The following is a 123,948-nucleotide window of genomic DNA, read 5'->3' as shown; positions in this document are numbered from 1 at the left end:
ACTTTGGTCCAGACTGAAATATCTCAAGAACATAGAATATAGATAGATAGATAGATAGATAGATAGATAGATAGATAGATAGATAGATAGATAGATAGATAGATAGATAGATAGATAGATAGAAGAAGGACACAGGAAGTGCTGGTTAGAGGTTAGTGGTTAGAGGTGTTGTAAGAGGAAGTGTTCTCGGAAGAGATGAGTTTTCAAGAGCTTCTTGAAGTTAGAGAGGGATGCCCCTGCTCTGGTGGCATGTGGTAGCTCGTTCCACCATCGTGATGTCACAGATGAGAGCCAGGCGGCGTTCGTATGGAGTTTAGGTAGATGGGTGCAGACCCAGTAGTCACTCTGTATGCAAGCATTAGTGACTTGAATTTGATTCAGTAGGCCAAATGTAGCCAGTGAAGCCATGTGAGTGAATGATCGGCCCCAGTGAGGTGGTATAAATTGAGAATAGAAGGGTCCTAGCTCTGGGTACCCCTGTAGAGAGGCAGTGGGAGGAAGATGATTGTCCTTGACACAAAACATTGTAGGAATGCCCCCAGAGGTAGGATTTGAACCACAGGAGTGCTTTGCCCAAGATGCCAATTGCTGAGAGTGCAGATAGCAGGATCCTGTGATTCACTGTGTCAAAGGCAGCTGATAGGTCAAGCGGGATAAGAACCGAGGACTGGGCTTTAGCTTTAGCTGACCTTAGGGCTTCTGTCACAGACAAGAGCCGTTTCAGTAGAGTGGGCACTCTTAAAACCAGACTGATATGGCTCTAGGAGGTCATTCCGTGAAAGGAATTCTGAGATGTGTTTGAAGACTTCCCATAGCTTTGGATAGAAATGGTAGAAGTGAAACTGGAATATAGTTCTCGACTTGAGTTGGGTCGAGAGACGGCTTTTTGAGAAAGGGTGTAAGCCCAGCCCTTTTGAAAGTGGTTGGGAAGGTTGCCGAAGCCAGAGAAGTATTTATCAAATGATTACCGAGACCATGGTAGGAGAGATGACTATGTTTTATAAAGGTTACTGATGGTTTAATCTATAACAAGGCATGCAATTTTATAAGCTTATCACATGTTTTATGTGTTGAATCTTACCTACAGAGTGCATGCAGCTAGACATGCAAGTAGGCCAGACAATATTTAATTTGGACCAAATGAAATGATTGGATGTGCTTATAAGGTTACAGATTTTTTTCATTTGTGTGTCAGAGCATTTGATTTATTGATTGCTGTCTGGATGTAAAGAGAATTTTAATGAACATAGGCTAACTAGAAATGCTTCTGAAATAAATTGCCTATAACTTTAAGTAGGGCCTGCATTAGGGGAGATTATTACACAGGTCAGTTGTAACACGTCCAATTTCTCCAATCAGGAACAAGTTACAAATCACATTATTGATTAATAGTAAGTAGCCTAAGTAAGCTACATACCAAATATGTAAATGATGTAAAAAAAAATGTAAATGTAAATAAATAAATAAATGTGTTGAATAAAAGCTTTTCAATATCATGAGTTTCTCATATTCCTTATTACATAATGTTACATTTCATCCCGGCTCTGCGATGGACTGGCGACCTGTCCAGGGTGTACCCGCCTTTCGCCCGATGGCAGCTGGGATTGGCTTCAGCCCCCAGCGACCCTGTACGCAGGATAAGCGGCTGACGATGGATGGATGGATGGATGGACATTTCACCCCAGGGTATCTTACAACTAACCCAGTCTATGGGGTGAATTGTAAAGTTTTAATCCTTGTGTTGACACTAAACCATGCATTTTCTGACTGTGTTGCAGAGAAAGCTACACCATTTAATAGCAGACACATGTAACTGTAAATGTATCACATTTTGAACACACTAGCTTAAAAGAGCTCAGAGATGCTGACAGAAATGTCAAAAATGTTACAACCATCCCGGGTCTCCCCTACTTGAGGATATGTATTTAGTTACATTCCACTAATGCATGCTAACACGCTAAACAAAGATGGTGAACAAGGTAAACATTTATTTCTGCTTAGCATCAGCATGTTTCGCATTTTCATGATGACCATGTTAGCTCTTTAGCTCAATGCACTGTTGTAACCTACCAGCCCATGCTAGTATAGTCTCCTTCTTGTTTTCTTCTGGCTGAATTCCCACTTCACACTGTAACACAAAAGAGACTCCCACTGCTCCTTTCACTCTCACAACCCTCCAACATCTGCTTGGAGATGCTGTGCCCAGCGAGGTTGCTATGGAGACGGTGTGACGTTGACTGTGGTTGTCGCATCAGTGTGTGGTGTGACCCTGGTGGGGACAGCGATGCATTACGACAGGCAGAGATCTCCCAGGCTGCTGCTGGGGTGTAGGACAAGGCTATACCCCCTCCCACCCAGCAGGCCTGCACACATGACAGCTCAGAGCAAGAGACAAAAAAATGTCTGTGTGGGTGGGTTGGTGGGGGTGCCACCTCTGTCAGCCTAAGAGCATCTTTTAGCCGTGTGACTCATGGACTTCCACCACTGATCTCTCAGAAAATGAAGTAATCCACTGTAACCATATTCAGCCTCTTCAATAAGACACACATGAGTGAGGGGGGAAAGGAGGGGGGAGTGAAATGGAAGAGTGGAGTGAGACAAATGAAGGAGGGAGAAGGTGAAAGAGAGCTAAAAGTTGAGGAAATGAAGGAGAAATGTATAGGTATTAGCATCATTTCACACTTCAGTGGAAATGAGGCCAATGCGGTACTATGTGGGAGTTATAAATAGCGCTCCTGTGGTTATTATAAGCAGTGTAAGAAAAGGTTTCCTTACAGCCTTAAAGAAGAGATGGCTGAGTGTATGTACCTACATCTCCATCTCTGTCAGCATCACCGAAGGTTTCATTCATGGCACACACAAACAAAGATCTAGTGTGAAAATAAGATGTTATCCTACACATCAGACCTTTGTGTCCCTTTTTACCATGGAGCAAACAGTGCACATTCAGCCAATACTCAAGGAGCAGATACAGCACTTTTTGCTCAATGTGGAGAAGTGGACTACAGCTTGGTGGAAACGGAGGATGGGTGTTTTGCGTCGGCCTGCCACGAATAGAAGGAGCGGCCCACACCTCCCCGGAGAAGAGGGAACTAGAGATGGGTCACTGGCGCCACCACGTGGCAGCATAGCGCAGTGGTCTCATGTGGAGAGTTTTTTGGGGTTTTTTACTGTGTGGTACACAGATCTAAGGTCATGGCTGAGTTGTGAAATATGGCTTTTTTTTAGGCCAAGCTTGCAGCAGAAAAAGGGCAGGCCAGTGTAGTTTATTTGAACACCAGCGGTAGTGCAAAAGTACAATGATTGTAGAATGTATTATATTCACATATATAACTTTTTTTTGCTGTCCCTTCTTACATCTTGCACAAAGAAGAGGATTATAAAGAGAAACTCAGATTTTTCAGCTTTAACACAGAATAATTCTAAGCATAGTGCATTTGGGGTAGGCCTACTTATGATCACATATGATCAAAAGAATAGAAGACGTTTGAAATAGACAACTTAACCAAAATCTGAAAATATATACAAAACATATCTATTCGGGCCACTCAAAATGGATTGTACAGTATTTTGAATAAGGATCTCTAAAAGTAAAAGGCATTTTTAGTTTATTTCATATGTGCTGGAAATATTCAGGGAAATTCTGTAGCAACCTATTTGATTATTTGCCTGGAAAAGCTATTACAATATGATCAGAGACTAAATCAGCTGGATAAAGCCATTCAACCACTAAGCCAGTATCCTACTTATCAAGGTAACAAAAAATATTCTTCTGGATCCCTTCAATCCAGCAGAATATTTTCTTTGTAACCTTTTGTGACCAATTTTTTTAATTTTTACATTGTTAAATAAAGGTGAACACACTGAGAGCAGGTAATTCATTTTGAATGGGGCTTTCATTCATGTGTTTTCAATCTAGCGCTCCTGATAAGGCTCCCCAAACAAATAGATTACTTATAGACTAGTATTATTTTTATCTTTAATCAAACATGATTGGAAAATATATCCATCCATCCAGACCATTCTTGTTAAGAGGAGGCGTTCGGGCGATCTGCATGAACATCTGTAAATGCCTGTTTTGGAGCCCCTGGGTTAAAGGTGCTGTCAACGGATCGGATGGAAGGAGGGAGAAGGAGAGAGGAAGGAAGGGAAGGGATGGGAGGGGGGTAGAGGAGTGTACAGACATTGGTAACGGAGGGGGAGGCGTTTGGCTCGGTGAAAACGGGGAGTGAACGAGAAGAGAGGGTGAGAATCCAGCGGATCTGGCCCTTTAAATCACCAATACAGCGCATTCGGAGGTGAGTTTGGAGATATTCGGGTATTTTTCTCCCTGTGTATAATAATTGTAACGCGTCTGTGGGCCTCTGCAACCCCGGCTTCTCGTCACCGAGGGCGGCCTCAGCGGAGAGGGGCTTCATCAGTGTCACGAATCCGGTTTTCCCCAGCCCTTTGCCGGCAGTGAGGGTGGGGAGGACCGGGGACAGGGTCAGTGGAAGATTTCCTACCGCTCGACTGGACTCTGAGGACGCTCAAGCCACTTTATCCAAAAACCTCTGGATTTTATAAGCTGAAGTAGGCCGTATGCCGACCAATTTGCATATTAGCGGAACATAAAGGCATGCGCTCCAGTCTTGTGCCCATTGTCGCTGGATGGGTTCATATTGGCTGCTGGAGCCTGCCTCCCTCAAAACATGTCACCACCCTAACAATCACGGCTAACAATCAGGGGCCTATTTGCAGACCTGAAGCGGTCTAATCTGGTCTTCACTTGGGGAAATATCTCTGGCTTTGATATGTGCACAAGGTCCGCCTGTGCTTGCGCGCCTGTGCGTATGCGTGTGTATGTATGCGTGTGTGGAGTGTGGATAGCCACGGGAGAGAGAGGACATGCTGTTCTATCCATCAAAATGCCCGCATTGTGTTTTCACACGGTAGAGCAGCAGGGCCTATAGCGGAGGACATGGCTGCGAAGTGCAGGCCCGATCAGCGCTCAGGAGCTGCTAGGATCAATAAGGATTGAAGCATTTTTGTGCGTCTTGAGAACAGCTGTGGGTTCGCTGGATATCTGGCTGGCTAACCGGGGCTTGTCCAGCTCTGGTGATGTTTTTGGTCCAGGCCAACACAAATGGCCAGCTTAGGGTTTGTTTCTGTTCATCTGCTTTACAAGAAACTGTTTTCAGTTTGGGGGCGTAAAAGAGGGGAGATTTAACTGTGGAGGGGCAGACATTCATATTTGTGCTGTTTTTTAAGGCTCCAGCTTCCTTTCTCTCAGCACGGAATGCGCAATAGCAGAAAGTTTGAGAAATCAACAGGCTCCATGTTTATACCACTGAAGTGTGAAAAAGTGATTTACCAAATCTTAATTAATTCTTAATTGTACTGTCCCTGACAGTTGGCATACGTGTTGCTTATTCAAATGAGGCAATATGAAAATATACATTTCTGAGCAAAATTATAATTTGCATTTGAATATTCACTTTCAAAGACAAGGTGGTAAACAAAGAGGATAAAAGTGCTGTCACCTCCTTTAAATTTTTGCCAAGTTATTCTTTTAGAAGAAGCCAATCCATTGGGCCCATTGTAGCATATTGCACACTGAAACTACTCCTTAAATAATATAGTAGTTTATTTTTGTGTGTGTGACTGGTGTTGATTCAACTATGGGACTTTAGTGTGTGGTGTTGGTTTATTGTAAGGAGTTTGCTGTTCATATGCATCTATAGTCTTCTGGTGGCTGTCAGTGATGCTGCATGTGGAATGAATTAGGGACCGTGCTCAATACCCTGAGAGACAATGAGAACATACATTTGAAAGGTTAGATTTTTAGGTTTTCTACTTGCTAATGGTATAACATGCCTGGTAAAACACAAGACCGTTTACAATGGTGAAAAAAAAAGTTTATTGTGTGAATTCTCTGAAGTAACAAGTGTTTATGTCAAATCTAACATGGCACAAATGTATTATTTTTGGTATCAACTTTATTGATGCTAGTATTGATACTAATATAACGCTTGAGTATCAGCAGCATTGATACTATAATCTCTGCGGAAATCATTTAAATCAATGCAGTGCCATCATAAACAAAGTTTGCTTGAGCATGAGAGAGAACAAATAAACTGAAAAAAGACAAAAAGCCTCTATTTTGGCCTCTAAGAGTCTAGCTGGGATTAGGATTTGAGCACAGGGTTAAGATTGGAATTAGGATTAGTATTAGGGTTAGGTTGGGGGACAATCAATACATGTCCACACAAGTCTAATAATACCAATCTGTGTGCAGAGGCAGAAAGAGTGAGAATTTCATCAGGTGTTATAAGTCTATTCAATCTCTCTCTCTTTCCCCCCCCCCCCCCCCCACACACAAAAGCCCTAATTACAGACATGAATCTCTGAGCTACTCCACAGTAAGAGTAATTAAAGCAGGACTCTCCTCCCCGGGAGAGAGGGCAGCAGACACTGAGCCAGAGTGAGAGACACAGTCGTAGCACACTCCTAGTGATATATGGGTGGAGCGAGGTATGTTTTGATCATATGCACCGGTGGGGAAACATCTACACTGTGCTAACAGAAGTGTAAAAGAAAGTGACTAGAGGTTTATGAGGTTTTTAAATGAGTTGGACACCACAGGTATGAAAAGACTTGAATATTCCTTTTTTTTTTGGATCAGCAATGCAGGAATGTCCTCACAGTGTGTGTTGTGAAGAAAAATTAAGTAGTGATGATGGATATTGAATGAATCATAAGGCTGATGACACTGAAGCACGTTCCACCCTCGTGATCTGAAAATTTTTGTAGTTTTGTTATTGAAATATGAAAAAAATCTTCAACTACAATTTATTTTGGCCCTCCACAAAGCAAATAGTTTGAGCTTCTTCTAATTGAAGTCAGCAGCTGTTAACAAAAAAGCTTCCCATATGGATCCATGGAACAAAATCTGAAATCCAGTGAGTGTTTGGGATCTGTAACATCAAATATTTTTAAAACTGCAAACGGAAACTAACAATTTGAAATGTATAAAATGTGTGCCTGTCGGTAACCTAGCTTTGTAAGCCGCCACCTCACCTGCTCTCCTTCTTTTCACAGAGACAAGCCAATGTGAGCTCAGCTGCCATCCAGCTCTGTCGTTTGGACTTGGCAACTGTCCCTGCGCCACTCAGATCATCCTTCCATCCAGTCACGCTTGTGTACAGAAAGAGTCCTGTCTGCCTACCAACACTCAGGTAACACATTATCTCTAGTGACTACATGCTAAGAGCTTGAAGAATATTAAGCATGAATGACAAACATAGATACAAGTTGCTTTAAAAATATTCAAGCTCCATCTTTAGTTATACTGTGCCTATCACCCATCTAATCTCTATTTTGATCAAGACTGCCATATTTCACCCATTAATAGTGTTGCACCACCATGTAGTCACCTGGCAGTGGTGCTATAATTCTGCAACCGAGGCCATACAGTTGAAGGGTGATTCAGCTCATAAATCTGTGCAGTATTGTAAAAACAACATTATAGGTCATGCAGAGTATTCCTGTATAGCGCAAACAGAGGAAAACGTTTCACAAAGGTTGATTTTGTAATGTTTAAAATATATGTAGTTGGCTTTGAAGAGAGAAGTCAGTGACAGACGTATATAAGGGGTCAGAATAAACATCTCCTTTGTTTAATTTTCTCTGTTTTGAAAGATGTCTCTCATGCGGATCTGTGATCCTCTTCCCTTCAGCACACAAGTGCTGTTACCAGTTTAGTTTTTGCCTGCAAGCTTTTTGTTTGATATGCAATAAACAGTGGTGAAAGACGCGTTGCAAATAATGGAAAAACTTATATAGATATGTAATATTATTGGTTCATTGCTACTGATGCATTAATGTGTTTGCAGCATTTTAATGTTGTACAGTAAAGCTAATCAAACTACCTTATGGCCTGTTGTGTAGTTTCTATAACAATCCATGATATTTTATAATCTGATCATATGAGAAATTATAATCTGCAAAGTAACTAGTAGCTGTAGCTGCCAGATAAATAAAGCAGAGTAAAAAGTGCAATTGTTCCTTGATTATTTCATTTCAAAAACAAATCAGAAAAACTTGTTTTTTCCGATTCAGTTTTGAAATGAAATAATCAAAGAACAAACCACACACAGATTTGTACAGAACTATGGTAAATGTGTGTAGTTATACCCCCACTAGTTACAGCCAACAATAAGCAACTTTATCAATCACAACAAATGTATCTTTATGTTATCTTTAATAAGATATAATATATTGTATGTAGGGCGGTCCGGTGAGAAGCGCTGTGGCAAGAAGGTTGCAGGTTCAAACCCAGGTTGCCCCGGCCTTTCTGTGTGGAGTTTGCATGTTCTCCCCGTGTCTGCGTGGGTTCTCTCTGAATTGGCAACCTGTTCAGGGTGTACCCTTTTGCCTGATGTCAGCTGGCAGTGGCTCCAGCCCCCCATGACCCTGTACGCAGGATGAGAGGTTGACAATGGATGGATATTGTATGTACACACAGTATATTTGCTTTACGTCACCAGGATGATCCACTCAGTCTTGTCTTAGTTACACACAAATCAAAACATAATGAAAGCAGTCAGCATGTACTCTGTAGATGCAAAACTATGTCCTAAGTCAGTAATTAGTAGCCAGGAGTCACCTCACCTTCTCTACCTGCGTATCCAACTAAGGTGTGCCAGCATATTTAATTATCTGCATAGAAATCCCTTTCTTTATCTTTCTCTTTGTCTCTCATTCAGTTTTCTACTGTGTTGGTTTAGTCTGATGGATCAGTATGTCTACCACTAATAATATCGCCCAGGCCAGGAAACTGGTGGAACAGCTGAGGATTGAGGCAGGGATTGAACGTATTAAGGTAGGACAATAGTTTACAGCCATGTTTGTGTATGTGTGGGTGTGGTTATTCATCCACATCTGAATGTTATATCCTTATATTCCTCTCTCATCTAACTCCCTCATAACCCCCTTTTTCTCCTGTCCTCCATCTTCTACCATCCTCTTTTTCTTGTCGCTTACCTGTCAAATTTCGGTCCTCCATTTAAACTCCCCCACCTTCTTTTCTCTCTCTCCCCTCTTGGCCTTCCCACACCCTTCCCTCTTTCCTTGCAGGTGTCTAAAGCAGCAGCGGACCTGATGAGTTACTGTGAGCAGCACGCTCGTAGCGACCCTCTGCTGGTTGGGGTTCCCACCTCCGAAAACCCTTTCAAGGACAAGAAACCCTGCATCATCCTATAGCTGCGCCAAGCCCCTCCAGCCCTCACCACTCACACAAACACACATACATCCATGCACACACACACACTCACACATACACATTCAGTACTTAAATTAATACCCAGACACACACATGCAAACACACAGTTCAAGCAGCCCATCCAGAATACACACACACACACACTCATAGAACACACGCATTCCCAAAATAGCCACTCTGGAAAAGCGCCATACCCTGGAGCCACAGCTTGGGGGCAGGTATCTTGTGCTCACAGTGGCTGAGATCAGTATATCACTGAGTATGGTCCAAGGTGCTTTGGTAATATTCATATATGCTGGTAAATTAACTACAAATGTCAGCTTAACTTGAAAAGGGATTTGGACATTAATAATGAGTAGTTGGAAACCAGGATTTATTTTTCCTTCTTTTGTCATGAAAAAAGAGGTTGGGTAAAAGATGAACAGCAGTGCTATAGGCAAGGAGTGGGAGGATGCATGTGGGCAACAGACATGGACGGTAGGCGCTCCTGCCAACCATGCCAAACACGACCTGGTGTCCTGTTAAAAGCTCAATAAATGGGTTTTTATGAGGTACTTAAAAAAGGTCTAAGAGCTTTGCCCTTGAACCTGCCTGTGTTACATCATGGCAGGTCATTTTGAAGCGAGTGGTTGAAGCCTTTGCCTTTATCGGGTTAGCATGTTCCCACCCAAACCTCTTTCAACAGACCTTCTCTGCCTGAGGCCAAACTATGGCCATCTGCAGCCTTTGGCCAAACCTCTAGCTGTGCCAACCTGTACAGAAAGTCATCTCTAGATGCTGATCTGCTGTCACCGATTCCACTGCAGTTCATTACAGCTGCTGTTGGTTGAAATCGATGTCTAAGCTGACCTCAGATCTGCACCTATGAGGGGAATACGGTGAACTGCTTTACGCAGAACTCAAGCTATTAACCCTGGACGTTTACTGCATTTTTCTTAAGAAATAATTGTTTGTGAACTCAATGTACGTTTTGATATTTTGTTGAAACATTACTTAACAGATAAGATAATACTGTACTTTTTTTTATTGTTTTGCTTTGACATAGGTGTTGCCCCTGGCTGATCCGGTTTCTCTTCCTGTCTGATGTTAAATCTAATCAAACGACAGAAGAGCTGTAGCCAGGGGTAAAACCTAACCAGATACCTACTAGGATCTTAAACAAAAGTTTCTACTGTACATCAAGCCTCCCTGTGCTTTAACCTGAGAGAGGGCAAGGTCACAGACTGACCACACCTGATAATCAGTCTGCAAGAACTCCCAGGCTGGAGGAGAAAACCCAAACTTCAAAGTAAAAGTGAAGCTGTCCTAAAAAGTAAAAATTAAGATCTCCCTTTCCTATCTTCTCGGCTTATGTTTGATTCTTTCAATTTTTATAAGAGAGATATATTGCATTAGATACTGAAAAGATGCTTGTGTTTGTTGTTTGCCTCTACATTAGAGAAGGGGAACACATCCTTGCAGAATAATTCTGGCTTTAAATCAAATTAGAATAAATATTACCTGGCCTCCCCAGTAGAAGACCTCACTTCAGTGTGAACTCAAACTGGTCACGGACTGGATCGGGTAAGAGCCAGCAGCACCCTCTTTCCTCCTCTCCTCCACATTGCCCCTCCTCTCTGACAAACCAAACTTGATTGTAAAAACTGAGGATGAAGTGAAAAAAAAACAAGTCAAGAGAAACAAACTAAGTGTATAAACTTTCTTTCAGACATGTGCAGAAGTGATAAGTTGAAGAGTAGCTGTTTTGGGTTTATTTTTGAGTTTCTTCTTTCTATGGAGTCCATGGAACCTGGTCAGTTAAGTATTACCCTGTACAGTGTTTGTAAGATACAAAATCTAAACACAGAATTCCCCTCTGTGGATGTTGGATTTTTTAGTACTACTTATTCTCTTATGTCAGTCAGGATCATATCTGTCTTTCAAAATTTTTATTGGTTTTGTCATTCAGGTTTTAGAAGCTTGCGATAGCAGAGGATGGTTTTAACCACAGATACAAACACAAACACCTGATGAGGCAATATAAAAAAATTATATAGTAAGATAGAAAGATAAAAAAGCCCTGTTAGGTTTAGGATCATATCATGCTAGAGGATGAATCAACATCGGACCTCAATCCAGTGGTGAGAACCAACCTCCTGATCTATCTTTTAACACCAGAACAGCCCACAAGTTTTTCTCAAGTGCTGGTTTTGGTGGGTGACAGGCAACTAGGACAACACACGTAATACACACTCTCTCTTGCAGTTGTTTGTTAGGGAAATTGCTGAAAGAAGGGAGCTTCGTGCCATCATGTATACGTTTCAGCGTTTAGCTGGGGCTTTTGTCAGGAGGAGCATATAGTGACAGAGCAGGGTGGAATCATTTGGACAGGACTTATGGCTGCTGATGGACTGTCGGGGGAGTTCAACCCACTGCTTTTCTGTTCTCTAATCACTAGGTCAATATGAGCCACCTGCTACACTGACTTTTGAGAGTCAGGGTTTTTTTGGGGGGGGTGGTGAGAGGCGAGCAATTGTTTGTGTCTTAATGGGTCCACAAATTCTCTTGTGCATGAGAGTGTATACACAGTTTGAAAGGCAGACAGTCTGTGTGGGGCAGCTTGCAAAAATACCCCACATTGAAAGGTGATTCAGTGTTGTATTTAGTTCGAAAAATGTCCCCTTGAGCAGTTTGTGAACTTGTCTTTTAGAGGAAAAGTTTGACATTTTGTGTAGAACTTGCTGAGAGTTATGTATCCACTTCTCGTGTCTATATGTTCAATATGAAGCTAAAGCCAGCAGTTGGTTAACTTAGCTTAGGATAATGACTAGAAACAAGGGGGAAACAGCTAGCCTGGCTCTGTTCAAAGGTATGAAAATCAACCTACCAGCACCTAATTAACATGGTACATCTCATTTGTTTAATCAGTGAGGGAAGTCAAGCTTTAGAGGTGTGGGTAGGCTGATTTTGTCACATTTTACAGAGCCAGGTTTTATGTTTCTCCATTTCCAGTCTTTATGCTAAGCTATGCTAACCAGCTGCTGGCTATACAGTCATGAGAGTGATATGAATGTTCTCATCTAACTCTTGGCAAGATAGTGAATAAGCATATGTCCTATGATGTGAAAACAATTTATTTTTAAAAAGCTTTACAATTCAAATCAAGGTATGATCATTAATTAACAGCCCTGCATTATCTCTCATTTGCATTTGTTCCAAACAGAGGGAGCAGGCCGTTCCCAAAGCACAGAGAGAGCAGGAGCTGGAGAAAGGCTCTAGAGAGGGCTGAGGGTGTGGGTGTGTGTGGGGTGTCTGGTGCTAGTGTTTGGTAGCTAAAAGAATGATTTGGCAGAGCAGTAGGCAGAAAAGATAAAGTAGAGGTATGTGTGTGTGTGTGTGTGTGTGTGTGTGTGTGTGTGTGTGTGTGTGTGTGTGTGTATGTGTGAGGGTGTATTTGTGAGAGACACAGTGTGTACAAACACACAGTGCCTCCAGTGCCAAGTGTTCACATAGTAGTGTTATAGTACTGCAGCACTGCAATTCTAGGTCAGGGTGAGTCTGACCGGAGGAGAGGTCATGTGACACGGTGTGAGGCAGAACAGCATGTATGATCTCCATTCACTCTTTTTGTCAGTCGGAGGTTAGTGTGCATATTCTGGTCAAGAGTAAAAGAGGATCTTCCACAAGCTAAAAATATTCAGTTGAAGTGTGGGAGGCTATTTTTCATGTAATGAACGAGATGCAAGATTTTTCTGTTTAGCTTTATCTGTGCCTGACTTAGCTACAGTACATTAGCTGTTTATTTTCACCACTTTTGCTATAGAGACTTACAGGAATTCGGAAGTTTTAGTTTCACTTAGGCTCTCTATAAAGAGCTAGGCTAGCTGTTTCAGCGTGTTTCTAGTCTTTATGCTAAGCTAAGGTGCTGGCTTGTATTTAGCAAACAGATGTGAGAGTAGTATCTATCTTCTCATCAAACTCTCAGCAAGACTATTTCCCAAAATGTCAAACTATTCCTTTAAATTAAATACATTCCTTGTTTAATCTGAAGAAATAATTGAAGAAATTGTTAGACTTCATGGAGGCTGATATGACTGGTGACCTTTCATGAAAATAAAAATAAGGAGCCAGCTGAAGAAATATAATAATACAAACCTAAATACAAACTGCAGTGACAGTTAGGAAGTGACTGAACTGGGATAAGTTTGCTTTTCCCAGAATCTGAACTATTGTAAGACTGAGTTAAAAACAAATTCTTTGTTAGTGTTTGGGTAAGGATTGGCAGTTCTTTTTAATTTCTTGCAAAGTGCAGCTGAAGTCAAACAACTGCAAAAGATTCACACTTAATAAACATGCATACATATCAGCGCACACACGTACACACACTGCTGTTGTCCTGGAGATGTCTGACAGATGCTACATTTTACCATTATTGTTTTTTCAATCATTCCATAGCTGGTTGGGCTTACAATCAGAGACAGCTGGCTTGAACCCGCTTTTGGCTGGCAGTTTGTCTGACTGATTGGTTGGTTGTTAGTTTGCCTTATTGTGGCGTATATTGTTTTAATGCTGATCTAGGGGGTTATCAGATCAACAGAATGAACAGTGCTGAAGTAGTAACACATGGCTCGGGATGGAAATCCACTGGTGTTGTGACACAATGCGAGCCCGGTGAAATTCATGAAATTAATTTCTGGTCAGGTGGGGAGAGTTGGCGCTCCTCACTTGTGGACTTTGAAATCACAATCGGCTCTGAGCCCTTCCCGAGAGTCATCTTTTGTGTTCTGATCTCCTGTGTATGCATACAGTATATGTATCTTTTTGCCTTGATTAATTATAAAGAAAATATATCTATTTTTTGTAACTGTTCTCTGATGTGCCATAACTCATGTTTTCTTGCACACTGTTAATATTTTGTGGATATTGCTGTTAAAAAGATGATATTGAGAAGTAGATAACATTATTAAAAAGATGATATAATAACACATGCTCTTTTGTAATTTTTATTTCATGGTTGGCAATGCCAGTGAATGAAAAACAGATGAACAAATTCATGATTCCCAGAGGATGAATACTAACAACCTTGAGGATCCCCTGACTTTTCCTTTAGTGCCACCAATAGGTCAAGAGTTTTGCTTTTAATTGAAATATCTCATCGACTATTGGATGAATTGCCATGAATTGTTTTTATGACTTCATGGTTCCCAGAAGACGAATCCTAATTACTTGGGTCACCATGAGGACATTTGAGGTCTAGACCACACAAATGCACAAATGAAAGTTAACTGTCATTTGATAGACATATTCATGTCACCCTTTATGAGCACCATCATATGGTCAAAATTTTAATTTGTCCAAGGGTTTATGACTAAATACCTGGAAAACTAATGCTATTCCCATCAGCCTCCGCTGAGTTTTGTGTTTACTTCTAACTATGGTTAGCATGCTAACATGCTCAACTAAGATGAAGATAAAGAAGATGGTAAATATTGCTGTTAAACATATAACAGTATTGACCATGTAAGGATTAAAATGCTGCACACTGACAAAGTAACACCATATCCATTAAATATGGTTTGAATGACAGCCATTGGCGAATGTGAGGTCATCGTTTGGTTTTCTGGCACTCATTAGTTTGCGCAAAGCCGGATATATTAGTGTTTCCCAGTCTTAATTATTTGAAAGTTAACTTGAATGTTATTTACATGTCAGAAAATCATAATTACAATAACTCTGATATGACATGAACACGGCATAAGTAGAGTCTCACAAAGCCGCTTGCCAGCGTGGCCGTAGACTCTTACCTCTTATTATTAGATCCAGTTTATTGATTTCATTTTCTGTTTTATTTTTGTGCTGTCTGTGTAGGAGGGTCTGGATTTTTCTCACACACATGCCTATTTGACATAGTGTGCAATACAAAGATGAAAACCAGAGTAAACTAAGGGCACAGCTAAGTAGGCTAAATCCTCCCATTTGGGTCATTTGACAGGAAAGACACTGTTACAAGGCCTTGGTCTATGTGCCCTTTGAAGCACTGCTTCGACAGTCACAAGTCCTCTCCAAGTTCAAACCAGTGCCCCGCCTCACCCCTTTGCAAGTCAAAGCCAATCATATTTAGGGTAACCCGAATGTTCCCCCTCTTCTGCTCTGCAGCCCAAGCTGTGTACCGACATGTGAGAGCAGAGGGTGGAGCAGTGAGCAAAACAGAGGTAAAGGAGGGCAGAGGGGATGTTCCTGCAACACTTGCACTGTGTTGCAGGAATATCTTGCTACCTGATTATGTGGCGATACCGTAGCATGGGTGGGGTTACCCAAGACTAATTTTCACATGCTTTGGTTCTTGAACATGCATTTGCAGGATTAACTGCAGAATGGCATAAAGCATGTACAAAAGTAGAATGCAAAGGGTTTAGAAATTAAGTCAAACAATTTAGCAGGTGACTTTTTCACTGCTTGTTGACTTGTAGTGACATTAAGACTGCATCAACTTGTTTTGCCTGCTTTTTTCCCCCCAGCCACAAAGAGTTTCTCTTTCCACCCCAGTTTCTCCCTCTGACTGATGTTTACTACAAGAAAGCTTTCCAGACAATTTGTAAGGCCCTATGTCTACACAGACTTTGCCCTTAGTGCACCCCCTGCCCCGAATGTAAACTGTAGTTGCGTCACTCAGCTATAGTTCCAGTTCCGTGACGCATACATGGCTTTTGTTTTGAAATTTGAGCAGAAACTTGATAAAGCAGTCAATTATGAATACAATAATTTATTGACTCATTTAACAGAGCACAAAATTAGACCATAAATAGCTACACAAACAACTGATACAATCAATAAATTACTGCAGTAGCACTGTATTAGTTTAACAGCATTTTGTCAACAAAGCAGCGCTCTTAAAAAAAAAGCACAAAGATATTGACTGAGGTTTCTTTTGCAGCACAATAAGAATTTACAGCCACACACAGTTCATTATATTGTCTATCCTGTATCTCCCTTTGACCAAAAACATCAAGTTCTGCAACCCTTTTGCAATTGTCTTTGGCCAATAAATCCTGCGTGACTTTACTTGGACATCATTTCAATTTCAGTTTCCATGGTGACAATTCTTCCACAGGTTCAGCTGCTCATTTCAAGAATGCACACGCTGCACGCCCAGTCTTTTCTAAAGAAAGATCCGTGTATTGTAAAAGCATACCACGCATTTACACACACGTTCTCTCCAAGGACTCTCCCATGTCAGAATACACAGGAATGTTGGGCACAGTTTCATTACAGCATTCCTGTCCAGTTCACAGAATCAGACTGGTCTCTCAGGTAAAAGTCAGGGTGTGGACATGTTTCTGTCAATACTACTAGTACTCTTGTGATTGTCACACCCCATAAACATTGTTGAGTACCCAAACAGAAGCACAAAATAGAAGCTTAATCTAGTTTTACTGACAATGTAAAAATAATGTGGCCTGGTTGGGAATCTGCTTTTCGGTCTGTATCTTTTGCACAAAACAGATTTTGTTAACCAGTCTCAACTCTTGACTGTTTCACTAGTCACTGAAGGGAAGTCTTTGGTTTCTGCTCGTCATCAGTCAGGACAGCCCGCCTGCCCGAGATCACTCTGGGCCATCCCTGAGTGAGCAACAACAGATTCTTCAGTTCATCAGTATGTGAATCCAGGAAGCTCCTGTGTTTGTTGGTGTATGTGGGTGCCAGACCCTTCACCGTTCCTGCAGGACTAGTTCAGGCACCCACTGGTTAAGGCGTCGGCTCTCCTGGCAGTAGGTCCCCACTTCTTGTAGCCTACAGTGATTGGCCTGGAGGTTCTGCACGGGAAACAAACACAACATCAAATTCATGTTCAGGCTTTAAAGGTATATTTGATCTGTAGAAAGCAGTTCACTCAGATACTGCCAAGAGTATGAAGCAACATTTTAGCTACTGCATGAAATACTCTGTAATAATACATTTCCCACATTGGCCCTTCATTTATATAAGATTGTGCTGAATCAACACACCGTAACCAGCATGCAGTGGAGGTCTCCGTGCTCTTCCTGGTTTCTGTTGGCATCCACAGCACCCAGCAGCTGCTGGAGCCGCTGAACTCCTGAGACTCGCAGGATGGTTAGGCCACTGTCACAACAGAAGGACTGTAGCAGGGTGAAGTGTATCTGCAGCGCCACGTCGTTTGCATCGTCAGCTGCCAGAACACACAGGACCACACTGTCTGGGTCTCTGAGGAGGAAAGAGAAAAGGATGACTTTTAGACACCTGCAGTCCCACATCTGGGATGGTTAAGCTGAGCAAAGTTATTTTCTGAAATGTAGAGATGCACATACTTGTGTGCTGTAAACATTATAGGCACTGTGAACCCAAACTTAAACTTAATTGCCAACCTCAATTGGCTCAACTCACACATTAAGAAGTTTAGCGGATTCATAGATACCAATGGTCAAGCAGTCTTGTTTCTGAGCTGTCACCAGCAACTCCTCCAGAGCCAGACCTACAGACTGCATCCTGAGAGGGAAAGTAGGAACAATTAACCTTTTGTATTCTGAAATAAAAATAAACACTGGTCATGTCATACATCTGCTGCTAAATGGGTCCATTATTGCATCAATCAATTTCATAAATGTTGTTAGAATACCTAAGTAATAAGAAAATCCAGAAAAGTCCGAATTAAAGCTATCAGACGTCATTAATACATACTCCAGTCAAATCAACAGCCATGTTCACCAGCTATGCTGCATGTAGCTCCGATAAAATAAAGAGTCTTTAAGTCTAATTTAAATATTTTATATAGCCCACAGAGCCTTCCTGCAGCTTGTGCAATACGCATGCATATGAAATCAAAAATAATTTATGCAAGAACTTTTAAAGTTGTATTAGTTGCGTATATGTTGTCAAACTGTTTACAAAGATGGTAACTGTTCTGGCATTGGCATATAGAGTATTTCGTGCTTTAATATTCTGCTCTGCAGCCGGATGAAAGCGTAAATCCAAGCTCGACGTATGATTTTACTTCACCGGCCTCAACAGTCCGGGCAATGCAAGGGTCAAAGGACTAAATGCATTCCTGCCCAGCATGATTTCCATCCACATCGCTCAGACAGCCTTACAACTAGGCTACCGCTAGAGTGCAGAAAACCAAGCAAGAAATCTCTCACCTGTTCTCGATGGACCCAAAGCTTTCCTCTGGAATCATGTTTGCAAATCAAAAATGAAACCCAGTGAGAAACGCGTGACAGTAGTCCGGTGGTTTGAATATTCCCTAAGCGTCTCCAGTCTCTGCAGGAGAGTTTGTTGCTGGCAACGTTACGACACACTCTTTATACCGGAGCTGAGAGGAGGGCGGCACCGAAACTACCCGAGTTTTGCAATTGGCTCCGAAGAAATCCAACGTCCCTCTTTGTCATGTGGACTGCTGGATTGTTTGTGTGGTTACACTGTGTTATGATTTTACACAACATGAAAGTAACACTTAGTAACTCAGTAACATTAAACACTTTTGCTTTGTCATTCTGACTGGTGATCTGTGGCATTTAGTGCTTACAAATATATGATCAATTAAATCATCTACTTAAAAACCAACCTCTTGAATATGTTGGACAAGATGCAGTTGTGCAACATGAGCTTCTCATCTTTTCTCAACACCTCCGGTTTCCATAACTGAACACCAGTGATTATGAAATTATGGCTGACATCTTGTGGCTGATTGAGGGAGAGAAAAGTTTAAATAACCTTCCCACTATTGTAAAAGTGAAAGTGACAGGAATTTGAAGCATATAGGTGTCATTTAAACTGGGGATGCTGGGGACATGTCCCCACCACTTTTTAAAATCGCTGATTTTGTCCCCATCACATTTTTAAAGCATGATTTGTTAAAACATTTCTGAAAAATAGCTTGCACCAAGAAATGTTAACTAAGAAACGAAAATGGTTTGAGAAAGGTTTATTTGCACAATAAGAAAACATGCAATGCAATTTAATGATAGAAGAAACAAATGTGTACTGTCCAAAAAAAGTTACTTAAGCTAAAGAAGAGTTGGATGACCCACAAATGTGCATGTACTTCCGGTAGCTTTAACAACAAGAGCAGTCTCTCTTAAAATAATATCACCTAAGGGTCCATTCACTAGCGCTTCTTCTTTACTCAGCTCGAATAACACATTTTATTTATAGGTGGGATATGCTTTTCTAATTCAATACTTGTCTTTCTGTCAAACTCCTATCTCCTCAAGGTCCACTAGCTTTCCATTCTGTGTGTGCACTGAATAAATCCGGTGTCGTACACAGCCCTTTCTCTGTAAACGGGAAACAAACTAAGCGGCTCAGACAACACTATTCCTGCCCATCCAGCCATGATTTGTGTGTCAGGTAATGGTAAATTAATTGCCACCGAATTTCAGCTTGCTTTCTCGTTTCCAAGACATGCTGTTGTTGTTATGTTAGCTATCGGAGCACGAGAGTTGTGAGTATTGAGTGAGTGAGTGAGTATTCTAATATATTTGATCAACTGACTGGTTAGTTTGAATTAATAAGGTTTGGGCAGAGAGGATCATTGGATCTGTAGAGCTCCAGCTGATCACTCGGCTCTTGGTCCTCAAAGAAGCTGTCTGCGTAGTTCAGCATCTGCTCCACAGCAGTCAACAGCAGTATGTCAGTGTCCTGGTTCAGTTCCAGCTCCTCATTGTAGTTCTTCAATGGCAGCACAAAGGACAAAGGGATGCCCAGAGACTCACTCAAGTCCCGGGCCTGAAAGAGAGTGATATAAATGTACAGGGATTAAGTTATCAATACCAAAACAAGTTTCCACCTCAGTGATTACAGCATCATTGTTACCAATGATTTCTTAACATGATGATCTTGAGGAGGACATTAGTATAGGTCTGTAAGTTACCTTCTTCTGGATATAAACACTGCGATAAACATTCTTTAGGTCTTCTGCCACCAGCGGACAGGCCTCATCTACTTTAGTCATCAGCAGAATCTGAGGAATTCCTATAAGGGATCAGAAGTAGAGAGAGATTGAAACAGAGGAAATAATTGGTGTACATAAAGAAAAGTTATGTTTACTGGTCTCAGTTGGTGTCACAAATTAGAAATGTCTGCAATATTACAATAAATATAACATATAAAGTAACAAATATTATAAGATATACACAGTGAAATGGTGGAACTCTTCTGAAAATAACATTATAATACTGCTAACCCAGCTGGTTGGTCTTTTTCCGGATGGCTGCAAACTTATCCAGCATTTTTTGGGAGAGGAGAGAGACCTTGCAGGTGTCGACCACATAAACCACACAGTGAATCCTGTCGTTCAGAGTCACTTTCTTCTTATAGCCGGGAGCATCCGCCAGGAGAGGATTGGATGGACTGAACTGAGGAACAAATAAAGCAGAGGCAGATTAATTTGTTATGGGCATATATATCTTACATTCTTATCCACTAAATCAGTTACATTAAGACGTAGGTGATTAGTTAGGTAGGCGACCTGGTAGCGATCTTTTATGTGACCCTTGTAGATGTTGACTAAGTCCTCAATGTCCAAACCAGCATCATCCTTTTCCTCCAACCCCATTGTGTCACACAGGATCAGAGGAATGGCTCCACCGCCTTTCCCTGCCTTGATGGTGTAGGTGCGGAACTACGAGAGACATGAAATGTAATTTAATGGGACAAACTGCATAATCAGACAGTTTTTTATTTATATTACAAGCAGCTCTTTTTAGTGAGCCAGACCATTTGGATGTTCTCAGTAATAAAAGCCGGCTCTTTCAGCTCCCAAATGGCTCTTCATTTAGGACTACCTGCTGGTCGCTGACTAAGTTACTTTCTTATTGGTTGCAAGAAACAAATATGCAAGATTCAGACAATATTCATAATGTATACTAATACAGTCATACTGATGGTTAAAAAGTGAGATATGTCAAGAATAACTATTCCACTTTCTTTAAAATAACACACCACTAATGAAAAACTACAGTCATTTAAAAATTGTTCAGTTAAAATAGACTGACACATCACTAACACTAAGGGGTAGCTCCTGTGGTGGAAAGAGTATTGCCAAATCTCTACCAGTTGACACATTTCTACTGTCAGATCGCCCAACCCTACAGCGGAGTATCACAAAGACTAAAAGTTGTGCCAGTACCTGACTGGTCACACTCCTTCCTGCTGTACCCGCAATGGCCTGGGATGTCATGTTGCCTCGAAACAATGAGTTGATGGAGTTGAAGAAACTGGACTTGCCGGCCCCGACAGGTCCCACCAACAACACCCGGGCTTGATGAACTGTTTTAATGTCTGGCTTATAGCTCTGAATGGCCTGCATCAACTGCTGCTTTCTCCTAGAGGGAAAAGAAACAATACAGACGACAATCACAGGTTTGCTGCACAGGATTAGTTTAACGGGTGTGTTTAATGTAGAAAGTTTGAACATTTCAAGTCAGTTGCACCCCTAACCACAGCTAACTGATGTCACAGTGCACCTTCACACTCTTCTACATCACTGCAACAAGGTGAGTTAAACCACTAGAAGTTGAGAAAAACAAGACAAACTACTTTTTAAAGTAAAGTTAGGTGACATGATTGATAAAAGGTGTCATCATTGAGAAGTAAGGGGCACCAATTGATGAATTTCAGGCAATTACAGATTAGGGCATTACATTTTGGGTTTGGACACTTTGTTCTTTGATCTAGTATTACTTGAGTTACAACTTTTAAATGAGTTTCGTTGTGGCAAAAGTTGCCAAAGACTTCTACATACTCCGCAGTCCACTGGACATTCCTCCAGGGTTTGGCCAGGAGATCTCCGAAGCCTGCATGAGGAAAATATGAATAAATATAAATATTTATTGTAACATGATGGCATGATCAAATGTATTCATTCAACACCACTTTGACAAAACAATGCCATTTTACCTAAATATTCTAATAAAGTTATAATTCAGAATAAAAAGACCAATTATGTGCTTAAAAGGTTGTCTCAGAGTGTGTAGTCAAAATATACAATTTATATTTGATACGAGAAAGTGCTTATCGTTACACACCTTCAACTCGATACACTTCAAACTCAGTCAGTGTCAAGTCTTCTCCATGCAACTCTGCATTCTGAAAGTTGAATCTTGTCCCTGGGGCAGACTTGATCTCAGGTTTGTTTTCACACAAGAACACCAAAGCACCATAATCCGGACCGTTTTTTCCATCGGTGAAAGCGCACTCTCGGCCGATACCTGCCACCCTCAGTGTTTTTGTCCCCTCTGCATTGATGCTGTAGAGGAAGGCCTCTTCGTCACTAACATTCTGCTCGCTCTGGGTGTAGTCTTTAGAGGTGTAAGCCCCAAAGACAAATCCAGCAGCGTTGTAAGCGACGATGACAGTGGGCCCTTGTTTGTCACAGCGGTTGTGGAAAGCCACAGCAGTGAAGCCGTGGATGCTGGCTTTGTAGAGCAGGTGGAGTCTGACATGACCGAGGAGAGAGAGCAGCATCTTGTGCTGATGTTTAGACAGTCTGGATGTGACTGCAGACATGACTGAAGGCAGACTGTCCAAACAGACCTGAGGAGGTAAAACTATGAATAGATATTATGTTAGAGTCTTAAATACAGTCTTTTAAAAAAGTAATCTCAATATTTGGTGATTTCAATATATTGAAATTTCGATATTCAACCCTTTTTATAAAATAAAAATGTAAAATCGTTGTGGTTCCCCCTTGCCTGGGATGTTATGTTGCCTCGAAACAATGAGTTCATATTTGTTGTACCTCATCAATCTCTAGTTGTGATTGTGTGAGTTGCCGTTTGCGGATGTTAGAACACTGAACTAGGAGTTGTCTGGTCTCTTGACTGAACTTGCCTCCAATGAGGCTTAAGCCAAGGGAGAGAATAAGTTGAGCCACATGGGTGTCTGGGACATCAAGGCATTTTGTCATGCCAACTCAAATGCCAGTTCACAATATTTAATTTCATAGATTTTATTTTACTTAAATGTGCTCATCACTTTTTCCATGGGCTTCTCTGCATCACAGGGTGAGTAAAAAGGAGTACTCTTAAAAATGTGTGGTCACATGACCATTTTTGTCTAAGGTTTCTAGAAACAATTTGTGGCTCAACTTCCCCATATGCTCAAATTACCCCGCTCTCCCAGGAGAGGCGGCGTGTTTTCATTTTCAGTTTTTCTTTCTTTAACCTAACAAAGCAGAACGTGTTGTCAAATATATATTTAACAAACTGTTTTAACCCCTTAAACCTACAAATGTAGCTCAATAAATGATCGATCATAAAAACCGGACCTACGACACAGACGTGTTTCATCTTGATATACAGTCGATAGGCTTGTTAAATGTTATCAAACTCACCTGAAGTAGAAGAGGAGCTGTGGTAAAAAGCAGCAGGTCGCTGTGGTTGAGTTAGTGTCTTCGTCGAGGGTAAGAACAAAAATGAAACCACCTTTGGTATTAACCTACATGGCAAGCTCTTTGGGTGTGTCCATCCTTTAGAAGCCTATGCCTGCCCTAAGGTAAGGTAAGGGAGGGCAGTAGGATTCTGGAATGAAGCAAGTTCCTATATAGGCTAATAAGAAAGCTAACTGAAGGTGAGAACCTGATAAACCTTTCATTATGTTTATGAGCAGTGCTTGGAGTTGAGTGGGCAGGTGCATGAAAGGGCCAGTTCTGCTGCCCAGAGTAGGGAGAAAATCGGGTGGTCGCTTTTCGTGATCCGACCAATCACAGCCTGGCTGGGGCGGGACATTAAGAAAAGGCGACGCGCTAGAGCAAACTTTGGACTAGTTGCTAAGGATGATGAATGTTTATGATTCTTTTGTATCCACTTCAAGCACTGTTTGACTTACTTAGTTAACCTGTTTTTCATCCAGTTAACCACTTAAAAAGTAGCAACCTAGGAAAAATACTCCATTAGGCCTACAAGCAGAAATTACCAAAGATCATTTATATCTTAATAAACATAAAAGGATGGATGTCGCCTAGCTATAGCCTATTAATGTTTGTTTGTTTGTTTGTTTAGGCCCAGTGTAGGGTAGTCTATAGGCTAGGCCTATGTCTTAAGCAAATGCAAACTTATGCTATCGGGCTGCGATTCGTCATTATAGCATAGGCTACCTAAACGACAAAATACGTTGATTGTATGTCTAATATCTTTGTTTATATTTGGAAAACGGACTATAGGCTATAATTAACATGACTTACTGCCGACTTAGATATAAAATGAAGACACTTTTGCAATTATCTTTATGACTCCTTTATGATTTTTCTTGCTGTGTAGGGCTACCAACCAATCCAATCTCTTTTTTACCTGTTAAAATACCTTTAAATGGCCAATACAATTCATAAAATGCTGTTTTCGGCGGACGATCACTTTTCGGCACGACAGGAGAAACTGCCAGAAGTCTAGTTATATTTTATGAACGTTTAGAGTCATCAATATTAAATTTAGAAGTTGGCTAGCATTCCTTGATACGACTGCAGTGACATATGCGAGGGTTTCTTGATTAATCTCTCAGTATTTCTGAGAGCGTAGTAGGCTATTTGGTGTTCTCAATCTATGTGTTTTTGCCTATTTCGGCTTTTTGCGCACCAGTTTACTATTAGCAACAAAACGTTTGATTGTCCGGTGGTCATGCCTCGAAAGTTTGGCTATTTCAGTATTGCATCTGAAAGGCATTTTACAATTTTAGATTTTTCAGTGTCAGTTAAATCCCTTTTTTGGCCCATTTTGACTGAGGAAAAGAAGCTTCCTAATAATTATGCACACCTTCAATTAGGGTGTTGATCTCCTCAGGCCACATCCTCCCTCATCACCTGATATGCCTTCTTAAATCCAATAAGCAGTGGATATTTCCATGTCTCTCAATAGACACCTTTGAATGATGATGCACATTCTTTATTCATACATTGATCACGGCTCAACAACCCACACATTTTGTCACTGTACGTACTTACAGACAACAACTAAGCGAAAGGTTCATCAGTGTTCATCCCACCATCCCACACTGCCTCCAATCTCCCACAGCCTTTGCTCTCTGTCTTCATGAATATCATGAATGAAACAACATACAGTAGGCCTACATACAGCATTTTATACATGCGGGACACATACACATAGTTACAACTCACTTTGCTACTGTGGGGTTCAAGTAGTTGCTATATCCATGATTACAGAACTAGGTCAACCCTCCAATCCAAATGAATCATGAGATCTGACAGCCTTTTACAAAAAAAAAGACAAATGTGTGTAAAACATTGGAGGGGTGTGTGTGTGTGCGTGGGGGTGGGGGACTAAAAGTTATTAAATTAATTAAGATGATTGCACAAAATAAAACAAGGATAGTACAAGTCTGTGATAACTGTTTAACAGTTTATATTTAACATTGCATATATATAATTACAAAATAGCTTTTAGTATTTAGCAATGCTGAATCAAAATGACATTTTTTTCTGTATATAGGCATTCAGACAGAGGGGAAACTGGTCAGATGTGATTGCATGCTTTGTCATTTAGGAAACTCTATATGCCACATTCTCATTTCTGCAAACTAATCCATTTAAAGGCAAAACAGCAACACGGATAATCAGTCATGATTTACAGTAGTTATATCTTGCCAGAATAGGACATCCATTCCTTGACATCCAGACTGGGACAAAAGGAAACAAAAAGGAAAAACAATGGACAGATAGGTCTGGAGAGATCATGATGTAATCCATTAAATTACATATTGTCAATTGCTTTGCTATGGTACAAAGTGCTTTAAATTACTGTGATCTGTAATTTCCTGGGAAGTCTTGGAAAAGTGCATTGAACTTTAATACCAGGGAAAATAGAGTGGGGTTAGTTTAGTTGTGTTGTGAGAAGTGGAAGCAGTTGTATATTTGCAGAAGGAACTGCTCCATTTAAACCAGAGTAAATGTTCATTTATTAGAAATTTATTATTGGGAAATGTACTCCCTATACTTCCAAATGATTCCAGGAAACTTTCTAGGAAATTATGCTGACATTTTGGTCGCATAAATTAAAATGTTACTGTGTACAATTTAGTTACAGTTATTGAGTAGCGTGATTTACAAACCATAACTTGGAAAGATGTCATTACCACCCACTGTTACTAAACATGATTTTATGTGCAAAATATATTTCTCCAATTAACTATATAATCATATGCATCATATCCACAATCAAAATGCATGTCATCACTTTGATTTAATGTGGGTTTTTTTTAATAATAAGATGTTAACATCTATTTCTACCAATGCATTTGCTGTCTGATATCTGATTAGCATGTAATTACTAAAATGATTGCTGTAATGCTATTACATTTAATCTGGCACTCTAATCCCTGCTGACAGATTTGTCTTTACACACTCAGATACAGTAATCTCACAATCAGCAGGCAATTATCACTCACTAACATCAGATACGTCACAGGTCAGTTTGCTCTGCAGAGATTTCAAGGTCAGTGAAGCCACAGTGGCATGATACTTTTACAACACATACACACACACAGCTCACCTCATGTCTGCTTACACCGTTCACACCAAACACCTGACCACTCACTGTGAATGTGAGTTCATTGAAAGACTCTCTTTTTATGATATTGACATTTTCTGTGCTAATCACGCAAATATAATTTTAGGAAACAGAATGCAAAGCGACCAATGCTTTCATAAACACACAATCTTGCATTTTGGGAGTATCTGGAGTAGTATTTGCGGAATAATCTCTGGATTCCTTTTTCATTTCTACTGTTAAATGTTGCAATTAGAAGCAGCAAAATGGGCCCTTAATCATAGCACAGACTATCATGCCTCAGTGCTGTGTTAAGAAAACAAGCCTGCACATAGTGCCTTTAATCCCACATATACTAACTATACTGACTAATCTACAACATCAGCTTTCATGTGCATCCACATGTTTGCTGCCCGACATGCTTTTCTTGCAACCAGTGTGATCTCCTCTCCTGTATTGCACAGGGTCATGGGTCTAAAAATGCATGCAATACTCTCACCGGAATGTGTGTTCTCTTTTGGAGCAAAAGTAGCCAACAAAGAAGTGATTAAGCAGGAGGGGATGGGTGAACGTCCCATGTCATTACCCACTCAGTTGTTTTCATGCGGAAAGGGGCCATATAGTCCCTTTGTTTCCCCATAATCTTTCTTTCTAACTTTATATTTCTGTCACACTTTAAGCCCTGGCTCTTTTTTTTATCACATACACATTGCCATCTTTCAGCCTATCTTCACCCTCCGTCCTCCATTGCTGCATCCCGAAGTCTGCCTCAAAACTCTATCTTGCAGGCAGGAAAGGTTTCATCCTGCATGGCGACGGTACTGTTGGATCCCAGCACGGTGATGCCCATCTCCCTTTGTCTGTCCAGGGTCTGCTGGTACCACTCCTGCATCGGTACCGACTCAAAGGTAGGGATCACTGTCACCTGGAGATCCAGAGAAAAGGCTAGGAAATTAAAACTGAGAAAAAGTATCTGCAGAAAAAGCATGGGGACCTCTGATATATCAGGGCATGTCTCCAGCTGTCATTTCATTACTTATTTAGCAACAGTACGGCTCTTATGTGTTTCTGAAAAGCCAATTAATAACATTTTGGATTTTAAATGGACAATAAAATTGAGTACTTTGTCATTTTTACTAAGATAAATAAAGATGACTTTGTTAGCATTCAGCAACTACAGTTCCCTTTACTCTTAGCCATAGCTATGCTATCATAAGATAATGGGAGCTGTTGAATGAAGTTGTTGCTAGCAAAATTGTTTAAACCATGATAAACAAAGACAACAATCATTGTTCTTTTTCAATAACTATAACAATTATTTTCTTTCTTTAAGTAGGCTAATTGCTAAATCTAATTGTGTGTGTGTGTGTGTGTGTGTGTGTGTGTGTGTGTGTGTGTTTCTACCTGCATAGTGTCAGGCCAGGATATCTTGCCATCCAGTAGTGCATCCAGTGTATGCCTCATTAGCTCTTCTCTCTCTGGGCTGTCGCCGCTGATGATGTAACAGGAGGAGCGAATGCATCTGAAGAAGTCCACGTTGACTGTTGCAGAGGAGGCTGCAGAGGGAATATAGGCCAGGTCCACGTACACGCTGACTTCACCAACAGAGGGAGACTTAGAGCCTGTGAAAGACGAGAGAGAGAGGAGAAACTGTGGTGTGAAAGACACCAATTCAACAGAAATCAGTGGACACACTTGAGTCTACAAAGTACACAAAGAAAGAAGTATCTGAAAAATTGACAGTATTTTGTATCATTTACATTTTACACCTCATACCTGGATTGGGTGAAGATTTTGCTGGTGCTGAGCGGGTGCTAGAGGAAGGTGTACAAGTAGAAGAGACATTCCCCATTCCCACTCCACTTTGGCTCCCTGTCCTGCTTTTCCCTGAGCCTGATCTTGGGAAAGCCTCAATAACCTGATAACAAAAAAGCAAAATGATATACAAGAGTTATTATTATATTTTACACCAGCCATAAATAAACAGTACTGTTATCCTCATAACCATAATAACTTGGCAAATATATAACTTAATGTTTAGTATGAATTATATTAAAAAGTAATCAAGATATTCAAAATGTCTTTGAGGACTTTACAATTTACAGGATTACAGGATTTTTACGAATGCTCAGATTGTTGGAGAGGGATGCATACATACCTATTGTTGTTGCCAGTTTAATAACAGAATTGTTTGCTTGCTTTGCTTTATATCTTAGATTTGTGCCTTGAAATATTTTCTTGCATGTCCTTTCTCTTCTTTATATGTTTTTTTGTACTGGAAGCTAATTATATTTTCTAGATTTTAATTAACATTTTTTAGCAAAAAACGGCCTGCTGAGGGCCTGACCTATAGTTAAAACTGTAATATGTCAAAATGTCAAATATATTTTAATGTTATTTCTGTAGCTTATGGTTTTCTAAAACAGATTCAACTTTTCAACAGTGACCAGGACTAAATACTTCAAGAGGACACAATGCAATAGCTTTATGATTCCTAGCACTTCTGGCAGAGGGATGCTATGGCTTGATTGCAGCCAAAATAAAATGTATATTAAAGAAACATCTAGCCTGAATACACACATGACCACATGCACCACAGTACACAGACATCCTTTACTTCAATGCTAATAAGACAAACTTACCGCTGGTGTTTTTTTCCCTCGCATGCCAGTGGCCTTTGCTCTCTTCCCATGAGCATCGGAGTCAGACTGAGGAACGGGCATGGAAGCGTCGGGATGTGGGGGCAGGGGTGGACTGTCCCTGAGAGGGGCTGGTAGAGGATCCTGGGGCAGAGCTTGACTGGTCCGGAGGTCGTGTGGGGAGTTAGATGGCTCACTACCCGACTCATCCTCGTCTGAGTCCAGAGCTCCATCTGCTGTGGTGGACGGGCAGTCCTCCGTGCAGACGGGGGCGTTTGACTCACTGGGCGACATGTCTTTGAGGTTGTTGTTGCCGTGATGATGTGAAGCAAAGGTTCCTCTGGAGGGCTCGCTTCCACCTGAGCTGGAGTCAGGTGGTTTAAAATGCTTGAATTCACAGGGTGAAACCAGACATAAATCCACATCATGAGCTGACACCTCAAAATTAAGTATGTTTGGGGCTGGAGGCCGCCCCATCTCTGAAGCCTGCCCTAGAGATCTTGGGGGCTTCTTCATTGGCAAAGACATCCCCACAAAATGGCCTCCATTGGAGTGGGAGTTATGAACACTGTCATCCCCCTCTCTCTGGCTCACAGTGGTTGGTCCCTGCTCTAAGGACATGGATAGTGATTCATCTACTTCTGTGGACTGTGGTGAGCCCACTTCTGCTGGCATGGAGTGTGTAGTGGTGGTAGCAACAGAGGGAGAAGGGTCTGAAGATCCATCTTTAAATGTACCCAAAGAGAGGAAACTGAGTTGCTTCTCTCTTGTGTGGCTCTCTGGAGTGCTTTTGGGCGGGCATAGCTGCCCCTCACTTTGTTTGGATGATCCATTTGGCTGGTTGGCATCAGCTGACTCTAAGTTACCCATCTGGGCTTGTAATCTGCTGAGAGTGGCCCTGTTGCACCACACATCATCTGGGGACAGACAGTAAGGAGTGTGGCCTGCACTGTTGGGCCGTGAATCAGGGGAGGCAGGCTCTATGGTCTCCTCATCAAGGCTGACAGGGGCCTGGTTCTCTGGAGAAGATCGCGAGGGAGGGCTGTTTCTCAAAGCCCCATCCAGGAGAGTGTATTCAGTCGGGGTTACATCTAGCTGGACTGTGGGCTCGTTCTTTGGCGCCTTGTTCAAGGGAGTTGGAAATCCTACAACCTTTACTGGTTTGGCAGCATTTGCAGGCTGGCCCACAGGTGCTTTCTGCAGGTCTACACCAGCTTTCTCTTCAGTCCACCAAGCCTTGTCTTGGACTCCATTATCCCCACCTTCTCCTCCCATTATCACTGCGCTACCTGCTGCTTCTTCCCCTGAAGCTGTCTCAGCAGCTTCATTACTTGTCTCTTTGTTCAAACCTTCAAGGCTCTTTTCATTGCCCGACTCACTGCTTTTCTGCTCTCCTTTATCTGCTGTTTCCACCTGCACCACTTCTCTTTCAGTTTCCTCCCGCAGCCTGAGAAAATCAGCCGTCATATCCTCAGGGGTAGACATTTTGGAGCCACAGGGAGACTCTTTCTCAGGATTTTGATTCTGCTGCTCTATTTCAAGGCCTTCTGACTCATGCCCAGCGTTGGGTTTGTTTGAATTGTTATTTGGCAGTTCAGTGTTTACATGTGCCTTCTTGCCATTATTTCCCTCCTTTCCTGATGGTTTTCTTGTTTTCTTCACCCCAGTTTTAGAGTCATTTTTTGTGTCTTTTTTTAGCTTAGTTTTATTTTCATTCTTTGGTTTGGAAGAGAAAACATCCTTTTTCCCCTGGTCATTCCTCATAGCACTATTCTCCTCTTTAGTGCCAGGCTTCTCATCCTTTTTCCTATCCTTCCCCCCTCCTTTCTTTGAAGTATTCTTTTCTGACGATGCTCCTTTTTGCTTTGCACCTGTCTCTTTGATTCTGGTTTTATCGGCATCTCTTGTACTGACTCCATTGAATACTTTTCCCTTTTCCCTTACCAGTATTTCCTTTCCCTCTCCCCTCTCTTTTCCATGTTTGCCTGTTGATTCCTTCCCCTGTGACCTGCCACTGTCCTGGCTCTCTGTCCTCTTGGCCTTTCTATCCTCCTGCAGCCTCTCCAGGTCCCCGGTGGTCACCGTGGGTTTCTGGAGGAAGGCCAGCCCCTTCAGCTTCTCCATCCCCTGCAGCAGCTTTGCCTGTGGGGTAAGACCAGGGAACAGCACCCTGACCACCTTCTCCTGGGGACACGCTGGGTGCCACACAAGCAGGGCGGACACTGAGGCCAGGGCGGTGAGAGGGAGAGTTTGGGATTTAGGTGCTGATGACGCTTCATCGGGCCAGTTTTCCATGAATGTCTGGTACTCCTGACTGTTTTTGCTGGGGTTGAGGATGTATAAATCCAACTGTCCCACTCCCATCTTCTGGAACAGGGTTAACGGCTCAATGGGAACCCCTAGCGGGCGAAACAAAGGCTGTGGTCTGATGTCCAACTTCTTTAACAATTGTAGGGTCAGGGCCGCCTGGTGTGTGCTCTTCAATACATTGTCCACACCTACCATGAGAAGAATGATAACTTTACTTGATAACAGTCACTCACATTAGAAATCTAGCTGGGGTCCCTACATAACTGGTTATTACCCCATGACTAGGGGAATCTCTTGGGTTTTAGACCACTAGTTGAGCTATTATTGTATAGTATTTCGATGAGTGGGGCCCCATTTTCTTTGTGTCTCGTGCTCTAATAGCACATACACACAAAGACAATTATGAACACACATATGCACACAGGTGAAGCCATACACATTCCTACCAACTGCAGAGGGCAGTAATGCATATAAACAGTTGTTGGTGGTAATGTAGTCTGTTTAACTCTGATTTGTTCAGAGATTCAAATAGGTCTGGTGTTCTGCCCATTGACTTATGCATTGCAAATGTACATAAGTGTGTGTGTGTGTGTGCACATTAATATACATGTATTTGATTAACAGGAGACATTCTATCCTATATTGCCTGCTCAGTCATATCTTATTCAGTACTGTACTACAGTACGTTTAAATGCATCACTCACAAGGCTGTTCTTCCACCTGCAACCTGCCGGGGGCGTTAAAGAACACTACTCCAAGCTCTGGGGAGATGAGCCTCTTAGACGAGTCATCTGTTGAGACAAAAGAATATAGAGACACAGAGAAGCACATGCACTACAAAGAAAACTCAATCTCATTATGTTTCATAATACATATTTGCGAATTAGTCTGGCAATGCCAGGCCATGAATTCTTGCCTTTGTTATCAGACCTCAGCTCCAACTCAGCCACCTTCCTCTCCAGGAAGGTGTTGACCCCATGCAGGTTCTCTGTCCCAATGTGCGTCAACAAAACTGCATCAACTCGGTCGAGGTGGCGGACCAGCTTCCAGAAACACGCCTGAGAGTCTGAGCCGCCGTCTACAAGCACCGTGAACCCGTTCACAGCAAAAAAGGCACAGTCACCGCGGCCGGCAGGGAACACATAGCAGCACGGGCGGGACAGCTTGAGAAAACCAATAGTGGTGGGAGGAGGCAAGAGGTCAAAGGGAGATGGAGGGGAAAGGGTACCAGAGATGAGGGAGGTGAATTCCCCCAGGGCCTCCATGGCAGGCAGCACCTCTGGGGGATTGATGTGCAGACTGAAAGGACCCTGCAGAGGCTGGTTTCCCAAGAGTGTCTTCCTCCACTGGCCAATGTTGGGACAGCTGACAGTTAGACTGACTTTGGAGGCAGAGCTGTCTTGATCTATGAACTAAAGACAGAACATTTTGTTAGCATACATCATAAAGCTGTTTTTTAGCCTACTGTTTGTTTTGCAACAATTTAACTTTTGAGGCCAAACAATAAAATTAGCTGTGCCAATATTATAGACATTTTGTAACAACATATAAGTTGGCTGATAAGGATCCAGAAATTAGGTAAAAAAATGTCAACGATATGGTTAAGGTACTATAAAAAGAGTGTCTACATTGCATAGTTAGTCCAGTGGACAGCACTGACAAGTTTTTTTTTCAACTGTAAAATGATCCACTAAGTATAAACTCTCAAATATCAATATCAGTATATGACTCAAAAATTATACATTTATTTTTACATTTAAAGCAAAAGCTGATGATGACGTATGAGTTTAGCAGTATAATCAGCCAGAGCTGAAACAATTCAAAGATTAGTCAATCAATAGATAATAAATTGGAAAAAATGTTGATAATCAATTCATCATTTAAGTGATTTCTCAAGCAAAATTGTAAAAACTTTGGTGGTCCTAGATGCTTAATTGTGAACCTTTGCTGATTTTATCTTTTTTATATTATTGTAAATTGAATATCTTCGGGTTTTGGACTGCTGGTCAGATAAAACATGCAATTTGAAGATGTTACATCGGGCTCTGGGAAGATGGAATGGACATTTTCCCACACCTTTCTGCCATTTAATAGACCAAAGGATCAAGAAAATAATCAGCAATCAGCAGATTAATCTATAGTGAAAATAATTCTTAGTTTCACCTCTAAAATGTGCCTGAATTTACAGATGTTCAATTATATGAATCTATTAAACAGCTGAACATTTACTGGCACAGAAAATAGAGAGAGACATTGTCGTACCTGTTCCGTCAGTATTTGTTTCAGTTGCTGTGGTGAGAACAGTCCTCTGTGAAACAGCAGGTCTCCACTGTCCTCCACGCTCTGGCCAGCCAAGACCAACAGCTTATGGGCTGATTCCCTGGACAGCAGAGCCAACACCTGGCCAGGCCAGAGAAGCAAAGATAGTTCATTTCTCAATGTCATTTAATCAAATAACCCATAACTAAAAGTAAAATAATAACATTAGAGAATAAAGTAAAAAATAATAGGAGAGAGAAAAATCTAATAACACAGAGTATACTTTTGAGCTCAATCAGCATAGAAGTAATTTTACAACTATTTTGATTATTTATTACTCACGTTTGGGTCACTTTACAAGCCAAAATACCTACCATTTGGTTTTAACAGCTTCTTAAATTTGGTGTCAACTGCTTCTTAAATGGGACTATTTACTGATTTATCTGCTTTATATCATTATATCAGCAAAACATTAAAATAATATTCCCAGCTTTGTTTCAAGACCTCATTTTTAAAAAAAATCATTTTAATTGATTTTATCATTCAAAACTATGATAAAAAATAAAAACCTTCATCCCTGCATCGTTACAGCACCTGGCTTGGACAACTATCTTCCAAGAACTTTGTGTATCTCTGAAGGAAACAGGATTTATGCCCTCACCTCTGAACAAACCTGTTCCTGAGATGGACTGATCAGCACCTGAGTGTCCAACACTCTGGTGCTGTGGCGCAGACACTTGTGCCCTGAGGAGGCAGAAAGAAAAAAAAAAAGATAGAAAGAGAAGGACAGGCAGCCAAGGGGAAGCAAACAAGGGATAGGGAAAGTCTGAGTGCTGAGGGAGTTAGGAAACACACCGATGGATCTGAGCAGTGAGTGAGAGGCCAGAAGCAGGAGGGGAACTCAAAGAGGTCAATGAAAAAGTCAGTTGGGATAACCGAGTGGGTGATAGACTCCCTGAGCAGAAAAGAGGAAGGAAGAAGAGTGGAACAGCTGAGTCAGAGAGACTGTCTGAGGATGAGATGCCAAATTAACTCAATCTCAGTCAATATCCAGTCTGAGGGGAACTGGATCATTGTTTGAGGATACAGAGCTAACTAGAAAAATAGAAAATGATAGCCATTCCTCACTGCTATTGGCTACTGACATACAGATCTTCACATTTTTATGCATTTCAAAAGGTGATACAGCGGCATGTGCAAGTCCAAATCTTAAACATCAGAAGATCAATACCTCTCTCATGTCGTTACGCTAAACATGAAGCTAGAGCTAGAAGCCGAATAGCTTAGCTTAGCATAAAGACTGGAAACAGGGGGGAACAGCTAGCCTGGTTCGGTCCAAAGGCAACAAAATCTGCCTTTCAGTCTTTAAAGTTCACCAATTAACATGTTATATCTAATTTTTTAATTCATACAAAAAACTAAATGTAAAAATGATGAGCATTGTACAGCACCTTGTTACTCTGATTTTAAAAAAGCGCATTATAAATAAAGTTTACTTACTAACTTTATGTGTGGAGTTTGTGTAACACTTCAGTTTTTGAACACATTAAACAAATAATATATAGCCTAATGTGTTAATCAGTCAACTTTAGAGGTACTGGTCAACTGATTTTCTTACTTTTGGACTGAGCCAGGCAAGCTGTTTCTCCCTGTTCCCAGTCTTTATGCTACGCTATAAGCTAACTAGTTGTTTGCTCCAGCTACATATTTAACGTAAAGGTATCAATGTTATCATCTAACTCTAAGCGTACTGCCAAAAACTATTTCTTCAAGTCTCTTATAAAATGTAAAATCCCTCCATTTTTCAAAATCCAGACATCCAAAATAATAAGCTCTATACTGTATTAATTTGTCATTTTAGCTGACACTTTTATCCAAAGCGACTTACAATTGCTACATAGGCCTATGTCAGAGGTCCCACGCCTCTGGAGCAGTTAGGGGTTAAATGTCTTGCTCAGGGACACACACTATCCACTGCGCCATCGCAACCCCTATTCAGAATTCACTACACTGTAGTATTTATCACATACAGGCAACCTTTCTGGCTGCCATTTTGTTCCTGTCTGTGTTCATCACCTCACTTCACAGTTCAGCTGTAACATGACTGTCTCTGACTATGATGTTTTTCTGCCTTTTTACCATTTTCCCTGGTTGTCCTTGGCTCTGCATACTGAAAGGCTGTAACACATGCAGAACGAGAGGTGGCACGGCTTGGTTGCAGGCCTCTATTGTTTTCTGTCCAAAGGGTCCACCCATGTTTAACAATTCCCCGGCTGCTCCTCCACTTTCCTTCCTTCCTTCCTCATTTACCCCAGGCCAGCCAAACTGATGAGTTGCCATGGGGACAGGGCTTTCTGTGTGATAAAGGGTCAAAGAGTTTGGGCAAGGGGTCAAATAAACACACTGTTACCTACCTGAACCCTTGAAAGACGCAGTGTGATGGGAAAGAAATTCTTGGAGATAGAGGTTTAAATTACAGGAATTTAAGTCAACGTCCCATGACCGAATACCTGGAGACATAAAAGATGGTCACACATGGTCACATGGGGCAACTAATGGTTTTACTCTCTCATAACCAACATGCACACAATTGTCCAAATACTTACAAAACAAATAAGTGTGAAATTGTAATGTGCAAAAAATAATTGCTGCAGGTACTCATTTCACAAAGCATTAAAAGACATGTTGCAATAATGGCTGTTGTGCATCCATACAAACGTGTACAAAATAAGAATTATTTTAGTGAAAATGTACTACTAAATAAACCTAAAGTTGAATATTCACTTGCTGACAGTGTCAACAAAAACAAAGAAAATCCTTCATAAAAGAAGAATTCATGGCAGAGCTGTTAAACCGGATTGCTTTAGATGGTACAGATGTAATAGAGTGGTCACAGAAAGTATAATACAACATGTAATAAACAAAACTGAGTGAAAGTCTCCAAATTTGGTGATTTTTACTTCTCATTTTAAGCTACATGCACCTTTAAAAAACAAATTGCAATGCTTGAATACTTCATAGCTTGTGAAAAGCTGACATTTTGGAAGTAGGCCTACATGGTTTTTACCAGTGATGAAATGTTGATAGGCCTGATGAAAATTTAAAATATGTCTCTGTCTTTATTTCTCTCTGTATCTGTCATCCAGTTCTAGGCCTAACTACAGCCGCTATGCTGTTTGTTGTTTACATAAATTGGATGCACTCATATATACCATATACATCTATAGTTGCACTCCCACAGCCTGTAATTATAGCTTGCCATGCGCTGTCTACTGCCTACAGTCTCCACGGTTTCTGCTGTACATAAACACACAAAGGTTAATGGCACATCGTTCACAAGTGGCAATGTGTTGACTGAATAACCGCCCTGCAACATTTCCCCAAAAGCTTCACCTAACATAACGAGGCGAAAGATAAGCCACCCGCTCCAGACTGCTTTTAATTATAATGTGCCCAGAGGGGTGAGGTGATGCTGATGGTGGAGTAGCGCCCGATGACGCATCCTCGGTCAGCAGGGATAAAATTACATAAACACTGCAAAAGGGTCAGAGTGGCATCCTCTCTGATTATTTAGGCGGCGAGAACTTGCAGGCATCTGATTTTTATGCGAATGTAGAGAATAGCAATAGCGGGTAGCAAAAACAAACAAACAAAAAAACGTACCGCGTTCAATCTCCCCGGTGATGTGTCCTGCCTGCCTGAGGTGAGCGGTCCGTCCGATAATGATGAGCAGGGAGTATTTGTGGGGGCAGAAGTCGGAGTTTGCAGTCGCAGCGCGCCTCGGCTCGTCCTGGACCTCCCTCTCCAGCACCCGGCTGGACGCCATGTTGGAAACTTGCAGTTGGATGTGATGTCATTGAAAAAGCCTGACAGCGCCTTTTATTACAGAGAGATGACAGCTGGTGTGCTGGAGAGCGGCAGTGCATTAGTTATAGTGTGGGAAGGGGCTGAATTATTGATGACACGTGGCAAAAGGAATCAATATATTTTTCCTTTTTGTGTTCGCTTAAGTGTTTTAGTCATTTAAAATTAAAAAAATAAATCATATTATCAAATTACCAACAGGTGATGTTTAGGGGGAAAACCCAGCTGCGAATAAGCTACAAATGAGGTGATGTTTTTTTCTTTTTTAATGGTAGCCTATAACAGACACACAGACAATTGTATATAACTTAGTTGATTTATTGACTTCCTTATCTTACAAATGTGTTTAGAAACTGATGCCATGATAGCTTCATTATTTCCCCCATAACAGGAACAACAACAAACAAAGCGAAAAAAAAAAATTTGATAAACACTGACAAAAAGAGACAGCTGCACACAGACCATCAGCTCTATTGAAAACCTATAATCTAACATTTAACAGTCCGAGTTTATAAAAGAAAAGCGTCCTTTAATAATATTATTAATCACACATTACATTGCGTTTTTAATTTTGTTACAAGGAGAATGACAACTGATGTTGTCAGTCCAGCCCTCCTATACTCTCCCCGGTGTTTTCTTGTATTTCTGTTATCTTCTTTCTTCACAAACATTTGAGAACATAAAAGTTACAGGAAGTTCCCCGGGGACAGCTGCACAGAGTGCCGATTCGCGCGCCTTTACGCACGGCGCACGGCTCCCCTGCGTCACACTGGAATGAGAAGAACACCAACGCATGAAAATGCGGATACTGTTTGTATTCTTCATTTTCTTGATTAGACCTAACGAGAAGAACAGACTTCCCAAAGTCATAGTCAGAAAAAATCAGAAATGCTTGTTATTTAAACGAGGTAAAACCATCGTCTTATGTGATCCGAGAAACCACAAATCACATCTCCAAAATGATTCTATCATAACAAGTTTATAGTTAGTATAATTGTGCTGATAAAGTCACACATTTTAATTTGGTGTACATACCGAAGGCAGCCAGCCAAGCTTTTTCTCTAAGGGCATCTCTTTGCTCCTCAGTTTCTCCAAAACTTCCTGCAACGCGTCAATCTGCAGCGAAAGAAAATGTCAAGACAGTATATTGTCATTAAAGAAATTAGGCCATAAAAATCATTTGGTGGGGATTTATTGAAGTTAAAAGCTCAACAACTCATGCAGTAACTTTCAGTCTTTCTTTGGCGTTTATATATTAATCGTTTTGTAAGAGTCACTTTCCCGAACAATTTAAATACCATATCGACGGTCATACAAAGCACCAACAACCTTCATTCATCCAGCTGACACATTTCACACCCTTTAAAAAAGACTCTCACCAGGTCTTTCTCTTGTTGGGTTTTCAGGGGGAAATCCAATGAGCGCGTCTCCAGTGAGGAGTCTTCAGCATGAGCGAGCCACAGGTAGGTGCAGCAGCAGGTGGCCGCGAGGAGGAGAGTCCGAGCGCTGACCATGGTGCTGAAACACAGGCGGGAGGAGTCCTTCTCTTCGGCGGGTGGAGAAGAGTGGGAAATCTGCGGAGGCTGCCTGGACGTGAGGAGGGTTTGGAGGTCTCCTGTACAGAGGACATCCTCTTTATAGGCGCTTTACAGCTGCTGTTGACATCAGCCAGCTTCTGAAATATTCATGAACATTTTTGACACCGGTGACACTACTCAGCACCTCTGTATCTTTGGGTGATCACAGGAAGAGACCTGACCAGATAAAATCAAATGTGGTTAAAGTTGGATTTACATTTCATAAATACACATCTTTGATAAAGTAATCTAGTGGCAGAATGGGGATCAAACTCATTTTCCTTTCAAACTGGTCTGTTTTTTAAATCTTATCTTAATCTGTGGCCTATTGTATGCAAGTGTAGCCTTATTAGTTAAAGATCTATTTGACTCATATATCTGAGTCATTTTGAAGTGTCATAATCAGGCTGAGAAGTCACTAGAGCAACCATCACTGGACAAAACTGTGAATCTGAATCTGTCAAATTCAAATGAGAAATGACGCAGTTAGGTTGTATCTAAAACATCATTCTCTTTTTCACTCCATGTTTTGCTGCTAATCTATTCTGCCTATCTTCTACTGTCACCTCTGTTCAATAAAGCAGAAATCAGTCCTGCAGGTTAACCCACATTGACACCAATCTGTAATCAGGATCCAATTTCCTTTTGTAGGACTAACCTTAACCGCCCCCTAAGCAATGTACATGTGTGTGTGGCTAGCAGACATTCGTTTACACACCAACCCTGTCAGAGACCCCATGTCACTGACAATTCATGTTACCCTGAGAGGCCATTCCTCCACCGTGTTGATCACAATCTTCTCCTGTGTCTCCTGAAAGAGACGAAATCTAAGGCAGACAGCAAAATGAGGGCAGCAGTCAATATATAAAGCCCCAACCTTTGGGTTGGGTAAAACAATGGGGAAATATATTTTGCGGTCTGGTTTTGGGGTGTCTACACAAAATAAAAAAATATACACAAAAACAAGATCTGTCACCATGTTCATACACTTACATTGCACTTAAATTATATCACGCATGTCATGACAGATGCCTTGGGATCTCATTACAGGACCATAGCCTAAAGATCGATCACTCACTGGCTCACTCAGTGACTTGAGATGTGACAAATGACACCACAAAAGAATAAGATGAAGACATTTTTTATACCATGTGTATAAAAGTGAATAGAAAAAAAACATAAGTGTCCATTCAATGTACTGTACGGTGCAATTGATTTTTATAATGGTGACATTAGGTTTCATAGTGGTTATGGTTTAAAATTATAAGTAACTGACACAAATACAGCAATGCGCATGGAGATTTTGCATGAATAAATATTACTTATATATACTTTTAACTTAAACCATGATTGAACCAAATGCATTAAAGACAGCTAGTGTACTTATTTCTAGAACTGCTGTGTATTATTGTTTCACACTGATTCAGTATAGTGCCTGTCGTGCCCTAAAACATTTGGCTGGTTGTAACATTTTCTGACATTCCCTCTGTGGTTTGGGTTCACCGCACTTTGATCTTTTGTCAACAACATACAATTTGTATTGCTGATCATAAACTAGTACTGTGCCTTGTTTTATTTAATTTAAACCTATTTTAATGTGTGTGTGTGTGTGTGTGTGTGCGTGTGTGTGTCTGTCTGTCTGTTTGTCTATCTATCTATCTATCTGTATTATTCCATAAATGATGTTTACTTTAACTTAGCTGTAATTGTCTCTAGATATTTTATCACATCCTTGTCCTCCTGTATTTTGCAGTGTTTTATGCCATTAGGAAAATAAAATCGGCTATTATTGTAGGCACTCTCGCCTGCCGCGGGGGGGCTGCAGCGCGCTTTGAAGCACGGGAAACTAAGATTGAGACAACCGGAAGTTTAGAGTGCATCCTCCAAGCAGCTAGCAGTGTCGTGGAAATATCCCTTAATCTAATTATTCCAACGTTTCATTCTCCACGTTGAGTTTTCAGTAAAAGCAACAATGTCCGAAAGAAAAGTGTTGAATGTAAGTATGTGAACGCTAACGGCGTGTCTCTGTTAGCAGCGTTTAAAACAGTTATCCGTGTTGTGTTACCAAGCACGCTAACTTTAGCTTTGAAGCTAATTGTGGTTTTATTACTAGCGATGATAACATTAAACATTTCATAGTCAAATTGTTGCAGTTACAGTCACAGTATGTACGTTAATGTTATTAGCAAAGAATAATATATGTAGAAATCAAACTCCATTGTTACTAACTTACTAGTTTCATTACAATTTCAGGCTTTTCAGTAACCACATCTGTGTTTTGTCCTCCACAGAAATACTACCCCCCGGATTTTGATCCATCCAAAATCCCAAAACTTAAACTCCCAAAAGACCGTCAGTATGTGGTCAGATTGATGGCTCCATTCAATATGAGGTATGTCTGTTTCATCTATTATGTCATGTCCACTTTATTTTATTGTCACACAGCTGGATGGACATGATGGAGTTTCCATTACAGGGTTAAACATAAACAACTTAGTGCAGTTGTCACATATCTACATTTACATATAGGGTCTCTGTAGATATTTGAATTGAATGAATAGTAGTTTATATGAGAGGAGGGACAGATTTAAATAGTATCTGCTTTTCTTGCTCTCTTGGGGAAATAATTATCTGGTAATAATGGAGGAGGCAGTTCTTTGATTTTTTTCAGTTGCTTTCAGATGTCAATTGCCTGTGTATTAGTTGCTCATTTTCACTGTTTTCACCAAACCTTTGAACATATCAATTCATGTTCCCAGGTTTTGTAAGTATTTCCACATCAATGGTATCTAATTTTGAGGCCAATGCCAATATTTGATAGGTTTATTGGCTGATGTCGTTTTTTAAAATATAAACACATGACATAAACAAGCATGTACGATAAGGATTTCTTAAATTTGGTTACTGCCAGAAGAATTGCGAGCAAGAATAAACTTGTCCACTCAACAGTGTACTAACAATGTAATGGGGACACCACCAATTCTTGTTACTCATGGGCCATCATGTACAGAAACTCTGATATATTTGTTACAAGCTCAAATTAGTCAAAAATATCAGCCATACCAATATTGTTGGTCTGGCTCTAATTCTGGATAGGTTTAAGCACCTAGTGGAGAGGAATAAGATTGCAGCTGGTATTTTGTTAAGCTTCTGTTGTCAGAGACCGTAAGGATCTGGTTAAGATTTCTTGGAAAATGGTTCATGGTTTATTTCAGGTTATCACTTGCTGGTTTGTTTCTTTTGAGGGCAAACATAAGTCGTCGATTTTTGGGGCTCAGAACCTCTTAGCGACAAGGCCTCTCTGGCCTTTGTAAATGAGTCCTGTGACTGTGGTGTCATCTGCATTGCCTCCCTGGTTGTTTGCAGGTGTAAAACATGTGGCGAGTACATCTACAAGGGGAAGAAGTTCAATGCACGCAAAGAGACTGTTCAGAATGAGCTTTACATGGGACTGCCCATCTTCCGTTTCTACATCAAATGTACGCGGTGTCTCGCTGAGATTACGTTTAAGGTGAGAGTATTTGATGCTCCATTTGCCACTGTGATATTTATTGAAATGAGACTAAACAAGTACTCTAAAGGTGAATATACAACTGTATCTGTGCTACCTTCTGAAACAGACATCTCCAGCATTATGCATAAAATAATTTATCACACTTTCATAACTGATGTTGTGACTATAGACTGACCCGGAGAACACAGACTACGCAATGGAGCATGGAGCAACACGAAACTTCCAGGCAGAGAAACTGATTGAGGAGGAGCAGAAGAGAATGCAACAGGAGAGGGAAGAAGAGGAACTGAACAACCCCATGAAGGTCTGTGTTTTAAATGTCATGTACTGTTATTGTTTTGGAAATAGGAATGAAGAGCTGATGGTTTCCCAATCTTCTGCCAGGTATTGGAGAACCGCACAAAGGATTCCAAGATGGAGATGGAGGTTCTGGAGAACCTCCAGGAGCTGAAGGAGCTGAACCAGAGACAGGCTCAGGTGGACTTCGAGGGAATGATCGACCGGTACAGAGAGATGGAGAAGAGAGAGAGGGAAAGAGAGAAAGAAGAGGATGAGCGAGAGACAAAGTAAGTCAGGAAGGTTTAAATAGACAATGTGTATTTCACATTTCTGTAAAAAAAAAAACCATTCAAAAAATCCAACTCTACACAAGACTAAATAACTAATGCTACAGATAAATAGGAACTTTAATCTCTACTTATGTGTCAGAATATGTTATTTGTCACGTGTATTCTTCTTATAATCAGTGTGAACTCTGAGCAAGAGTTATTAAAAACCTAATAAAATTTGAATACGTCAATTGTTTCTCAGAGAGATGTTGGATCGTGCCCTTGTGAAAAGACTCAGAGACTCTGACTCAGAGGAAGAGAAGGAGGAGGAGGAGGGGAGCAGCTTGCAGTCAAAGAAAGCCAGCACAGACAAACCAACAGACATTCTCACCACGGACAAACCCACAGAAGCACCGGTACGTAAGAAACACTCATGTTGAACAAAGTGCCTTGGAATTGATTGGGTTGAAATATTTGTCATGGTTTGTTATATCCGATTTAAAGTTATAATCCTCAAGATTTTAGTCCTGTTTACTGCAACTCTTCACCTAACAGCTCATCTCTCTTGCCACTCATTCTTGTTCCTGCAATGTTTCAAACTGATGCACTGTCAAACAGTGGCCGAATACGACCACGTCTTGGTTTGGAGAATGAACTATTGCTGTCGGCTCTAATCTCTATGACAAATACATTGGTTTACTGCTTCATAATAAAAGTCCCCCCATGTTTCACCATTTGACCAATTTTATATGAAAGAGCAGCTGTAGGAAATTGGGTTTGGATTAGCAGCTTTAGCAGAAACAGCTTTAGGAGTCAACGTGTTGGTGGGCAGTCATTAGCAGGAATTATATTGTCTGCTGTCGAAACCCAGTGAAAAAATTATTAATCTTCCTTAGCTGATACGCTGGTTCATGGGCGTATTGTTACTGAGAATTTCACCTTGAAGATACTGATAAAGCTTTAGAAGAATGAGCAGTAAACAGCGAGCCTTATGTTAATGAGATTAAACACTGGGTTGCATGCGTGCGTCGTTTCCTGTAAATCCCAGGCAATTTAAATCTCATGTGGGGATGAAAGACCTCTAGCCTGGGAACCAGATCTGAGGTGCTCATGACCTGCTGAGCTCATGTTTAATTTGCCCAGACAGATACGCCTGGCCTTCCTCCCAATCAGACAGATTTCCACCTGTCCTGGATCTGGTCAGGCCAATCACAGCAGTGGGTTTGATACGATGACTGACAGAGGCGCATGACCGGTCCAGTTGTGAAAAACCACACGTCCAGTTTCACTGCTCTGACTGGTTGTAGGTCTGGACTTGCGTCCAGTCTGCAGGTCCGTACAGCACATCTCACCAGGCTCATGAAACTCCTGATCAAGCTGTTAAACTAGGCAGCGCTGATCACATATAAATCAAGATTCTGCTCCGTTTACTTTACTTCAAATGTTTTTAGAAACATATTTTAGCAAACTGTGTAGCTGTACTTTGAGAAAGTTTGTGACCAGGCTGCTAATTTTTCCTGCTTGAAAACGGCCCAAGCACCGCCCCAACTCTGATTGGTAGTAGGCCTATCCAATTGCGTCCAGATGCTTTTGGTCTGCACCAATAATGCCGTTGATAATGCCCCTTGGAAACTGAAAAGTAGCTCAGATGTTCCAGACAAATGGAAATATTACTGAGAAGATGCTGAAGAAATTTCATGAAAACCTTTATCTAGTGGGATGGGGGTGCTGTTTGTCCTCCCCCCGCTGCTGAAAAAGATCCTAGAGGAAACACTGATAGCCTTTTTTAAGACCAGTTTTTACAAATTGTTCTTAAATGCAGTTCAAAGAGTAAAAGGCCTTAAAAATTTAGACAAAGATGCAAATAATCATTCCCCTGAGCAGGAAATAGTGGATTTTCTCATGCTGTGCGTTACCACAGGGAACCTCAGCTGGAGGAGTGAAGAGAGCGAAGGTGGAGAGTTGGGAGAGGAGTGTGGGGACGCTGGGTGGAGGAGGAGCACTTTGGGTCCCTGGTCGTGCGAAAGAAACCAGCAGCAGCTGTAAACAAACACAGTCCAGTGGCGGCTGTTGCTGTTCTCACATCACAAACAGGTAACAGATTTGTTTCTCTTTAAGTTTATATGAAAGCCCTCTATAGCAACACACTCCTGAAACCTTACATTGTTCAGTATTTGTCCCTATGATTTTTGTATGTTTTTAAGATTTCTATTTTCTTGGACACACAACTATCTTTTGCTGTTTGCTCATATCTTTAATCAAAAGTTTGCTTATGATTTGGAAAGCACAATCATTGTGTGTCTTCTTTTTACAGATTCAAAGGCATCTGCAGCAGACTCCAAAAATGCCTCTAAGCCCGTTGCCACACAAAACGGGTCGTCATCTCTCAGCCTGCTGGGGGCGTATTCAGACAGTGACAGCTATGACAGCGAATGAAAAGAAGATGCTTGGGATGGATTTTGATTTGAGTGACTGACACACAATTGTATGAAGAATGCAGAAAGGAATTTAATGATATGGACCTTTTTGTAATGAATGATAGAAATCATATATAAACCAGTTTGTGGATCTCTCCTATAAAAACCTTTCTATAAAGACTGATAATAAGTCAGCGTGTTGGTGGGCAGTTTTCAGCAGAATTGGTACTGTCTGCTGTCAAAGCCCAGTGAAAATAAAATCCTCTTCCTTAGCTGATCCACTGGTTCACGGATGTTGTTACCAAGTATTTAACCTAGAAGAAATGGTAATGTTAGATTTTTTTTTGTGTGAGGAGAACTATACTATCAGGTGTATATTTTAGTGTTTATTAAAATCTGTTTAACTTTTAAGTGTTTGTCCTTTGACATATTTTGACATCTTGCAAAGTGTCTATTTTATTATCTTAAATGTTAATTTGGGATCAGTTCGGTGCTGTCTGTCTGCCCTTTATTTAGATCAGAAAAGCAAGTATTATCTAAAAACTTTATAATAAGTTTATAATGTTGATTTTATGTAATTCAACATTTTGGACAGTAAATATTAATGTGATTTCATGTGATGTTTTATTTCTGTTAGAGCTGATAGATATACTGTTTTTTATGTAATGTATCGATATTAAGATATGTGGGGTTTCTGTTTTTATAGGTTTATTGTTGATTTTTACCTTGGAAACAGAAGGGGGGCAAAACAGTCTCAATTCAAGGTTCACTTACTGCTTGTTCTGTAGCTTTGATCATAATGCACAGTCTTCACCAGCAGATGGAGTTTGCTTTATTTGGAATGGAACTGTGGATGGTCTAAAGTGGTAATATGAATTTTAATATCAACTTAGTATTATTAATAGTTTTCATTAACCCAATCTTGTATTGTCTAACTAGTTCTAGTGCGTTAGCTGTGCCCTCCAAGACTCATCTTGTAGTCACTGACATTAAAATCAGTGCCTACCTGTTTGCCATCATATCCCACCACTGTTAGTTTGCCTCAGCATTCCTTAGAACACAAGGCAGGGTTTAATTTAAATACAGTATGTATAAAATCCATGACATTTGATATTGGAAATATATCACAGCTTTGATCAAATTAAAAGGTTGACGAGGTCTTAAAGGTAAATGAGAGCTGGTGAAAAGATAATCTTGTTTTGTTCACATTACTGGAACTGCAACAGTGAGAAAAAATGATTGTATCTAGAGCTGCAACGATTAGTTTATAAATAAATCGGTTGCCATTTTACCAAGTACCCTTATGAAAATAATAATTTTGACAGTCAATTAATCTATGAGTCATTTTTAAAGAACATCCAAATTCTCTGATTTCAGCTTCTCAAATGTGAATACTTTCTGGTTTCTTTACTCCTCTATAACAGTAAACTGAATATAATTGAACACATTTGAGGATGTCACCTTGGGCTTTGGGAAGTAGTCATCTACATTTTTCCCAATTTTCTGGACCTAAGAACTACTCGACAAAATAATAGACAGATTTATCGAAAATGAAAAAGAATCGTTAGTTGCAGCCCCAATCCTATCTGTGGATTTGGCAGCAATCATGTGTGAAGCTTTAGTGTCGACCAACCGTATATGTCTCGATACTCCCCTTTAATTCCAGTCCGCCGTGCCAGTGAGTGTTGGTGTTGTGGCGGAGGAGACCGTGTGCTCCACGGTCTGATCTGGTCCAGCTAACATTAGCTGACTGACCTGCTTGGCTCCAGAAGCTGAAGTGGATTTCACGGATGACAGTGTTTTATGTTTAAGCCTGATAACGCCAAGACGAAAAGCTGGATGGTAACCAGGAAGACGTAACTGGAACGGGAAGCCGTCAATGCCAAGAAAGAGGGTGAGCTTAACGTAGTAATGTTGGCGGTGAACGTTAACGTTAGTTAACGGCTTAGCTTCGACGTTAGCTGCTAACTTAGCTTTGGCATATTTAAATAGCGGTGCCATAAGTAGTACGACTCACATTCCTCTAACCTTTTACTTTTTATAATAAATAATACAACAGCATTAGCCAAGTATTTATCTAGGTGCTGATAGTTTTGAAGGAAATGCTGTCCTTAATATATTGTTATGATTAAGTAATTAATTGAAACCCCCTAATTTACCCTCAAATGCTAACCAGCTATTGTCGATGGCTCCATTGATTTGCTGACTTAGCACGCCTGCTAGCGTTGACCTGTTCAATCAAACGCAACTCTCTGTTTGACTTTGTCAATGTTAATCCTGCTCTTAATCTTAAGCTTATTTTCGCCGGACCTGTTGATTGATGTCAGCACCTTTCTCCTTCGGGGCACAGGTAATTGTTCTGGGGTTTTAACAGCTCTAGCCAAGTTGAATGTGGCTAACGTAAACAAAAACCTCATGGTGAGCATGAGCCTGTTTTAACGTTACTTAAAAGATTTTATAGGCCCAACTCAAGGTTACAGTTTTCAGTGATGCATATATATCTAAAGGAAGCAACTTTATTGTTTAGTTAGGTCGAGTACGTCTTTTATAGCCTTGAAGCAATATTTTATGACGGTTTGTGGTCATTAAAGTTGCAAAATGCAAAAAAAAACAAACAAATGCCATTAAAAAAACCTCACGTGTCCAAACTTTATTTTTGACTAATTGTTTCACTTTGTCTTCCTAAATTGTCCTAAACTGTATATTTGCCATTTAATTCCCAGATCCATGGCAAAGTGGCTGAAGGACTACCTAAATTTTGGCACTAGGCGTGAGCCTCCGCAGCCTCCGAGGCCAGATTACAGTGAGAGTGAGATTTTGAGGGCGTACAGAGCTCAGAAGGAGCTAGATTTTGAGGACCCCTACCAACACACTGAAAAGGAGCATCAGAATGGCTGTTTCAGCCCCTGTAGTGCCACAGTGAGCCTTCCCTCTTTCCCCGCATTTGGTTCAGTGCTGCCGAATGGTGTGGAGGTATGACATACATGTTTTTACAGTCAAGTATGTGAATAATAATTTTATATTGTACATTGTGTCTTTTCTCCTTGATTTCCTATTGGCATTAAGTAGTGGTGATTTTTGAGTCAACATTGAATGCAATGTGTTCCAGGTTAAAGTGGTGTCTCCCAAGCACAGACTAATTAAAGTGGACTCTCAGGAGTTTGGCCGCTGTAAAGTCCCCCTGAGTCCTGTGACTGTTGAAGAGGAACCTGTAAGAAGTGTTTCTATTAGTGTTCTACGTCACTCATCTTTTGCTTTCTCTTGATCTCATTCACTTACTCATTTTCTCTCGTACACACATAGATATACACACACAGTTATATTTCCAGCTCTCTTACTTGTGAGATGCTCTTTTATTGTCGCTCCCTACCAAGGTGGTTCCATCTGCCCCAGCAGCGAACGACGCTGACACGGATTACTCTGATCCATTTGATGTGCGGCCAGACCCAAGAGGCAGACCAAACTGGGAGCCCAAATCCGCACCAACAGACTGCTGCAGCTACATGGAGCCATTTGAGGCTCAACGGATCATCTCAGGTTTGTCAGCTAAGGATAATTTTTCTTACTAGTCAGTTCAGCTCTTAATAAAAGGTATTTTTATGTAGTGTCAAACAATAGCCTATTCTAAACTTAACAGCCACCATCAATTGCTGGTCCTTTGCCCTTTTGATGTCATACAGTACATGTTGTCTTCTAAATGTAGCTGGCAGTATACCAACTTTTTATCTTGACTAGAAACTGAAAGGATGTGAGTCAGCATCATCTGGCCAAGCACTTTCCCTTGATGGGATTTTATTTTGTGGACTTGATTTGTTGCAGACAAAAAGAACAACTTTGAGGTAATTGTTGTGGAACTGCATTGGCATTTGACAAAAGACATAACAGACGGGGATCTAAAAGATTTGCACAACAGATTTTATTTGACTTCTAGGTAGGTTTGTACAACATTGCCTACCCCAGCTTTAAATTCTGCTGACAGTCATTTACTGTGTTTGCTGTGCAGAACTGCAGCACAGCGTGATGGCTAACAGGTCTGGGAGCGGAGATGGCGGCCAGTTATATGATAACCCGTACGAGGAGAGGACACGTCACTACCACCGAGCTGCTCCACCAGTACAACTACAAACTCAGAGGGTTGTGGGCGGACTTACCCAGATAGACAGCAGGGAGAGCAGGCTGCCACAGGATGATGAGAGGCCGGCGGATGAATACGACCAGCCCTGGGAATGGAAGAAGGACAACATCTCTAAAGCTCTAGCAGGTAAACTGGCATTCTCAGTATGTACATCTCAAATGTTGTGTTTTTTTTGTTTTTTTTACTAACATACTATATCTTTGTGTGTGGCCATAGTTCAGTTTGAAGGTGCAGAAAGGGAGCGCTCCAGAGCTCAGACAGAGCAGACCAAACTCACCAAGATGGGAACTACATCTACAACAACTGAATCAACTACACTCCATCTGGTTGGTGACACCCCTCCTCTCCTGGGAGAGAGAGTGGACCCATCTCTGCCACTGGAGAGACAAGTGTAAGTAGATAGCTGCAATGTTAAAAGATGCCAGTGCTTCAAGTGGTTGTACTCATTTCAGTCACTTTCAATTTCATATTACAGTGAGGAAAATAAGTATTTGAACACCCTGCTATTTTGCAAGTTCTCCCACTTAGAAATCATGGAGGGGTCTGAAATTGTCATCGTAGGTGCATGTCCACTGTGAGAGACATAATCTAAAAAAAAATCCAGAACTCACAATGTATGATTTTTTTTAACTATTTATTTGTATGATACAGCTGCAAATAAGTATTTGAACACCTGTCTATCAGCTAGAATTCTGACTCTCAAAGACCTGTTAGTCTGCCTTCAAAATGTCCACCTCCACTCCATTTATTATCCTAAATTAGATGCACCTGTTTGAGGTCGTTGGCTGCATAAAGACACCTGTCCACCCCATACAATCAGTAAGAATCCAACTACTAACATGGCCAAGACCAAAGAGCTGTCCAAAGACACTAGAGACAAAATTGTACACCTCCACAAGGCTGGAAAGGGCTACGGGGAAATTGCCAAGCAGCTTGGTGAAAAAAGGTCCACTGTTGGAGCAATCATTAGAAAATGGAAGAAGCTAAACATGACTGTCAATCTCCTTCGGACTGGGGCTCCATGCAAGATCTCACCTCGTGGGGTCTCAATGATCCTAAGAAAGGTGAGAAATCAGCCCACAACTACACGGGAGGAGCTGGTCAATGACCTGAAAAGAGCTGGGACCACCGTTTCCAAGGTTACTGTTGGTAATACACTAAGATGTCATGGTTTGAAATCATGCATGGCACGGAAGGTTCCCATGCTTAAACCAGCACATGTCAAGGCCCGTCTTAAGTTTGCCAATGACCATTTGGATGATCCAGAGGAGTCATGGGAGAAAGTCATGTGGTCAGATGAGACCAAAATAGAACTTTTTGGTCATAATTCCACTAACTGTGTTTGGAGGAAGAAGAATGATGAGTACCATCCCAAGAACACCATCCCTACTGTGAAGCATGGGGGTGGTAGCATCATGCTTTGAGGGTGTTTTTCTGCACATGGGACAGGGCGACTGCACTGTATTAAGGAGAGGATGACCGGGGCCATGTATTGCGAGATTTTGGGGAACAACCTCCTTCCCTCAGAGCATTGAAGATGGGTCGAGGCTGGGTCTTCCAACATGACAATGACCCGAAGCACACAGCCAGGATAACCAAGGAGTGGCTCTGTAAGAAGCATATCAAGGTTCTGGCGTGCCTAGCCAGTCTCCAGACCTAAACCCAATAGAGAATCAAACTCCGTGTTTCTCAGCGACAGCCCAGAAACCTGACTGATCTAGAGAAGATCTGTGTGAGGAGTGGCCAAAATCCCTCCTGCAGTGTGTGCAAACCTGGTGCAAAACTACAGGAAACGTTTGACCTCTGTAATTGCAAACAAAGGCTACTGTACCAAATATTAACATTGATTTTCTCAGGTGTTCAAATACTTATTTGCAGCTGTATCATACAAATAAATAGTTAGAAAATCAACATTGTGATTTCTGGATTTTTCTTTTAGATTATGTCTCTCACAGTGGACATGCACCTACGATGACAATTTCAGACCCCTCCATGATATCTAAGTGGGAGAACTTGCAAAATAGCAGGGTGTTCAAATACTTATTTTCCTCACTGTATTTCATAATCTCCTAAATCAGATTTGATTGCTTGAAAGTAGAATATAAAGATTTCTTTATAAAAAAAAAAAAAAATCACCTGGGTAAAAACTGTATAAAAGAAGTGGATGTAGTAATCATGGCCTCACCCACAGGTTTGTGGACTGCCATTTTGAAGCCTCGAATTTGTCATATACGTCTGCACCATCTTGGTTTTTTGGAATTAGACGTAACCATATTTGGACAAGAGGATGGCGCTAGCTAGCTTGGTTAGCAAGGTGCATTTCACTTAAACTCTTCACCGGGATGCTAATTTTTGCTAGTACAAAACAAAATGTACTTATGGGAAAAATGAACAGCTGACTCCAAATAAGATTATTCAGCGGCACTGGTCAAATTTACAGTGCAGCGGATATACACTCACCTAAAGGATTATTAGGAACATCTGTTCAATTTCTCATTAATGCAATTATCTAATCAACCAATCACATGGCAGTTGCTTCAATGTATTTAGGGGTGTGGTCCTGGTCAAGACAATCTCCTGAACTCCAAACTGAATGTCAGAATGGGAAAGAAAGGTGATTTAAGCAATTTTGAGCGTGGCATGGTTGTTGGTGCCAGACGGGCCGGTCTGAGTATTTCACAATCTGCTCAGTTACTGGGATTTTCACGCACAACCATTTCTAGGGTTTACAAAGAATGGTGTGAAAAGGGAAAAACGTCCTGTAGGTGAAAATGCCTTGTTGATGCTAGAGGACAGAGGAGAATGGGCCGACTGATTCAAGATGATAGAAGAGCAACTATCACTGAAATAACCACTTGTTACAACCGAGGTATGCAGCAAAGCATTTGTGAAGCCACAACACGCACAACCTTGAGGCGGATGGGCTACAACAGCAGAAGACCCCACTGGGTACCACTCATCTCCACTACAAGTAGGAAAAAGAGGCTACAATTTGCAAGAGCTCACCATGTTGCCTGGTCTGATGAGTCTCGATTTCTGTTGAGACATTCAGATGGTAGAGTCAGAATTTGGCGTAAACAGAATGAGAACATGGATCCATCATGCCTTGTTACCACTGTGCAGGCTGGTGGTGGTGGTGTAATGGTGTGGGGGATGTTTTCTTGGCACACTTTAGGCCCCTTAGTGCCAATTGAGCATCGTTTAAATGCCACGGCCTACCTGAACATTGTTTCTGACCATGTCCATCCCTGTATGGCCACCATGTACCCATCCTCTGATGGCTACTTCCAGCAGGATAATGCACCATGTCACAAAGCTCGAGTCATTTCAAATTGGTTTCTTGAACATGACAATGAGTTCACTGTACTAAAATGGCCCCCACAGTCACCAGATCTCAACCCAATAGAGCATCTTTGGGATGTGGTGGAACGGGAGCTTCGTGCCCTGGATGTGCATCCCACAAATCTCCATCAACTGCAAGATGCTATCCTATCAATATGGGCCAACATTTCTAAAGAATGCTTTCAGCACCTTGTTGAATCAATGCCACGTAGAATTAAGGCAGTTCTGTCAAACACAGTATTAGGATGGTGTTCCTAATAATCCTTTAGGTGAGTGTAATCCTATCCTAATTGACAAGTCGCTATGGTAGCGACATTCAGACAACTTTTTGCAACTAGTGGAGTTACCCCCTGCTGGCCACTAGAAAAAATGCAGTTTTAACGAGTTTTAAGGCATTTCCACATCGGCTTCACTTTTCAGATCTGGAGGTTCCCGCTTGATTAAAAACTCATAAATTAGTCCATATGTTATCAGCATCCACGGCTAAAAATGGAAGAAATGCATTAGAATAATATTTGAAAACAGAATCAAAAGGAAATGGAACTCTAAAATAAAGATGAAGGAAAATGAGAATTTTATTAAAATCAAAGGCATAGAACAGTAGAGTGAGAACGGATATTGGTAGCCATTTTTTAATTGGGTAGATGTTTAATTTAAACAACTCTACAGTGTATATAACTTGAATGAATATACATGATCCTTCCGTGTATTCTTACTGTGTGTGTGCGCGACACTAAGATATTTTTCACAACATTGGAACAAACTGGATTTTAATGGAGGTAATTGCTTATATTGATCAGAACAAAATGCCAGGTTTCATTTCTTTTGGGAGTGTATTTATGAAGACAGTGCTTCATTTTGTTGCTTTTTGTCTTGTTGTGTCTAACAGCTGTCTAACACGGTGTGTCCCCTGGCTCTGGTCTGTTTTTTATTGCAACACATCTTCATGGTTTTGCTTAAAAATCTGAAATGAATAAAATGAGTACACGCAGTTAACATTTAGGCTGCTGTCATCTTCATGTACTGTTTACATCCTGTGTTAGTTATATAGCTTTACATTTATTTTACTGTTTGCAAGGACGGCAGACTCAGAGAAAACTATTTCAAAGTAAGTGATTTCAATGTATGCATGTATACATGGAGCAGTGTTTTTCAGTTTCAAGTTAAATTTAGGTGGTTATGGTAAATGAAGCGATAAATTGTAAGGGAATGTGGTAACTTAAACCATGGCTCAAAACAGGGTGAAGACAGACTTGGAGAAGAATCGACTTCATGTATTGATGTAAAACTGTTTGTCATGTTTCCTCCGGGTCACCTGCAGGTGGTACCATGGAACCCTGAGCCGCTCGGAGGCAGAGACTCTGCTGACTCTGTGCAAGGAGAGCTCCTACCTGGTGAGGAACAGCCAGACCTGCCGGAACGACTACTCGCTCTCACTCAGGTAGACACTCCTGCTGCAGTTCAGATTAATATCATTATTATTCCACTTTTGTCCATTAAAAGTTATGTACAGAACGTTCTGGGCTTGTCTCGTCTCTGTGCCAGTTGTAGCAGCTTTATCTTCATGCTTTATTGTAAGCTGTTCTAGATCCAAAAAAAACAAACAAACCCTAATCCTCCTCATACTGTCTCTTAATTTGAAACATCATTGCACTCTCTTAAAGGGGAATTCTAACCCAGTGTACCGCACTGTAATGTGGTTTCCAAAAATATCTGATCCAGTTTTTGTGTCATTTGGGTATTATGGTCTGTGGGTGGTGAGAGAATCTTCTCAGATCTGAGCCCTGAGGCAACTTTCCCTTTCTTTATCTTCCTTCCAACCAAATCACTTCATTTGTGTTGCCCCTTCCCCCCTCTCCTTTTCCTCTCTGCAAGTGTGTTTTCAGCCTGAATGAATAATCATCAGCTGTTTTGCAAGTGATCATCTTCATGCTGGGAATTGTTCCTAATCTTACATCTGTGCTACTTTTTTGAAGCGATATCTGGTGGAACACAGCACTTCGATTGGATTGTACCCAACCAAACGATGTAGGCTTGGTAGATCATTGGCAGACTTTCTGGGGAAGACCTGGTCTGATTTGGAGAGAAGGCATCCATCCCACTTGTGAAGGAGCAGCTCTCATTTCTAGAAATTCTAGAAATAACTTCTATTTCAGCAGTTACCCACCCAAAACCCTATGCAGAGTCGCAGGCTAACACACTTCTGTGGTCCTCCATTCCAGGAGTTACTTAGTGAAAACCTTATAGTGACGGTGTCTGTCCCCCGACCATCGAAATTATTTAAATCAAAGGTAAATAGAAGAGGAGCTGTGCATAAAAAATTAAAAACCACAAGAGCAATAGTGCAAATGAATAGGAAAATTAAATGTGGACTCTTAAACATCAGATCTCTCTCTTCTAAAGGTGTACTAGTAAATTAACTAATATCAGATTATGATATTGATTTATTTTGTCAGCTTCAGTACTGCGTTTATCTCTCTGTTAGATTCCATTGGCTTCTCTAAGAGTGTTCATGAACCGACTCACTGTTTTAACCACACCCTCAACCTTGTTCTGATATGTTATTGAAACTGAACATTTAATAGTGTTCCCACAAAATCCCTCTTTATCTGACCACTGTTTGATAACTTTTGAGTTTGTATTGGTGAACTACATCCAATTGGGCAAAAATTTCTATACAAGATGTCTGTCTAATTGTGCTGTAGCTAAATTTAAGGATGCGATTCCATCATCTAAATTCATTATCAAGTCACAAAGTAACGGAGGACTCCTATGCTAATTTCAGTCCCTCCCAAGTCGATCATCTTGTTAGTGCTGCAGGCTCGCTGTGAATGATACTCGACTCTGTAGACCCTCTAAAAACGGAAAATAATAAAACAAAGACTGCTAGCTCCATGGTATAATACTGAAACTCGCAAATTAAAGCAAATGTCGCGGAAACTTGAGAGGAATTGGCGTTCCACCAAACTGGAAAATTCTCGTTTAATTTGGCAAGATAGTCTTAAAACTTATAGGAAGGCCCTCCGTAATGCCAGGGCAGCGTACTACTCGTCATTAATAGAGGAAAATAAGAACAAACCCAGGTTTCTTTTCAGCACTGTAGCCAGGCTGACAGAGAGTCACAGCTCTATTGAGCCAAGTATTCCCATAGCTCTCAGTAGTTACGACTTGATAAAATTCTAACTATTAGAAAGAAAATTCACCAAGACCTGCCCTCAACTGGCACCGATTTATCTCCAAACTCAGGAACCTTAGAAACGGCTATAAAACCAGATATGTTTAGACTGCTTTGCTTCTCTCAATCTTTACCAACTAACTTAAATAATTCTTCATCTAAACCATCAACCTGCCTCTTAGACCCCATCCGACTAGGATGCCTAAAGAAGTTTTACCCTTAGTCAGCACTTCTATACTAGATATGATCAATCTATCTTTATCAACAGGCTATGTACCACAGTACTTTAAAGTAGCTGTAATTAAATCTCTTCTGAAAAAGCCCAACCTTGATCCAGATGTTTTAGCCAACTATAGACTTGTATCAAACCCTCCATTCCTCTCTAAGATCCTGGAGAAAGCAGTTGCTAAACAGCTGTGTGACTTTCTACATGGCAATAGTTTATTTGAGGATTTTCAGTCAGGATTTAGAGTTCATCATAGCACAGAGACAGCACTGGTGAAAATTACCAAGGACCTCCTTATTGCACCAGACAAAGGACTTGTCTCTGTACTGGTTTTATTAGATCTTAGTGCTATCGATCAAGCCAGATGAAACTCATCAGTTAGCTAAACTTCAAATGTGCCTTCAGGATGTTAAAACCTGGATGACCTGTAATTTTCTAATGTTAAACTCAGCATTATCTAAAGATATAGTTTACCTTGATTGCATCGCCCTGGCCTCCAGCACCACTGTGAGGAATCTTGGAGTTCTTTGATCAGGACATGTCGTTTAAGTCTCACATTAAGCAAATTTCAAGGACCGCCTTTTTTCACCTACGTAATACTGCAAAAATCAGGAACATCCTGTCTAAAAATGATGCAGGAAAAACTAGTCCATGCATTTGTTACTTCTAGGCTGGATTACTGCAATTCCTTATTATCAGGCTGCTTGAAAAAGTCCATTAAGACTCCTCTGCTGATCCAGAATGCTGCAACATGGATCTGACAGGAACCAGGAAAAGAGATCACATTTCTCCTGTCTTAGCTTCTTTGCATTGGCTTCCAGTAAAATCCAGAATAGAATTTAAAATCATTCTTCTCACCTGCAAAGCTCTTAATGGTCAGGCACCATCTTATCTTAAAGAGCTCATAGTACCTTACTACCCCACCAGAGCACTGCGCTCCCAGAATGCAGGGTTACTTGTGGTTCCTAGAGTCTCCTAAAGTAGAATGGGGGCCAGAGCGTTCAGCTATCAAGCTCCTCTCCTGTGGAACCAGGTTCCAGTTTGGGTTCAGGAGGCAGACACCATCTCCACATTTAAGAGTAGGCTTAAGACTTTCCTCTTTGATAAAGCTTATAGTTAGGGCTGGCTCAGGTGAGTCCTGAACCATCCCTTAGTTATGCTGCCATAGGCCTAGACTGCCGGGGGATTTCCCATGATGCACGGAGCTCCTCTCACCTCTTCTTTCTCTCCCTCTGTATGCAACCTCATCCCATTAATGCATGTTACTAACTCGACTTCTTCCCTTTCCCGTAGTCTTGTGCTTTCTCGTCCCTCTCCTCCTCGCTCCTCCTATCACTTGATGCAGGTGTTTCTGGCTCTGGAGCTGTGGAGTCTGGATCTGTGGTTGCGAGTCGCCTGCTGCCCCTGTGTTTCTGCTCGACACCCTCTGTTACAATTATTGTTACTAGACCTATTGTTATTATAATCCTTAACATTACGATTATTATCATTAACACTACTGTAAATATCTATGTAAATTGTCTCTCTCTCTCTCACACACACTCTCTCACACACACACACACACACACACACACACACACACACACACACACGTATGCATCTGTCTGTTTAATGTCACATGGAATAAACCACGTAGCTATTCAAATCTCCATCTTCAGCAAATGACAGTTGCTCATGTGTGAACACGTCACCCAACTATAGGACTATAATAAGGTGATCCTATGACCACCTGTTATGTGATCAAAGTCCAGTACTTTGAAGTTCTGTTTGCTGAAGGCGGCCATTTGATATGGTCAAAAGCTGTACAAATATATCTAAGTAACTCAACCTTGCACATAATAATTACCCCAAAATTCAAAACGCATCTCAGAAGGTGCGTGGTCACCTCTTTCTCCATACCACAGCCATTTCTTTTTAATTCTGGCATTTTATGCGTTTATTAGAAAAGCGAAAGTGGAGAGATGACATGAAACAAGAGAGCATAAGATGCAACAAAGGTCCCCGGCTGTGTTTGAACTGCGGGGTGTTGAAGCTTATTTTTGCTGTCTTAACCCCTAAGACACTGGGAAGATTATGTTTAAGTTGAGAGAAAGCCTTTATTGAGTAGTTACAGTTCAAATGACAATTCTCTCCAGTTTCCTACTTCCTTTTACAGTACTTTCTTTTTGCTGTGTCTTGGTCTTTTATTATAAAGTTTGACATGTTGTAATTTACCAGATTATGAACATAGTAAAATGCATTGAGGTTGTGGAGCCCAGCATGAGTGCATACAAATTGTGGGAACTTGAGACCGTGGGATGTACCAGCTTTCATAATTTTCTCACATTTACTCCTAAAACAGTGCATGTCACAGCACAGCATTTTTGTTTTGTGAATGTTTGGTCTGAAACAGATTAACGATTCCCAGATGCATGTTCAGCTTTTTTCTGTATATGTTGCAACAGTCTAGATTTAAAACGAAACAAAGATGAACATTTCCCTCTCTCTCTGTCAGGAGTTGTAAGGGCTTCATGCATATGAAGTTCACTCAGTCTGCAGAGGGGCGATACGTGCTCGGAGAAAACAGCCCTCCCTTCTCCACCATCCCCGAGGTCATCCACTACTACACTACACACAAGCTGCCAATCAGAGGAGCTGAGCATATGTCCCTACTGTATCCTGTCATAGTGCAGACCCTCTGACACTGACACACTCGCATACTCTTTCTCTTGGTGCTACTGAATATGATATATACTCGATATATACCTACGTCTGCCCCTTTCCTACATGCCTTCTCACTACCATTCTACCTGCACTGTTCTCAAGAGATTGGACTGTTTGGTGCCATCTTGTATATCATAACCCCAGTAACGACACTGGCAGCTTACGAAGAGAGCTCAGTGGCTCAAGAACCTCCACCTGTGAACTGGTATTGTCACTGAAATCCCTGTATTTTAAATACCACGGACTCCTGAAAATCAGTGATCATTCATATTAAGATTGGTAGCTGAGTACTTTTAGGTAAAAGATGAAAAGACAAACTCTCGTCTTGAGATGTTAGAATCTACAGTTTATTGCATGGAGATTTGTCTCTTTTTACTGTATTACAGAGAGAGACTGTCCTGCCAGGTCACTTAAAGGATAATAGTGGTGTTTTTCTTTTGGTTTATGCCAAGGTTGGCTTTTCAGCCAAGGCAGCAGTTATTTTCATGCGGTTTTTATCTTTTAAAAGAAGGACAAAAATCTAACAAATATTGTGGATCTGTGGATATTGGCTGTGTGGATTTAAACTAGTTGACTATCCCTTAAGTGTTAGTTAAACTATCAACCAAACACTACATATTTGACGCTGGCTGTCTGTTGGCACTGGGTTTCTCTATGTTTCAGAGGCGTGTGATTGTCATATGATGCTGTAGCTGCGTGCCCTGCAGTGTTCACCTCAGTTCATGTTATGTGTGAACAACACAAAGTGACAATATAAGGTCAGACGGACATGATTTGTCAAGTTCACAAAGTAACAGACTCCTGCAAAACTAGTTTAGACAATAATTGTATTGAAAGCGTGTGGCGTTTGTGATCATGACTATTAAAGAAGCTTTGTTAGATTATTTACTGTGCTGTTTTTATAAGATTTTAAATGTCTTGAAAATAAAGGTGTCATCTGTTTTCTATGTGCTTTTTAATTTCTCATCGTGTGTCTGTGAATTTTGAATGAATGTTTGCCAAGCAGGCGTCTCACTGCATATAAAGGCCATCATCATAGGTCATATTGTTGCCAAATTGAAGATTTTAGGTCCTTTTATTCATGCTCCATTTTCTGTTTTTTACTACAGTTTGAGGTTCCTTAGGCTGAGCTTTATCTCGTCAGACAAAATAAGAATTGAGAGCTTGAATGTCTGCGTCATTCAGCTCTCTTGTATGGCCTAGATGGGGAAATAAATTATGTACTACTTGTTAACTAGCTGCACATGTAATATTTACTGCCACAGAAAATATATTTTTTATTTTAGATCAAACATTGTGGTTCTGTTTATCTTCTCCTGTTTGAGAACTTCCTTCTGTAAATTGTCATTGATGGAAACTACCCGTTGATTTATTTTCTTTCACCACATTTAGGAATAAGATTTAAGATGGAATTAATTTAATGATTGACTTAATGATATATATTTTTTTGATATCTTTTATTGTCATGTATACATAGGTCATCCATGCATTGGACCACCCTGTAGAAAAAAAATGTTGAATTAATCATTTCAGCCATCACTTTCCTAGGACAACAATCTGTAGATGATGGTCATTGTCAGATGAGAGCAGTAAAAGATGGAGTCTACTCTGCTCCTCTTTCTAGGAAGCACGTTGTATATGCGTTTACACACGGTTCCTGGACCACAATAACCGTAAACAAGACATGTCCACAAAGTAAGAAAGCATGAATCATCCATGACCTCAGAGCTATTATGTATTTCACTGTTAAGTGGTTACTTGGGAAACACCTGCCCTGAGGACTCGGGAAGGCAGAGTTGGCCCTGTACATAGACGATCTTCGGTATACTGTACCCCACCAATGTTACCTGATCCCCCTAGCAACCGACAGCTCTGTGTCATCACAAGAGAAGGAGCAACTGCAGGTGTACTACAGGTAAACCCATAGCTTTAAGCTATAAATTGAAGATTGCCAAAAAGCTGTTGTATTTGTGTGTTCAGAGAATGTGTTATTTGTTAAAATCCAAAGATTAAATTCATTGTGTGGTTGGTTTCTGCTGCTCACATGAGGGTGTAAACCTAAATATGGAACGATTGAGAGAATGGAATCCAAAGTTTGTGATGGTATTATGTGATTATAGTCATTTTAAAATCATCCGCTGATTGTTGTTTAAAAATTGTGTACTGCTGTTCAGTCTGTTTCCTGTTTAGTTTTGTGTTTGTCTTAATTCCTGTCTCATTCTGTTATCTGATATTGGTTTCTGTCTGCTAAGTGTTAATTGTTATCTCTGCCTGATGTGTTAGCCTGTTCTGTTTAGTTATCTTAGTCTGTTCTGTCTTGTGCAGTTGCCTGTGTTTCTCAATTACTTGGTCTGTCTTGTCTGTTCTGTGTTTTTGAGTTCGAGTTAGATTCTTGTCTTGTGGTTTGCACCCTGTTAGTGTCTGTCTGTCTGTGTCTCGTTTGTCTCATCTCTGTCACCTGTGTTGCTCCCGCCGTGCTCCTTAGCTCTGTGTGAATATACAGTATATTGCCTGTGTTTCCTTCAGTCTTTGTCTGGTCATTGTTGTGGTTGTAGTCCGTCAGGCCCGGCCTGTTTCCTGCCTGTACCTTGTTGTTCTGTGGATTTTGGATTATCCGTTTTTGGATGTTGGATTGCCTTGTTTTCTTGGACTGTGTTTATTTTGGATTACCTGGGCCAATGAGTTTTTATGGTTAAATAAAGGTATAATAAATAATAACAATAATATTATTAATAAAATCCACAATCTACACACACAACACAAAAAAGTAAACTAGCTGCATTAAACTTTTGTCATGCAAAGACTGAATGTAAATTTCTCCCTGATCTGTGAAATGGAAAGCTATAATTGTAGTTGTGTTTGTGAAGGTCGTTGGCATTGTCATATTGGTTGCATAATGGGATAATTTCAGCAGCAATATGCTCTGTTCTCCCATCAGCTACAGCTGTTTCCATGGCAACTTGGACGGAGAAGCTTTCTCAACCAAAACCCAACCGCCTCAGATATCCAGACCGGTATGGCTGACTGAACCCTTCCACCTCCCTCTGTCTCTTTCTTTCTCTGATGAGGCCTCTTTTTGATTTTCCAGTCGTTCTGTTTACTGGCTGGACAAGCTGCCACCAGAGAAGACTGGATCCACCAACAAAACTGGTGCGTCTCTCGCTCTCTCTCCACTTTTTTATTCTATTTACAAACCTGCCATGTACTGCTCTTTTTGTGATGATATGCATAACTGTTTTTCTTTGTAGAGTTGACCCCTCGCTGGTCGGAGCTATGTAGAAGCAAAAAGTTCTACACTCAAGTCGCGTAAATATATTTATATATATATATATTATACTCTTACTAATGCAAGATACTACTAATTACTAACTAACCAACCACTAATGGATGTGTGGTTTATTTTATGGATGTCTTTGATATATACATCATATGATATTGATTCAGTATCTCTTTAGGTACTAGCTTATAATGCCATGACTCTCAAATAGTGGTCGGGGCTTTATTTACCTGAGTAGCAGAGAGATTCAGGCTTATATTTGAGACAGGCCTTTATTTTTATTCCCTCCTTTCCCCAGTTTATGAAAACTTTCCTTTGTTTTAAAAAGTCAGTATTATGGTATGTCTACTTCCACAGCACTATCAGTACTGCAAGAGTCATGTCAGGCGTTCCGTCTTTTGCACCCCTAATGATGTTAAAATAACATGAATGAAACTCAACACTTCCTCCAGAATTTTCACATTAAAAGTCTTACCCATCATAGATAGGTTTTTAATGTGAAAAACATGAGGAAGTGGCTTCCATCAGGAGTTAACCAAAGAAAATATGAGCATCACTCATGTTGTCTGATTGAAATAATGCTGTGGAAATGTAAGATGGGAGCCGGCTTCCATCGTTCATCCATTCCATCGTAAGAAACAGCAATATGCCAGCAAAAGCAGGGGACAAGAACTGCACGCTAGCAAAAATGATAACTAGCAAAAATGTTTTAATCAAATTAGCTTTGCAAATGTTTTATGAGGGAGGGGAAACATAAAGAGTGTTTGATACGCTTTTGTTGACAAGAAACCTCCACAGTGAACTTTTAAGATATTCAGATTTTATCTACCATGCTGCCCACTTCCTTCCCCTTTCTTCATACTTTAGTTACCTTTTCATCTTCAATTCACATATCACATTTCTCTTCATTTCTTTCTTTGTCTTCTCTCGTTCATGCTCTCAATTGACCTCTTTCTCTCCTATTCTCTACCTCCTGTCTCCACTACCCGTCTATTGTTCCTTCCCCAGGCTTTCTCCCATATGGGAAGTAAGTGAATGGGCTCTCAGGGCTGTTGCATCCAATCGGCTGTGTAGTCTGGCTCAACCTCAGGCCCCCACAGTTGTCTGGCAGCCAAACCGCCCGCCGCTGGTCCCTGTGAGTAACACGCACTCCATTTCCTGAGAAACCACTGTGTATGTACAAATTTGCCACAAGGTCTTTTAAACTCCACAGCCAACTGTGTTAGTACAGCCAGGGTGACAGGTTTTTAGTCTGACACCTTAATTTGACTTAAAGTTTGTCTTAACTGCTTTTTACATTTACATTTTACATTTATTCATTTGGCAGACGCTTTTATCCAAAGCGACTTGCATTTGAGGAACAACATACAATCAACAGAGCATCAAATACAGCATGAGATCTTCAACTGACAATACATATTAATAAAAGCAGCAATAAACACTAGTAAACGCTAATGGCACATATTGCATCAATGGGGTAAATACCTAAGGAAAGAAGTTAGAGTTAACAAAAAGTGCAATCAATACAAGATAATTGTAGGGGATAGAAGAAGAAGAGCACAGGACGTGCATGTTAGATGTTAGGAGTTAGAGGTGTTATAAGAGGAAGTGTTCTCAGAAGAGATGAGTTTTCAAGAGCTTCTTGAAGTTAGAGACTGATGCCCCTGCTCTGATGGCATGTGGTAGCTCGTTCCACCATCGTGGTGTCACAGATGCGAACAGCCGGGACTGGGATTGCTTTGTGTGAAGGGATGGCAGAACCAGGTGGCGTTCGTTGGAGGAGCGTTTTCGCCACACTGGTTGGAGTGATGTTTGAGGAGCCAATTTGTAGTTTGATGTTATGGTGGATAGATTGCTTGGCTGGAATGACCAAGATATCAGTCTTAGAGAGGTTTAATTGAACGTGGCGAGCCTTCAACTAAACCTCTTGCAGATATGTCCGAGAGACAGTCTGTGATCTGTGCGGAGAAGGTGGGGTCGTCTGGTGGGAAGGATAGGTAGAGTAGCGTATCGTCTGCGTAGCGATGCAGAAGGTTTTTTGTCACTTTGCCCTTTGTGGTTTAGCTGTTTTTAACAGCTGTTTTCATAGTTTCTAAGCTTGTTTTCAGGGCAAAGGACTTTTTGACACTGTCTTGAGTATAAATAGCCAATTTATAATGCTGCTTGCGCTGAGTATTCGCTCTGACGAAGGAGGAGTAAATTTTGGTTTACTGTCGTTATGTTGCTGAACAGTATTAGCCAACACAGAAAGAGAAATTACACATCATTTTTTATTTATTTATTTCTGTGTCAGATTTTCCCACAGTTCACCCAGATGAAGAGTCTTAAGCTGATCTAGTGGCTCTGTTGTGCTATCGTCTTTCATGCTAACATGTTAACAATGACAATGCTGACAGATATTTAGCAGGTATAAGGTTACCACGTTCCCCATCAAGTATGTCAGCATGCTGAGGTTGATGTGAAAGTTATTTGTTTTGCAGGTTTTAGCTTTGCATTTTGTCTTAAGTATTGGACAAATGAAAACTTTGACCTAGTGATGGCTCTAGATAAAAAGATGCAGGATCGCCGTCGAATCCATCCAATGGTTGCTGAAACATTTATCTTTCATCCACAAATGTGCACTTAGTGGTGCAGCAGAAAGCAGCAGAGTCAGTAAGATTCGTAATCTGGGGATCATGAATGTCTGCAAAAATGTTCAATCAAAGCCATTCAGTACTTGTTGAGATATTTCATTCTCAACCAAACTGGTGGTTACACCGACTGACAGACCTACATTGCCATCCCTAAAAAAAAAAATTAATCCGGGTTTCATTTGGTTGATTGATTATAAGGAGCTCATATTTAATATTGTGCTTTTGTGAGTTTAATATAACCTTATCCATTACCTGAAATGTGATTGCAGTTGAACAGAGCCACGCAGACGGCAGTCGCCACTACACGAATTTGCCAGCTTGCCCAACCAAAACAAAGGCTGGTTCATCAGGGCTCTGGCCACAAATCTAAACCTGTACCCATGATTCACCTACCCTGCAAAGCATCGGCACACATAGAGCTCCTCGCTAGTAAGTCTGTCTTTCCATCAGACAATGTTCTTTATCAAATTTTTCTCTATTGTGGCATTAAGTTCTAGTTTTACTTGCTATTTGACATTATTACTTTTATCTTTGCAGCCCCTAAGCATGACCACCCCAAGTTTGAAGGAGAGCGCTCAGTTTGCTGGCTTGTCTCCAAGGCAGCGAGAAACTACTCAGCCAGCAAGAGAATTCATGAGCTGTCCAGTCCCAAAGACAGGAAGGTGCCGTTTGAGGGATACGACCCGTACATAGTTAGCCAGGCAGCCCGCTCTGCCAGCCCCTCGCCTCGGATACTACAGCTCTGTCTGCCTATGCCTCGCAAATGTAGCTCAAACTAGGAATGATGAGGTCTGATCCCCGGGGAAGTGTTGTTTGTTCCTCACTGTGATGAAGTTGTTTCCATGGAAAATCATGACTAAAGCCTATTTCTTGCTCTGTTACATGAATGTACACATTCATTTAATTGTAGTGCAGCATCCTACTGTATATGACCTTGTTTACTGGTATCTGGAAACTACAATTTGTTCTTCTTCTGCCCCACTGCAGTAAAGAGCAACCCTTCAGTTCTTCAGTGTATATTTCAAACAACAACTTGTCAGGATGAAGCTGAAGCTGGTTAGAGCAGCATTGGTTTTGGGGCATCAAACAAAGTCTGTTGAATGTTAAAGGCATTACACACACTTATATTACACTACATATGTGTGTAATGCAATTTTAAAAGCTCAAATGCTCATGTGTGTCATTAGTCAATTATAAACAAGACAATTTGCTTAATTGCAGAAATGTCATAGTTAGACCATGAAATAAAACAAACAATCAGGGAGATATTGTAAATTGCGCTGAAATTGCTTAGGGACATCCTGCAGCTGCACATCCTTCACTTCTTAATTGTTTTTCTTAGTTTATTGTTAAAACAAAGAGAGCCAATGAGTCAGCTCTGCAGTGATATGTTAGAAGATGAATAATCCATTTCAAAGGCTACATGAACCACAATGTTTGTTGCTTAGAGAAAAAACACAGTTATGTCCTTGAATATGTTTTTTTGTACCATGTTCCCAAATCCAGATGAATCTATGGACCATTGTTTCAGTTTTTGTCAGAGTGAACAAAAGAGTGAACAAAATGAAAGCTACTTCCTTTTTTATGTAGGCTTTTTACTTTCATTGTTTAGTAGTTTAAATGACACGTGGATGCAACAATCCATCAGTCAAATCTTTATTTCGCGGAAAGCTTGACCCCCCCCCACGGGACATCGAACCCCAGATTTGGCACCGCAGGGGCCCAGGGCAGTGACGAACAGCTGGGCGGAACAGATGCGTTTACTACAAGCTGAGAGAGTCTGCTGCTCCTGCAAACAGTGAACCGCCGTGGATGGACTCGGCGAGACGAGCACGTTGTCTGAGTTGACGCCGGTAAGTGGACGGGATTTGGGCTCAAACCTTTTTCATTTAGCGCTCGTGTCTCTGAACTGTACCGCGGGACTTCAACTGAAACTCGTGCGTACTTGTTGAAACCGAATGCTGTGTATTTCGGCAGTTTATCGTGAACGTGTATAGACCAAGGTAGATAGGTCCTACTTGAAATATGTGTTTTCTTAATAACTTTATCATTCCTTATAGAATAGTGTTTTCCCCTATTCTTCACATAGGCTATGTGAGCTAAACATTAATGCATGTGTTAGGGTTTTATTTAATCCAGAGACTGTTGGGAATTAATGGCTGTTGTCTTCTTTCGAGTTTTCTTTAACTGTAACTAAAGTTGAACCATCAGTTGATGAATCAACGTGCAACAATTTATATTATATTTAAAGTAAATACCAAAAGTTCCCTGCCTGAAGCTTCTAAAATGTAGAGATTTGTGGCTCATCTCCAGTTTGAAGGAATCATGGAGTTTGTGAAAGCCATTTTCACCATGTTCTGACATTTCAATGACTAAAAGATGTATTGATTAATTGACAAAATAATCTACAGATGAATTGATAATGAAAATAATCAACGTTTGCAGCGTAATTGTTAGTCTACTATTATAACTGAAAAGAGACGTTTTTCCGGAAAAGAAAACAACATTCCTGAAACTATAGAGTGATTTACCACAGCTGCTCTGTCACTGGATAAATACTAAGTTACTAGTTTATTAGTTTCAATCAAATGCAATTTAATATATCAGCCCTGCAAGAAATCAGTGGTTGAAAGTAACATGAGTAGCCTACTTGAGTATTTCCATGTAGCTGCTTTATACTCTGTTCTGCTACATTTCAGAGAGTAGGCCAATATTGTAGCCTACGTTTTACTCTTTTGAATGTATTTGATGGAAGTTATTTCAGTTACAAAGAATACACACTGCCTATAATGTATGAAGTATTGTCTCCCCAACAGCAGCCATAAAAATATTTTTAAAAATCACTCCACCAGCTGCAACATTAAAATGCTGCTAGCATGTTGATGCATAATAATAATCCAACTAAATGATACAAGGCTCATACTAGATAGGCCTACTAGCCTAATTTTTGATCCTGATACTTCTATAAAAGAGGCCTAAGGAAAGAGATGGGAAAACAATGGTTATAGGCCTACATAAAAAGATGCTGTATTCTTTTGCTGCATTGATGTATTTTTTGCTGTATTGACATATTAACAATACAACAATTATTTCAAAATAATGATAATAAAAAATAAACGCTTATGCCTAGATAGTGTGTTTTATTATAGGTCTATATTCCCCAAAATGAGTCGATTCACCGCTCACTCAGGATCGGTCTAAAGGTTATAAGCTGTACAAAGATTGGTTTTAATGTAGGGCTTTTACTTTAGATTTCAGGTGTCGAAGATTACACCTGTCCCTGAGTGTCACACTCTGGTTTTAAATAAATGGAAAATCTGGAGCTGCTCCCTCATGTTTATAGCACCAACATGATGAGTCTAAGCTCTTACACCGAGATGGTGTGTCTATGCTGTTAAGGTCAGGCCTGAAATTCTGTCTTTACTTTGACGGCAGAATCTGTGACAATCCACTAATTTGCACACTAACACCCACTTTAGGAAATCACTTTGTCTCCTCAAATTTCTGAATTTTAGAAATTTTTTTAAACGTGCAGTGCCAAGTGGAAAACCTGTGAGAACGCAGCTATAGGGCTCAAAGCAAAACTTGTTTTGCTACTCAGGAAGCCATTGTAAGCAAATTATGAAATGTAACCACTAAACTGAGTCATTTTTGGGCATCCTGTGCTGACATGTTTAAAATTTTACGGTATGAAAAGACGGTATGATCTTATTTTTTCATTTAACTATTCAGTGTGCAGGGTCCTCGAGCTGGGTCAAAGGTAGTGTGTGATTGAGCAGGGCTGCAGTGCCAGGAAAGACCGGTTGGTTGTCATGGAGCAGAGCCCGGCTGTGGCGTGGACTTGGCTGCTGGTGGCTGGACTCGTCCTGGGTAATGTTCAGTGTCCTCTCCTTATGATATCGGTCTGTGTGCCGTTTGTAGTTGGAGGATGCAAACAGTCACTGGACAGGGATGATGATTATGTAAATTGGATAATGTCGCCAAGCAGCAGAAAGTTACCACAGCAAGTCATGATGTGGTTCAACTGGTTTTGGCAGATACTATAGGCCTACGTCAATAGGTCTGATACATATCACCTACTTGTAGTACATCAGTTTGTCTGGTAAATAGAAATACTAGTAGGCCATATGTTAAATGTATGAATTATATTTTACTTATTGGGGAGTTCTATCTTCAAGCTTACCTAAAAAAAATTGAAGACAATTAAATCTTGCCAGGCAAAATTAGCACTTTATTTCTCAACCAAAGATCATGACAAAGAGGCAAACAATAGCAACGACTGAACACCAGGAACAGATTAAACACTGATCCAGCAGCATTGTGACATAGTTAAAGTCAAATTCAATTCAATTCAGTTATATATATATATATATATATATATATATATATACAGCGGGTGAAATAAGTATTGAACATGTCACCATTTTTCTCAGTAAATATATTTCCAAAGGAGCTATTGACATGAAATTCACCAGATCTTGGTAACAACCCAAGTAATCCATACATACAAAGAAACCAAAACAAAGAAGTTCAGAAATAAAGTTGTGTGTAATAATGTGAAATGACTCAGGGAAAAAGTATTGAACACATGAAGAAAGGGAGGTGCAAAAAGGCACGGAAAGCCAAGACAACAGCTGAAAACTATCAGTAATTAAAAAGCAATCCAGACCCTTGTCAGTGCAAATTAATATCAGCAGTCCCAACTAATGGCCTACAGAAAGGTCTCATTGCCAAGGTGTCACACAAGACACATCCCGTGATGGGTAAAAGCAAAGAGCTGTCTCAAGACCTTTGCAACCTAATTGTTGCAAAACACAATGATGGCATTGGTTATAGGCGCATTTCTAAGCTTCTGAATGTTCCAGTGAGCACTGTTGGGGCCATAATACGGAAGTGGAAAGACAATCATTTCACCATAAATTTGTTTCGATCAGGTGCTCCTCGCAAGATTTCTGACAGAGGAGTGAAAAGAATAATCAGAAGAGTTGTCCAAGAGCCAACGACCACTTGTGGAGAGCTTTAAAAAGACCTGCAATTAGCAGGTACCGTTGTCTCAAAGAAAACAGTAAGTAATGCACTCCACCGCCATGTTCTGTATGCACGCTCACCACGCAAGACTCCATTACTGAAGAAAAAGCATGTTGAAGCTCTTTTAAAGTTTGCTGCACAACATTTGGAAAAGCCAGTGAAATACTGGGAGAATATGGTGTGGTCAGATGAGAGCAAAATTGAACTGTTTGGATGCCATAATACACACCATGTTTGGAGGAGAAATGGCACTGCACGTCACCCTAAAAACACCATACCAACAGTGAAGTTTGGAGGTGGGAAGATCATGGTGTGGGGCTGCTTTTCAGCAAATGGTACTGGCAAACTTCACATAATTGAAGGAAGGATGAATGGGCAAATTTACAGAGACATTCTTGACAGAAATCTGCTGCCATCTACCAGGATGATGAAGATGAAACGAGGGTGGACACTTCAGCAAGACAATGATCCCAAACACACAGCCAAGGAAACTCAACTGGTTTCAAAGAAAGTAAATAAAGCTGCTAGAATGGCCCAGCCAATCACCTGACTTAAATCCCATTGAAAATCTAGAAGGAAAGAACTGAAGATCAAGATTCATAGAAGAGGCCCACGGAACCTTCAAGATTTGAAGACTGTTTGTGTGGAAGAATGGGCCAAAATCACACCAGAGCAATGCATGCGACTAGTTTCTCCATACAGGAGGCGTCTTGAAGCTGTCATTACCAACAAAGGCTTTTGTACAAAGTATTGAATAAATATCAGTAAGCGTTTTGAATACTTTTTCCCTGAGTCACTTCACATTATTACACACAACTTTATTTCTGAACTTCTTTGTTTTGGTTTCTTTGTATGTATGGGTTACTTGGGTTGTTACCAACATCTGGTAAAAATTTCATGTCAATAGCTCCTTTGGAAATATATTTACTGAGAAAAATGGTGACATGTTCAATAGTTAGTTCACCCGCTGTATATACATAGCAACAATTTATAACAGAAGTTGTCTCATTGCACTTTTCATTTAGTGCAGGTCTAGACCGCACTCTTTTTAATATTATTTACAGAGACCCAAGAACTCCCACCATGACCAAGCACTTGGGGACAATGGCAAGGAAGAACTCCCTTTTAACAGACACACGGAAACCTCAACTTCAAACCTAGGCTCTGCATTGGCGGCCAACTGCCTGGACCGGTTGGGGAGAGAGCATGATGAAACAGTAGCACAGTGCAAGTTCCACATATAGATGTAAAATGATAGTGGTAATAATGCAAATAACAATAAAAAGGAAGCAGGTCTTGAGCAGGAACTCGGGCGCAGTAGGTGGCTTGCAGGAACAGATCCAGACTCTACAGTTGTGAAGGCAAAATTACCTGATGAAAGTGACAGAAGGAGAGAGACGAGAATCCACCAAAACTACGGGAGAGGGAACTAGTTGAGTAACTAATAGGATAAGAATGCATACAGATGAAGAGGGAGAGAAGGAGAGAGGAGCTCATTGCATGGTTCAGATCCCACCTGATCCAGCCCTATTTATAAGATTTATCAGAGAGGAAAGTCTTTAACTTACTTTTAAATGTGGAGATGGTGTCTGCCCCCAGACCAAAACTGGGACTACATTCTACGGGTAGCTCCCTTTCTAGTTTTGGAGACTCTAGGAACCACAAGTAACCCTGCGCTCTGGGAGCACAGTGTTCTAGTGGGGTAAGAAGGCACTGTGAGCTTTTTAAGACAGGATGTTGCCTGACCATTAATTTAATTGATTGATCATATTTCAGATAGAGAAGGGCAAAGTTCCTAAGTTCCTAAAAATGTCCCTGAAAAGGTTCCTCCAACTGAAAAGGGTGCCAAAGTATTTATTTAAAAGCAGGTGAGCTGCTGGTATGTGAGACCTAGTATGATCATGTTGGCTATCCCCATACATACCCAGCGGCAAGCTGAGTCAGCAAGATGAGTCGTGAAAGTCAAATCAAGACAAACATCTTGTCTGATGATCTGTGTAAACCTCAGGCCATATAGCAGTTACAGTCTCTCATAAATATTTTACAAGCTAAATCGTGTGCATCCTACATGGTTCAATTGGCATCAGATATAATTCTCCTAAGATCTGTTTTAGTAAGTTCCTCAAGAAGGAATTAAGTTCTGACATGTGGCAACAGCTCATAGAACAGAGCCACGTATGTCGTTACTGCTAATCTGTCCCACATTCCTCCTTTTTAAAATTATTTCTGTAAATCTTTTTCCTACCCGTTAAAAGCATCTTCCACAAAAATATTGCATCTCTGATGATCTTTTTTTACTTTAACCTGAAGATAGCTTTATAACAAACCAAAAACTCCATACTTCCTTCTTCAGCCTCGCCTCTAGCCTTCTCCGTTGCAACCCCGAAGGCTGTCCCACGACCCCCGCGGCTAATTGGCTGTGTGTTCCTAAATCGAGCTAACGTCACCTGCCGCTGGGAGGCTGGAGACACCCCAGCGACGTACTACACTCTGCAAGTTCAGAGGGTGCCTTGGTGAGACAAAGCATTCCTTTAATATATTAGTAGTCATGCTCGAACACATACGAGTATGTGAAGCATGCTTCATCTTCAGTTTATCCAGGTTTTGTAAAGCACTTTGTTATACTGTGTTTTCTTTCACAATACTATAATGATCTAGTGCATAGATATATTTACAGATAGGTGACAAAGTAAAGGGACAGTAAAGGGAAGGGAAAGGCCACCTGAAGCCTCCATAACAGCTGTAGTGATACTGTCGGTTTTCAACTTGGATCTGGTGACTGTGAAGGTCATAGCATATGATTTACATAATTTTCATACTCATCACCCATTCAGTGAGCCCTCATGCCCCGTGTAAAAACGTTTGCATGTGTCTCAATTCCTTTTTTTTTAGGTTTTCCCTTCAAGGATAAGGTTGCTGTTAATCTATCATTTCAGTCATTCTGACTTCCCTACGGTATCTGTGGCAGATGTAAACCTTAGAAAATGTGTCACAGATATGTAGTTTCATTTTTACAAAAGGCTCAGTTATTTTCTTAAACAGCTGGGCACTGTAGATTTTACGTTATTTTACAATTATTTCATCTTGGATTAATTTGGTGTTCTAGTGAGTGTTAATGGCAGCAGGACAGGTTGTGTGCGATTGATTCATTGATTTTTTTGTAATAAATGAACATGCCACTGGGTGATAGTGTGGCTCATTTATGTTTTTCATATTTGTTTTATAACAATGCAGCTCTATAATACAGAGGAATAAGATATATCAGGCTACACAGACAATACTTGTTGACTTTAAGGGAAATATAGAATTATGCTAGCCTTATCCTTAAATTTGTATATATATATAAAATCATTACTAATAATTACTACAGATATCTAAACAGCAGTACATTCACTCTCTGAAATGCAACACATACATTTTCTTCTAATCCCTTGAGAAGTTCCTTAATTTGTTTGAAATTTGTGAAACCAATCTTTTTGTAGGAGTTTGTGTGACAAAGTACAGAATCCATTATTATTAGTAATAGGTTGAGACAGAGGATAGAGAGAGAGAGGATGACAGACTGTTTTCATTTACTCTTTGTATTACATTTATTGAGAAACAGCTTCCATTTTATTTTATTTCTGCAGCCTGCTTGAAAAAATCTGTAGTTCTGAAGTTTCAGACTTAAGATAGAGCTGATTAGCATTTTCCACTGAGTGGTTGATGAACAGGAAACTGACTGTCTGGTATTCTCTCATATTTAACTTTGATATCTGATATGTTGAGTTTATATTATACTTGGAAGGTTTTACAGCTTTCCTCTGATTGCCTGGTGATACTGTACCCTAAAAGCCAAATCCCAGCTGACATTGGGCGAAAGGCCAACACCTTGGACAGGTCGCCTGTCCATCGCACGGCCACACATATAGAAACACTCACATTCACACCTAATTTAGAGTCACCAATTAACCTACCAGAAGTATTGTTCACAAAGTTATTTCATCATAAGAATAATCCAGTAAATATGCAGTTAGGTGAATTATTTTTCATCCAGACATATTGCTCACTAACCCAACATTTATTTTGCTCTCTGCAGCGTGTTTATCAGTGTTTATGACAGATTAAAAATGACACAGTGATATGGGATTAGCCAAGTCCTCAACAGCAGCAGTAGCAAACCGCTGTGTTTTTGCATGTTGGCGTGTTTGCAATTTTGTGCCAGCATTGATAATATGCTGTATACAAAGCCTTGGGTTTGTTAGCAGCTTTGAATCTCACATTCGTGTGAGGCTTTGATGGTTAGTTTGATACACTGAGATGATAAATCGGCTTCCATCTCACGATCTGTTTATTGGGTAATATTGCACAGCATGTATGAGCAGTCTTGTGATGTGTGTATTGGTGTGTGTGCATGCCCATTTGCGTGACATCTCTTTGTGCTTGGCATTTTGCACCTCTTTGAGTGTTATGTCTGCTGGTTGAGTGTTGTGACTGGCTAGAGCAGGACAGAAGTTGAATGAACATTGCTTTTATATAATTGTGCGTGAGTGTTTATTGGTATGTGTTTCTGTGCACATGTGTATTTGAGGCTACACAGAGCTGAGGCCTCAACAACAAACAGACCTTTGAATACGTTCACCTGCACCACGTCTGGCACCAGCTGCACAGTGATCACCGGCTCATCCGTGAGGTTCACCTTTTGCATCACTGTCACAGCACACGGTCACAGCAAGGACACACAATCAGCATGTCGGTGTCAGTCTGGTAGGACTGAAGGTAAGCTTGTTGTGCTTCTCCTAATAGCACACTTATTGTTCTTTTCTTCCTTCTCTCTCATTGTTCTCTCCCTTGCTTTCTCAGTGATGTTACCTCCAGTGACTTTGGACAGCATAAAACCAGTTGCTGGGAGACCTCAATGTCTGAATGTAGTCTGGAACTGCACCTTGCCTGACTTTACTGTTCCTGAGTTTCCTGTGTCTTTCTCTGAAATCAAAGCAGGAGACCTGACATCCCAAATTGAGTTCACACCACGCGGACAGGTCTGCCATTCCCAAATATGCCATAACACAAAAACTACACCACACCCCTGCATGAAAGCACATACATTCATAAATTAAAGGTGCAAGGTGGCATTTTAAGATAAACATCCCACATTTAGTGGTGCCATTTCTCAAAGTGAAGACCACTCTCTTTTGATATTTTCTAATGTTAAAGAGATCAAACAGTTGTCTCATAAAATATGTGACACTAAAGTGGCACACAGTGTAAAAAGCTGCCAGGCTTGCTTCTCTGGTTAATGCATAGACTGTAATTATGTATTATTAGGGGTCCAAGCCCGAGTGGGCTGGGAACCCGCGAATGTAAGCGGTTCCCAGTACCAGCGGAGCTGGGAACCCTATTGTTTTCGCTCAGATTTTTATTATTATTTTTTTTATTCTTCCGTGCATAAAACTGATACTGCGGCCTACACCGTAACTGCTGGGGACGCGAAACTCACAATCGACACCAAACTTGGCACGGATAATCTCTGGACACAAGCTGATGAAAGTTTGTAGAGGAAATTTTGATCCGAGAAAAAATGTCGCAATTATATGCTAACAAATGTTTTCAAAAAATGCTAAAAACAGGAAATGATGTCATATCTTCGCTTTGGAATGGCCGATCGACACCAAATTTGGACCATTAATGTGGGACACCCCCCTGAGGGCCTGTGCAAAATTTGGTGCAACTCGCCCCTAGGTGGCGCTATTTAATTCGAGAAAATTGTTCCTCTATGACCACAAGTCACATTGACATGAAACCAGAGCCGAATTGTCAAAAATCCAATTGACTTACATGCATTTTATATTTCCATAACACATGCCCGATTGATACCAAATTTGGAGCAATTCTTCCCCATGGGGCCCTGATGATACCTGAAACATTTGGTGCAATTCGGCCAAAAGGTGGCGCAATAATGGGAGCTAAAATACCGTCGGACAATCCCATTCATTTCAATGGGATTTTCAACCAAAGGACATTTTGCCTCATAACTACGGCCCACTACATCGCACATTCATAAACCGTATGTCTACGTCTTTGGGGGATGCTGCCGATTCCTATGGTATAGGACATGCCTCTGTGCGATGACGTTTTCATTTCGCTAAATCACGAAAACTAGAAAACATATTTTAATTAACTCCTCTGAAGCTGCAAGTCCAATCGCCACCAAACTTGGCACGGAAGATCTCTGGACCGAGCCAATAAAAGTTTTTATTAAATTGCTTCATGTAGCAACTTTCAAAAATAAAGAAAAATGTGTTTCTTTTATCTTAATCCTCTGTCCTAATTCTCTTTCCAAACAGTTCAATGTTCAGGTCAAAAATGTGACAGTGACAGGCTTCAGCTTCCTTGTTTGTGTCTTCAGACCTGACACCTCATACACTATCAGGCTTCGTCACCGCTACCAGGGCCCACAGAGTCCCTGGAGCCTGTGGAGCAACACCCTCCAGGGAAGGACTGGAGAGGACGGTGAGAGTTGACAAACTTGTGTTTTGTGTTTGTTGAAAGTCTCAATCACTATAGTCCTACTTAATAATGAAACCAATGCTGGTTCCTAGCAATAAAGATAACAAGAAGACTCACAAATACAGCAATCTCAAGTCGGTGTAGTGTTGGACTGCCCCTCAGCAGAGGACCAGGCTTAAGCTACCATAGGTTTAGAATTATGCATCTGTGAAGGAAAACCTAAACGCCTCTGCAGAACTATGCAGAGAAGGGCGTTTAGAGTAGCATGTGAGCATGAGCTAATTGGTTGATCCAACATCTGTTGGGAGGTGAAAACGAAAAAGAAAAGCAGAGAAACAGAAAAGAAGAAACAGAGAGGCAAACAAACCACCATGCATGTTTGCCTACGTGGAGATGGCTGCAATGTATTAAACGGCAAGCAGCCCTACTGAGTTGCAGGTGTATTTCTGTGTCATTGTGGCTTAAGATATGATATGATAAGATATACGTTATTTTCGCCAAAGCGAAATTTTGTTTTGCACATTCTGCAGCTTTAAAAAGACAACACAAAATACAGAAATAAATATCTCTCAACACATGTTCTCATGCAACAAAACACATGCTCTAAAATACATTGTCACCTACAGTATATAGTAAGCACATTAACTCCTTTTTCCAATGGCAGTTTTTGGTTGAACAACCCTGTCGGCTGCATTCCCCACAAATGTTGCACAACCCTTGCACAATGAGATATTGCACATCCCTAATAGCCTATGTATTGCATAAATGACATATTGAACAATCCAATATGTTCTGGTGTGTGTGCTGTTGTCAGCAAATTAGTGACACGAAGGAGAAAGAGATACGTACGAAATGTCTCCATCTCATACTTTCATTGTCATGCACTGCTATAGGAGGCGTACGTGAAGGCTTGTCTGGTTTTCATGGCACTGTTCTGCTGTATCTCCTTCAAATTATCTGTCATATTTTTATCCTCCCTCCATCTACCAGCTCCATCTGCAGCACCAGCCTTCTGGAGGCAAGTGAAACAAACAGATAAGAACGGTTGGAGACCCGTGTCCCTGCTCTGGAAGGTGTGTGTGTGTGTGTGTGTTGAATTGTTTGTGAATGTGAGTCCTGAGTGGTTGTATCACTTTGAGATTTGGAGTTTACAGTTTAATCAGTTTTGAATGTGATTACTTTTTAATCACCATCTCCTCAATGACTGTGCCTAATTTGTTTTTATATCTTCCCGAAATGATTTATTGCTTAATCGTGATTCAAGCTGAGAGCGAACCTGATTGAAAGAGAAAGAAAGCATTTAACTTCTCTTCATAAGAATTCTTCCATCATCTCACAGCAGCTCACTTTTCCTTTTTGCTTTCTGTTTTCTCTCGTGTTTACACCGGTCAGCCCTTGCCTCGCTTTGTAGCCCGTGGCAGGGTTCTCTTCTTCAATGTGACTTGTCAGACAGAAAGCGCTCAGTTCCTGAAAGATCACGGGAGCTGCAGAGATTTGCACCACACAAATACTTCCTGTAGCTTGCTTCTCCCTGCCGGACGATGCTCCTGCGCTCTGACGGCCTCCACCGCTGCGGGAACCTCGCCAGAAGCCCGAATGTGGCTCCTTGGAGCTTCTGAGACAGGTTGGGTCTCACTTAAATTCCTCATGACATGACAAGGAGGATGGACCATTGATGCTTTACTGCATCTTCACCTGAGACTACACCCAAACTTCACCTGAAATTTAAGTTACTTTGATCAGTTTAAACAGGTTTTCACTGCGATTTACAGATGGGTGATGAAAAGTGAAGAAAGTCTAGTTCTAATTAACTTTTTTTGTAACTTTCCAAAACAGACAGTCCTGCAATCATGCTCACCTTATGCACTGATTGGCCAAGTGTGCGAAGTTTCTTTCAAGTTCTCTTTTTCCATTCTCCACAACCCTGCCTTTGACTTTTATTTTGTGTACAACAGAGAGAGTGCAGCAAACACATGTTCACTGTTCTGCCTGTCTATCACATGCTGCTACTAACTACCTACTCTAATCACATCTCAGTAGAGCAGGTTGGAGATTGAAATATAAGAAATGTTTAGCAACATGACACTATTATTATAGCAAGAGTGTTTGCAGCAGCAACTGCTTATTCTCTGTGCCGTTATTCCTATTTGTGCAAACAAAAAACACACAAAAAAGTAAAAAGTAGTAAAGTCTTTTGTGTAAGGCTACAAAAACAAAAAAGACACCTGGGGAAAGATTAGAGAAGCAGTGAGATCTAGCCAGAATGAGGCGAATGACGACAGACAGAGTTTTTTTCCTGGTTTCCTGTGGCATGAGGACTGTGTTCCCTGGAGTTTACAGTAAATAATAAAGAGGGTTCAGATAATTTTCCCATGATCGCTTTTTTTTTTTTAAAGCTGCAAAGTTTTTTCTTTGTTTTATCATGACATTAACAAATACCAGAAAAAAACATTAAACACACAGTAGATGCATTTGGTACTTTGCACTAAACAGATTACATAATGAAATCACAATATTAAACTTCTGCAATCAGGCATTTGTTTTTTTACTGTGCATAATCCCATGCCTAAAACTTCTTTCTCCCTCATTTCTCTTCAGAGCCACCACCCCTTAGCCAAATCACTGTGAGTCCACTGGATGACAGTGGCTTGGATGTTCGTTGGATGGCTCCAGTTGACTGGTCAACGAGCGGCTTTGTAGTGGAGTGGTTTGCTGCCAGAGAGATGAACAGCAGCATCCTACACTGGGAAAGGCTGAATAGTTCCTGTACAGCACTGGTCATCACAGGTAATCCATCAATCCAAACGAGCTTAATGTGTAAAATATCATGTTCCTTTTGCCTGTATACAGCTGAAATGAATGAATATGAAGTGATTTTTTTTTATTCATCAAGTAGGAGTACCAGTCATAGTTATTTGGACACTGATAAGTACTTTCATCTTTGTGTTGTTTCAGAGGGACTAAAGCCGTTGGAGCGCTATGTTGTTTCGGTCAAAGTGCTGTATGGTGACCGAGGAGTGGGGCAGAACAGGACGGTCCACATTTACACACGCCAAGGAGGTACGAGATCTTAATGTTGGACGTGTTACCTCGTGACAATTTTTAAAAGTAGCTTCAGAAAACTCTAATGATTATTTTGTGGGCGTGTGATTGTAGGAAGGATCAGGTCCTATTTACTTTAAATAAATTACCGTGTCCATGTTCAACATGATGAAGGAACATGTCAAGTAATAGTTTTTGGACAACAGTGGAGTTTTGCATTCTTGTTATACAGCTAATAATTGTTTTGCTTTTTTCATTGGGCAGAAAACACACATGATTACATGATTTATACTAGTAGTAGGTATAATGGAGTTAATTCAACTAAAACTGAAAAATGCATATGATGAAAAGATTGTTTTTAAAAGGCATTGGATTGGTAGTTATATGGATTAGTAGTTGTAAGGTAGTTAAAGTAGTTATGGATTAGTGAGCTAACCTACTTTATCTTTTACACCATGGGTCTTTGCTATACTTCCTTTCTCTTGTCTTCTCCAGAGTAGGAAAATGTCTTGCATAGAGTACACCATTAGAGGCTTTTTATATGTACTTGATAAATGAAAGTTGATTCTAAATGGAACAATCGATTGGAGCTTGTTTGTATAAAAGCTGATAACTTGCAAAAGGGATCAGACTTATTGGGGATTTATAACAGGACAATACACTAATAATGTCCTTCCATTAACATCAACAAAACTTTACCTTGAACTCCATCATTTTATTCAATCAAAGGTGAAAAACCTCCCCACAGACACTCTTGTCTTTCACATTTCCTACTCGCTGTTCTATTCCACAGATTCCTCAGATATATTCAAGATCTGACTTCAAACTGGCTATGAGATGTATTTTAAAGCAGTGGATAAGTGATAAGCCTCCCTCAGTCACACAGTGGTACCACAAAACGTATAAAGTTTTACCTTTAGAAAGACTAACTGCATGACTGACGGTTTGTTGAGAGAACATGGTCAGCCTTTTTTAATGTATCTACACCCCTCTCTTCAGAAGGGGAGATGTGCTTTTGACTGGAATAATCTCTCTGGTGAACTAGTGGCACATGAGATGTAAACCTTTTTTTACCGTTCCTTAGGAATCCATTTTTTTGGATTTATATTATTATTATTATATGTATGTATTTTTATAATGCCATGTATGTATATTTTTTGCATTGCTTATTTAGTCATTCTCTTGTTTTTTATGAATTTGTCTCCAATATTCATTAGCTAAATGAACAGTATTGTGTTTTAAATTATGAGATTGTTTGACTGATGTGGGGGAGGAGGAGGGATATAGTGATCGTTTTGGGTGGGTGGTGAAGGGATACAGAGGCAGGATTTTGAGATTTAGCAAAAAAGATGGTGAGTTTTATTTAATGTTAATTTACTTATGTGTATATTTTCTTAAATATAAAGCAATAGTCTACTAAATGGCGTTTAGTCACGACTGGTTCTGCCAGATATAAACTGTGGCTGAGTTATTAATCTTAACAAGCATGAGTCAGAAGAAGAGAACAAAAACAAGCAACAAATGGTTGGAAATTAATTCCAGCTGCAGTTTTAATTTTCATTTTGTTCATTTATGCCTCAGCTGGGGTGCTGATGAAGTCATGACAGTGACCCACATCAGACACCTTGTGAAATACAGATATAGATCAAGCCTCATTTTCACATGTCTTGTGGTTGATCCCCATTGCGCTTTCCCGCTCTCATCTCTCTGCCTGTATAGCGCCCTCAGCTGGTCCTAAAGTGGCGGTGCATTGGATCTCTGGTAGCACAGTGGAGCTCATCTGGGCTCCTGTACCTGTGGAGCTGCTTCATGGTTTCATCTGCAACTACACACTCTACTACTCAGCTGCAAAGCAACCAGCCAAGAGTGAGCAATAAACACATCCAAGCCCACTGAGGAAAAGCAGCCCTTTGCTGGAATTTGTGGTTTTTAGTAAATTGTGAACAACTTTTGGATGGTGTACCAGTGAAATGTGGCACAGAGGATAAATCCTAATCATGATGTAGCGCTTTTTTAGTCTTGTCCTATACTTTGGTTTATGATCAAATACTTTCTGAACGGATTACTTTCCCCTCAGCCTACATTTTGTTTAGTCCTAATTATCAAATGTAAGCTAAATTATGCTGAACATCAGCATGTTAACATTGTGATTTTGAGTATGTTAGCATGCTGACATTTGCATTTAGCTCGCTCAAAGCTGTTAAGTACGGCCTCACAGAGCTGCTAGCATGGCGGTAGACTATTTGTCTAGTTTACTTAGTGACAGTAAGGTGTGCAGTGCAGGAAGTGACCTTATGGCCAATGCTCACAAAATACTGATTGAGAAATACTACATTTGGAACACTTGAATTGTAGTTCTGTGGGAATTAATCGGTTTGCTGTCTTTCCCTTTGCAAATAACCTTTATATCACTCTTTGTTTGTCTGTTACATACGTGCGTGTATTGGTATGTTGTTAATGCATTCAGGACATTATCTCAATCCCGCAATAAAACCTCTCTTATTTGCCTGATTAGTATTAACCCTAATCTCAATCTAATTACCAATTATAACCTTTATCCTAAATTTTAGTTTATATCTTTATGGGACTGGGAGTCAGTTTACATTACTGTTCAAATAAAAATATTAGTACAAAACAAAAACACACTTAAAAAACAACCACAGAGACTAGTTACAAATTATTTAGAGATAGATACTATAGTCTCTGAAGAGATGAGGACTAGTAAAAGATATTTCATTATCTTTGTATCCTTGTGAGGGAAGAATTAACTCTTTGTTTTTATGTTTTTATCCATATTCTTTAATATCACATTTTGTCCATGTTGTACTTGTTCATGTTCATTCAGGAGTGTTTGTGCCTGGTCACGCTCACCGTTACTCTCTAGAGAATCTGTCGCCTGGTAACTACGACATCTTCATGCAGGCCAACACTGACGCTGGAGCTGGAGTAGCTGGGCCCGTCGCTAAAGTGCACATAGGTGAAGACTGGACACAGACTCACCATACCCTCAAAGTAAAAACCATACACTGATAGATCTTTAACTTAACTGTGTGTGTGTGTGTGTGAAGGACCTGAGGAAATATCGATAGTGATGCATGCCCTCCTTCCTCTCATCCTGACTTCACTGACGCTGGTGCTGATGGCCTGCCTGGCACAGAATAAGAAGTAAGCACCAATAACATTTAGCCGACACTTTTATCCAAAGCAACTTACAATTGCTATGTATGTCAGAGGTTGCACACCTCTGGAGCAACTAGGAGTTAAGTGTCTTGCTTAAGACAATGGTGTCACAGTGGATTTGAACCCAGGTCTCTCATACCAAAGGCATGCATCTTATCCACTGCACCATCACCACCCAATAACATTAACAACACAAACACATACTTACTCAGAGCTTGGTGTCCTACATTTACAGTTTTACCTGCCTATATGTTTCTAATTTTATAATGCTTTTCCTAACAAATAACCTTGTAGGGTGAAACAGAAGCTGTGTCGAGACATTCCAGATCCTTCCAATAGCAGCTTGGGCCACTGGATCCCCAAAACCACTTTGGAGGTAGAGTCCTTTGGTTTTCTGTGACCTAAAGGATGGTTGGTACGCGTTGGTAACTGTAGGCCTACTTGACTTCTAGATATTAAACAACTATAAATTATTTAATAGTTGTTTGTTGTCAGAATTTTTGTTTAATTCTGTCACACTTTTGACAATAAAAACCTCAGGAATTTTAAAACTATGTTTCAGGCAATCCACAATCAGCTAGGTTTAATTTTCAACCACTAGATGGCATCAAAAGACCAATTTCAATCCTGACCAGCAGGTGGGTCACATTGTTGGGACAGTAGCAACAAGGAAACTGGATCTAATCTGCAGCTCCCATTGGCTTTTACAGAGCTATTGGGCAAGTCTCAGTTCATTGTTTAGCTCTGTTTAGCTGTGTTCACTCAGTGTTGTTTTTGGCCGCAGCAGGCAGCTGTTTTCAGTGAAAAAGCAATTTTTTAAAAACACTGGACACAAACTGCAGACAGACACAGTTAGCTACTAGCTGGTGCTAAAAGTGGAGCAGTTAGCAGCTAAAGAGCCAGATATTTCCCTCAAGGGTTGGTACAGACCAAAAAGTGAGCTAAAAGAGCGTGTATTGGACTTTTCAGGTGACCAGAAACACAATTTCAAATTAATAAAACTCCTGGATGTGTAAGTAACAAACAAAGTTTGCCATTTCAATTTAAAACCTTGTGCTATGTCCATATTGTGTTCACAGCTTGTTTCTGCTGCCCCCAAGTGGCCAAAAATAATTTGGTAGTTGCAGGTTTGAAGGGGGAAACTGTATGTACAAAAATATATACTCTCCAACTAATTTAAAATGTGGATTTTTGTTTTTCAACTCAGAGTGTGAAGCAGCCTGCAATGGAAGAGAAGACCAAAATCAAATACTCAGAAGTTATTTTGCTTGGTGACAGTTTGCTGCAGAACTCCAACCCAGATCAGGACCTCCGCTATCAAAGCGCCTGTTATCTGCAAAACGACTCCTCTCCCTGCTACTCTCTGCTCCCGGTTTTGGGGACTCAGATACCTCAAAATAGCATAAAATCGGAGCAAAAGTGCACCAAAAGCTCAGTCAAAGCCAAGATGACCTCCAACACTGATCTCTCCTCCTGCCCCACCATCTACTCCAATGTCCTCCTCTCTCAGACTCTCAAAAATCTGTCTACACCTCTCCTATCCCTCCCCTATCCCCAATCCAATGACTGGCAGCACAGCACTGTCAGCGTTAATGATGTTAAACTCCAGCTAGGTGGAGACAGTGAGCCATCTATTTCTCTGCAGGGCAGGAGCGCCACAAAATCAGGTTCACCTCTTTCCCAAACAGATGAACTGAAAACCTTCCGCCTTTTTCTGAGACATCATCAAAGCCCCGTCTCCTTCTCTGACTTCAGCAGCATCTATCATTCAACCGTCTTGCTTTCTCACCCAGCTGAGGTCACGTCGCCCCAACACCCTTTTTCTCAAAACCTCTACAACTCTGTCCCGTCACTCCAGTCTGACGACTTCACTCGCACCAATCTTCTTTCTAATACATCGATTTCACCTCACTCTGTTTTTGTGGATTTCTCATACTGTTCTGTGGAGTGTGATCCTTATATTTCCGCTGCTGTTTAGTTCCATAGCAGCAAAATAAAACGTTGATTTGTTTCATTGCAGTGTCCATAACAAATATGCACAACCCTGTCACTTGAAACAACTATTGGAAACAAATTTTGTAATCATTTTAAATCTGAATAAGAGTAAGGGATTAGATTAGAGACAAAAGATAAGACACATTTTTTAATGGTCAGTATCCATAAATGTTTTAATGGAATAACTTTAGGAAATACATTTATTTGCTTTCTTGCTGAGATTTATACCACTCTCATGTCTGTCTCTTCAATATGAATATGGAGCCAGCTGCTAGTTAACTAGCTTGAAAACAAGGGGAAACAGCTAGCCTGGCTCTGTCCAAAAGAAACTGGCCTACATGCACCTCTGAAAGCTCTCTAATGACCACGTTGTTTGATCAGTACAAAAACTGAATTGTAAAAACAACAACTGTGGTTCTACAGGGGATTATTTGCTTACCTTCAGACAGGGCAAAGCTAGCTGTCTCCCCTTGCTTTAAGTCTTAAAACTAAGCGGCCCGCTTGCTGTAGCTTCATATTTACCGTATAGATACCATAGTGGTATCAATCATCTCATCTAACTCTCTGCAAGAAAGTGAATAAGATTATTTCTCAAAACATAGAAATAATACTTTAATTACCTCAAAACATGAATAAGTCCCTGTGTGGGTATACTATAAATATTTTTATAGACATTGTAGTATTTGTGATTGATGTATTATATTTTTGTACATGATGTGTATTGTGAAGGTTTTATGATGTGTTTTTTGGCATTGTGCTGCTTACTATACACAGTTGATGCATACTGTACTTTGAGCCTTGATTTGAATACTGTGGAATGTAAATAACACAAAACACTGCATGCAACACTGTCTTCTACACTGATGTTTGAGAATGCCTGATTTATTTTTCTTAATTCAGTGCACCTTCATTTATGGATGTACTATTATATGGCTAACACCAATTCATGATGATCCCGAAAGCTTTACTTTGGGGTTATTGTGTGTGTTTTCACCAGGTATGGGGTGGATATTATAAAAAGAAGACTTTGAAGTAACTTAACACTGCAAAGACTAACTAGATTGCATGCCAGTTAGCATCATTTCATTTCTTCCTGTGTACTTTCTCCATCATCCTGCTGGTCAGTTTCTCCTGGTGGCAACTGTTTTTCTTTGTTGATGCAGTTTGTCTTGACTCCTCTGTGGCGCACATGCAGTTTGGACAGCGACTTTCTCACCTTGTCAGAGTTCTGTTAGGTGCCTCATGTTGTTCTGAAAACTCACATACCTCAAATTCAGACGTCTTTTATGGCTAAAGTGCTGCTGACTGGAATTCAGCCTTACAGTGAGCCACCTTTTGACTGTGATTACTCCAGATGTTTAAGTACCTTTCAGTTTACATTATTTGTATGTTTGAGCATTAAAATGTGCAGTCAATGCATGAACCACCTTTTCAACATTAAAATAGTGCATATGCTGTGTGATGATGTAATGGTTGGATTCATGAGTTATTTGTTCTGTGTAATTTGTGTGGTTGAAGTTGTGTTTTCAGCCAAGCAAATTACTTTGATATCTTCTCAGCTGGAAAGTTTATTCTTTTTGTTTGTAGCCCTTATTCACAGCAGGAAAAGAACAGGAGTTACTAATAACATTAACTATGGCTCTGTTTTATTTCAAGTGTCCCAATAAGTCCTGTGTGCAGATAGCAGAACCTGAAACTGAAGTAGCTAAATAGAATTCAGCCATTATTTCCTACTTTGCCTATGAGTACAACCTGTGTGTATGGAAGCCTATGACTGCCAAGAAAAGAAAAAGATAGATAAAATGTTGGAAATGACAAAAAATTGTAAATACTCAATCTAAATTACTATTATTTGATATGGATCAAAACCCAGCACAACTCATCTCTATAACAAATACATAGTATATTTTGACTAAAAGTAGAGGTCACACACTGTGGTTGAAAAAACTAAAATTGTTACATTGAAGAATTTGATTCCCATTAGGATTTGCACAAAATGTATCAGAAGGCTCATCACACTGTATTGATTTTAGATTAATATCACTTGTTCATGCCCATATTATGGAAGCTCTTTTCTGACAGGAAACGAAACACAGTAAAAGTTTGGGATGACAAAAACAATGACATAATAAAGTGGTCATATTATGCTAATTTTCAGGTTCATAATTTTATTTAGGGGTTTTAAAGGAATAGGTTTACATTGCTGCAGCACCTTTTTTCACCCTGTGTGTTGACCGCTCCGGTTTCGCTACCGAGTGAAGCATCTCACTTCTACTTCCAAAACTAGACCCTCAACACTTCAACTCTGACACAGAGTGAACTCTGGTCGGAGTCACCCTCACAGCCAAATCGAGCTCCCTAATCCACGTAGGGTATAAATACAGCAGTCAACTTTCGGATGAACTAACCTCTCCCCCCAAAGTAAATAGGATCTGACCTTACTGCTGCACTTGCTCCTCTAATATTTGCATGAAATAAACAACAGTTGTATTAAGATTCAGGATTGATGTTGAAGAAAAGTGTGTTTTTAAAGTAATGAAACTGAAAGCATTTGTCATTTATTTTGTGTTTGTTTATGAACCAGAATTACAAATTATTTTGGTTAGATTTTGAAAATTCTTAAAGACTATGGCTTTACATATTTACAAAAAAGAAATATATTATTTTATGAACAGATTGATATTCATTGTAAAAGAAGTCTATTTGAACCTCTTTATCTTGTTTAAAAAATATTAGGCCTACATTCACAAATACATTTCAAAATAAATCAAACATTATATTGAAGCATTATATAGTCTGTACATTTTTAGTGTTTTAAATTTTTCAAAGACCTTTTTCTTTAATGCCTTTGTTGCTTGTTATGTGATCCCCCTGAGTGCCTCATTGTGCCATGTTCTATTAAGCTGTTGTTTAATGTAGGCTATTTTGTTTTGGCTGAAGATTTTCATATGATGTTACGTCCCAGTAGGGGATTACGGAGTAACCATTGATGTTAAGTGACGAAAGTAAGGATGGGAGACACTGGATGAAAAAAGTAACTGCATGTTTTATAATTAGAACAAAAGCAAACAAAAATCACAGGAGTCATTACTCTGCAAAAAACAAACGGCTTCACATGCTCCCCTCTGAGCACAGTCTGCCGCTAGCCGGCACAACGAAGGAATGACCACCTCCTTTATTCTGCAGCTGAATGAGCACAGGTGGGTTCTGTCTGCAATTACCACACACCGAAACCTAGCAATGGGAGAAAGAGACAAAACACCACAACAATACATACTCCTCCGTAACACTCCCCCCCCATAAATATAAAATATAAAATGATGAAATAAGATTCAATAAAAACAACAGTTGTATTGTCTATCATACAAGAGCATTGTTTATTGAACACAATGTTGTTAACCTGTGAATGGTGATATGAAATGTTAGTGTAGTTTCTGAATTTAAAAATCCTACATGATAACCGGAACTCACATTGAAAGAAAGGTCCCCCATCGTGCAGCAAAGTGTGTTACACACCTTCAACAAGCCGGCATTGGTGCTCAATAGGCATTGGAGAGTTTAACAACCCACTACTACTATGCCCTCACTGGTTTCGGATGGCACTCAAGGTGGTGGACCCTCCGCATTGAACGCACAAACGGAGTGGAAGCAGGTAGGTAGAAGGAGTAGCAAGCAGTTTCGGAAAGGCCCCAAGAGTTGCACATGTGCAGTTCTTAGTTAAGAACTACTAGCCAATCAAAAGCAGAGTAGAGTGGGTTCTGACAAACCAGAAACCAGGGGCAAGTTCAATCTCAAAATGGTTTGTAACTGTTTGCAACATTTTTTGGATTGAACGACATGTTTACTTGAAACATTGCACAACTTCCACAAGGGGTTTTGAGGTATGTTTTTTTCTGTCTGGGTATGTCACAGGTGTTACAGAAGTAAAGCTGCAATACAATCCAGCTGGGCAATTCAGGAGCAGTGTTTTCTGTGAGAGATAGTACCTTTGGGGTGGACTTTGGGCTTTTTCAAACTTATTACATGCATTTAAGTCAAACTCGTGACTTTTTATGTCTTGACTTTAAAAGTCAAAACTGTGAAATATTAAGTCAGAATCATGAATTGGTCAAAATTTGTTTTTTAAGTTCAAATATGAGGCAGAAAAACACACCACGTTACAGCCATAACAGCACAGTTATTATCCATACCCTGATCTGTTTTCTTTTTTTGGTCAGAAAAGGCTTCCATAATGTGGACACAAACAAAGTGATATCTGAAAAGTTTGGTAAATACTTTAATCCCAAATCAGTTGTGTTAGCAGCCTTACAGACTGTCGTCTGTCAATGTCAGTTTTCCCTACTAGTCTGAGACCTCTGTTAAAATACTGTCACAGGCCTACTATATTAAGTTTTTGAGACGGATGTGCCATGCCTTTACCAGAAAATTTACCCACGTGGTTCATTTCACTGCTTGGAAATCCAGAGGGCAAGGCAGAGAAAGGGAAAATAGAGAGAAAGCAGGGATTTTTCCTCCGAGAGGATTTCGGGAAAACAAATCCTTTCAGATCGCTGTTTGTGCAGACAGACGTGTCCCTCATGCATAAAAAGACAGGACTCCTCCTGCTCACCTGAAAGAGCAGTGTACAGACAGACTGACTGGAGGGCGGGCAGGTAATCCTACACAGAGGCGCGGAGCCGGAAGAACAAGCAGGTCTACTTGTCCTGATAGCACTTTTCCAATAGTAACTCCAGGTGTTTCTTAGACTGCAACTCTGCCCTCTGCTTTCTTTAAAAAAACACGATTTATTTATGAAAGTGAAGCGGCATCGGAGTAAACATGACAGAGCAAAGAAAGAAGCTGATTCTGATCGGGGTGGATGTTCTTTGTGTCTTTTTCGGTGAGTGATTACCCTTGTTCTCCTCTCCTCCTGACAATATGGCTGAAAATATTATGACTTTCTTTCGAACGCATCTGTTGTGCCTTAACTTGTAATTCTGAATCAGATAGAGAACTCCAGTGATAAGTGGGAAAAACAACTTTTATTGACGGTGAGGCATTGGATTGCCCAACACACACACACACAAGCGTACACACACAAGCTTTATTAGATTTATAACAGTCAATCCACATGTTACTTAATTTAGTGGGTCTTGAATAAGTTTAGAAGAAGTCACTGACACCTGTTTAAAAATCTTCATTAACATAACGCAACTTGCCAAATATTCTGATTCAAACACAGATGCATAGAAGACTCATAGGCAGTGATTGTACAGTCAGTAGTACAATTAAACATTACAAGTCATCACTGGACTCTATATCTTGTTCAAACAAGCCAAAACAGAGTATTTCCCAATGCTGCTGGGACTTTAGTTGATCTTCCCTGAAATCATTTGGGTTCAGATAGTGCACTTCCTATCTTATCTCGCTATCTGGTGTGTAAGTGCTGAGTTGCTGAAGCCAATTTGAATTCGTCATGTTTTGACAGCCCACAGGCTGTGTGTTTGTTGTGTGAAAGTCACCACAGAAGTTCATTTTCACTACGTGTGCGCACATCTCTGGCTGTCTCTTTGTTTCTTTCATGAATAATTCATGCTTTTTGTGTATCTTACTTCCTTTACCCCATGGCCGTTTTTATTTTTAATCTTAGCATTAGGAGGAAGAGCAAAGATCATTGCCACTGAATCTCTCTTTCTGTGACAGTTAAAATCCTGATTCTGGAAATTGGAGACCACGTGTGGACTCTGGTGTGTATGTGTGAATGCTGTATAGGGAAGAAAATGTGCCTTTCTCTGGACTCAAGAACACATTAACAGAATTGACATTTTCCACCTGCTTGTGCACATCTGCTCACATTTCTGTCACCACCAGGCTGACAGACTGTATTTGAGATGATAAAAAAAGGGGAGGGTGTCAGGGATGCTCCTTTTTCACTGAGTTCATTTTCTGTAGATGTTTTAAGGGTGCTATATGGGGTTAAACTAGAACTTGCCTGCAGTGAAATCCCTAAGGCAACAAGAAACGTGTGTGTGGGCTCGTGGACTTACTTCATTAGTGGGGTCCAAAAAACTGGGTTCCACTATACTTGTGGGATCAGACGGCTTTGGGGACCAAAATGCTAGACTACACAAGTTTAAATGGCTTTTTGAGGGTCAAGACTTGGTTTTAGGCTTCAGGTTAGATTGGGTTAGGGTTTAGGTTACTCATGTAGTTGTTGATGGTTAAGGGGCAAGGTGTAATGCATTATGTCAATGACGGGTCTCCACAAAGATAGTGCCACGTTGGTGTGTGTGTGTGTGTGTGCATGCATCATGTAGGTGTCACTTTGGGCTCTGGTTTATTGTGATGAGTATTTCTCAGTAATTTTTACAAACCAAACAACTGATTAATTGGGAGAGTAATCAGCAGATTAATCCATAATGAAAATAATCATTACTTGCAGTCCTAAGTAGAGAAGTTCAAAATGAGCTCCACTTCAACCAGCAGCTGCTTTTTACATTTAATGTATGAGTAATAAGAGTTACTATATATATATATATATATATATATATATATATATATATGTGTGATAAAAGAATATAGTATAACAGTCACAGGGGCCAAGTGATTAAGTACATTTTCCTGATTACTGAGTATTCTTACAGTTTGGCATTAGTACGTTTACTTAAGTCTAGGGTAAAGAAGGCTAAATAATTCCTCAACCACTGGCTTTTAGGGAAGAACTCGATGAAAGAAAGTATTGGTAAAAAAACTTGCTGGGGAATGACTGGCACAAGGGTGAGGACCGATGAGGATTTCATGGACATATTATTAAGCTGATTTAATAAAAACATTTGCCACGTTTTTCCCTAGTTGGCCAGGAGAGTCAAAGAGACAGTCTTTCCCCTGTCTGGATAAATGCAACCACGCAGAAAGAACTTTTAAAATTGAGTGGTTGTTCAACATTTAAGAGCACAGCTTTTTTATTACATATACACGATTACATGATTATTGTCTTGTCAACTAAAGATTCCACTTCTTAGGCAGACGAAGCTGTAGAGTTCATGTTTTTTCATCTCGCAATCATGGTGCGTCAGGGGTGTGAAAGTGCCAGTCAGAGGTGAAAGTTACTCTATCACTATTTAAAAAGTGAAAGCACTAGTTTTTAGATGTTATGCTCTGAATCAATTTGTATGAGTCACTTAGAGGTGGCTGAGAGATCAAATCTGCTGCCGCGGTGGCGAGTGAGCTTATAATGTACTTTTTTATAGACAAAGTTAGCATATGAAAATCAGTATTAATGATCTTAAAGAATGTGGTTTTGAAAAGAAATACACCTGAATATGAATACGTATAGCAATATAATGTATGGATCACTCTGTGTTTTGATTATGTATTCTTATTACTTGCTAGATATTCAGAGATATTCAGTTTACTATAATTTACGACAAGGAAAAGCACCGAATCTTAACATTTGAGAAGCCGAAACCATCCTTTCTGACATTTTAATCGCAACATGTTTGTGCTTTGCCTGCTTTTACATTAAGTTTTCATAACCAGGTTTACAATAACAAGAGGCTATACAAATGCATCTCCATATCTGATCTTTTAATTTTTGTATCTTCATTTTTTTACTCCCTTGTTGCCTTTTGTTTGTTCTCATGTAGATAACAATGATCTGCTGTGATGTGCGTGTCTGGGAGGTCAACTATCATCAAGTTTGAACCCCCCTCATTTAGAAATGTGTGTGTGTTCGTGCGTGCATGCGGGTGAGGGAAGAAGGGAGGGAGAGAGATACAACTGGAATGTGCTGAGTATCCAGATTGTAACAGATCTGTGATTCAGCTTAGTGTTTTATTTCTCCCTCTTCCCCTCTACAGCCAAACGTCCATCCTGCCATTATTTGTTACCACTACACACAGTAGATACAGCACAACTTGCAAACGTACACACACACACACACACACACACACACACACACACACACACACACACACACTGTACTGCACTCCCAGACCTCACTTTTATACAGACATATGCCAACCAGCAGACAGTCTGTTGTACTCTATAATTGTTACATTTCACATCATCAAGATTGTTAAAATGAAATTTTATGAGAACAGGGCACTCTGTTCATATTGTTTCACTTTTCCCCCAGCCTACATCTTTTCTTACACGCAGTGTATCTGAACTCTGTCCAGATTATATACATTTACTTTCACAAGACAACAGTATACAAGTTAATGTTTCCTGTTTAAAGGAAGCGACTGGAAAATAAGCTTCTGTTCTTTTTTAGGGGAGAGTTCAATAAGAAGATTGAGACCACTCTCGTTTGTTTTTTATATTAATTTATAAATGAATGTCAGATTTGATTGGAATATAATGAAAAACTATACCCTAGAATAGGGTGACCAGATGTCCCCATTTTCCGGGGCCAGTCCCCAGTTTTGGTGGCCTGTCCCCATCTGGAGCTGTCCCCGGAAATGTCCCCGTTTTTAACTGTGTGTTATTCATAGACTGTATAAGGTAACAGACCTGAAATCAGATTTTACGTGGCTGGAAAGACTGGACAGCAGAGCGTACAGGTGTAGTGCCGAAAAAGTGATCGCTGAAAACTGATTGCTGTCCACGTGCAGCATGTTAAAGCTGTACCGCCCAGTCTCTTTAAGTCTGCAGCTGCTTTTATCTGAATCAAACAGACATAACATGCTAATAAACATCACTTGTCCGTGGTAATAGCTAAGATATGTCTTTGAGATAGGCCTACTTTTAACGTTTCTTTTAATAGAATAATCACAATTGTGTTCACAAAAGTGAAGTGAAGTGTTTGCAGTTTATCGTAACCAAGCATGACATTTACGTGATTATAGGCAATAATTGAAGCCTGTAGTTGCTGATAGATTATGTGTTTGGCAGGCCTATGTCTAATATCCTTGTTCATATTTGGAAAACGAATGTAGCCTATAATTAACATGACTTACTGCTCAGTTATATATAAACTAAAGACAAGATCTCTTTTGCAATTATCCTTATGACTTATTTAACATGCTGTGTACCAACCAATCCAGTCCTTTTTACCTGTTGAAATACCTTTTAAATGGGCAAACACACACGTAAAGTGCAGTATTCTACTTGCCAGAAAGTAATTGCAGCCTCTACTTATTGACTGAAAGGAAGTTTCTGCCTCAAAATGCATCATTCATTCAGAAGAATTATATTTGACAGATTATAAAACCGAAATTGTCCCCCTTTTCTATTTCATAATAACATATTTTTTAATGACATACTGACCACCAAACCAAAAATGTCTGTGGTTTTCGTTTCAGAAATCTGGTCACCTTACCCTAGAACTAAATTTAGACCTTGGTCCCTTCATCGGAAACTCAGTGAGTCCTAGTTCTGGGGTATAGTTCCTTTGGTGGACTTAAGCTGGTTAGCTTAGCTTAGTTTAGCATAAAGACTGGGATAAGAGGGAAACAGCTAGCCAAGCTCTTCCTGAAAGTAACAAAATCTATAAATTCCACTAATTAACAAATTAATGTAATTTAAGTCTTACAAAAAAGTGTGATAACACATGGTTTTCCGGGAGGTGTAAGCTGGTAGCTAGCATTTAGACTGGAATCAGGGAAACCACTTTCTCTGCCCTCTGGCCAATAAATAATCCGGTACATAAGGCTGGCAAACGGTTTGCAGCTCTTTCTGGTCTTTGTGCTAAGCTAAGCTAACCTTTTCTTGACTGTAGCTTCATATTTAGCTAACAGAGATGTCAGTGGTAGTGGAATAAAAGCGAAAAAGCATATGTATTCTTTTAACAATCATTATTCATTAAAAACCTTCTGTTCTCAGTTGTTTACTTCACAAAGCTGAACAAATCTGAAGAAACAGTCTGAACTCATTGCTTTCAGCTTTGACACTGTTTTAATCAGGGTTTGTCTCAGTTTTAATGGTGTTTGTACATTATGAGACACTGAAGAGCTGCAGTCTTTCCGGCTGCCTGTCAGCAAGACCGAGGCCAGCTGGTGCTGCACTTTTAAACTACACAGAGGTCACTATATTCTTTTCACAATCACTATTTAATTAATCTCTATGACTGTGGTAGTTCCGTTTTGATTCAGTTAAGGCGCCATATCTGCTCCGGAGTGTTTGTTTAATAATGATGCCAGTAACTCTCACATGGAGTAGCATGTTCAGACAAATTGGATTTACCATTGATGGTTCCAGTAATTTCACTTCATTTGTAGCACTCATGTGGTTAATGGGCAGGATAAAAGGAACCATATAATGTGTTCACAGCTAAATTTTTTTCCCATGTTCGGTGTCAGGAAACAAACTCAGAGGTGCAGGTCAGCAACCTCTTAAACTTAAAAGCAACTACCGGTCATTCTGAAAAATCACATGTCAGTCAAATGATTTTTGACAGTTCACTACCTATTTTGTGAGCTTTGAACAACTCACTTTAACATATATACATATACAACTCAGTGTTAACAGTTATATCCTGATCAGTAGGAAAATCTGCAATAGCACTGTTTATCTCAATGTCCTCACTTTGCCTTTAAGCATTAATTATTTATTTTAGCATTAAGAAGTTATGTTTCACATAATGTTAATGTTATTAGTTAATTTTCTGGATTATACGTGTTGATGATAAAATAAGGCATTTTAAAAGCAACGTGCTTCTGAATTTCATGTATTTCTGGCTAAAACAGGTTGTTGGTGCAGGAGAAAGTTGGATGAGACAGTTATAAAGTGTCTGTTAATGGGAACCAGAGTAAATAAAAGGGGAAAATAAGTGGTAAATGACAGTGAAGAATAACAGTTGTTTTAAATTTGTACATGTTATTAGTGTCTTCTTTGTACGTGTTATTAGTGTGAATCTTTTATATAAATCTACTGTTGCATAGTAAGAATACCTATCATGGAAAGTGTTGCATGATTTAATTAAATGCTTTGTCCATATAGAGGGTCAGGAAATAGTAAAACGCCCATCACAAGGTCCAAGGTGATAAAATGTCTTGGTTTGTAAAACCAATGGTCCAAAACCCATAGATTAATAAAATGATTCTATTTTTTGCTTTAAAAATAAATTCAATCATTAATGAAATATCAAAGAAGTTGTAAAAGTATGTATAGAGTCATTTGGCACTGGTAACTGATGACATAAAATAAAAAAACTATGTGAGAATCAGCATTAAGGAAATTAGAGGGTTTTTTTGCTTGTGTAGTTATGAATACATCCTCACTCTTTTATAATTTATTACAAGATTTAGGATTGAACTGAAGTGTTTTGTAACATAACTGTTGAGGTGCAGTGACACTGACAATAGCTGCAAAATGTTAGATGTGCCATTTTAACATTTTGCTGACATGTGTGAGATGCTCTTCCAACCATTTCATTGACACACACACACACACACACACACACACACACACACACACACACACACACACACACACACACACACACACACACACACACTCCTCTGATTTTCACACAAAAATGTCAGGGAGCAGAAGTAAACACTTCCCACTTGACTCTGACACATATTTGGCAGAAGCAGATAGTGTGTGTGTGTGTGTGTGTGTGTGTGTGTGTGTGTGTTCATGTTTTTTTTTATCCCGGTGGGGACTTTACTGCACACTAAGTGATGTACTCATGTCACTGTCGGGACAAAAAATGAGGTAGAGACTGTTGGGGGTCAAATGAAGTCAATGAAGTGGCCCCATGTATGTGTGTATTTCTGTGGGCTAGCTTCCTGTAAAACACAGCAATGTGTTGTTACTGTACCCATAGTGTGTGTGTGTGTGTGTGTGTGTGTGTGTGTGTGTAGTTAAATTTATTGTCCACAGGGGTTTCAGAAGGTCTTGTCACTGCTGTTGTGGTTTCATGTGAGAGGAAGAATTATTTCTGTTAAAGGTCAAAGTTAGTTTTTCACTGTTCACACTTCAGTAAGATATGAACTTCAGAAGTCTGTAGTATGTATTGTTTTTAATTATCGACAGCTTGAACATGATGCAATTATTTCTCATTCAAGCACAGTACTTTAATGAGAAGTAGAACTTTTTGGGAAACTGAGTCACAATGTTAAGAAACCATAAAAAATGACGGCATCTGGATTCACACCAACAATGTCGCTGAAATTTGCTGTTCAACACATTTGGCACATGAGGTATACTGTTTACTATATCCTCCTTGGCAAGACAATTCAGTTGCACAGGGATGCAATCCAACACAAAGAGTGTGTAGTATTACTGTTTAACCCCTTCACTGTCCATTGTAATTGGACATCACATATTCTTTGGTCTCAGGCAGTGACAGTGTTTTGACATACAGTATAAGTTGGCAGGTAAAAGAGTAATGCATGACACAAGGCCAGACAAGGAAGTAGAGAGGTTTCTGTTCATTTATATACATGCAGACCATACTTTCTTGAACTGGAAATATAGTAACATAATAAATTATGTTAAAATTTAATTTCTAGATTTCTTAAATCTAGAGAACACAGGATCTTGTCCAAATGGAACGTTAATCTCAATGGATCCACTTAAAGATAGGCTACCTGCTCAGCACCAAAAAGCAGACAGACAAAGTTAACTAGCTGGTGAACATAGTGGAGATATTTACATCAGGAGTTATTGGAGACCAAAATGGAGTTAAAAAGAATGTGAAAGTGGGACTAACATTTGTCAGGTGGAAACAAATCCAAATGTTGCTCTATATCTGCAATAGGTGTTTGTTCACTTTTATCAACTTTTTAAGATGAAACCATGTCAATGTGGTGTTTTATAGTTTGTTTCTGCTGGCGCAAAGTGCCCATAAATCACCTATGACAGGTTTAAAACAACTTAAGTAAATAGCACATTGTAGGCCTACCCATGTGCATAGTTAGCACATACATGGCAGAAAAATCATGAATACCTTTTTAAACAATGTTTTTTCGGTGTACAAATTCAAAACTGAAGGGGTTAAAGTAGTGACATTCAAACTTTTTGATACAGGTTTTTCACTTTTTTGGTAAACCAAGATTTAGATTTGTGCCATTCAGCGTTGTGTAGGACTTTCCCCGGAAAAAAATCTGGTCTGACAGGAAATGATGCACTTTCTTTCCAACAACAGTTTTCCTATATTTAGTAGCTGATTAACCTTCCAAAAACATGAACAATACATACAGTATAACTGGAAGATGTAGTGCAGAAATCCCACAGCAATGAGTGTCTAAAACTAAAGATATAGTCAAAATAAAGCAAAGAAGGATCTTCACAAGTAAAATACTGTTTTTCTGGGCACCTCAGTGTGATGTGGAACACCGGTCATGACTCCCCGTTAGCTAATAAACTGCGAGGTCGCCGAGCAGATGCACATATCTCACGGCCTTCTGTTGAGAATTGACATGCAGGCCTCAAACAAATGTTCACCTACAACACTGTTAAATGTTTCTGTTTCCTGATGAAGTCTCAGTTATTCATGGGGCTGAGCTGCTCATGTTGGGGGCTGAATAACAGGAACACTTCCCACTTCCCGCTGGGTAAAGGGGAAGTTGTACTTGTGTCTGATCCCAAATTCCATCATGTTTATTTTCTCAAAGTGGAATCAGGGGTGCGCTCTTGCTAGAGGAGATTGTGAAAGCGTAAAACAATACTTTCCCTTCTTCCTTTTTTTTTTATCTCTCCTAAGGACGTCTTGTTACAGAAGACAAAAACGTAGCAGAGCCTTTGTGTGTGCCTCTTTTGAAAGAGTGGTTGAAACTAGTTTCCACATTGTTTGCAGCTCTTAGAGAGAAGGAGAGAAAAAAACTCAACAGCCACATGTAAAATGTCAGCGTAGGATGATACAAGCAGTCCACCAAAGGAACCAAATGCTTTACTGTGAGTAAAAATACCAAGGCAAAGTTGTACCTAGTTATACAACAGGCATCGGCAGTAAAATGTACCAAAAAAAGTTAGGGAGGAAGGAAGCAAGCATGTTATAAGAAAGGAAAGGTTGAGGTTGAGAATATCCTCTAAAACTCAGCCATCATGTCAAAAATGTATTTTGTCACTAAGGTGCAATAAAGCTGTTTTTTAAAGTTCCTGAAATGTTGATATTTTGGAGATACAAGACTAACCTTTTTTTAAACCTCATGTTCAAAGTAAAATCTCCAAATCTGCAAAGCAAGCAGTAACTAAGTTTTGTATAAGTGCCTGAAGAGTGTTCATTTTGGGAAACATACTTATTCACTTTCTTCCAGAGAGGTAGAAAAGGATCAATATGATTCTTTTAATTTAGTACAGAGCTAGATTAGCCTATTTTAGCATAATGTCCGAATTACGGGGGGGATTGGGGGGGTCTGACCCATTATTATTATTGCAATTATTACATATATTTCCCATATTCATGCCTTATACTGTATTCAAGAATCTTAAAATATGATTTCAGACACCGCACAAATGGACCATACCGTTTCCTAACTTTGACTTTAGTTGTCATTGTCTACCCACATTCTCGCAGCGCAGCTGCTCCAGTCCAGTCCGCCACACGCTGGTGGAGATACTGTAAGGTAATGTCGGTAGTTAGCTATCTAGCTGCTTTAATAAACTTAACTTTCCTACCTTCAGAGTTTCATAATTAGCATTTCTTTTACTTTAAATGAGCCACCTGATGTTAGCTAGCTGATAGCCCATCATATCATTTCATTACCACTATATCCATATTTTATCTAATTGTCAGCTAACGTTGGTGCTTAGGCATGAGCAGTGAAATAGAGGATTAGTTATTCTAGAGATACATTTTGACATCAATATAGAGTTTATTATTTAATTTAAATATAGAGTATTTTTACAATAAACAGTCATATGTTTTACCTACCGAGATAAATGTTAAAATTCAGATTTGTTATTTCAAATGTTTTCAGTAGAGCCAATTCATAACAAAAGTCATTTCATTGCACTTTTTATATAGAGCAGGAAAGAGATCCAACAATTCCCCAACAATGTATGACTACTGCTTTGTTGAACATTGTATTCACATTAAACACAAGCAAGAGGAAAGGATACATTTAATAAAAAAGATTAAGTTGAAACTTTAAACTTAAAATTATAAGAATTAAGAATTAGAGATGATAATGCAGCCTGTATTTTATGGTTGTGTCTTTGGTTCTGGTTCAGCATTGTGTGGGTCTGTGTTTGAGCGTTTTGATGGTCGGCTGTTGTGTGCTGCATTTTGCTCTAGAATACTTGGTGACCTCTGACTACAGAAGTTGTTGTGTGGTATGAGGCACTGTCAACTGGTGGAATGAATTTGATTTATCATCCACAGACTGATGACATTATTTAAATAAGTGAGGATATTGTAAGCATTGTAAGATTTTAGTTCACCGTCGCTCGTACCTGCGGTGTGCTGGGTTTCCTTTTTGAAGTGGAAAAAAAGTTGACATGGCATGGCAACCCCACTGTGATGACAAGACTCGGGAATGTCACTGCACCTGACTGTTGTTCACCAAAAACAGGTTAAACAAATAAGACAACAATGTAACACGACAAGGCTAGCTGTTTCCCCCTGCTTCCAGTCTAAGCTAGGCTAATTGTCTTTCGGGTTCAGCTTCTGCTAAAAGGCATGAGAGATGGGGAATACTGGTTTCCACTACTAATCACCTTTTTATTACTGGAATGAACATTTTTGTTGTATACCATAAAATTCAAGTAAATAATAGAATTAAGACATAGTACTACAGTAAATGGAATGAAAACAACTAGTTACTGAAAACAGATAGTCCTGGGCAGATTTATACATACATGTTTATCTTTAAACAAAAAATATACTTAATGTAAAGCAGATGGCAATAGAGATGTTGCTAGGTGTATTTCTGTGCTTAAGACAGAGCCAGTCTAGATGTTTTCCCCTGCCTTTAGTCTTTAAGCTAAGCCAGGCTAACCACGTCCTGACTCCAGCTCTGTAATTACCATACAGACTTGAGAGTGAGAGGATCAGTCTTCTTCAAACTGTCAAATTGTTCCTTTAAGTACACTCATTACAATACAGTTATTTCCCAGTAATGCATCTCACAATGGTGAGCTTCATTATGTATTCATATCGCAAAACATGGGTAAAGCATGCACACAAACTAATACACAGAACAAATAGTTACGCAAAAGATATCACCTAAATATCTAGAAAAAGCAAAGACATTTTCATACATGATAGCATGTCTTAGTTTATGGCAAGCAGTGAAATTCTCTTTTTGGTTCTGCTACATGAACAGCTTGATAAAGGAGAGTTTGAGTAAGTTCACCTCTTGAAAGGAAAGGAAAGACTGCAGTCTTGTTTTTTAATTTTTTTTGGGAGTAAATTGGGGGAATGAACATCTCTCCCCTCAGCTTGACCTAACCTCTCGGCCGCCCCACCGGTACAGGCTTTTAAAAACATACCAGGCCTTCTGAAATAATAAAGCAGATAAAAACCGTCAAGTCAGTCCCACTCAGATAATAGCAACTCCCATGGACTCCGCTCCCAGAGACTGGTGGAGCATGTTTGATACGAAGGGGAATTGACTTCCTCACTAATTCTGTTGAATAAGCGTGTGTGTGTGTGTGTGTGTGTGTGTGTGTGTGTGTTTTGATGGCCATTGCCCAACTCTGTCCACTCACATCTCCACCCTGGCAGTGTGTACCCTCCAGAGACTTGTGTCAAACACACAGTCTCTTATCTAAATGTTATCCTTGCACCCTGCAGAATAAACAATGGTTGGGCCTCACACCAAAGAGACGCTGAGCATATGCTTGACCTGCTGGAATAATCAACTCTCGAGATGTGACGAGTAAAGGAAGGGCTTCCTTTTAATATAAATAAATTCTCTTTAATGAGGAAACTGCTTGTCATCAAAGATCATTAGTGGCACTTGTTCAGAAAATGGAACAAATTTTACATTAGTGTGTGTGTGTGTGTGTGTGTGTTTCTCAGGCAGTGTGTAGTGGCAAACTCCTGGGTGGGGCAAACTGATAGGTGCTTAAAGAGACATGCAAAGCAACATGTATGCACACAATAACAAAGACAACTGTAAAATATAATGCATTTTTAGCACAACAACACCATTAAATATGGCCTGTCTTGTAGTTAGTTTTTTTTTTTTTAATTGGACTGCATTTCATTGTACAGGTGTTGCTAATATTGTAAATATAGAGAAAGCACTCTTTGTCGCATACAGAGCAACACACCAGGGAATACACAAAGCTGTGAAGATGTTTGAAGCGGCTATATTTAATATATATTTTTATAGTATCAAATCAAATGACAATGTGAAAACAATCTATGAGGTGAAAGGCGTCGTAGTGATGATCCTATAGTGTATTATCATCTGAATCTGCAGCTTTGTAGCGAGTTTGAGCTCATTGTTTAGCTGTCTGCTACTTCACTTCATTCTCACTGATCTCAGAGCATCATTTTTGGCTGCAGCAAGAAGCTGTTGTCACTGGAAAAGCTGTAAGAACCCAGTGTACGCTGCTTGCTCAGCACCAAACAGTTTGCAACTAACTGGTGAATATAGAGGAGCATTTAGCAGCAAAATCACACAGTACTTCCCTCAGAGTTCATATTCATCAGGTGGACTACAAATGAATGATAATGCTGCTCTGTATCTGTTGGATATGTAAATAGGCACCTGTTTTCCAACAAGTTTGCCAAAGCAACATAAAAAGTGATGACATATCCATGTAGTGTCCACAACTTGTTTCTGCTGCCCCCAACTGGCCAGAAAAACTAGTTACTTCACAAACGGCTTATGATTTATATGATCCTCCCAGAATTCCTTGTGTGCTTAATTATTTTAATATTTTCAGGCACTTTCTCTTAAATGCCTCACAGATTTGATAAACCTTTTAAGTTTTTTTATGGACTTTTTCCTTAAATATTTTGGTAATATTAGGCCACTAGGCTCCCTACAGTAGTTCATGTTTTCCTAGATATAAGGATGTTTTTCAACAGATATCCTTTAAATTCTGTCTCCATTCTCGGCCTCGGAGGATTAAAGTGCACAAGCTTTGTTCCTTGTTATGAAGCTTTGTAGCTCGTGAACATGTTAAAGGACACATCTGGTGATTGTCTTTATTTTTCTTATTGTCAACAAATCCCAATAAAAAAGCCTAAAACCAACAATAATTTGAGCAGTGTAGAAAAAACCTGATTTACCTGATTACTCCATAGAGCTCCATTGTTGTCCCAAAAAATATTAAGAACACATAAATGAGCCACACTATGTGATCTATTCCTTCATTACGATGTTTTTTATGTTTGTGCTGTGTGTCAGCTACTCAGATTTTTGAAGTGAAGTTGCCAAAGCTCTGTGTGTGGTGATAAACAGCTAGTTTTCAAAGGTCCACCTCTTCAGCAGTGGGCAACAATGGGCTTGGGGCCGTATGTTTATCAGAAAGTATTAAGAGACGGACTGTTTGTTTTTTTCATTTGAAGTCTGACACGACATGTAAAGGTAAAATCAAGAGTTTAAGAGGTGATTGAGTCTTTCTTTTCATGCAAGAAAGCCCTTCACTTTTTGTGTTTTGGGTACTTTCTTGAGCTCTTTCTTTCCTTCGTATGTCCATTATCAAATGTCCTCCTTCGAGAGTCTGCATTCACCATTCAGCAAAGTTTATTAATACTTTCAGTGTAATTATCTTGCATGTAGCAGGAAGCAGAGAAGAGAAAACACTTGCTGTAAATGTTCACACCTGACGGGCTACCACGGCGTCTATGACCTCACATGCCTGACCTGTAGACATCCACATTAGTACACATGACATCGTGTTGGAATTACCTTCCTAAAATTACCTGTCTGGAACTTGTTTTCCTTTCTGTGTTTGTGTGTCTGTGTGTCTTCATGTGGTTTCATTTAGTTCTGCCTGTCAGAGCGACAGTTACACACTCTGCAGGAAGGAAGCAATCTGTTAGCAGAGAGCGACTCTGATGGCATTACCCTAACAAACTACTTCCATTACTCACAAGTACATTTACAAGTACAATTCTGAGGTACTTGTACTTGAGTATTGCCACTTTGTGCTACTTTATACTTTGACTCCACTACATCTCAGAGGCAAATATTAAACTTTTTACTTTTATTTTGATAACTTTAGTTACTAATTTCTTTGCAGATTAAGATTAATAAAACAAAATATAATCCCCATGATGTTTTATCTGCAATATTTTCTCTAAATATGCTGAATGTAACTATTTCCTGCCTTGACAGCCACCATACCTGATTGGGAAGGATGTAGGAAAATACTGAAATGATCTCATGACTCCTATCTTATCTCTAATTGGTGGAATTGGTGTTGTTAAAACTCTCCCCACGTTACAACCATGCCCGGTCTCCCCTACTTCTTCCACCTCGGAGTTCTTGAAAACAGGAAAACAATTTAAGAGTCTTACTTTAGAGGGTTCATGACATCAGCGTTGTAGATTGGACTATTGTCCCCACTCAGATTTAAGAGACAGGTTTATGTGCTTCTGCTGTGTCACTCTTAAGTGTGTCTTTTGTTTGCACTTGCAGCAAAGCTGAAAAACCAAAATGTCTGTCTGTCGTACCCAAGCAAACATTGTCATTACAGCCTTTAAAAACCTCTGTAGGTTATAGGCCCCCTTTTTTATATGTGTGTATGAGCCTTTCTGCATGCAGTGGTGCACATCTTTGTATGTAAGCCAGTGTGTGTCCTAGTTCAATCCTCAGCTCCCAGGCCCTTCACTGTGTAAACGGTGCTCCAATGTCAAAGGTTATGGCTGTCCTGTCCTGCGTATATCCATGGAAACATGTGGTTCCCCCCATAGAGGTGAAATTGTTGCCACTGAGCTCTACTGATGACAAATTCATTTACTTGGCAGAGTCGGGCCTTCTGCCCAAAGCCAAAGGTGAGTCCACCAGTGTGTTCTTAGCTGTTTCCTGAGCTGCACCTCACTTGTCAACGCACAGCTGAAGGTTTGAAGCTGCTCTTCAGCTCTTAACAACACAGTGTGGCTCCCAAAGACTATACTGTTTCAATGCCTCAATTACAGTTGCTCAACTCTGAAGTCTTCTACTTTAAATAGAAAACGATCTCTAGTAACACTGATCACACTAACACAAGTCCAGGTTACAGTTACCTCTAATTTGCGTTTGTGCTGTTATTGCAGATACATTTTAAATGCATTGTTTTATTTTTGGTTATGCTTGTGCTTTCCGTGTAAGCTATTTTCTTGTGATATCATCTGTAGTGTGTTTTTATTTGTGGTTTGTTTCTTTTTGTTCATAGGATATCTCAGTAACCTCACAAACAAATTTAAATTTGATGGGAAAAGATGCAGATCCAGGAAACTTTTCATTGTAATATAGGTCATTTTAAAATGTTTCATCATACAGTACCTGGTACACACATCCCTGATAGTTTATAACTAACTGAATTTGAAAGAGGTCTAGGTCGAGGTGCAGATTGAAAATATATCAACATTTTTAAAGATTGAATAACAAATGTAGTGGGAATCTGATTGATCTGATTTAGGCCATTGTATTTTAATTTCATACTTTCTTTAGCCATAGAGTGGATTTTGTGCTCATAATACAGAGGACAGACTGTCGTCTCTTGTTCCTCCAGCGGCTTTGCCCTCAGCCATCCTGACGCTGATGTTCAGTCCATACCAAAGAGGAATCTACTGCAATGATGAGAGCATCAGCTATCCATACAGGAGAGACACCATCTCCCATGGAACCATGGCTGCCGTTACCATCATCTGCTCCATCGTCATTGTGAGTCCTGAACATTGTGTCCCTCTGAGCAGTGTACACATTGATAAAAAAGATTATTTTCCTCTACAGACCATTACCAAATACTCGTCATTATGGCTCTTCTATCCACTCCACAGATCACCACTGGAGAAGCCTATCTTGTGCACACAAAGCGTCTGCGCTCAAACTCCCAGTTCAACCAGTACCTGTCAGCTCTTTATAAGGTGGTGGGCACCTTCGTGTTTGGAGGAGCCGTCAGCCAATCACTGACCGACCTGGCCAAGTTCACCATAGGTCGTCCCCGTCCGAACTTCTTAGCTGTGTGCGCCCCAGTCACCTGCAATGGATACATGCTGCAGATCAACTGCACAGGCAACCATCGCAATGTGACTGAATCCAGGTGGAGTTACTCAACACTCTCTCACTGTCCTTAATAAATTATTATTATTATTATTATTATTATTATTATTATTATTATTATTATTATAGGAGGTACAGCTTTTAAACACAGTGACATGTTTCAAGTTTCTGATATTTCAACTGATAACCACTTTAAGTCATTAAAATGAACTGTTGTCAACCCAGAAATAAGTGGGAAAATCTGACATTTTATGTTATATAACTTGATATATTTATATTATCTAGTTAATCACAAGTTTGTTTGACAGTCTGAAACCCCCCTAAATTAAAATTTTCAATTCTGTAAACCCCCCACGCGACCCTGTATGCAGGATAAGCGGTTGACGATGGATGGATGGATGAATTCTGTAAACCACGTAAAAGCAGCAAATCCTCTCATTTTAGGAGCTGGAAATCAAAAAACTGCTATTTGCTTGATGTATAAAAGAATTTTGGATTGAAACTGACATGAGAGTAGATATCATGAGGAAATGTGATTATCTGCAAGTCTTAAAATAGATTATGATGTTTTTATTTTATTTTCCATACTTACTTTCTGAACTTAATCTCACTGTTGCAGCAGAACAGTGAACATCAACTGGCTTGGTTATGACATTTATTGCTTTATGTTGATAAAATTTTTCTAATAATGTCTGTCACGAGTGCCCAAAGTGAAGTATTAAAATTGCTTATTTTGACTCCCGGTCAGTTCCCAAAAACTTTCAATCTACAGTGGCATGATATAGAAAAAAAAAAAAAGAAAAAAAAGCTAATCTTCAAATTTAAGAACCAGTAATTGTTCAGCATTAAACACATTTAGTTTTGTCAGTATGGCTGGGTTTGGACCATTGTAAAATAAAATATAATGAAATCAAAATGTCCAGTTGGAATCATTTAGGTTGGTGTATTGGTTCAGTTAGAAATATGTAATCCATTTATAACGTACTATATGGGTCAAGGTGCATATGGGCAGGTGGACAATAATTGAGTCTGACTCTAATCCTTACTCTTCGTCACTTTATCATATTTATTGAAAATCACAGATAAAAAAATGAGTGGATTTGTACATTAATTGTGTTCTCTTGCCGTTTTGCTCCTCAGGTTATCGTTCTACTCTGGCCACTCATCCTTTGGGATGTACTGCATGCTCTTTCTGTCGGTGAGTGTTGTTGTTGTGTGAGAATTTCTGTGGCTGTGAAATGACTGTTTACCAAAGACTGAACAGGACGGGCTTGGTCAACAGACACACGGCTGCTGTTTGAAAACCTTTATTGTTGTAATACTACACACTGCACAATGGCCGAGAGATTACACATTCAACAGTTTAATCCCTGTTGGAGTGTTCAGGAGTGAGATACTGCAAGCCACTTTTATATACAGCCCTGTTCTGTACCCGAGCCCGACCTCTGACCTTTCTGTGGAGTACTGGGCCAAAAGACATCTTCTCCATCATGAGAATTAATACAAGACTGTATATTCTCATAACTCATAATTTTTATGATGACATTTTAAATGAAAAGAGAGAGAGAGATGAGACATTATTTTTTATAAAAACAAATAATTTGAAATATTTCTCATATGATACATAATTCTTTGTTTTGTTAAATGTAGGTAAAATTTGGGATTTGGAAGAAGGTTTATTTTAGGGTAAATACCTTTTTGGCTAGTTTCAGGTGAGTTTGCGGTTCAGTTTCAGTTGATTTAAATGTTTTTAAAAAACAAACCTAAAAGGGGTTTTTGTACATACCAAAACTGAAATGTCTTTTTGAACAATAAAATATGGTTTCCAATGAGAAAAGGAAGCTCATGAAAAATATAAAGCATATGAGATATACAAAAAACTGTTAACACTGGACTGGCTCAGATTCTACAGATACAGTTTTAATTCAGGCACCAGTTCATTTTAAACAAGAATGTGTTTGTGTGTGTGCAGCTTTACATCCAAGCCCGGATGCAGGGCAAGTGGACACGACTGGTTCGACCAACCATACAGTTCTTCCTGGTGGCGTTTTCTCTGTATGTCGGATATACGCGCGTGTCTGACTACAAACATCACTGGAGTGATGTACTGCTGGGGCTACTGCAGGGAGCTCTCATCGCCGTGCTCACTGTGAGTTCAACAGTGTGTTTCTTTGTACAGAAAGAGACAGATTTCAATATTGAAATTTGTTGAAAAGGTTGCAGTTGTTTTAAAGCCCCTGGGGTTGCAGGGTGTTTATTACTACTACTGCAGCTCAAAAAATGATATATATATATATATATATGCACCTAACTAATTAATTAATCAGCAGGAAGTTGCCCCACAACAACCAACCAAGTGCAATACTTGTATTTGTGAGTTCCATGATACATGAGTTAACAAGGTTAACACAAGATGGAAAATTATCAAACAGCGTAGAAGTTTATAGTGTATATCAATTAACTTCCATCAGTCCCCTTTTGAAAGCTGTTGGCCAATACAGTAAGTAACATAACAACAAGCACATTTTTATTTTTTTTTCTTCACTCTTCTTGTGTCCTTTAAGGTCCGATATGTGTCTGACTTCTTCAAGGAGCGCTCCCCTCTCAGCACACAACAAGACACAGCTGAGAGTGAACACCTTGAACGCAAACCAAGCCAGCAGCCTCCCGACTCGCAGCACGGAAACCACTACAATTACTCTGGACCTGTATGAGCTCTATGCAGCAGCAGCTACTTTTACCATCCTGGGCCTACACTCTAACAGCAAACCAAAAGGACCTGTGACTTGTACAGAAAAACAAAACAACCTGCAGTAACCACTACCTGGAAATCCAGACTAGACCTGCTCCACTCTGCCGGCTTCCAAAAAAATTGTACAGCCATAAAAACTCCAAGAGATTCCCAAAACCTGTTGGAACAGAAGCTCCATCGTCTGTGTCTTTTAGTAAGGGTGTGTGTGTTCATGAAAATGTGTGATTGATTTGCAGCGTGTTTGTGTACAAGCGTACACAAGTGTGCAATGCCGTGTGTGTGTGTGTGTGTGTATATGTGTATATGTATATGTGTGTGTATATGTGTATATATATATATATATATATATATATATATATATACATATACATACATATATATATATCACACATACACATTCACACATACACACAGTGTATAAAAGTTTCAGATTTGTGGGGGAGAATTTATGCTGTAAGTTAAAGTGAGCAAAGACTGCAAAAGAGATCTGCAGATTTCAAAAATACAGCCCAAAGATTACTTTCTGTCCTTGAGTGGAATGACTAAACCTTGGAGGCTGAATGTTTCCCACTTTGTTGCTTAGTGCAGTCAGAAAAGACTTTTGTTTTACCTACACTGGAGCTAGATTATATCTGCCTGTCCTTGAGACTTCTGCCATTGTTCTCTCGCAGATGTCTCTACATTTTACTGTCTTTAGAAGATGTGCATGTGTAATGATGGACTGCTTTTAACTATATACATGATTATGTAAAGTGCTAACATTTTTATTATGTTTAACTACTGTATCTAATAAATTGTGTAGCTTTTCAAGAATATGTTACCACTGCCTTTCTGTGACGTCACTGCAAATTTTTTTGAGCTGGAAATAATTTTTCTGGATTGCACAGACAAATTTCACCTAAAGGGAATGGAGTCGAATGGAGGCGTTACTGAGACATTCATCCCATAAACCACAAACTTTTTTTTTCAGCTTCCTCGTACCTCAAATTCTTGTGGAGCCACAATTTCACTGCAAGTCTGACATGAACTGAACTAAATCTTCATAGGGCCTTTCCTTCCTTCTTAATAACATGTGTAACCTATTGTGAAACTCCCCACAATGTAATCACTTCTTTCAGCTAGTTTGTGTGTAGTTTTTCTCCATAAATATTAGCCAGCATGTTGTCTATGAGTGCTTACTAACAGAAGGGGGGGTGGGAAGAAATGCAAAGGAGTCCTTTTGTGCCGAGTTCTTTTCATGTCTGGACCTGCTGCTGACGGTTGTGGGACTCTTTACTGCCAAAGTAATGGGGCTGTGAGGCCACGTCAGAGGTAGTTTCAAAAATCAGTTCAAAGTTATTACACTGGTTAGATCAGCTGTGAATATTTTCCCCCCTCTTGCTAGAGGTATTATGTGGGGTGTTGTGACAGTACCATGCCAACATCAGTTATAAAGGGTCCCTTAAGCCATATTACAAAACATTTTCCCATGTACCCCCACTAGTATGTAATCATGGAGATAGTTTTTGTTTCATTTGTCCTGTTTTGAGATATGTATTCTGGCGCTCAAATAAAAAAATCAACATCTTTTTCAAGAAAGTGTCTAGTTACACTGGATATTCCACGCAACTTGCTAGAACTAGACTGATGAATATGCCAGGTTTATATTACTGTCAATATCGGTGTGTACAGCGAGTGAACCAACAAGAAATTGCAGTACAGAAATGTGAAGATCTGAATTGAATAAAAAAACAATGTCAATGTTAAATAATTTGTTTATTTAAAAAAATGAATATCAGCCAATATTTAATCAGATTTGTAAAGTAGGAGGTTCAAAAGGTACATTTAGTATCATCATTGGGGAACCTTGAAAATCCTCTGAACAACATTTTATTTCTTCAAACTTAAAGGTTGCATTTGTCAACATAATCAGGGAAAAAGACAAGTTGTTCAATCAGAACTGCCACCCCATGTGAAAGTGAAAGAGTGAAAGAGTGCAGTCCTTCAATAAAGTGTGAACAGGTGAATTCAAAAATGTCAGTGAGAAGGAATGAAAGGTTAAAAGCAGGAGAAATAAATTGGGGATCTTTATTATTGGTTTGTAACCCTCAAAAAATATTGGCTTCAAAAATCCAGTATCATTCGGGCACTACATCTCATTGTGAGTAGTCTTCATGTAACTAAATTACTTTCTACCCAGATCTCTATTAAGACATGTTATGGGGATTATCCAGACTAACAAGGACACTGGACAAAAAAGAGAGCTGATCACACTTAATGTTTCAAGGTTGTGAGCACCACAAACAAAATGCCATGATAAATCATCTGTACTTGTATAGCACATTTCTAGTCTTTAAACCAATCAACACGCTGTTACCATACATCATATTGACCCATTCATACACTAATGGCCGAGGGTAAGATGCCAACTGCTCATCAGAAAAAGAAATTAACATCCATACACCACCGTCACAGCCATTGGGAGCAATGTAGGTTTCAGTATTTTGCCCAAAGACACTTCAACATACAGACTGGAAAAGCTGCGGATTGAATCGCCAATATTCTGATTAGTGGACAACCGGCTGTACCTCCTGAGCCACAGCCGGGTGGCAGCAGAAAGTGAGAAAATATTGTATTTTTATTAATTTTTTTGAAATTTGGGTGAGCAAATTCTTTAAAACTATATTAGGTTAGGTACTGACTCATCCAATTAGATGCTACTAATCAAAAGGGAATGTCTTAATGTTTTTTTAAATTACACTAGCTCTCCATGTTCCTTTTATTAGAGTCATCACTATATCAAACCTCATCCCACAATTTTCATCAAGCCACAAAAGGAGAGTTGACTAACACCCCCCCCCCCCCCCCCTCCACACACACACACAAAGTTACCAACCAAAGCCAAATGACCACTCTCAATCACATCTTTTATTTGTAAGGCACCAGAGAAGCTTCCTTACTACTAAAAGGTTGATTCATTCTCATTAGAGTACACAGTTGCTTGTTTACATCTTTTGTGTTGTTGTTTTTTTGCCCCAGGTATCTTAAAATGAGACCATGTTCATAAACACGTTTTTGTTTGCACCAAAAAAAAGCAGAAGATAAAACATTTACAAACCTAGAAAACAATGTTAAGAGTTACTGCCTACTGAGAGAATGGGAGAAAAAAAAAAAAACAGGAAAAACAACATGGTATATAACATTGTGCCTCTCTTAATTGTAGGCTTGTAATGCACACATACAACACCAAATCTTCCATGATACACACACACGTTAAAAAGCAGCTTTGAAACATACAAAAATGCTTTAAAAAATATGTATATTGATATATTCATATGTATACAAATTGGCCCTTCACAGCAAAAAACAAACACACATACCATTCATATGTCTGAGTTTTGCCAAAGGAGGTTTTCTACAGAGACTGACGTCAGTATAAAGAGTGCAAATGACTAACTGATCTGTTCTCGCACTTGATATATTAAGGTCAAATCTTCAGCTCCCTAACACTAGCACAGACAGGAAGAAGAAAAAACAAACAAAAAAAAGAGCACTGCGCCACAACTTAAGTGCTTTTCAAATGAAAATACAGAGGAACAGTTTAAGCTCTGATTTCAGACATGCTCAGACGTTAAAATGTGGGTTACCAAAGCTCTGGGAAGCACTCATATTTCTGGGGAATAACGGCAAACACCTACAGTGTGCAGATGCTTGGCACAAAGTGAGGAAATGACAACGAGAAGAAAACAGCGGTGACATTAAGGTGAACATTGCAGTCTTAGGTGGACCTCTTTAGACATTCAGTAATTGTGAATGTGACTTGTAATCAATGAGAGAGCACTGCTGCCCCCTGCTGGCTTATATATGAACATTCCTATTTCTCAACGTGCCTCAGCGGAGTCCCAAATCCATACTACATAGTAGTGTTGTAGTCAAGACCGCCCAAACCGAGACCAAGTTGAGACCAAGACCGAAGGAGGGTGAGACCGAGTCAAGACCAAGACCAAATCCCCACGTTACATGACACACAATAAAATGTGCAACGAGATCATAGGTACTTCTCAAATTGATCTGAAAGATGCACATTCCCATTAAAACACCCACAAACAAACAGTAAGAGCTGAAATCAACGTAAGCATCTTTATTCAACACTCCTTTTCCACGCTTACCATTGTGGGGAGGGGTGTCATTAGCAGTAACACATTTTTAATTAGGGTTATTGGTTTCATTTGAAGCAATGTGTTTTATATCCAAAGTTAGGATGTTAACAAATAAATCAGACAATGCAAAAGCAATTTATTGATATTCCCAAAGTAAAGGTTTACTGTTCTTAAAATAAAATCCCGAATCCTCAATGTCCGAGACCGAGACAAGACAGAGTACAAATGCGGTCGAGTCTGAGACGAGACCATCAAAAAGTGGTCTTAAGACTGGTCTCCAGACCAAGACCGGTCTTGAGTACTACAATACTACTACACAGTACTAAGCCGCATACATCCTTTATAGTATTGTTTTTGCAGTTACTATAAAACAAATCAACATACTTGACAGTTTTATAACTTATACTAGTGATACAACATTAAAAGACATAAAAATGTTTTTTCCCCGTTTTCTGGTGTGTTCATGGAGAAGTTTTCCAGCTGTGCATGGCAGCTCCTCCATTTTCTTTCTGCATTGTGGGACAATAGAGTCCATCAACCGCACACTCAAAAAGCATCAGTGGTTTTTTTTGTTGTCTGCATATTGACTCTTTCAAGCACGATTTCTTCCCATGTCAACACACTCCATACTCTGCATACCCTGCTTAGTCTAAGAGCCGGGTTATGCTAGAAAAGAACTAGTTTGTACAGAGAGTCACCTGACCATGTCAGAAGGCAAAAGTGTTCTGAACGGCCACACTTTAAAGTGGGGTTAAAAACCACCCGGGTGGGACAGGTGGCGTTTGCTTTCAGAGCTACAGCGATAATTGTTTAAATATTGTGACTACATTCCACTCTTGGAAGGCATTTGCAGTGTTGCACTCATTTGTCCACGAGGAAAGTGATAAATATTTGAGTAAAGAATGAAAAAAATAGAGATAGAGAGATGTTCATATGCATTAAATGGGTGTAAATGTCGGATTCGGATAGTTATAGAAATTATCAGATGCTGCTACTCTAATTACAACGCCTGAAAAGTGTCAGCGAAGAGGGTTCCTGAAGCACAGATGAAGCAATTCTGATGACGTATTGTGGCATCTATAGTGGATTTCAAATCCATACTACATGTAAAATCTAAAAAGGCTTCTGAGTATGTGGAGTGTTAAAACTAACCTGGTTCCAGATCTCTACAACACCATCTGTACCTCCATTTTGTTTAACTGAATTCAAAAAATTTTTGTCGTTGTTGTGTAGTGAGTTTATTTTTGCTACACAATAATTTGGTCACCAGCACAAATTCTGACTGTGAGAATCATGTTTAAATATGTTGTTTTCTGAGGGAACGCTTGTTTATTGTTGGTTACAGAGCTTTAGCAACTCACCTGGGACACACTCATTATTAAAACAATGGGAAAATTAGAAAAATGGGAAGAGCTTCCCCTGACAATCACACACAAGTTAGCAAGACAGGAAAAGACAGGCGCTTGATACAGTCTCAGTATAAACTGAAATGTGCTAACTTACAGAAATACAGTACATTTATGTGTTTAACGACCGTCTGGTTCTGAAGTTTAGATCCTGTTCAAGTTTTTCTTGGTCAGTTAAAGAGTGGACCGGTGCGAGGAAGAGGCAGGAGTGGGAGGGGTGGGGTGGGAAATACAAAAGGTGCTTTTTATAAAAAAAAAAGTTAAATTAAACAAGTGTTTTCTTCTTTCCAATCACATTCACTCAAGCACACACAGACACATTTTAAATGTCTAATTAACCTGTCTTTAACGTCACAAAAACATGTCAAAATAAAGTAAAATTTTTTCAGAGCTTAAATTCTTGTCATTCCAAGACCAGTCATGGTCGGTGCCATGTAGCGCGCGTAGCAGCAGCAGCTAAGCCTATGAAACACAAATTAACCCCCTAGATGGGTATACTACCATTTGTACTAGCTATAGGTTTTTAATGTAATATAATCCCATTTATTTAGGATTGAGGTACACAGCTAAAAGGTAACGCATCCAGTGGTTGGTCTTATGACGGGAAAAAAAAATAACAAAAAGGTGAAAAGAAGCATCGGTTAGAAGGGTTTGAATGCACCGGACAAGTGAAACATCCCTTTAAAAAGATCCCATTTAATAGCAGACTAAGATTCAATTTCACTCCAATAAAGAAATGAATGATATCACTGTCCAAAACAGCTCTAGTCAACATTTTTATTTTATTTTGGAAAAAAGTTGATGGCGCTGTTGTACGTAATGAGGAGGTAAAGGACTTATAAGGAACTGAGATGTTGTAAAAACTGTGTACTGTGACTGGCGACAGGATCCAGTAAGAAACAATCAGAGGGACTAAAGCAACAGATCTGATAACAAAAAAAGTAAGAAATATAAACCTGTGAGAGGCAGATCCATGTAAGGGACACTGCTGTTAGCTTTTATCCTCAGCTCTCACACCAAATGGGAAAACATTTATCTTGGTTAAGCTTAATAGTGGCTTATACTAAAAAAAAAAAAAGAAGCATCTATGTAATGTCTAGAAGCCTGAAGCCTTATTATCACTAAATAATAAGAACATTTAACTCTCAGCCATTCAGCAGTTTCGTTCTCTGCACATCCAAAAGTTTCAATTCTGTCCTCTTCTCTTATCATCCCTGCAGTTACTCTTCTACATCAACACTCAGCAGACAGGCAGCCAGACTTACATCAATCTCCATTTACAGTTTTACCTTTCTTTTTCCCCCCCCTCAACACTCCATTCCCCCCTCCAAAACCTTCATGTCGTGTCTGCACTAGTCTGACTTGTCGCCGTCCTCTCCTCGGGGCGCTCTCTCCGCGGCTTCCCTGGCCTTGTCCTCCTTCACCGCCTGGGCCTGGCCGTGGGAGTAGTTGGCCAGGATGGAGGAAAGGGAGAGCAGGCCAGAGCTGGAGGACACAGCGGGCAGGGTGGGAGGGGTGAGGCCCAGGGGTAGTGGGGTCACCGGCAGGGCCAGGCCCTGCAGCTGGGACAGGTGTTGCACCTGGAGCTGTTGCTGAAAACAGGCATGGTACAATACGTTAGAGGTTGTGCTTTCTGTACCTGACAATGCAGCACATTGTTCTTATTTAGTGCATGTTTCTATAAACATAATATTGCCCACTTTGCATGTCTTGTATTATGTGCTTCTGTGCTGCATGTTTTGAATAGCTCAGCATGCTTATAAATGATTTCAATAACTTAGTTGTTTTATTTTGGATAACTTTGGAACATTTGTCAAGGGACTACAGATGAAAAATAACCTCTTGGCTAACACTGGCTCATTTTCAAGCAATGTTTATTAATGTGTGCTATCCTTGTTAAATACACACAAAACCTAAAAAGGGGTGAATCGTCTCTACACTGTATTTTAGGATGTTTTGCTTTTAAATCCTTGTCACACCTTAAAATGACATATCAAAGTTTATCCATTAAATAGTTGGTGCTCAAATAGTTTACTTTTTAAGCTATCATAGCTGGCAAGCTACCCATTAACATGCTAGCCAACCACATACATGCTAGAGCTACTCAGTCATAATAGCTATGTTAGCAAGCTAGCTAGCCTGCCAACTGTCAGCTAGGAACCCAACTGGCTTGCAAGTATTTTTATTGCCATTACTACTTACTAACTTATTCTGTTTAAACAAGAAACTTATGTTGGGTTCATATCACTATCTTGGTATATTAGGAAACCTTACTATAAACTATAAATTATAAAAAGATCCTCTCAATACATGACGAGTCATTGTAGTCTACTGGCTAGAAAAATGGACAATGAATGGTTTATATATGGTTTGATTTAGTTTTATTTCATGCTTGGGATGAGACAAGATTCATCCATCATCAAGCCTTTACTCGTTTATGAAGCCCACCCGTATGATGGAGTTCATCTCAGGGGGTGTGACTTGCTTGGCTCTCTCTATGGCGCCCATGACTTGCTGTTGATGCTGAAACACACATGGTAAGAAACACAAACTTGTTAAGTGATCTAAGTGCATTAACATAGCTAGGGCTGACCCCGAATAGTCGAAGATTTGATGCTTCGATGGGCGGAGGAAAAAAAAGGATTGTGCCATTTTGGCAATATGGGGAAGCTCAAAGTCTGATTTTACATAAAACTACCAGTTTTCTCCCAATAAGTTAATATACAGCCTATTACAATATACATTTCAACGTTTAATGCTGTAAATAAACATGTAAAAAGAAAAAAAAGCTTCCAATAAATGTTGCGTAAATAAATCCAAAATTGAAACCCTAACCCTGGGTGGTCAGTGCGCATGTGTAGGCGTAGCGTGAACGTTTGTAGTGGCAGGAGGAACACTTTCTGAAGAGATGGAGCCACAGCTTCACCAGTGTGGTGCAGAGTTGTTCGCACCTCGCTGGACTTTCTGATAATTTATCAACGTTGATGAACCACACAAAGAATATTTTATCATTTTTAAAGAGCTGCTACTTGTAATAGACCCGTGAGGAACCGCGACGTGCATGCAGTTGTGCAGCACAGCAAAAACTTTGCACAAGACCGGTGAATGGCAGGGGCGAGAGAGAGAGAGAGAAAATAGTCTACAATAAGCCTCAGTTTAACTTCGGCTCGCAATCGCCATGTACAAAAACACGATTCGACTATAGGTAGGACTTCCGATTCAACTATGTAAATCCTTAGTCGGGGACAGCCCTAAACATAGCTCGTAATCTTCAAACACAAGAGAGGACAAGTGACGAAGATTGGATAATTTTTTGTAGAAAAGTCAGACACTTTGACAGAAACAGATTGTTAACTGTAAAACTTTAATAGCCTGGGCTTTTATTTGCTTAAATCACCGAACTCACCCTGCCTATATTTGGGACAGGCCTTTAATTCCTTTACGATGCTTGTAAATCTGAATGAACTGCTTTTGTGCTCATTGTTTCCATAAAAGTAAGGTATTGAATTGTGGAGAATCTAACCGATCTAACAACGTGTATCATGTGCATGTTGAAAAAAAGTTGAAACGTTTATTTTGGTATGCACAGTCTAATCAGCTTAGAACTAGCTCAAGCAGGTGACCTGGTGGGCTTCAAAAGGTTTTATACATCCAAAGAACTTATATTAAAACCAGACCAGGCTTCTAATTGAGACCTGCTTTTACTTGCCAAAACGTGTAGCCACACCAGGCCAGTAAAAGAGACAGGTTTCTAATCGGGACTAGGCTTTAAAATGTAGTTTTACAGTATATGGCTTAAAGAATAAATAGCAAAATATTAAGCTTGTCAAAAGGTTGACAGCTTAGATAAATACAACCAAAATGTAGATTATAAAAGGAAAAGCTAGCTGCTCGACTGTTGATTAGCCGACAAAAATTCCCGCTAGGCAGAGATTCTCAGGCGCTACAGGTGGATGTTGAACATATTCGTGAACGTGTGAGTGTCATTACCTCTTGTGACAGATAAGGCAGCACCTGAGCACAGATCCCATTCAGTCTCTTCACTATTTCAGCCTGAAAAGGAAAAAGAAGGAGAATATAAAATAAAATAAAAAGGGAGGACAGGCAAAGTACCAGATCTGTGCAACTAAAAAGGATTCATTATAGGAGACGGCGATTACCTGTTTGTGCATTTCAATATTCAGCCCGTAGGACATTTCATAGTACTACAAAACAAAGAGGGAGAGCAAGACAAACAATAAAATAAACTGAAGCTTTAGACTTTCTGTACATTATTATACACCAATACAAGCCTGCTTTGAAAGCAAATTGCTGTTGCTGATCATGTGATCAAGTGAAGCTGAGGAAGCCGCTAAGTGTTCACTCATAAATATGGGATTATGTGCAACTGAACGAACAAATGGAGACGATCTGAACATTCCTGGTGTGCGCTGGAATTTCTACGCTTATACCGCAACACTAAGTGACTTTGACAGGAGATCAGATCAAGATAAACAGAAACAGCTCACTGACAAAAGAGTTAATGCAGCACTTACCATGATATAGTGGCGCTGCATCTCTGACTTTTCAGACGCCAGCTTATCACACTCCAACTTCAAACTGGGTAGAAAGAGAATATAAATATGAAACAACGAAAGGCAAAACATATGCATCCGTTCTGCCAAGGAATAGTTTGACTTTTTGGGAATTACACTAACATGCATCTATGTTAACGCAGTTGACATGCTAATCAGATTTTTGAGTTGTATTAAGCATTGCCCTCCCAGATAACAACAAAAATTTAGCTCAAAGCCCATCTCAATTTTAGTTGCATTTCTGAATGGGCAGACAAGCTACCTTGAAAAAAGCGATTCCAACCAAGGTCAATTGCATTTGTCATAAGAATAAACTATGGTTACTTTTTCAGACTGAAATTATATTAAGTGTTTGTACACTTGTGTTAGCTGCATACCTGTGGTACTGTGCTTGGAGGAACTGGAACTCATCCTTGATGCGGTCACAGGAGTCAGATGTGGTGAACTTGAGGGGTTGGCTGGACTGAGAGGATGCCTGGGAAACAACAACATGATCAGTCTGTATGAATCCAAACGGAGGCCTAAATTACATCCGGCTTCATGTCTAGGTGTGTGTGTACAGAAAAAAAAAATGAGAAAAAGAAGCAGACAGTGTGTTTAACTTAGCAAATTAATTAAGTGTTAATCTGTCTTTAGAAAACTGACGGCTCAACTCTTTCAGGACTGCCGGGCGTGGTGATAGAGGAAATGTGTTTACAGAAGGCAAGATTAAAGTGTGTCCATGCTGACCATATGTGAGAGGTATTAAGAGGCTGCATTAGAAGTCCAGATATGTATAGACTACACTTCACCATCAGTCCAAAGCTGTAATCCAGGGTTTATCTAATGCCCTAAAACTCATTACTCTCTATCAAAGTGACGCAAGTGCAAGAGGTTTCCAGTGGGATTATGAGACTGAACAGAGAGGATAGAGTCACCTGGTTTTCACAGAGGTCAAAAACAAATGTACTGCAGGTATTATAGTGCTGAAACTATTAGTCGATTCATTGAATCTGGGAAATGTTTGATAGGCATGCTTCATTGTTCTTTGTACACACACACATACACATATACATACATACACACATATACACACACGTGTGTGTGTGTGTGTGTGTGTGTGTGTGTGTGTTTTTAACAAATATTTGACATGTGATCTTATATGACCATGAGACACAACTGTGGAGGTGTTTGCGGTGGTGCTTCGGTTTATGGTCTGTGTTATTTGTGTATACTTGTGCCGCGCTTCCCTCACCTGTGGTTAACAAGTGTGACTTCCTGCTTTGGGTGTTTGTTGTTTAATGCAGTTTGTCTGGCATTAGCAAGTCATAAAAATTCTTCTATTATAATGTTAAACATATCAAACCAAGAATACAGCTGCACCCAACGATCATGTTTGTTATAGATTGTTTTTTCCCCTCAAGTTTTCAGTTGTTAAATAAAATGTCAGAACAGTCAGAAAATAGTAAGAAATCCCCTTCATAGTGTCTCAGTGAACAAGTTGACATACTTAAACTAGGGCTGCAATGAACGATTATTCTCATTATCGATTCACCTGCACGTCATTTTCTCAATTAATAGATTAATAATTTTTGGCGTAGAAAATGTTGAGAAATAGTGAAAAATGCCCTGTGTAATTTCACCGAGCCCAAGGTAACGTCTTCAAATGTCATATTTTTTCTGACCTAACAGTCAAAAAATCCATTGCTATTCAGTTTACTATTATGTATGACAAAGAAAAACATAATTGTCACATTTGAGAAGCAGGAAACCAGCAACTGTTTGGCTTTTTATGCTTAAATCCAATCAAATCTAAAAGGATTATTTGATCATCAAAATAGGTGCAAATTAATTTTATTTCAATCGAATAATCGATCAACTAATCATTACGGCTCTAATTTAAATTGATTGTTTTGTCCCACCAACAGTCCAAAACTGAAAAATATTCAGTTTACCATCATGGAGGACCAAGATAACCAGCATATAGCATATATTTCTTGCTTAAAAAATTACTCAAACGATAATTTAAAAAGTTGCAGATTAATTTATTGTCGATCCACTACATGATTCATTGTTTTCTTGAGCTGCTTGATTAGTAGATTAACTGATTAGGAAAAAATGCCAAAACTAGCTTCTCCATTGTGAAGACTTGCTGCTTTTTTTGTGTTTATCATTGTAAACTGGATATCTTGAGGTTTTGGTCTGTTGGTGAGGCAAAATAACACATCTGAAGACATCTCCTTGGATTTTGTACAATATATCTAGAAAACAATCTGCAGATTAGGGTTGCAACTGACGATTATTTTCAATACCAATTAATATTTCACAAAATGGTGAAAAGTATCGATCATTGTTTCCCAAAACGACGTTATCAAATGTCTTGATTTGTCCACAACCCAAAGATATTCTGTTTTGTCATAGAAGAGTGAAGAAACCGGAAAATACTCACATTTGAGAAGAAATTTGACTTTTTTTTTTGAGAAATGACTTAGAACGATGAATTGATTATCAAAATAGTTGGCGATTAGTTTAATAGTTGGAATCTAATCGATTAATCGACTAATTGCTGCAGCTCTGCAGATGAATAGACAATGACACTAATATTTTCACCTCTTCACATTTTTTCCAAATATTAATACTCATTAGTGAGCAAACTGCTGTAACATGATCTTCAGTTAGGGTCTTTTTCAAGAAGTGTATACTTGTGGTTGAACCTCTTTCTTCATTTAGCCATCGTTGAAAAACTCCTTTTCTACACTTGCTGGTTGTTGATTCTTAATGCAGTTAGCTGAACAATAGTTGGTCATGACTTCCTAGACTGTTATTTTAGAAATATTTAATGATTTATGCAGATTTTAGGGGGGCTTTGAAGAGCACTTATCAGTCTCATTTTACTTTAAACTCATCTGTACCTATGCTGTTTTATGGAGCTCTTTTTTTAAATTTGTGTTTTTACAGTTGATAAACTGAAATTCAGCCAAATATTTGCAGCAGTGTAAGTTATTTTAATCAAACAATTTCAGAGATAAAATCTTTTCCCACCCTGTGTCAAGACAGGTTTGTTTTTTTTAAATCAAGGTAGACTGTTGTATATACATTTTGCTGCACCCTTTTATTCATGCACTTTGGTTTGTTGACAGTAGAAACAGTTAATTAAGCTAACCAACGTAGAAAACCTCTCACACTCAACAATCAACTTAAATTAGCTATTTTGACTAGCAGCTACCTAGCTACACACTGTGAATATCAGCCAAATACAGCTAAGCAAGTGTTACAGCGAGTATACAGATTCATTTAAAGTGTTGGGCTGCCGTCTGTACTGCACCACCACGCCACAAACGTCGTGATGAGATGTGGAGAGGTCCGGCATTGTGTCACAAGCTGACAGCAACCTGCAGCCTCAGAGCTAGTATCAGCTGTCGGCTGCTAGCTAGCGTTAGCTCAGCTTGCTTTAGCTGTTTAGTTTCATACTGGGACAAGTTCAACTAGCAAACTTACCGAGTGCCTTGATTGAGGAAACATCATGTCAGCAGTGTGTTTCGTCGTGGTTCCTTGTTCTAGTCGAATTACCAGGCTAGCTGGCTAAGCTAACAGGTCCCCAGATATAATTAAATGATTGGAGACGCTATTCGCACTTTGTACTCTGTCATCGTTTAAAATAACGTTAGCTAACGTCAAAGCAGCAGGAGCCGAAGATCGTTTTCTGGTCTCTGCGGTCCGAGAAAGCGCCAAGTCCGGGGATGACTAGACTAACAAAAAGAAAACGGTCTTCAAAGGAACATTAGGTTTTTTTGGAATAACGTTAACGCTACACCTCCCCGGGGAAACCCTGGATGTTGACACATGAGCCCCCGACTTTCCTCTGCTTTGAAGAGAAAAGCAGTATCACCCGGAAACCAAACCGAGCCGCGGAGAAGCGGGCGCCCCGTGCGCCACAGAGCTGAACTGACCCGCTCACCGCAACAGCCAGGGCCGCAGCTAGAGCTCCTGGAGCCCAGGAGTAGAGTCTGACCCCCAGGGCAGGGGATTTACCAAGAATGTTGATTTATTTGACGATTATTTATTAGCCTAATTGATTGTTTAATTAATCGATTGTTGTTTGGTCATTAATATATCACAAAATGGTGAAAAATGCCATCCTTGCTTCCCGAAGCCCAAGATTACATCCTTAAATATCCTCTTTTGTCCACAACCCAAATACGTTCAGTTTACTGTCAAAGAAACCAGAAAATATTCACATTGAGAAGTTGAAATCAGAGAAAATTTTTTCTTTGAAAAACTAATGGATATTAATGGTTGACAACTAATAGTTGCCGCTCTACCAGATGAATAAATAATCAAAATAATTTTCAGTTTTAGCCTTAATTCTTCCACCTCTTTACATTTTTACCAAATATTAATACTCATTAGCGAGCAAACTGCTGTAACAGGATCCACTATTTAGGGCCCAAGCACGAAATGTGTGAGGTCCCAATTAAAACTGAAGGGATTTCTTTTTTCCTGCAAAGTAACCTCAATTTTGGGGGCCTAAACATGCTCAAAAACTCACCAAACTTTGCACATAATTCAGACGCGGCAAAGAATTTCGCATTTTATGGGTTTTGCGCATGGGCGTGGCAAAATGGCTGGCTAGCGCTCCCTACAGAGCAGCCCCCGGACAAAGTTTCACCTACATGTACTAAATTTCTGTGGTACGTGTGTCATGTCCAGACGCACAAAAAAGACTCTCGAAGCCATTGCCTAAACCAAACTGGAGGTCGGCCATTTTGGATTTAACGGTCATTTTTGGCGATTTACACACTTTGTACTTAAACGAACTCCTCCTAGGGATTTAGTCCGACCGACTTCAGATTTGTGCTGTGCAGTCTAAACCCCTTGACGATTAAAAGTTGAGCAAACAGTGAGTTTTTGTGGAACTCCGTGCCCATGGTGTGGAGTCCAAAATAGATGATT

General features: G+C 39.9%; 11 protein-coding genes across 17 annotated transcripts; 6 read left to right on the top strand and 5 right to left on the bottom strand.

Moving 5' to 3' along the window:
• Positions 1-4,161: 4,161 nt before the first annotated feature.
• gng7 (guanine nucleotide binding protein (G protein), gamma 7) lies at positions 4,162-14,228 on the top strand. Of its 3 annotated transcripts, none has more exons than XM_038729075.1 (5): positions 4,162-4,298; positions 7,081-7,217; positions 8,270-8,456; positions 8,748-8,863; positions 9,118-14,228. In XM_038729075.1, exons 4-5 carry the CDS (start codon positions 8,783-8,785, stop codon positions 9,241-9,243), a joined length of 207 nt encoding a protein of 68 aa, XP_038585003.1. In that variant the 5' UTR covers positions 4,162-4,298; positions 7,081-7,217; positions 8,270-8,456; positions 8,748-8,782; the 3' UTR covers positions 9,244-14,228. The 3 variants fall into 3 exon arrangements, with proteins under 3 accessions (XP_038585003.1, XP_038585002.1, XP_038585001.1); XM_038729074.1 differs by having other exon boundaries at positions 8,270-8,492; XM_038729073.1 differs by lacking the exon at positions 8,270-8,456.
• A 1,760-nt stretch (positions 14,229-15,988) lies between these two features.
• LOC119910438 (growth arrest and DNA damage-inducible protein GADD45 beta-like) lies at positions 15,989-18,541 on the bottom strand. Its single transcript, XM_038729069.1, has 4 exons — positions 18,397-18,541; positions 17,645-17,746; positions 17,248-17,464; positions 15,989-17,055 (listed from the first exon to the last, which is right to left on the bottom strand). Exons 1-4 carry the CDS (start codon positions 18,432-18,434, stop codon positions 16,951-16,953), a joined length of 462 nt encoding a protein of 153 aa, XP_038584997.1. The 5' UTR covers positions 18,435-18,541; the 3' UTR covers positions 15,989-16,950.
• Positions 18,542-19,166: 625 nt separating this feature from the next.
• On the bottom strand, positions 19,167-23,902 carry LOC119910427 (interferon-induced protein 44-like). The gene is made up of 8 exons (XM_038729052.1): positions 23,592-23,902; positions 22,285-22,806; positions 22,002-22,053; positions 21,387-21,582; positions 20,727-20,879; positions 20,442-20,613; positions 20,130-20,230; positions 19,167-19,984 (listed from the first exon to the last, which is right to left on the bottom strand). Exons 2-8 carry the CDS (start codon positions 22,763-22,765, stop codon positions 19,754-19,756), a joined length of 1,386 nt encoding a protein of 461 aa, XP_038584980.1. The 5' UTR covers positions 22,766-22,806; positions 23,592-23,902; the 3' UTR covers positions 19,167-19,753.
• A 1,216-nt stretch (positions 23,903-25,118) lies between these two features.
• LOC119910424 (microtubule-associated protein 1S-like) lies at positions 25,119-37,818 on the bottom strand. 3 transcript variants are annotated; one of them, XM_038729047.1, is made up of 10 exons: positions 37,626-37,818; positions 36,377-36,472; positions 34,624-34,706; positions 33,966-34,103; positions 32,620-33,115; positions 32,408-32,494; positions 29,397-31,891; positions 28,531-28,672; positions 28,159-28,376; positions 25,119-27,679 (listed from the first exon to the last, which is right to left on the bottom strand). In XM_038729047.1, exons 1-10 carry the CDS (start codon positions 37,786-37,788, stop codon positions 27,524-27,526), a joined length of 4,074 nt encoding a protein of 1,357 aa, XP_038584975.1. In that variant the 5' UTR covers positions 37,789-37,818; the 3' UTR covers positions 25,119-27,523. The 3 variants fall into 3 exon arrangements, with proteins under 3 accessions (XP_038584975.1, XP_038584974.1, XP_038584977.1); XM_038729046.1 differs by lacking the exons at positions 34,624-34,706; positions 36,377-36,472 and adding an exon at positions 36,102-36,316; XM_038729049.1 differs by lacking the exon at positions 34,624-34,706 and having other exon boundaries at positions 36,102-36,472; positions 37,626-37,678.
• Positions 37,819-38,116: 298 nt separating this feature from the next.
• Positions 38,117-39,713, bottom strand: LOC119910447 (cocaine- and amphetamine-regulated transcript protein-like). The gene is made up of 3 exons (XM_038729071.1): positions 39,206-39,713; positions 38,862-38,942; positions 38,117-38,595 (listed from the first exon to the last, which is right to left on the bottom strand). The coding sequence occupies exons 1-3, from the start codon at positions 39,338-39,340 to the stop codon at positions 38,488-38,490; spliced, it is 324 nt and encodes a 107-aa protein (XP_038584999.1). The 5' UTR covers positions 39,341-39,713; the 3' UTR covers positions 38,117-38,487.
• A 1,531-nt stretch (positions 39,714-41,244) lies between these two features.
• On the top strand, positions 41,245-46,497 carry yju2 (YJU2 splicing factor homolog). Its single transcript, XM_038729058.1, is given in 9 exon segments — positions 41,245-41,399; positions 41,695-41,795; positions 42,770-42,914; positions 43,087-43,221; positions 43,302-43,483; positions 43,728-43,881; positions 45,387-45,470; positions 45,472-45,559; positions 45,780-46,497. Coding segments are annotated over 9 exon segments (1,035 nt in total). The 5' UTR covers positions 41,245-41,375; the 3' UTR covers positions 45,902-46,497.
• A 1,068-nt stretch (positions 46,498-47,565) lies between these two features.
• On the top strand, positions 47,566-60,408 carry shda (Src homology 2 domain containing transforming protein D, a). Of its 2 annotated transcripts, XM_038729054.1 has the most exons (9): positions 47,566-47,776; positions 48,177-48,232; positions 48,606-48,855; positions 48,992-49,093; positions 49,257-49,419; positions 49,886-50,143; positions 50,234-50,408; positions 54,681-54,800; positions 59,255-60,408. In XM_038729054.1, the coding sequence occupies exons 3-9, from the start codon at positions 48,610-48,612 to the stop codon at positions 59,439-59,441; spliced, it is 1,251 nt and encodes a 416-aa protein (XP_038584982.1). In that variant the 5' UTR covers positions 47,566-47,776; positions 48,177-48,232; positions 48,606-48,609; the 3' UTR covers positions 59,442-60,408. The 2 variants fall into 2 exon arrangements, with proteins under 2 accessions (XP_038584982.1, XP_038584981.1); XM_038729053.1 differs by lacking the exon at positions 48,177-48,232.
• Positions 60,409-61,960: 1,552 nt separating this feature from the next.
• On the top strand, positions 61,961-66,380 carry theg (theg spermatid protein). Of its 2 annotated transcripts, XM_038729062.1 has the most exons (7): positions 61,961-62,165; positions 62,402-62,477; positions 62,552-62,613; positions 62,712-62,769; positions 63,749-63,875; positions 65,643-65,802; positions 65,911-66,380. In XM_038729062.1, exons 2-7 carry the CDS (start codon positions 62,416-62,418, stop codon positions 66,150-66,152), a joined length of 711 nt encoding a protein of 236 aa, XP_038584990.1. In that variant the 5' UTR covers positions 61,961-62,165; positions 62,402-62,415; the 3' UTR covers positions 66,153-66,380. The 2 variants fall into 2 exon arrangements, with proteins under 2 accessions (XP_038584990.1, XP_038584991.1); XM_038729063.1 differs by lacking the exon at positions 61,961-62,165 and having other exon boundaries at positions 62,175-62,477.
• Positions 66,381-67,083: 703 nt separating this feature from the next.
• Positions 67,084-85,126, top strand: LOC119910425 (interleukin-31 receptor subunit alpha). The gene is made up of 15 exons (XM_038729050.1): positions 67,084-67,226; positions 69,106-69,243; positions 72,755-72,914; positions 74,972-75,159; positions 75,244-75,422; positions 76,728-76,893; positions 77,881-77,963; positions 78,283-78,514; positions 79,489-79,677; positions 79,846-79,950; positions 81,652-81,798; positions 82,778-82,909; positions 83,001-83,097; positions 83,407-83,488; positions 84,320-85,126. Exons 2-15 carry the CDS (start codon positions 69,186-69,188, stop codon positions 85,088-85,090), a joined length of 2,589 nt encoding a protein of 862 aa, XP_038584978.1. The 5' UTR covers positions 67,084-67,226; positions 69,106-69,185; the 3' UTR covers positions 85,091-85,126.
• A 4,446-nt stretch (positions 85,127-89,572) lies between these two features.
• On the top strand, positions 89,573-109,226 carry plpp2a (phospholipid phosphatase 2a). Its single transcript, XM_038729059.1, has 6 exons — positions 89,573-89,986; positions 105,655-105,806; positions 105,923-106,185; positions 107,286-107,343; positions 108,118-108,294; positions 108,710-109,226. Exons 1-6 carry the CDS (start codon positions 89,926-89,928, stop codon positions 108,857-108,859), a joined length of 861 nt encoding a protein of 286 aa, XP_038584987.1. The 5' UTR covers positions 89,573-89,925; the 3' UTR covers positions 108,860-109,226.
• Positions 109,227-115,199: 5,973 nt separating this feature from the next.
• Positions 115,200-123,206, bottom strand: LOC119910435 (TLE family member 5-like). Its single transcript, XM_038729065.1, has 7 exons — positions 122,494-123,206; positions 119,394-119,491; positions 118,978-119,041; positions 118,603-118,647; positions 118,433-118,495; positions 116,891-116,965; positions 115,200-116,034 (listed from the first exon to the last, which is right to left on the bottom strand). The coding sequence occupies exons 1-7, from the start codon at positions 122,518-122,520 to the stop codon at positions 115,795-115,797; spliced, it is 612 nt and encodes a 203-aa protein (XP_038584993.1). The 5' UTR covers positions 122,521-123,206; the 3' UTR covers positions 115,200-115,794.
• Between the last annotated feature and the right edge of the window lie 742 nt (positions 123,207-123,948).

This window comes from Micropterus salmoides, unplaced genomic scaffold (genome assembly GCF_014851395.1).
Source record: "Micropterus salmoides isolate LMB-PRFRI ecotype aquatic unplaced genomic scaffold, ASM1485139v1 Ms_hic_scaffold_19, whole genome shotgun sequence".
In the NCBI taxonomy this organism is placed as follows: Eukaryota; Metazoa; Chordata; class Actinopteri; order Centrarchiformes; family Centrarchidae; genus Micropterus; species Micropterus salmoides.
Note: the sequence above shows the minus strand (reverse complement) of the source record. Positions and strands in the feature narration are given on the sequence as shown.

Coding starts and splice junctions, on each gene's coding strand:
- shda (XM_038729053.1), top strand. CDS start 48,610: ATGGCAAAGTGGCTGAAGGACTACCTAAATTTTGGCACTAGGCGTGAG. Junction 49,420..49,885: donor GGCTCAACGGATCATCTCAG/GTTTGTCAGCTA, acceptor TTTGCTGTGCAG/AACTGCAGCACAGCGTGATG. Junction 50,409..54,680: donor CTGCCACTGGAGAGACAAGT/GTAAGTAGATAG, acceptor GGTCACCTGCAG/GTGGTACCATGGAACCCTGA.
- LOC119910425 (XM_038729050.1), top strand. CDS start 69,186: ATGGAGCAGAGCCCGGCTGTGGCGTGGACTTGGCTGCTGGTGGCTGGA. Junction 77,964..78,282: donor CCGTGTCCCTGCTCTGGAAG/GTGTGTGTGTGT, acceptor TACACCGGTCAG/CCCTTGCCTCGCTTTGTAGC. Junction 83,098..83,406: donor TGCCTGGCACAGAATAAGAA/GTAAGCACCAAT, acceptor ATAACCTTGTAG/GGTGAAACAGAAGCTGTGTC.
- LOC119910427 (XM_038729052.1), bottom strand. CDS start 22,765: ATGTCTGCAGTCACATCCAGACTGTCTAAACATCAGCACAAGATGCTG. Junction 22,054..22,284: donor TGAAGTGTATCGAGTTGAAG/GTGTGTAACGAT, acceptor TTCCTCATGCAG/GCTTCGGAGATCTCCTGGCC. Junction 20,880..21,386: donor GAAGGAGTGTGACCAGTCAG/GTACTGGCACAA, acceptor TGTCTCTCGTAG/TTCCGCACCTACACCATCAA.
- plpp2a (XM_038729059.1), top strand. CDS start 89,926: ATGACAGAGCAAAGAAAGAAGCTGATTCTGATCGGGGTGGATGTTCTT. Junction 89,987..105,654: donor TGTTCTTTGTGTCTTTTTCG/GTGAGTGATTAC, acceptor TTGTTCCTCCAG/CGGCTTTGCCCTCAGCCATC. Junction 106,186..107,285: donor CGCAATGTGACTGAATCCAG/GTGGAGTTACTC, acceptor TTTGCTCCTCAG/GTTATCGTTCTACTCTGGCC.
- gng7 (XM_038729073.1), top strand. CDS start 8,783: ATGTCTACCACTAATAATATCGCCCAGGCCAGGAAACTGGTGGAACAG. Junction 8,864..9,117: donor CAGGGATTGAACGTATTAAG/GTAGGACAATAG, acceptor CTTTCCTTGCAG/GTGTCTAAAGCAGCAGCGGA.
- LOC119910447 (XM_038729071.1), bottom strand. CDS start 39,340: ATGGTCAGCGCTCGGACTCTCCTCCTCGCGGCCACCTGCTGCTGCACC. Junction 38,943..39,205: donor CCCAACAAGAGAAAGACCTG/GTGAGAGTCTTT, acceptor CTTTCGCTGCAG/ATTGACGCGTTGCAGGAAGT. Junction 38,596..38,861: donor AGCTTGGCTGGCTGCCTTCG/GTATGTACACCA, acceptor TTCTCATTCCAG/TGTGACGCAGGGGAGCCGTG.
- LOC119910424 (XM_038729046.1), bottom strand. CDS start 37,788: ATGGCGTCCAGCCGGGTGCTGGAGAGGGAGGTCCAGGACGAGCCGAGG. Junction 34,104..36,101: donor AAGGACAACCAGGGAAAATG/GTAAAAAGGCAG, acceptor TGGCCTGGCCAG/GTGTTGGCTCTGCTGTCCAG. Junction 28,377..28,530: donor AAAATCTTCACCCAATCCAG/GTATGAGGTGTA, acceptor CGTCTTTCACAG/GCTCTAAGTCTCCCTCTGTT.
- theg (XM_038729062.1), top strand. CDS start 62,416: ATGGCAACTTGGACGGAGAAGCTTTCTCAACCAAAACCCAACCGCCTC. Junction 62,478..62,551: donor CGCCTCAGATATCCAGACCG/GTATGGCTGACT, acceptor TTGATTTTCCAG/TCGTTCTGTTTACTGGCTGG. Junction 65,803..65,910: donor ACACATAGAGCTCCTCGCTA/GTAAGTCTGTCT, acceptor TTATCTTTGCAG/CCCCTAAGCATGACCACCCC.
- LOC119910438 (XM_038729069.1), bottom strand. CDS start 18,434: ATGATTCCAGAGGAAAGCTTTGGGTCCATCGAGAACAG. Junction 17,747..18,396: donor TTTGGGTCCATCGAGAACAG/GTGAGAGATTTC, acceptor TTTCCCTCTCAG/GATGCAGTCTGTAGGTCTGG. Junction 17,465..17,644: donor TCCGCTAAACTTCTTAATGT/GTGAGTTGAGCC, acceptor TTTCCTCCTCAG/AGACCCAGACAGTGTGGTCC.
- LOC119910435 (XM_038729065.1), bottom strand. CDS start 122,520: ATGATGTTTCCTCAATCAAGGCACTCG. Junction 119,042..119,393: donor CTCCAAGCACAGTACCACAG/GTATGCAGCTAA, acceptor CTTTCTACCCAG/TTTGAAGTTGGAGTGTGATA. Junction 116,035..116,890: donor AGATGAACTCCATCATACGG/GTGGGCTTCATA, acceptor GCCTGTTTTCAG/CAACAGCTCCAGGTGCAACA.